A 144,179-nucleotide genomic window follows, 5' to 3' on the forward strand; every position below is an offset into this window, starting at 1 on the left:
AGAGGTTTGCCACTTCTGTTTTGCTCTTGCCTTTCTAGAGTTTATCAACACTTTAAATTCTGCCTGAAGTTTGATTTTTGGGTCCTATTGCATTATAAACAAGAGTGGTGAGTCCAGTGAGGAGCTTGCAGCAGCGCTGGACTGCTTCCCTTGTGTTGTGCACACCACTTGCAGGCTCTCCAAGCCTCTCTGGAATGACACTGCTTGAACACTACTCTTTTCACTTCTGAACCATAAACAACTCTTTGAAATTAACTGAAAATCTGTCTTTTCCTCTTTTTATAGACTGGTTTAGCCATGCTGTTTCCTTCCATTTTTTTTTTCTTTATTTTAGTCACCTTTTATTTGAAGAAACAACTCCTGAATGTAACCATGTTTTACTACCCAGTCTCTCCTGTTCAGAAGTGTTTTCCATGTATTTTCTGCAAAAGTAAAAGATTGCAGGATCCTAGGAGGATCCATAGCAGCCATAAAACCCAAGGGGTAATTTTTTCCACAAAGCCACACTGATGTTAAGAAAATGTAAGGTCACAAGAGAGATTTCTGATATGACAGACTAAGATGTGATGTGTCCAAAGCCTAAAAAGTGCTTTTTGGACACAGTGATTTCTTGCTAGGGATATCCATGCCTGTCTCCCCTCCATGTACACATGATTGTATTGGCATATCCAGCATTCTGCAGAGTCTGAACCTGCAGTTCAGGGATTTATTCCAGGCTGGCAGAGAACAACAAAGCTTCCAAGGATACAGCCTACCTGCGGACCTTCTGAGTCTGTTGATACCGAGTGATATATCCAGCATTGCCATTGGGCTTGGAATTTCTGTGAACAGGTAAAAGATCCCCAATGCATGGGGGTAACACCATCTGAATGTGTCTCAGAAAGGTGGAATACAGTGGGAAACTCTAAAATGTTTGATTATCAGAATGTCAGAGTTCAGTAATATACAGAGTACCATTTCTGCATCTGAAAGAAATAGAAATGAGTTACTACTATTGCTGAGCTGTCACTGCTCTTCCTTCTCAGGCTGTAGAGAAATGGTAGTTTTACTAAAAACAAAGGAAAAATTTGGGAACTGGGAAAAAAGACTGATATGGCATGACAAGAAAAAAAATTAAGCAAAATGTAGCAACTGTAGCAAAATCATTACAGTACCTTAGCAGCTAAGCATGGGAGAATAAGATGAACCACAATGGACTGAGAGGGTTTTTTATTTCCTTACACCTACATATGTATTTATGAGTGTATAATCTGAGTACAAAAGAAGCAGAAAAAAAATCCCCTTCTGAGCTGGTACCATTTTATATCCATTTTACCAGGGTCTGGATGACTCCACAGTTTTAGGAGCAAAAATTAGCTGGAGCAGAGTCTGAATGCAATGCAGGGATAGGTAGGATGTATAAAGGTAGTCAGTGACACATACAGATCATGTGTGGTAAGAGTCCAGAGAGCAAAAGACAAAAGAAAAATAGGATACAAAAAAAGGTAGAAACTGGTAAAAAGGGGAAATAAATGAGGCCCAAGGAGTAATTTCCAGAAAAAATTCAAGAAAACTGTGATCTTGTTGTTGACAACTTACAAACAAAGGAGGTGAAGACCTTAAATAAATTATTCATTATCCACCAAGCTTTAATTAGAATACACCCACATATGTGTGCAAGGGTTGAGAGAAGCTTTTTTAGCTAATATAAGCAGTTTTGATCTGCATCCTAAAATCCTGCAGTGGATTGCCTCAAGACTTGTCTCAAACTGGAACCTTCTTAGGATGTTTATCTCAACAAACAGTTTGAGGGTATCCTCATGTGTCAAAAAATGTGCAAGTGAGAAGTGTTTCCCTAACAAAGAAATATGGCATCTCATAGATTGGATTGCTAATTGCAGCTGTGTATTTCTTGATGATTGATTAGGACATCAAAATAATTTTCTAGATGCACACCTCAAAAAAAGAAAAATAGTTTAAAATCACACTTAAAGACTGCAATTCTTCAGAGCCTGACAGAAGAAATGGATGCTTTAGGATGCATTCAGCACTGATTCAGTATCAGTGCATAAAATCCATCTGTCCATAGACTCTATAAGACAGGTTTATCATTCAAGTCCAGCAATTTGAAGATCGTATTCAAAAAAAACACTGCTAGATTAATTGATAGTCCTATCTGGCAACAGAGTTATAACAGAGTTAAAACAGACATTGAGTCAAAAAATTACCATGAAATTTGGTCCTCTATTGTGTGTTGATGCTTGCCCTTCTTTTTTTTTTTTTTTTTTTTGCACAGAGTGAGGACATCTTTTCTGAGACCAGGAATGTGATATTTCTCAGTATTATACCTGCATATGGACAACCAAATGCACAAATATTCCAAAAAGATGTATTAAGCAGTTGTATTTACTTGATTAGTATGGGCAAGCAGAGCAGTTGCTGTGGTATTTTCGGGATCCCCTGTCATTAGAAGGAATGAATGAATCTGACTCCATGTTCTTAGAAGGCTAATTCATTACTTTATGATATTATATTAAATAATACTGTACTAAAATGATACTAAATATATATATATATATATATCATAAATAAATATATATATATAAAGTATATATTTATTTATTTATATATATATAAAGTATATATCATAAATATACTTTATGATATTATATTAAAGAATAATATACTAAAATACTATACTAAAACTCTACTAAGTTACAGAGAAAGGATACTTAAAGAAGGGTAAAAGATAATAATAAAAAACTCATGACTGCTTCCAGAATCCCAACACAGCTAGAGGGTGATTGGTCATTAAGTCAAAACAATTCACATGTTGGATAAACAATCTCCAACCCCATTCCAAAGCAGCAAAACAGGGAGAAGCAAATGAGATAATATTGTTTTCCTTTTTCTCTGAGGATTCTCAGCTTCCCAGGAGATAAATCCTGGTGAAGGGATTTTTCAGAAAATATGGTAGTGACAAGTCGCAATCAGATTCTTATTTGCCCTCAAAAACATGGCTGAAATTCTTGTAGGAAAAACCACCAACAAAAAATTGATTCTAGACAAAAAATGGTATTATGAGACTTAAATATCTGCCATGATTGCATAATGATCAGGAGTATGGATATGGTGGACAGTCATGAATAATCCTGGTTTAACCAAAGCAGAGTGTGTGTCACAGCCTGATTCCTGTCAGGTGGGAGGTGCAGTGGCTCTGACCCAGGGTGGAACAGGCCAGAGAAGTGCTTGCTCGAGAGCCAGGCTTCAACCTCACCCATTCACAAGGAGGTTTTTGGTGGTGGAGCACACAGCCAAAGGTGGCTGGGCCTGCTTGTGGCAATGTTCTTCTTGTGCTTTCTTGTTCTTCTTCTATCAATGTCTTAGGTTTTTCTTCTTAAGAGGTTTCTGTGTTTTCACTGTCTTTCTTGTGCTTTAACTGTCTTGGTAAGCTCAAAACGCCATTTGAGTTTGGCCAGTTTCATACTCAGGTCAAGCCATAAGGCTGCAGGTGAAAAGAAAGGATTTATGGCATTAGTAAAGGAAATATCAATGAAAAGCCTCCTGCAGGAGGGACATGACACTTTGAGGAACTTTGGAAAGGGACTTTGAGCCTGTGACTTGTGTTTTCAGGATTTAGATAATTTTAAAATAAAATTAAACTGGTTTCACCAAAGATTACCGAGAACAAAGTTTTCAGGCATGAGAATCTCTGCATCTCCAGAGCTGAATCTGGTCAGAGCAGGCTGTGCCATGGTAGGAGGAGAGTTAAAGAAATAGACATTCTCCATGAAAGCAGGGGAGAGCAGCTCCACAGCTCCATTTTCCCTCAGATCCAATTGTGTGCATTCAGACCTTGCATTAAGAATAATCTATATACTTGCTTTTCCTGGAGAATGAGAATGATCCTCAAAATCTGTAGCCTAAGGCTCTGCTGCCTTTGTTATGCAAGTGAGCTACCCCCGCCTTTTACTGTATAAGCCACAAAAAGATGAAGATATATACATTTTTTCCTTTCATTGCATACCCATATGTTTGTATAGTGATTACCTTTGCAGCTAACAGATGCTCTTATTTTAGGGTTCTTAAACAGAAACCCAAAATCATCTTGTATCTGCGTTTTTCTGATACAGACAGATGTGAAAGGTTTTTTTTTTTAAGTTACTGTTGGAGAAAGTTATTCTCTGCTTGCCTTCTACATTAACATTTTTTGAATAATTTATTCCCTTCTGGGTAACAGAAGCAGAGCATTTTCCTCTACCTGCTGATCACTTCTGAAGCAAGATGGAAGATCTGATGGACCAAAACTCCTTTTAGGATGGTATGACAAGGCATGATCCCTTAAAGTATTTAATTCCTAGTAACAAATAACAGCCCTTCACGCACAACGTTTATTGAAATAAAAAAATAAACCATTGTTTCATTTTGCCTTGTGGAGGAAGTACAGAAACCTCCTAAGAAGAAAAACCTAAGACATTGATAGAAGAAGATTTTGAAAGATATGCATAATTTAAGGATTACAGTAATTGACATGCCTCCTATTCTTAGATTTCTTTCAAGTCAGGGGTGTGTTCAGTAGATTTGGCTCTTAAATGATAATATGTGTGAATTAGCTATTCATTGCAGTATCTAGATCTTTGCAAATCATAACATATCTATGGAAAGCAATCTTCTTTCATTTTCTAATTGCTGAGCTCCAGGGGCTGGGTTTTTTTGCTTCTGGAGATTACACTGGCAGATTTTAAATGGTGGTTTCAGTCTGCCTACCCAATAGCAAAATTACAGTAGAAATTTCAAAATAGAATTTGAAAGTATTTTCTTCTTGGCTTGTATCTCCTAGTTCTGCATTCCTGGACATGAAAATATCCCTTCATTAGAGCATGGAAAGCAAGGTCTCCACCCCAAGAAGAAGACAATTTAATACAAATATAGATGATAAGAACAAAAAGATCAAGTGAAGAGATGGTGGCAGATAGTGCTGGGGGGCACACTGTGTGGAGTCTAAATGGAAGGAAGACATCTGAAGTGAGTTTTGAAAGCAAAGAAGGAATTATCTTAATGAAGGAGGGGCTGATCCAAGTGCAAAATGTTGTTTTGAGCATGTAGGACTCAAGGAGAGGAGGAAAGACTGAGAGAGCAGTAGGCAAGCATCAGGTAAAGGCTGTGCCTCGTGCCTGTTCAAAGAGGTTTGCTTGTGTAATTTACACCAATAAAAAGCATGTGATGGAAAAAGGAATTTTTTCTTTGTGAATACATCGATTCATCAAGTGATGAACAAGGAGTTTTATACACATGTACATCTACACACTCATCTCTACAGAACCTTTCTGCCAAAGAAAGAAGATGACAAAGACAGCACGCAAACCCACTGCAGAGCCAAAGATGCTTCCTGCACAGACCTGGCCAAAATGATGCCAGAGGGCAGCAGAGAGGAGCAGAGACAGCGAGCAGACAGTCAGACCTCCCACAACCTGAAAGGCCTTTCCTTCCATGCAGAAATGCAGGCAAAGAACAAGGCTGCCCTGAAAAGACAGAGAATTTATTTGAATCCAACACATTAAAAAAGAGAATCACGGATGTGGTGAAGTACATGGTCCTCAGAGGGGCAAGAGAGGACCGGAAGTAAGGTATGAAGCCTGTGATCCAAACCCTCATATATATCAAGTTCAAACGGTCATGAGATGAATATGGGTTCTGATTATTTAATTTATGCTGAAAAAATATTCTGATTCACTACAGTACACAGTTCCAGGCAAAAAAAAAAAAAAGAAAAAAGAAAAAAAAAAAGAAAAGAAAAGAAAAGAAAAGAAAAGAAAAGAAAAGAAAAGAAAAGAAAAGAAAAGAAAAGAAAAGAAAAGGAGAGATGTAGACCTTGAAAGAAGGCCATCAGTTCTTCCATTTGAAGAATGTTTGATGGCTTCAGCCCACGGTGTTTACAAGACAAGTGTGCTAACTTTCATACCGAGTCTGGTGCTTTGCTTAATTTTTTTGTTATGCCCTAATTACTCATACTTTTCCCTGTCCTTACAAAATTAATGTTTTTCAGATCCCCTCCTCCACCACCTTCTTTACAGTAAAAATAATGTAAATTACTTCACTTACCTTCTGCTGATAATTAGAATAGTGTTGTTTATTTGAACCAAAAACCTCACTAGTTACTAACTAATAATCCTGGCTAATATTGCAGCCAATGATTTTGTTGGCCAATGGGTAGCATAGATTTGTATTGCATTTTATCTACCAGTACTGACCAAGAACTGCAGCAGTGAGAGCAGCTCAGGAATTAAGAGTACAGCAGAATTAGACAGCAGACCTAATGTTTTGGACTAGACACTGTAGTGACCTAAATTCAAGAGCTAATCCCTGTCTCAAGTAGTTTGTACTATAGACTATACCATGACAGAGATTGTGCAATGGGAGATTATGACTCACCTTCATGAAGCCACTTCTCTTCACAAATTACTCATTTTTGGAACACTGTCATAAAATAAGAGCTTTATTTATTTATACAGCTCCCAAAAGTATGTTAAACATTTGAGGGCAGAAACAGGCAGGATGCAGAAGAGAGACATTTTTCAGTCTGACAGAATCAAGACTTTGCACATGAACTGTTAATTTTTCTTTTTGTGTGTGTGTCTCTTATGGGGTTTTTTGTGCCTTTCTTACAGCACAGAACACTGTGTCTTATCTCTTTGTGATGAAGATTGGCAGGTAGTGCTTGGTACTGTTTTAAAGGCACAGAGCATGATACATCATGTCTATTCAAACCTATTAACAACTTCTTCCAGAGTGTTTTATTTGAGAGACATTCAACTCCACAGCATTCTCTTAAATGCAAGAAAAAAGCTAAGAATTTACATTCCTAGATCTTGCCCTGTAAACCTGTCCTCCAAAGCCTTTTTTTTTTTTACTGGCAGATCATTGAGGCATTGCCTTGACATGAATTTATTTACCTATTTGTAAATAAAAACAGAGAAATAGATATATTTAATTTTGAAATTGTATCACATGGTTCTACAATTAATTTCGTTCAACTGCTCTATGATTCCATTTGCTCCTATTAATGTAGAAGCATGCCAGAGCTTAAAGAAAGTGAATCACTGACACTAAGACATAGATGTTACACAGCGCAGTGCATCATTTCCCTGTTTATGCTGAATGTGAATTTTTGTGCTAGGAGGAACTTGAATAATGCCCCAGATCCCTCATACCTTCAAGCACAGGTGTATGTCAGTTTGAGTAGAACTATAATGTATGAAATCATTTGTATGCGTTACCATTTGTATGAATTTGACCCATTCACCCTTTACAGAGACAGAAAAGCCAGATGGGCAGGGATGCTGGATGGGGCATGCCAGAGTGAGGAGGCAAGCGTGGATTTTTCCTCAAGACCCTGAGCCCCCTCCTGGTAGTCCCTGTAGAAGTGCCCATACTCATGGCACAGTCTTAGCAGGGATGAGATTTCCAGCTCCCTTCCAACATCACATGTCTTCACCTTGGTGTCTTTATTTAGGCAGATTCTAGAGATGGCTAAGGAGAACTGTGGACAGCAGAGGCTAAACTCTGTTCCAAAAAGCCAGGCAGCTGCTGCTGAGCTGTGGGGATGCCTGACCTGCCTACATCCACCCCTGGCAGTGCCTGTGGTCCTGCTTCCAGAGGTGCCCAGGCAGCGCAGGCTGGAGCTCCAGCATCAGCTGGCAGGCTCACAGGCAGCCAAAATCTCCCAAGCCTAACCTACCTTTTCCACATACACAGACACATAACAACAAGGCTGAGCTAGAGCTGTAGCTCTCATCCCTCTTTTGCAGGCAGCCTAAATAACCTGGAGATTTCCCTTCTTGGCCCATAGGGGTTCAAATTCCCATCTTTTATGGTATCCGGCTTCTGGCTGGGCTGAGGGGTTTGTTCAGCCTTTCTTTGAGTGAAGCTGTGCCAGAGGCAGCACAGCAGAGACAGCTCCCACAGTGGCCATGGATTTTCCATTGAATCAAAGTATGAACATGACTTACATCCCAAAGACAAAAATCCTCCCTTCCTGTTGAGCACCCTCCCAACAGCTGGCAGCACCTGGGTTCTCCATGTCCTTGTAGTTTCTCTCTGCTCTTGTGGATGTCGTGAAGTTGCTCTCTGAGAGAAAGGAGGTGAAACCTCTTTCTTATGTGGAAAAAGGCCCAGAATTGTTCAGAGGCCCAAAGGCTGTTCAGAGGGAATGTTTTAACCAAGCAGACTCTTAAACAAAAGATAAACACCTTCACTGTGCTTTTAGTAAAAGACAAGGGGGGAAGGGGGGGGAAAGTGGAAAACACAATCCTTACAGTTTCCCTAAAAATCATTCATTATGAGGATAGACTCTATGGAGAAGGTCTCAGGCTCAGAGTGCTGAGTGGGTGGCACTCAGTGCATGACACAGCTCTGACATAGGCACTTAGGAAGTGACATCCCCGGGTTCAGCAGCATTCCTTGGAGGAGGGGAGAACAGGCAACACCCCTAACCTGGAGCAGACCTTACTCTGAAAATTCTGGTTTAAGTGAGCAAGAAAGGAAAGAAAAAAGAGGGTTTCATCCCTGGGGCATGGGGACAACAGCAGCTGTGGGGTTTAGAGCCTGCTTGAGGAGAGGAGGCTCCTCAGCATTTTGGGACAGGGGTTTGCATTTTGGATTTCCTCCTATGTGCAGAGAAGGTTCTGTATAAACACTGTGCTGTTTCCAGCAGGGACTTTTGCCAGATTCCTGTGCTAAAGGTTGGCAGAATCTAGGACTGCAATTCCCAGCAGTCTCTGAGTTACTTTTTCCCCTCTGGCAGCTGGAGGAAAAGGAGAGGTTAAAGCACTCTGCTCGAGGAGCTGCACCACCGATCCTTACCAGCATATCTGGATGCAAAACAGGAATTTCCTCCCCCTGCTGAAACTTCCCCTATGCCTGCCCCACAAAACCACCGTTTTTATTCTGACTCCATCATTAAAAAGAAGTTATTACTGAAATTAAGAACATTTGCCCACAAAAGTTCCCTCCATTCTGTCATGGTTTAACCCCAGCCCATACTAGGTACTATGGAGAAAATTAACTCCATCCCAGCCAAACCCAGCACATTTCCTTACAGGGAAAGACCAGCTCAGAACAGGGGCAGTGTGATGGGGTTTTTCTTAAAATCTTGTCTGCAGAGAGAAACAAGATCTGACATCCCCAGAGTAGCATCTTTCAATGTGTAAGTATTGAATGTACTGAAACAATATGCAGGTGACATGAGGGAATTACAAAGACTTTTGTTAGTTAATCACTTGGAGACCTCTGGCAGTGAAAAACAGCAAGTCAAAGATGCCCTATTTATTCTTGACAGCTGTTAGCGGTTGCAAAGTCACAGAAAATGTTAAAGTCACAGAAGAGGTAATGAAGGCACAAAGACCTCATGTGATTTCCTTCCAGGTTGCTGATGAAGCCAGCACCGTCCCATTAGATTGAGAGTAGCAGATGTTCAGTGTATCTTGTTGGTACACACAGATGTGGTTCTGTTTATCAGGTACACTTAAAATCTGCAAGGACCTGGCACTCTCCACAGGGACTTAGTATGGAAAGTTTGCAAGTCCTTCATTGCTAATTTGAAGACACGTATTGAAAATGTATGAGAATATAGTTACAATGATGTGGCTAAAAAGAACAAGTCACTATTTAAAGCTGAATTAAAGTAGAGGCTTAGCAAATATCTTTATTTACCTAACAGAAAAGTTGCTCTTTTCCTCCTACTGGAAGGTGTCATCCTTTACTAAATACCAGATCTCACCAATCTCTTCTCCAATAATCATAACTTCAATCATTGTCACTAAAACATGAGGGGTGACTTGTCTCCCAGTAAAAATATTACATTGGTTAATAGTGTAAGAGCCCATATTGCTAAAAATTAATTCTTTTACAAAATACATTACAAGGTATCACAACCCACAGTGGTCAGCACAGAAGTGTCCTCATGGTTTGAATGTGGTTTGAGTTCTGCCACATTTCAGGATTCCCCACATTGCTGTGCCACTGATGAACTCTGCCATGGCCCTGGGGTCCCCCAGCTGTCCCCAGGGGGGTGCCCATGACAAGAGCTGGGGCTGCCCAGGGCTTTCCTGCTCCCAAGCCAGGGTGGTGACACAGCTCCCACCTGTGAGATCCTGGTTTGCTGCCCCTGGGATGCTCCCATGCTGCTGGACCCCAGGGAGCACCCAGCCCCCATAATGCCATGGCAATTACTGCATGTCACCTATGAAATTTTATTGTGCTACTTGGTTTTATAAACAAGAAATAATTATAGCTAGCAAAAAAAATAAGCTTGGAGTGTTTTCCAATGCATTATCCTGACCTTTCTTGTGCGTGCCTGGGTTTGGGTCTGTGTCTGTGTGTTTGCTTGCTGAATTTTCTGAATTAGAGCGATTAAAATTTTTTTTTGCAGTAATTTTTGGCTACTTGTGCCAATTAGTCTGTTTCTAGAAAATCCATTATAATAAAAAAAGGATTCATAAAGGCAATCTGGATTTATCCTAACAAAGTGCACAGAATTGAAGGAATCGAAGCAATGGTTGCCTCAGGATGCTCAGGCTCAGCAGTGCTGATGTGGGTGGTGCAAGAGAGGCTGGGCAGCTGGGGATTTGTTTCTCTCTTTGTCCCAGAACCTGCTAATCCCAGGGATCTCCCAACCACTGCATTAGTACATGAAATCTTCTGCTGCCTTGGAAATCAAATGGGAAACAGAGCATCTTTACAATGCATGAAGCACCAATAAAAGTGTGGAAACAGGCAAGAGGATGGATCAGAAGTATGGACTAGCTCAGCAGAAGGTTTTGGCTGAGAAAGGTCTGTGACGTTCCTACAACACAGAATGTTTGCTGTGCTTTGTTATGATATAATGCACACTTCATAAAATGCATATGATATAATGCACACTTAATAAGATGACCAGATAACAGGTTACCCCAAGCAGCATGTGAGGATATTGTGGAGACCTCCATGTGAAGATACTGTGGAAACCTAAAGTGCAAATGATTTCAAAAGGTGATTGGATGAACTGAAACAGGGCCAGGGACAGCTGAGAAATATCATGTTCCAAAGGCAACCTCTGGCTAGAGAAGATCCTGCCCTGTGCATTACCAGAAGCTGGAAGAGCTCAGCATAGGAATGATTCTACCCTGATCCTCACACTCTTTCCATCAGTGCTGGGAGCAAGTACATGCAATGAATGATCTTTATAGGCTGCAACAATCCAAACACTAAATATCAATTCCACACAAATAACAAGTCCACTTACTATTAAAAATAGCAGTGAAAATGTGAACATTTCTTTCTTCTCTCCAGGCTCTGGAGTGAAACTCCCTTGCAGAAGCTGCTGCAGGAAGCTTCATGTAAAGGCAAGCACTGTGCCACCCTGGTGACAGCTACAAGCAAAGCCTCTGACATCCCTCGACCTTGGGAGTAATGCCGGAGATTTTCCGACCCTCCTCTGAGACATATGTTTCCTTCACCGCCAAAGAACTCCTCCTTTTCCTTTTGTGTGTGAATTTTCACAGGAATTGTAAGTTGTTTCTTAGCCAGATGGGATGCTTGAGTCAGTCCTTCCATTTTCTTTGACAGGAAAATGGGATTTGTTGGGTTTTTCAGGAAGCAGGAGGAAGAATTTTGATAGTTCCTCCAGAAGATCTTCTGTGTTGCTGATTTAAAGGTTCAGAATCACATAATAAAAGACCAGCAAACCTACCCATTCTAAGCCAAGAAGTGCATTTCTGGCTCTAGTTGTGAGGACAGTAGTTTAGAATTTTTTTATTGCATTACAGAAATCTGCATAATACCATATACAAGTGCAGTTTATAAATAGACATGTTTGGGTGAGTGTCTTTACTCCTCATTTGTCCAAGGCATATGGACTAGTGTGATGATAAACGCAGTACATGCACATTCAGGATCTCTGGTTAGGCTAAATGTTTTCCTGATTCAGCATAGCATGCTTTAATAATATAATTCAATTTTTCCTTATTTTTAATGTTATTTCAGCCCGTTAACATAATTTGGTAAGCTATTACAGTTGTTACAGCTGCTAGTTTTGCCCTTAATACTGATTTCACTTATGACCTCAGTCAGAACTAGATTTAAAGTTTGAGATGATGTAAGTGAATAAGGATTATTAGATTTATTCATATGGCAATTTAAATAAGAAACTGCCTGGCTTAGAATAAACGGTAAATGAAAAATGCATGTGATTTATAGACCTGTCCACTTTAAAGATTTATACACAGAGTGGGATGATTAAGTAAGAGACAGACCTGATTACATGAAATATGTAATTTTTGTAATGCAATATTGGAAGCAAGCTGCTAAACAGCAGCAGCATAACAATGATTGCCCCAACAGCTTTTATTACAATATTACTGTACAGCTGGTATGCAGTCATGTAAACACAAGCAGCAGGCTTATGACCATTTCTTTTCCTTGACAACTGGTAGATGTCATTATGTTCCCATGAAAAGCATCTTCCCCTCTCAGGGACTGCAGTACCATCTCCTGGAAGCAGGACTGGAGCGGGACTGGAGTTGCCTCCAGGCTTTCTCTGTCCCTCCCATCTAAGAGCACCATTTTCCTGTGAGTCTCTGCTTCCCTACAAATGTGTGTGCAAGCATTCCCGAGGCTGCCTGCCAAGATCACAATTAAACTCTTGATTGAACTCCTCTGTATCTGAAATAGGTAGAGATGTCTGAGGCTTGGCAGAAGCAGTTGTGCCTCTCCGTCAGAACCTGAGAAGGTTCAGATGCATCATCACAGGAACAGGATTGGAAAAAATCCTATAATTTTTCTACTACTTAACAGAAAGAAAAAGCTCTTCGTTTGCTCTCCATCAAGCTTGAAAGGCAAAAAACTAAATGCATTTCCTTTAATGGGTTTTAAGGGTGAAAGAAGGTGTTGTGATTATTTAGCCTTTGTACCACAATATAACGCAAGCTCTGGACCTCCATTCAGCAATTCCAGCTGTCTTCCCCTTTAGCTGAGAACTTGGAGAAGCCCTCAGTCTCATCACTGATGCAGTAAAAGGCCTCAATAAATAACACTAGCGAGATCTAAGCATTGCAACAACCTGTTGCGCCTCCTAAGGCACTATCTTTGCACACAAGAATAAAAGAACTGTACAATCTGGGGTTATTGTGGCATTTTTGAGTGTTTGCATATTTTCTACATGTGGAGAATTGAAGACTACATGGGAAAAATGGATACATTGTGTACAGAGATATTAGGCTATGCTATTCTACATGAATTAAGACACTTTATAGGAGAAAGCTTAATAAGTGTGTTTCAAACCAGGGGGTCTTCCATAACATAATTTGCAGAGAGCAAATTGATCCAGAAAATTTTAATCTAAATCCCAATCTGATTTGTATAAAGTAATTTAATTTCCTCTCTAGTAGTTATATGGATTTTATCAATTACACCAATTAAATTGTCAAGCAGATTTATTGACCAGTCATCTACAAGACACATTCTTTGATATACTATTCTGGTGTCACCAACTGGTCATGAAAGTCTAGCCTCAGTATTTTGTTGTCATTATGTGCAGCTCAAAAGAGAAGGTTCTACTAAATAAGTGTTGTGAACCAAATATTGAAATGAGGATGGAAAGCTCCTAGTTTTGAATTGCAGACACAAAATTACAGGTGCAATCTGTTTAGATGCTTAGCCATCCTACATGGATGCCACACATTTGATTTCTGACCTCTGAGCTGCACCTCGGTAAGAGATCTCATTGCTAATAGCTATTATCTACATGTAATAATTCTTGCTAAAAATGCATACCCAGTAAATTTCAAATATAAAAATGGAGGCATAAAATTAATTATTTGGTTTGAACTTGACAACTCATGCTTTTCAGTATGTTGCATTTTCTCTATTGCCCGAGTTCTACACAAAGGGCAAAACTTTGTTCCCATCCATCCTGAAAAATTTGTTATTAAAATAAATTTTACTTTGTCAGAAGAGGTTACTAGAATCAGACATCTTGTTTCCATTGAGTGAGTCACAGTGCAACTTCTTTGTGACCTTTTCCTAACTTTCTTCTACAAGTTTGCCAAATGAGAATACTACTAGAAAAAGAATCAAGAATTTACAGATCTTTGGTGTCAAGGCAAAAACCAGAATTTGTAGCTGATAATCAAGGGAGGATGCTGTGGAGCATATTCAAAAATCTAAAGACAGAAGTAAATGCAAGTAATGAACCTGACACCCTCGAGTGCTTTGCCGTCTAATTGATCACATGACTTGGCACATAGACTTCCCTCCAATTAGGGGTTAAGAGAATATACACCATAATCTGCAGCATGTTTGGTCTCCTACAATATTCTTCTAGAACTGAGGGGTTTTTTTAGAAACTAGACACCCAGCATGAGTAAGAGGAGGCAGACTTGCCCTCCATCAAAGAAACTAAGTCCTATGGTATCAGATGTAGGGAACCACAAATCTGGTGGTTGGTATTATGTCCTATTATAACTAAACTTAAGCTTTCAATATTCACTGTTGGCATAGAAGTCCAAATTTTGGATTCTAGTCTTAAAATATTTGGAGAAGTTTGCAAAAACCAATAGAGAGTGTGAGATAGCAAACACAGCTAATATGTGAAAGACACATATTTTTCAGAAAGAAAATAATAACTTGTTGAAGCATTGAAGAGCAACCATGACTATTCCAGAAACACTTGGCTGCATGCCTAATCTCAGGGGTTTTTTTTTTGTTAAGCCTGACTATTAATGCATACTTTAGCCAACAGCTCTGAGTGATACAACAGCTCTGTATCACTCTAGTGAATGATGTCATGAAAGAGATTTCATTATGAACGTAAAAAAGAAAAATGACAGCTTTGTCAGTGCCTAGCTCAGCCTTGAGGAGTAACCTTCGGGGAAGGTTCTTCACACACCTCCAGGGAGGTATGCTAGATGTCCTCGCCATGAAAATGTGGGGCTGGCCTCTAACAGAATAAAGTGTTTGACTGTCAGTCACATGCATTATTAGATTATGTGCTGTCAGGTTTACTCAGCAAAATATGCTTTGTTGCTGGAAAGGTGTTACGAGCTCTTTGGTTTCTTCTGCTTGACACTTCTGGCTCTCACTTCTGTATCAGTGCCTGCACAGCCCTGCTGATCCCAGCCTCAGTCAGGAAGCACCTGGCCTTCATATCCTCTAAAAACAGCAGACCCTTTGCTCAGCCTTATCAGTGATCAGCAGACCCTCCTTGCTCAATCCATCACTGATTTGTTGTAAATGTGACAAAGTTCAAGCTGCTGTATCCCTGCTTAGGCAGAGCACCTTGCTACAGAGCCTTAGGGAACTATTTTCTGCTACACCAATTTAATAGTTTGGGTTTGATTTCTGGTGTCCCGTGCTTATCCTAGCTGTAATTACCCAGGAGTGTGATTTAAGGGGACAGTATCTCATCCCTTGTTATTATTTAAATAATACATAAAAATGTTTAATTTAAAATGTGCATACTGGTGTCATCTGAGTGACTCCAGGAGCAGATATGGCACAGAAGAAAGAATCATTATTAAATGAGCTCATTCATCAGGCAGGTCAGCATCTGACACCACAGTGGGAGGAAAACAAGTCCTTGTAAGACCCTTCTCCAGAAAAAGATTGATGGATCTCATTTGGTCCTGAACAAAGTGATGGGAAGGATATGAGTTGGCAGCAATTCCCATCTCCTTCTCTGCCATCTCCTTTTGGGCACTAACACTGGTGATGCTGCTTTGTGAGCTGTGCAGCCAGCAGCACCTCGGTGGGTTACCCAGCAGGTGGCTGCACTCCCTGCACCAACTCACAAATCCATAAGGGATGGCTTCTTTTTCCTTTGCCTCCTCTGTGAAGAGTTGTGCCATTAGTGAATTTAAAAACATGCCCTACCAGGTGACCAAATAAAAGCTCTGTGTTTGAAATGATGTGAAATTTTCACTAACATTTCTTTATTTAGAGATGGCAAAGGATTTTTAGAGTGCTTGAGAAAGTGGTGGTTCTAATTTGATTGTGGGATTTAAAGTCAATTTTATACTTAGGGTAAGTATTAATTCTATTTATTCTATTAATTCAATTTATCCTATTCTATTAATTCTGTGCACTCCATACACACCAAGACAGAAGAGAGTGGTTCACCCAACACAGAATTTGCACATACAGGCAGCAGTTTCCACACTAGCAGGACTCATCACTAACAGAACATTTGTTCCTTGTTAGCTCTTCAAATATTATTTTTATTGCCATTGTTATCACCTCTTTTGGCATTTTTAGTAACAGCAACCATATTAAAGAACTTAAAATAAATATAAGCTGCAGGACCCCAGCAGATAAAAGAGATTTCAGCTTTTTATTTAGGCATGCATAACTGGTGCCTTCCAACATGCTCCTCACCTGGAGAACTGCTGCAGAAGATGTTTTGCAAAAGATTTTCAATCTGACAAACAAACCACTTTGTATACCTCATCCCTACTGTAATGGATGCCATGGGAGAACAAAAGCAGGTGCCTGAAAGAGACCTATACTGATGCTGAAAATGTAAATAAAAAAAAACCAAACCAAACAAAACAACAAAAGAAAAAAATACACAGGGCTGAGGAAAAAAAACCAACAGAGAAAAAAAGGGATGCTACTCAAAAGGTAACCACAGTGTTAGCAATGCCTCTGTTTGCAAGCAGCTTCTAAGAGAAAACAGATTATGAGACACATCTAGCTTCAACATATATTTGGTCTCACCAAGGTGAAGATGCAGCCTTTACAAAGGTGGAAGCTGCTGTAGAAACATAAATAATATGACAATTTCTACCTTCTTCACCCTTTCTCTGAAAGCATCTCCAAGCCAAACCAGCTATATACAGTGCATTGTTGACACAAAGCAATCCAATAGGAGAGAATCACAGAATCATACATATTTAAGATATCTAAAAGGAAAAGACAGCAGAAAGAGATTAAGGAATATTTAAATGCTTTGAAGACAGAGTAAGAGCTGAAATATTTTCTTCCAGGCATAACAAAATATTTTCTGACAGGTGTGGATCCCTAAATCTTCCTAAATCCTAAGAATAAACCTTTTGGCCTGCTGTAGGCCTCAGCAAAAGAGAAAATCCCATGTTCTTGTTGAAATCTCCAGTCTAACAAATGCCTAAAATTGCTAAGTCTTTTAAGACTGAGGTAAGCTGCAGAGCTACTTCTCTGAACTCTTTCTATTCCAGCAAATCTTCATGAGTTAAAACATGTTTGGCATTTAGCCATGAACTCCATTCCTGGCTGGATGCTATCTTTCCAAATGCTGTGGCTGCAAAATTCAATGCAATCTCCCCTTTCACCTTGCACTATCTTTCCTTTCTACCCCAAGTTACCACAGTCTCAGTGACAAATTGTTCCTGGCATACAACTGCATCAATTAGGAAAAAAGAAATCAAATATAAAAACATCTTGAAAGCACCAAGTGTTCTGTCTCTACTGGTTTTCTCTACTTTCGTAGTTAGTGGCCAAAAGTAGAACAGTGCTTCAGGCTCTCAACAGTTAAGGCATTGACTGCCTCCAAAAATCAGGACCTCTTATCATACCCTATATCCTTGGGTTCCACAGATGCCACTACTATGGAAGTGATAGCTTCAGCTGAAAATGAAATGGAAATGTAGTTCTTTCTACTGACAAATGCTAACCAAGTTTAGTGCATGATGACTTCTGTCCTCTTCCCAAACAAAGTCAACACATTCCTGCCATATACATAAAATTATTTTATTTTCTCTATTTCAGTCTATTTTGTTCTGTTTGAGAGTGTTTAAAGGATTTCCTTCTTGGATTTTTTTTATTCCATCTTCTTTTCCTTAGCTTTCAGCTAGTGTCCCTACTGCTTTTTGTTGCTGTCTTTTGGCTTTTGGTGTTTGGTTCTTTTTTGAATATGGATCAATCACTTCTTACTTATCACTCTCTCCAGGAAGAAGCCAAGTGTTCCTCAGGTTACAACTGTTATTTTCACTAGCCTTGTACTCCAAATGTGTTTCTGTACACGAGTGCTGTCTTCTCCTCTGGCACATGCCATTGTGGCTGTGTTGGTAGGAGGAATTCCTGCTGAGCTACGGCCTCAGCTGCTCCCCAACTACTGCCTGAAGAAGGAATAAAGCATCAAGGCACAGATGCACAAAAAGCCCATCTATCCAGGGCTGCCACCAACTCTTCGGGCATTGAGATCAACTGATGTAACAAAAAGATGCCACAGAGGACCAGAGAGCGAATTTCCCAGAGTTAAGGCTACTGGGACAGGACAAATGGGCTCCCTTAGGGAGGATTGAGAGGGAACTGGATCATACCCAGGCACACCTTAAAAAAGGCAGTGTTGAAGGTTGGATGTCTGCTGTGTTTTGAACTGTATGTCAACGAGGAAAAATGATACCTCCTATGGTTTTGAAAGGAATTGACATTCATTTTATGTTCTCCAGATGGTACAGAGATAAAACACTAAGTAGGTGGATGGTATGGGTCAAAAGAGAAAACCAGGACCCATCCCTTCCTGTGGGAAACTGCTGTGCATAGGCAGAGTGCCAGCATGGGGGGCAGCTTGGGTTAGCATTTGGAGAAGGAGACTTGGCAGCTCGAATCTAGGGGATGGGCTGTGAAAAGAAAGTGATTTTCAGTTTCATACTTAACTAGCTAAATCTGTGAATGAGTGGCTCAATGTCCAGGGGACAAAGCTTTTTACTTTTTATTCTTTCAATATCTAGAACTTAAGGTCTTTCTGTGTTGAGGCATAACTGATGTCCCACCCCTGAGAATGGATGGATGGATGGATGGATGGATAGATAGATAGATAGATAGATAGATAGATAGATAGATAGATAGATAGACAGATAGATAGATAGATAGACAGACAGATACATACATACACAGACAGACAGATTTAGATCTGTATCTGCTTATATCCCTTGCAAGGAGGTGTAACAGAGACAAGACATGAAAGCATGTGTGCGTTACAGACCAGCTTAGGAGGACTTCATAAGCCACTCGCCCATGATCTGTGTCCAGCTCTGTAAGCCATGGCCTCAGCAGCACTAATGCAGCTATTTCAGAGCCCTTCCAAAGGATTTGTGTAAGAGTATAGCAAGATACATGATCCAGCCAGGTATTTGTACACTGATTTCACTGGCATTGTATCTGTGCATCTGACATAAAGGAGAGCTGGTTTGAGTGTGTGAAAGCAATAAAATGTGATGTATAGAAAATGGGTTCCAGGTCCATGCTCAGCTTGTGCCTTTTGACTCAGAAAAAGCCAGACCTGGCCACTGAAGATTCGTTTGCTATTTTTTCTTACTACCCATACAAACATCTGTAATGAATTAATTTTTTGCAAAGCACAGAGCAAAACTTTGACCAAAATTAACAAAGGGTTGGGTTTTTTTTCTACTTGTTTTATAGCTAACACTGTTAGGTAATAACAAAAAACTGATAACTTAAAACATTTATGCACAGATTGTGAGAGAATTGTTAAACCCAGTACCAGTTGTAGAATCTCCTGTGACACAAAAAGTATGAAAGTGGAACTAGAACAGGGGCATCTGTTAGGGAAGTAATAAAACTGCTGTTACTTGGTCACACTCAGGGTGACAAACAATGTTATGGTAAGAAATTAGTCAGAAAATAAAGTAGGAAAACTATTACAGTCTAAAGCCAGACAACAAATTCTTGACATTTGTATGTTTGTGATTGACAGTACCTGCCTGCTCTAGGGGTCCAAACTTAACACTTGCATTAGCTGCCACAAGGTTTTCTACTCCATCACTTGCCTTCTGCTGCAAATGCTCTGATGGTGAAGAGCCTGTCCCTCCTTTTCAACACTGACATGAAGCACAAATGCACAATGGGGACCAGTCTAGCATGGCAGAATCAACACCAAGCAGTTGAGCAACATACTTTTAAAGCTGATGTTAATGCTTCCCTGAGAGAAGATTATCTAAATAGGCTACCTTGATTAAAAGCATGTTTCACAAGAAGTAGGTTTATAAATTGAAAGAGTCCAGAATTATGTATGAAATGTCATATGCGAGCAACTTTGCTGATGTGTTATTGAACTAAATAAATTGTTATCAGAGTTTAGCATAAGGAAAAAAAACCCCAGTTATTTACTAGATTCACTGAATGTTAGCCTGAGTACTTGAAACTACTGAAAAGATTTCTCTTTTAATTAATGACCATAGATGAGGCTGTAACAACAAGATGAGGAGGCTGTAAACAGCTGGGATGTAATCACCTGCAGCTCCATACATGAACATAGATACACTCTTTGCTCTCTAGGAATTCATACCAGGAGTCTTGAAAACCATTGTGGCACTTACCTGGGCTGTGTGTCCAGCCTTCCTGTATGCAGAGACAAGTGTAGGAGACCACATGCCGTGGGGATCAACTTCCATTTCCATTTGAGTCACTCATGAGAAACACTGAGAAGTTACTACATTGCAAACTGAGGCAAAGAAGGAGAAGGCAGCTTTCATTTTTATGTACCCTGCAGCCAGGAGGGCCAGCCATGTCCTGGCTGGTACATCAGGCACAGCATCCCCAGCTGGACAAGGGAGGGAGTTGTCCCACTCTGCTCTGCTCCAGGATGACCTCACTTTGAGTTCTGGGGCCAGTTTTCAGCACAACAACATAAAAACCCCATTATGCTATCAGAGAGTGTCCAAAGGAGGGCCAGGAGGATGGTGAAGGGTCTGGAGGGGGAGCCTTATGAGGAGGTACTCTAGCACATATAGAATTTATTTTTCCCACAGCAAAATCAATGTTACTTCCACTTAAAAAGTCAGAGATCTCACTCAGGCATCAAAAACAAAACAAAACAAACAACAACAAAAGAAAATAAAAAACCAAAAACAAAACAAAAACCCAAACGAACCAAACAAAAACAAACACAAATGCCAAAAAAAACCCCAAAAAAAAAAACAACAAAAAAAAAACCACACCAAAAAAAAACCAATAAAAAAGCCCCCCCAAAAAATGGCAATGGAAGACTGTATCCTATTTCAGTTCTCTAGATTTTTTAAAAGGAAACTGTTACTTCGTTAGAATTCAAGAAACAAGTTGTGCAATAAAACGTTAGGGACACTGTAATACACTCATTGCGTGGTATCACACTGGACCCCGCAGAAAAAGGGAAATGTCGTCTGTGATAACAGCGGAATTGAGCAACTGCACCCGTTACACACAGAGTTATCACTGGAGAAGCGACACTTTCAGGGTCTGCCCGAGCAGCCCAACGCTTTGCTAATGCCAAAACAAGTCTGAAACACTCAGATAAGTAGAACTGATGACGAGCGATAAGAGACCTTTTCAGAGGACAGAGAGAACACAACTGAAAATGTATCTCTAGCATGTGTGAAAGTTCCTGTAGTGCTGAGTAGATGTGCCGAGGAAAATGCAGTTCAATAGGTGGGGAAGAAAAGGCACTGAAGAGATGCTTCAGCAGCAGGTTCACTGTAGCTAAAACCTGTATCTGCATCCTGTAACTTTACTTGGAGATTCTATTGAGGGGGCTGTGGAGAATCCCTCAGCTTTTAATTATTTTTTTTTAATTTCCTTCCGGCTACTGCCCCTTGTAACTCATCTCCCTTATTTCCAGCTCGCTTCAGCAACCGCACGCTGTTGCTGCCGCGGCACGCAGGAACCTCCAGCACACAGGTGCGATCCCGTGCCCGCGGTGTCCCCGCTCCCGCTCCCGTCCCCGTTCCCGTCCCGCCCCGGCGCCGCCTCCCGTCCGCGGCAGGGCCGGTGAGGCGGCGGCGAGGGGAGCGGGGGGCGGGATTGCGCTGCGCTCCGCGTCCCGCCGAGCCCACGCGGCCCCCGCGGGCCTGCGCCGGGCAGCCACGGGCCAAGGATGGAGCAGCCATGGGGCAACCACAGAGCACCGAGCCCCGGAGCCCACACGGCCCGCTGCCGGCCCCGCCCGCCCCGCCCGGGTGGAGCCGCGCCCCGCCCCGCCGCGGGAGCGGGATGAGGCGGCGGCGGCGGCCCCGGCCGAGGCGGCTGCCCCATGGCGGAGGTAAGTGAGGCGCGGGCGGTCCCGCCGCCGCCTCGGCCGAGCGGGGCGGTCTGGGGTGTCCGTGGGGGGAGCGGTGGGGACGCGAAGGAGAACGCTTTTGTGAGCCAGGCACCGTCCCACGAAGAGAAAAAAAACCGGGCAGGAGGGATGCACACCTCCGGTGGTGTGCGGGGCTGCCCGTGTCCCGGGCGGCGGGAGGCACAGCACCCAGCGGCGGGGCCGGGCTGCCGCGCTGCCTCTGCTGGCGGAGCCTCCCGCACCGAGCGGGGCCAGCCCCGCAGAGCTGCCCTGCCCCGGGCACAGCCCGGCCCCAGCGCCGCTGGCACCTGCCGGCAGGGTGGTAAGGCCAGGACGGACAGTTCTGCCTGGCGTTTCCTCCGGCATCGCCTCTGCTTTCTTCATGTGGGCAGCACACAGGCTTCTCAGGAATAGCACGCATCTGCAGAAACGCAGCTTCTCCAGATGTTTCACATGGCGCGCCCCTCACCTGGGCGCAGGGCACCTGTGCGTGGTAATGCGGTAACTACATTTGTCAGGAGCATTTTTTACATGCAGAGGGTCTCACTGTGCCAAGGACAAACCTCCGGGCTCCCTTTATCTGCCCTCCGTTATCAGCGCGGCAGTTTCAAACCCGCCGTGAAGCAGTAAGCAGCCGGCAGCGCTGAGCAGTGTCCCTGTTTGTTCACGCTTCGGGCAGTCCCTGCCGCGCTTGTGTCGCCTTGTGCCCGCTGAGGCCCCGTCCTGCACCGAGCTGAGGAGCTGTGCACAGCTGCAGCTCCAAGATTAGCCAAGCCACTCGGCTGCGGGGCTGGCTTTTCCCAGTTAAACCGCTGTTGGGAACAGTTTCATTGTTTCCTGCGTAGTTTATGGTCTGGGACTTTTGTGGTGCACTTCGTGGATACAAAAGGTACAGGAATGCCAAGACGGTGGGCTTGTGACTCTGATGTTCAGTACATTTTGAAATACCAAGGTGACTACCAACATTTTTCAAGTTGGTTTTGAACAACTGTGAATAGCTGGTTCTTATTGTGAATTAATGGACCAGCATCAGCTGGTAATTGTTTAATTTGTCATACATGATATATTTTATTTTTCTTTTTAAATTTTTTTTCTTTTTCCCTATTTCCCCATGTGTTAACTTGGTTATTTTTGTAAAGTAGTTGCAAAACTAGTTTCAACACCCTGACTGTAAGAGATGACTCTTTTTATGTCAAGAGAAGATGATTCATTTCTTTGCTGAGTGTAGCTCTGGGCTCTCTCTTTACCACAATGCATTTGAGTGAAATAATGATTGGAGCAAGATAACCAGTTCTTGAAATAAAGCATAAAGGGACATCTGTCTAGAAACCCCCATGTCACTTCCACTGGATGTCTTTTGAAGCACACGGCAGGTCCAAAACATGAAACACAGTTCAAAAAGTAGGTCTTTGTTTTTAAGGTGACATTTGCTAGCTTTGTCTGACTCTACTTATGTTGTCAAAACGTTATTGTAATAGTATAATGGATTCCACAGTGGTTCAGCTGATTTGTAACTTTCAATTTGACTTTTGTAAACATAGATTTGAGCTATTTTTGGCATTTCTCTTATCCACAGTAGATCAGGATGAGAAGTCTGTGTAAACAGATGGAAGTATTGGTTTTTTTCTGCTTGGTATTGTGTGGCATCATGAAAAGTTTACAGCCATCCCTGGACTGATTTTATTAGCCATTCTTGGATTGATTTTAGTCATTGGACTCCAGTCCCTGGTGAGAACATTCCTGGCAACACAATGCAAGCTATTGGTCCTTGTCTTTCGAGATCTGGTGCTTAAAACTACTCTTGAGGACAACTGCAGATTAAAATTAATTCAGTGGCCAAAGCATGCTGTGGAAGCATACTAAACTGCAGGGGTTTAAACTGTCCCGTGCTAAGATGAGTTGCAGTGTTAGAACAGCCTGAGCACTTTGGTTTTGACAAGGAGTAAAGTGAGTAGTACACTCAGCTTGCTGCCCAGCAGTCTGGGATCAGCCCTAACCTTTGTATTCCCAGCAAACTATTTCATTCTGTTTGTTTCTGTAATCAAACATAGGCTTGCTGATGAAATGTAAACCCCACAATATTTTATTGCTTTAGTAATAAAAATAGCAAAATATGCTTCCTCTGAAATACACCCTTTAATAGGCAAAATAATCATACTAAGTCACTGTCTTGCTACTCATTTTCTTAGATGGATGTGTGTAACAGAGCCAGGGATAGAAGTGTTTGTACCACTGCAGAGACTACATTAAAAAAAGGTTTTTTGTGCCAAGTTCTGCGCTGTGCGTACTGCCCTGTCCTGCATCCCCTACAGCAGGTCAGAGCAGGGTTGGTAGATGTGCCCATGGCTTAGGGTATTAGTTTAGTGCCTCTGCACTGTTCTGATCTGGGTCAGCTACAGAATCACAGCTTGTTGGTTTCATTCTCAGGGTTGTTTAAGATTGAGACTAAGCTCCCTGAGAACCATGAGTTTAGAGGAAAAGAAATAAAAAAACAATAAACATTTGCTTTGGGTGACTGGAAATACATTCATCAGCTCATGCAAGGAAATGGATTCATTTCTGTAGTAATGAAAGGTGGTGATTCTGGCCCTACCTCTTTGCAGAACACCTGAGTCCGAGAGTTTGTGCTCCAGTGGGCATGTTTGCTAAGGAAACAGATAAAAAGCCTAAGAGTGAGCCAGGTCTTTTCTTTGGGGTGATTATTTTTCATGCTACTTTTATTTTCCCAGTTCCAACAGTGTTTGTGCTGCATCTAGTCTTTCTCTTCACAGTTTGCTGGTAAAAGAGATTGCAGTCCTGGTTGATTTTGTTTGTGTTCTTTTTAAGAACACAAACAAAATCAACCAGGTTTATAACGGGAGCACCGCTTGCTCCTTAATATTCAGCACTACTTGCTCCTTAATATTCAGCACCTGTTTGCATACTAACATCTCCTATTGAAAACAGGATGCCTGACTTTTTTTGTTTCTACTCAAACCTACTCATACAAGTAAGTCACATTGAGTAGGCCACATTGAATTAGTCACACAGGTAAAGTTGGGCATATCTGCTTATTTTTCCCCAATGTGCTTGTAAAGTATTGTTGGATTGCTCAAGGACATGGTTTATTTTAAGGAAAACTAAAACTGAAATTTAGAGGCACTGTGTGGCTGTGTACATTTTGAAGTTTTAAGCTCAGAAAGAGCCTATAAAAAGGGGAGGTGGGGGAAAGGCATGTAGCTGGCACAGGGTATGGGTCTTATATTGGTGGGGAAAAGAGGAGCCCCTTCTACAGGCACATAACTTGGGTTACATTCCATGCCCCACTCTGCCAACTGCATTTTCCTTGGGCTTCTCAATGTAACACTGCCTCAACAACACTTCTGAAAGCTCTTACACTAAGCCCTAAGTCCATGTGAAAAATGAATGAGGCACATTTTTCAAAGCACCTTGAAAACTGTACGTGGGGAAATGGGAGGCCTCAGTGCTGCAAGAGGTGACATCAGTCCTCTGTGTAGGTAGTAGTATTCCCTCCCAAACAAAGTCCCAAGAAGCTTGTCACACTGCAGTGTCTTAGCTGAAGGTCTTGCAAGGGTTCAGACTTGCTCTACTTGATTCAGTGATTTTTTTTTTCCCTTTCTTTTTTGTATATCAGTATTTCTGTGTGTGCAAGAGTGTTTATGTACGTATGTAGACATTTGAAGAAAGGGAGTTTAAAAACTCAGTGGTTTTTTTATCTTTTACAGAATATACATGAGAGAATATTTAGGTTAGCAGGAATGGACTGTGTAGCTCTTCAGCTTTTTCTCTGTGTTAGTCTTACAGTAAAAATGTTCGTTTCAAATCACATGAACCCCAGGCAGTGATGCTGCCCATGCCAGCAGAAGAGGCAGTACCTGAATGAGAGCAGGAGTTGCTGTGCTAGGTCATTGCACTCCATGTGAAACGAGCTCCAGCTCAGGGTGGGACAGAGAAGGAAAGTTCTGCTCCCACACAAGTCAAGTAGGTTTGTTATATCTGAATGTATTGCATTCTTTCAACAGATCTTTGAGGCCCTTCCCAAGAGCTGAATTCCTGCACTTGAATAAACAACACCCTCTCTAATTAATAATTAACAGCATAACATTGCTGTTGTTTATGAATTCCAAAATTTAAGGCAGAAGATGCACAGTGGATAATTTGTATTGTTTGTACTGTTATCTCTATGTTACTTTTTAGAGAGGGCAGTGTGAGTCAAAGTGAGTGTGAGGTTATGTAAAACCTCATACAAGCACAGTTCTTTGAACACATCAGAGGCAGAGTTTTATGAAAGGGGGGAATGTATCCCAGACTTTGAACACCATTTGAAGTATTTATATTAAGTGAGAATGATTTGGGTTATGGATTTTTTTTTCTTGGTGAGTGTCAAATTTTGGTAAAGTGAAAGTTAAGTAGGAACCAGGAAGGCTTTTCTCTGAAGGTTTGTCTCCAAAGGCTGTTTCTGTAATCCATTTGAGAGCTGCCCACTGAAGCTGTGTGCTTAATTTACAGAACATATTTCAAATTATTATTTTCTTTTTTTCTTTTGGATTCATTGCGCAGTAGGACATGGCAATATTGCTGTGGAGAGACATCTGGAAGTAGATAAATGGGATGGGTCCCTGCTTGTGGATGGCCCTTACCTGATAGCCAGAACTCACCTTAAGGACTTCATGGTGTCTTAGAAAGAGGTGGCATAAGAGAAGAGCCTTAAATTTAGTCTTGCAAGGGTTTGAAAAAGCCTGGTCAAAGGAGTGAGTGTTCAGGGAGGGTGTTGGAGGAAGTTGGAGTTGTGGTGTAGGGCTGACTTACAACAGCATTTTCCTGGTCTCTGGAGAGTGGCCAAGGTATTGCCAGTGCAGGGATGGATGAAAAGTGCCTGAGGGAGTAGATGAGGGGAATATGAGGCATAAAGAAGGAAGAATTAGAGTGTGGTAAATGTGGAAAGTAGAAGAGGAATTACAAGTGAGGGTCAGAGGGAAGGTGGAGATACTCAAATCCTAGAGGAGCTGAGGTGTCAGACTGTGACTTTTAGCAGTGCTCCCTATTCAGAACTGTGAGTTGGCAGGCGTTTGGTGTTGTAGAGAGGCTGGGAGCTTGGAAAAGCTGGGAGTTGGATAAGCTGGATACCTGATAAAGTATGTTTGCCTGGAAGACTCAAAAGGAAGATATCTGGAACTGTGTTGCAGACAAAGTTTTATCTGAAAGGGTAATTTTATCTAAAAGGGTCACTGGGTAGTTTGTCTTTATTCAGTACTGACTACTGCCAATAAGGATGTACAACCACACTATGGTAAAGGTAGAGCAGGAAGGGAGGGAGGTATCTTACAGAGCCCTGATGTCAGGTAGTTCACTGACCACAAAAGAAAGCATCTTGGGGCACCAGAGGCATAGAAAGAGATTTTGGGTTTGTTTTTGAGTGGTTTGTTTTTGGGTGGTTTCTTTTTCAGGAGGAAGGAGGGAGAGGGTGCACATGGGGTTGGGTTTGGTTTTTAGGTGGGTTTTTTTTGGTTTTGTTGTTTGGTTTGGTTTTTTGGTTTTGGTTTTTTTTTTTTTTTGGTTTTTTTTTTGGGGGGGGGGGGGTTTGGTTTTTTTGGGGGGGGGGGTTTCTGTGCTCTGTCAGAAAGAGTGACTGAATAAGTTTAATTACCCTCATCACATTTCCTCTCAGGGATGTTGCATGCTTTAGTGATACTGAAATTGGACAGAAAACAAACTTTCAAACACAATTGCAAGTATTAGAAAGCAGGCATTCTTTATTCTCGGTGTGCTGAACACACCCAGAGAATATCTCCTCTGATCGAATGTATTGTGAAACTTCACCAGAAGGTATTTATTCCACCAGGACCATACATATTCACTACAGTGTACGAGCTAATACATAAACATCACTTCTCTGAGAACTAATTTGCATGCATGTGCCTCTTGCTGGAAGCCCTTTTATGGTCCTGGAGGGTTGTCTGGAGGAGTCCCTGGTCTCACTGAGTGCCCCCAGTGTGACAGATGAACTGGCCCTAGGGCATGCGCTATTCTTACTGCGTGGCTTTGCCACAAAAACCAATATATTCCTCATTATCTCTTTATCCACTGGTTCCAGCTGTATTTAGCATCCTGTGTGTCTACTTTTGCGTTTTTTTATCTATTTTGCTATTTAGTCTTTAAGCTCTATTTAGCAACTTGGAGGGAAGCTGAAAATTTCTATTCTTTATGTTGTCTGTCATTACAATGAAATCGGTTTCTGGTGAAAAACATCTGCACAGGACCAAATGGCTGGAGTGTGCACCTGTTTGGTGTATTTGTTAAAAGCTCATTTTGAGGAGGTTATTGAGCTACTTTCAGCATGAAAACTGATGTTTGAATTGAAGCCAATGACAACACTGTCAGTCTCTGTGTCTTCAGCGTGTACCTGTCTCTGCCTCCATCTGGGGAGTAGGTTGGTGTTAATTTTGTGTTGGAACAGAGTGCACCCAGAATGTGTGTTTTGTACTAGCTGACACAGCTGGCCCATGCTATCTAAAGCCCTGAAATGCATGTGGTTGCAGAGGTGCTATCATCTCCCTGCAGCACACAGGAGGGCTCTCCCAGGGAGTGTTGGGTTGCAGCCCAGATGGCACTACTGGGATTTAGAGTAGATAGGTCATAAATGTTTGACACGTGCCACATTTGGAGTCACATCTATGAACCATTTGATTAACTCAATTACATTGCCTACCTAGCATGGTTTATTGTCATTTTTAAGCCTAGCCACAACATGGAAGATACTTTGATATTTGGTGTATCCATCCACCATTCCACCCTCCACACATCCTAAACCCCACCTGCATTTAAAAAAATAAAGTACTCTTCTCTTCTGGTGTTTTCAGGATATTTTAGGGCTTATTATGAATATAGAGAAACAACAAGAAATATTTTTCTTTCTATTTTTCTTATCTATTAAGTAGATATCAGTTTGTAAGATTATTATCACATATTTAAAGTACACAGGCAAAGAGCAAGATCACTAAAATAAGAACTGAATTATATCAGATACACCTCATTAACTTTAAGTGTTAATTGTATTTAATCCTACCAAGCAGTAAAGTGAAACTACTGGTTATGTTGCTAGGAGCTGTTTTGCTTAACTTCTGCTGGTATTGTGCAAGCTTAAAGGATTGTTGCAACACAAACCATTCTAATGATTCTTTTCTGGAAATGCTACTTAATTATTCAAAACGTGGCAAAGAATGCCATGCCTGTGCCACATCTTTTCAGCTAATAATGAGGAGAGGGCTGCTTCCACAGAGAAGTGCAGAAGGGACAAAAGTTTGTAGAAAACCATCTCGAAAATTAATGAGCAGTTAAAAACTTAACAACAAAAATAAAGAGAGCATAATGTAGAGTAATTAGAAGATAGCATATGAACAGGATACATAAGTTAACAGCACCAAAATAAAAATGTTCTTTTGCAGGTAATTATGGTTGTGTACCTTTGCTCCAGCCGTGGGGTATTTGTAGTGGTAACTCTGAGTGTGACTGCAGTGAAACAGCTTTGCAGGGGCAGGTACCCGCTGCCTCTCAGCCCTGTCTGTGCACCCAGGCAAGCCACTCTGCTCTGCTCTCTTCCAGCAAGCCCTTTCTGTTACTCCAGAGCTAGTTGAGGAATTTCTGTGCACTTGTAGCCCTGGGTTGTGTAGTTCTAGTCCTGTGTGCCACCTGCACACAGATCAATAGCTGAAAAGAGATTTATTATGCTTTCTGCTGCTCCTTCAGAGGGATCTTCTTCACCCATCCAATACACCACAGTAGACCTTTTTATATTTTGGTGTCATTACAGGTTCTGCTGCCTGTACATTCTTTTAAGGACAGCAGATAAGGCATGGGTGTAGGAAGCAAGGGGAGGAGATATGTGGAGGAAAGTTTGATGTACAGTACACCCAGTTCATGCTGAGATCAATACTGTGATTTACTTAATTGGAATCTGAAGGCTCTATTTTTAACACAGAGTAAGAAACTCGGGAAACCTGCCAGAGCAGGCACCATGCTTCCAATTAAGTGTAGGCCAGGCCACCCACAAAACCATACTTTGTCTCCCTTCCACATTGATTCTTGGCCCTCCTTAAGTAGCAGATTTGACATAAACTACTATTTTTCATATTCCAAAGACTGACAGACTGAAGCCTGTAGCTGAGCTGTGCTGAGCTGTACCTTAGGGAAATGGCAGGTACATGGTTAAAGCCCAGCCTCCCACATACAAGGCTGGTGGATAATTTGGTATGTCATATTCAGTCTCAGACTGTGTTCTTTAATTTAAGTGGCAGGAGCAAGATGAAAATTTCAGATACTTGGGATTTTATTTTTTTTTAATTATTTTATGGTGAGAATTTTAGTGTAGCGCTCTGGCTTTGTGCTTGCACAGAATCCTTCCAAATGCAAATCAAAGGTTGCCCTCAGGTAGGGTTGCAATTTGCCATTTGGAAGCAGCCCACTGATGGAGGCAGGAACTTCCACACCCTCCAGTGGTAGAAAGGGAAAGGCTCCTGCACTCGATGAGTTTGGTGGTATTATTAAGCCTTCTACAATCAGCAAAAATTAAGTCTTTTTCTCTATACAGAGACAACCATGTGCTTTCCCATTTTCTTGGGTTCAGTGGTACTGCTGTAGCTCTATTACTGTTTATTCTTTCTCCCTTGTTGCAAAACAAGGATGGGAAGGACAGAAACACTGAATGTGGCAGCACAGTGCTGAATAAATAGTATCTATGCGTAATCGTCATTCTTCATCACTGAGGAAGACTAACAAGCTGGTGCAAAGTGCAATAAAAAGCAAAAACCAGGGCATACCTGGTTTATGCAAAAAACAGCATAATCCAGGGGATTTTTGTGAAAAGCCAAAACAGAGAAATGAAGGCAAAAAGGTTCTGGTTGATTGCTGTATAAAGGGTTTTGCTGAAATAATGCCCTAGGTGAAAATTTGTGATGTGAAATACCTTACGTGTGCTGTATCTATGCCACCACTGTTGTGAAAACCTGGCTGCAGGGCCAGGATCCTTCAGCAAGTGCTCTGGTAGTGCTGAAAACAGGTTTTTTCAAAGGATGGAAAATCTATTGTAGTAATAATCACTGTGAACTGCCATGATATCTATTTTAATATCATCTGCTGGAGGAATAAATGGTGTTAGTAAGACTGATCTTCAGAGCCACACAGTGCAGCACTGTGAGGCTCACTCAGAAGAGATGACACGTTGCCTTTGGCAAGCCACAGGGAATGGGCATGACTGCAAGTGTGAGACCCTGCTCCCTCCCTTCCCCACTGGCACCTCTGCTCCATTCACATCAGCAGGATCTCTGTGCAGAGATCAGAGGGGCATTCTGACCTCCGTTTGTGCTTAAGGCCAAGAGTCCTTTAGGCAAAATGGTTTGTGGTCCTGTAGTGCAGTTGGTGGCTCTCAGCCTGGAAACTGTGGGTGCTATGACACCATCTGTGGCTGAGTAGAGAAAAGAAATATATTTTTTTTCCTAAAAGACAACATAAAAATTAATGTAGACTCCAGATAAATTCCAAAATTCATAGTTGGAAATATTCTCCATTTCCTTAGCAGCCAGGAGTTTTATATACTGATAAGAAAAGACCTGAAGATTCAGTTGTCTTTGAAATCTTGGGGAAATTAATACAAGACAGTTGTCACAAATTTCTGTGAGCTTCAGGAGCATCTGGTTTCCCTTCAGAAAGGAGATGTCCCATCAGGTACATTAGAAATTTAATTGTCCTCACAGTGGTTTGGGGAAGGACCATCTCCATTTTAGACTGTGACAGTGTTCACAGGGGTCGTAGGATGAGGGAAGAGACGAGGATCTGACTCCATGTTTCAGAAGGCTTGATTTATTATTTTATGATGTATATTATATTAAAACTATACTAAAAGAATAAAGAAGAAAGGATTTCATCAGAAGGCTAGCTAAGAACAGAACAAGAAAGAATGATAACAAAGGCTTGTGTCTCAGACAGAGAGTCTGAGCCAGCTGGCTGTGATTGGCCATTAATTAGAAACATCCAAGATGGGCCAATCACAGATCCACCTGTTGCATTCCACAGCAGCAGATAATCAATGTTTACATTCCTTAGGCCTCTCAGCTTCTCAGGAGGAAAAATCCTAAGGAAAGGGTTTTTCATAAAAGATGTCTGTGACAGTAGACTTCAGCAGACCAGCATCATCTGCAGTCAGATTTCCACTGCAAGAAAGTTGGACTGTGAGGATATTTTATGATCTGTAGGACACACCATGGGCTCTTCCCAAGGTTTCCCCAAGCTTTTCTTTGCCCTGGCAGAGGAATAGGTTTATACCCCTGGAAATTTTAAAAGGAGTGACAAATTTTAAAGTTTTGTGACTCATATACCTTCTGTATACAAACCTAGTGCTTGCAGTTGGTTTTTAGAGGCATCACATTATAGATACCACATTTCTAACTATTTCCTGCATTTGCCTCTTCTGCAGCCAGTAGAGTGTGAATTTGCTGTGTTATCCAGGAGCTGAATGCTCCTGCACAGCAGCAGCTTTCCAGGCCACTTGGCTCCAGAGGAGCTGCTTAAGGTCTTTATTGGAATTGTCTTTGACTTCTTACTCACTTTTGATGATCCTGCATTTTATTTATTAGAATATTAACAGGTCACATGAATTTGGCAAGTGTTAGGTTGGTTCTCTGTAAAATTAAAGCCTAGCCCTGATCTTGCAGGCACATAGGTATGGGACCAATTTCATGCCTGTGATCTGCTCCATTGGACTCATTTAAGTGTTTGCAAGTAACTGCTTGCCATGTTCTCAGTGTCTTGTGCAGTAAATGCCCTCTCCTGTTCAACTACATAGAAAAAACTGTTGGTTAGGAGGTTTGTTTTCTTGTTACTGTTTTTTTGTATGTGTGTATGTCTGGTTTTAGGCAAGCAAATTTGTTTTCTCATATTTGGCAATAAAAAAAATCATCTGGTCGTTTCCAGATGCAGCTGACAAAGACATAATGTATTGGAATATAATTTCTAATGAGTAGAAACTGTGTTAGGCATCACTGAAGGAAGCTCTTCACTCCTACATCAGAATGATAGATGATTGCCCTGTAGATCTATTTATTTTTACAAATGGCTGTTTATAATGCTAAAGTTCTCTTCCAGTCTTGAAAAGAAAGCACAGAAAAATTGAAAGCAAACAAAATTTGTTTAAAATGAAATTAGTTTTTATATTTTAAAATATTTAAATAGAATGTACAAAACTGAAAATAATGTTAATTTGTTGTAAAGTTATATTTAATTTTTCTCCAGAGTCCTCTTTTTGAACTTTTTATATTTACTTTTTAATTTGTTTTGTATGAAGGAACAATTTAAAAACTTTTCTATGTTTTGATGACTATTACAACTGCAGGTTTTATGTAGTTTATGCTTTCCTAACAAACCTGTAAAGTAAATTGTTTGCTGAGATTTTTAGAACTGAACTCTATCTCATTATCTTTGCTGCTGTTGAAAACTTGTCTTTACTGCTCCTGCCACAGCATTTTTCTGGGAATACCTGGAACTAATACAGTGTGGCCACTTGGTGTCCTGGCTGCCACTCCTCTCAGTTTCACATTTTAATAATACAGCCTTGTCCTGCAAAAGCTGAAATGTAAAAATATTTAAAAATATAAATACACACTTTTAAAAAATAGGAATTAGCGCTGATTCCTTCTTACTACAGCAATACTCCAGCCCTATATAATAAACAATGAAGAAGTCTGATGATACAAATATAAATAAAATAAAACTTTTTTTTTTATATTTGAAAGTTGCTACTGAGGCCCCTAAATTTGAACAGTCTCATCACTAGAGATTAAAAAACTCCATCACTTGGATAAATGAAAATGGGTACACTTGGATAAATGAAAATGGGTAATGTCTACATGGAAGTGATGGGAAACAGAGTTGCTCTTACTATGCAGGTAAGCAAGGGATTTTGCCAACTGGTTATGTATAATTGCTGCTTTATGATTCTATCAATGAGTATCTATCTGGTTTGGATATGTTGTTGTAAAATGACCTCCAAAAGACACTGATAATCCAAATTTTTCATGAAATGACATCATGGTTCTTTGTCTGGTTTAGAGGAATTTGTTTCCAGTGTCCATTTCTACTGCAGATGGGTTCAGTGCCCGGGCATCAAACCGAGAGGTGGTGGCTGCCCCCCTGAACTGACACTGGTCTTACTCTGCCCCCAAAGTCTACACACTCAGTTCATCCACATCACCTGTTCAGTGCATATTTTATTTGGAATGCTATCACTGGAAGAGTAAAAAGTGCCTTTTAAAGATGAATTTTGAGAGCATGCTGTGTAATAGAACTGTTTTATTTGTGTCTTCAGGATGTTGACCTGAAAGCATGTCAGGGAGCTTTGGATGACTGCTGTCTACCTCCAGGAGAGGATCAGCTGGAACTGCAAGAACAAGAGGAGAAAGACAAAAATCAAGTAAGTGATTAAAAAAAGGGAAGAAGAGAAAACTGAAGAAGAGAGGGAGGATACAGAACTTATCACTAAGATAAATAGTAGTGAAAAGTTTTGAAAGGAATAATTTATTTCCTCTTTTTATTTGAAATGTTCCTTGCCAGGGCAGAAAAGAAATGTTCACTTCAGACACCTTTTTGAAAATTGCCTCCTTCCCTCAATCCCCCACTATTTTTTGAGTAGTTGAAATATTCAGAGGTTTACAGAAAACACTTGCAACTAATTATTTTTTAATTTGGGTTTATTTTCTCTGTTATGAAGGTGTTGTGTTTGTGGGTGAGGATGTTTTTGCCTACAAACACTAGAGACATGGATGCTAAATTATACTGCTCTCACAATTTATATAAAGCTTGATGCTCAGATGTAGAATTACATTTGGGGCACTGAACTCTTCAGTTCTGCTCTCTCTAAGAGCTGCAATGAAAAGAGCACTCAGTTTTCCTGAGACCTTGTGAGAGCTGAGAACGTCTGATCCAGGTGCCTTGCCAGCCTCTCTGTTTGCCACTCCCCTGAGGGCTTGGCTTTGAAAAAATACCTGATTTTTCCATGCTGGTGGGGAGGTACAGCTTCAGAGGAGAGCCCAGTTCTGCTGTTGTGGGCAGAGTAGAGGTGCTCAGACCATGGAGCTGATCTGCTCGTTCTAGCAACATCTCATCTCCCGTCAGGATGAAGACTTGATGGTCGGGTCAGCAGCAGTGTTGCACTGTGCTCTGTTTCCTCTCAGACTTTGATTTGTACCTCCTTTTAGGTGAAATAACTGTGCCTTACACCATGTTTCTCTTTTGTCACAGAGCAACAGCAACTATGTAGATTCCGTTCTCTCCTTAGAGGGCTATTTACAGCTTCTGTCATCGCAGGTGGAAAACATGCTAGAGGTAAATGAGAAAATACAGATATTTCCAATAGATTTGAATGCAGTCAGCAATTACTCTGTTTTATCAAATGAAACCACCACAGCCTACCCTACCCACTCTGGGAATTTATTGGCAAATCAATGTAGTAAAACTTACCTGAAACTGCTAAAGATGCTACTGTCCACCTTTTACGGCAGCTCTCATTGGCTTTACTTGAAAAAATTTCCCCAGCAACTTGTCTGGTGTAAGAGCTGTGTCTTTAGTGTGATCTGGTGCTCAAAGTTGGATGGAGCCACTGGACAACTCAATTAGTTCAACTAATAGTTGCCTTTCTAAAGCCTAATACCAGTTTGTATTTATGCAGCAGCTCTTGTTGTGTTTCTCTAGAGCAACACTGATTTATTAGATTTATTACACATTTATTTATTGTATTTGTGGTGAAGGATTACATTTGTCATAAATATTGGGTCAAGTGCTTACAGGGTTGCTAGTCTCAAGAACAACAGATCATCTTCACTGCAAATCAGGTCTGTCAGCATTAGCAGTAAACCCATTTAGTGTTTCGGGGTTTTTTGTATTTTTAAATCTTGTGGCCTTCTAATACTATATTTTACTTTCTGCGTGCCCATCTTCATAAAAACCAGTTGTTATCTTACTTGAAGTCTCCCCCTCCTCCCACAGCTCATAGCTGCAACTATTGACCATAAAGCTACTCCCTACATTCCTCTTTTGTAATACTTTAAGGGCATCTTATATACACTTCCCATCATAGGATCTTCTTCCAGGGTCATTAGTGTTTTTCATATAACTCCATGCTTATCTGGTTTTGGGAATCTCTAGCTTGGATAGTACCTTCTAGCCCATAAATTACCCTCCTCTCCTGTTCAGCTCTGGAAATGGATTGCACCCTAACGAGATGTAGAAGTTCATCAGTTTAGTTTTCCCTGTTCTCACAATCTGAAAGGAATTTGGCTGTAGCCTTTATACAGCTATTACAATACACAGTAACACATTGCATATTTTATTTAACATCATTAATGCACTGCCATCTTGTGACAGTCTATCTGTTGAATTTGGATTGATTGCTTCTGCTAAGTATCAAGTCTTTACAGTGAGTGGAATTTTTTGATAGCTGACTTTCTAAGAATCATTCTTTTCAAAGGATTAGTTGAAAATAGCATCTCTATCCCACAGACTGCAGGCAGTCTGGTACAAGGTAACTCCCTAGGAGAAATAAGGCAAGACCAGCTTCTTGTTACCTGAGCTCATATTATGCATATGAGTATGCATAATAGGGAACCTAAGATGTTCTGGTCCTTGTGGTACATCATTCCTTCCCTGTGGAAAGTGCTTTTTACATGTTCACTGAATGGCAATCAGAAAGTTCTTTCCTGAAACACAGTAAGGACACTCAACTATGGAGGAATCCTATACACTTCCTACTTGATGTATTTACATTCTCAAGTACTTTGTATTGATCTAGTTCATGACTCCTCTGCCTTTGTGCTTCTGAGACCCAGCAACTCTAACTCAGGTCCTCAAAAGGTGGGCCTTAGTGCTACTACAGCATTACCAGTCCACTTTATTGTTTGAATATCAGGGCTGAGGCATCACATATCAGCTTTGGCTTTGTAAAAAAACCCTGAGTAGTAATTTAAAGTCAAGACATCCACAGAAGGTTTGACTTGCTGGGGGGGATGTTACCGCCAAACTGATCAGTAAAACAGTTCAGCTGAATTTTGGATGCAATAGACTTCAGTTAAATGGAACTAAACCAAATGTTGCACGTCACAGGCCTGAGGTGAAATAAGTAGTGAGACTGCAAAAGCACAGACTTAATATTCCTGTTTCCACTCTTTTCTCCACTGTTGTCCTCACTGGTTAACTTCTGCAGATGAGCTATTTATCTTCTTTAAAAAGTTTGGTTTTTAACAGTGTAGCACCTTGAACCAGCTCACCCTTGAATCATCAACACCACTGCCAGGGAAAAGGGTCATGACCACTCCTCCCAGCAGGACATTTTCTTAGATCAGATCAGAGAGAACACATAGGCCACAGTTTGTACACTTGGCAATAGTCCCGTTTTTCCCTCTCAACCCTAATCGGTCCCACACTGTCCTTTGCAAGTCCTTCTCCCATTCCTTCAGTCACTTCTGCACTCACTCTTCCTTCCTCCTTTTGCCATATCCCAATACAGATTATGCTTTATACAGATGGGAAACAGCATTCCAAATAGCTAGAAGAAGAGTTTAACATACAAAAATTTGGCTTTAATAGAATAAAGTAGTGGAATGTTAAAAAATGTTCATGACTGTTTAGGCAGGGGATGTAGAAGCATTAGTTTTATGAAAGATCTCATTTTTTCCCCCTTCATCTTTTAGGTGAACTTACTGGAAGATACACAAGTTGCTACTTCTAGTAGATGCCAAGACCCATCATCCTCACACCACAATATAAACTTGACCCAGACGCTTCACAACAGTTTCAGTCCTCCTGATGCCATACTACTAAGAACAGACTACCCCACTCAATTAAATTCAAAACCAAGACACTTACAAAGGCAAGAGTTTTTCCCTCAATCAAGCACTGATATCACAAATCCAGAATCACAATTTCATGGGTCAAATTTGACAGGGCTGTTTTCGGCTGCTGATCTTAGAAATCTAACAGCCCATGATGATAATTTTGATGAAATTAGGCTCATGTCTTTGGCTTTGGAGGAAGGCTTTAGTCCTATAGAAGTTTCTCAGATCTTTGAAGAGCCTGGCTCAGATTCAGGACTACCTTTGAATTCAAATCACAGCACCACCTCTTATTCAGTCTGCTGTGAAGGTTCTGTTGGGTACAGCAGCGGTGTTAAATCTGCTCCTTCGCACGGCTTAGGAGCTGTTGGTGGCCTCTGCCAAGAAAACATTAAGCACAGCCATGTGGAATATCCAGGTGTTGCAGAGTGTTCTACAGAAGCCATGCTTCAGCAGTTTCTTCATAATCACACTTACAATCAGCTGCCAAGTCAAGCAGCATCCACTCCAGAGTATTATCAACAGATGTGGATGAAGAAATCAAACGAAGTGAAGGAGGGGTGCCATAATTCTGCTGCTGCAAACCGGAGCAGAGATGAGTGGCGTGCAAAAGCTCTGAGAATACCATTTTCAGTGGAGGAAATTGTGAGCATGTCTGTTGACTCTTTCAACACCATGCTAGCAAAGAACCAGCTGACAGAAACTCAGGTATCACTTCTCCGTGACATCAGGCGAAGAGGAAAAAACAAGGTAGCTGCGCAAAAATGCCGTAAACGCAAACTGAACGCAATTCTTAACTTGGAAGAAGATGTGTGTAATCTCCAAACACAAAAGGAGAGCCTTAAAAAGGAGCACTCCCAGTGTAGCAAATTAATCAACCAGATAAAGCAAAAATTAAACAACTTGTACCATGACATTTTCAGTAGACTGAGGGATGACCAGGGTAGACCTGTTAACCCACGCCAGTATGTCATTCACTGCAGTAGCAATGGTAGTGTTTTCATAATACCCAAGCACTTGGCCAAATCTGAACAGAAACAAGATAACAGAAAAGAGCAGAAACAAAAGTAAGATGACTGGAGATCACCTAAATCACCTTTGTTTTGCCTGAAAGGATGATAAGAGTACTTGTGTAACAACTAAAAGTCAGTGATTACAGCAGTTCAAACAGAACCTCTACTTGAGGAGAAACACTATGTTGAAGAGTCTGGCAAACCCAACCAGCTGTGATTGTTAGAAGGTCTGTGAGCTGAGGCTTCTGGATGAGGAAATCTGTTTAGTTTTAGTTAGAATTAAAGGAGCTAGACCATCAGTGTAGTGTAGTTTTATAGACCTATGTTAAAACTAGGAATTTAGTTACTGGTAATGGGGGGCAAAGGGGAGAACATCTGTGAGAGATAAAGTCAACTTTGGATCAATGTTACACATGCAGGAAAATGTTTTAGTCTTGAATACTTGACTCTTATACAGAAAATGATCTTATTTTATTCTCTAGCACTGAAAGAAAAATTATAGTTCTAGTGCATCTTCAACTTAAACTCACTGTGGATTTACATAGGCTCAAGAGATAACTGCCTGCTTTGCATTTATTCAGAACAGTTCTGCTTTTCCTGGTTTTCCTTTGAGGAGAGCAGCCCAGGAGGCTACTGCATTTTTCCTTACTACTTTCAGCATCGTAACTCCAAGCAAAGATAGCCTGCCACTTAATTTTACAACTCATACACTCAACCTGCAAACATGCTGAAAAATAGTGTCTGATTCAATATTTTCTTACCTTCATCCTCTGCAACTAAATCATTCTCAACTTTCTTCCACAAAAATGACCAATGGTGAAGAAGTTTGTGTTCCATTTCCTAGTGACTGTGATATTTATTTGTGTCCCTTCTGTTTTCCTCCCATTTTGGCACCTTCTTCAAGAAATACTTGAGTTTTTCTCTGTGGCTTTTTAAACTGGTATTTTAAAGTGTTTTTAATGTTTCAGATTTAATTTTTTAAAATATACATTTTACTTAGTCTTTAAATTAAGTTGAACCAAATGACTGTTTATCTATACTTGTAATTTTGAGGTTACACTCTGATAGTGCTCCAAATGGAGTTTGACATTTATTTGTGCTATTAGAAAGGAGAAGTTTTATTCACTTACATACTTACAACATCTTATCCTTTAGTGTTTTATAGCCTGAAAAAGGTCTGCAAGAGCAATGGCCTAAAAGGCCTGTAATGAATAAGGAAAGAATGTTGAGGTATATTGTTATGAAAGTAACTACTAATATTGATTTCTAGATAACAACAAATACTTCTTGTTAATTTTATAACTAAAACACATAAAAATGGTATTTAAAAAGTTCTCATTGGTCATGGCACGATGACAATGGAACAAACTTACATTCAGGTACAATAAAAAAATCACTTGTACCAATGATGTAAGAACTCCACATACCAGCCTAAATGCCAAATTATACCTGCTGAAGAAACAAACTGCCACTACCATGGAAGTCATGTTGGCTACTTGCACTTACCTGTAACAAAACTGATACTATCAAGTGATATTTTCTAAAAAGGGAGCCCTAAGATAGTGACAAGTGCACTGAATTATCAATAATGAAATCAGACTGTTTGAACAATTTTATCAGCATTTTCTCAGCATTTTCTATTAAAATATTTCTTTAGATAAATGTGTGCATGTGCTCTTTATTGATTCCACCACAGTCTCAAATTGCTAAGTGTAAATTCATAGCAGAAAGTCTCATTACTGAGGGTATGCTATTTTTTGGTATTGGTTAAGCATCAGTGTGAGACATATCTATCCTAATCAGACATGGGATTTGTCTACTGCCTAGATCACAAACTCCACCCAAAACATGCATATATATTTTATATATATATATATATATATATGTATGATGAATTGTTAACTTTATTTCTAGTTGTAGGGGAAAAAAGAAGTGCATATTCAAGTCAGCATGATCGTAATCAATTAAATGACATAAACATTTTAAAATCCACACACTTAGTCATTGCAGGACAAGGTCTTTAAACCTACTTCACTGCCCATGTGCCTAAATTCTCATAGCTACTGCATTAGGCTCACAACTGAGAAATCCAGAAAGCCAAGTATTTCTGCTTTGGGGCCTCACACAGGGAAGAAAAAAAAAAAAAAGCAGTGGCAGGTGAGCTCTGTGGATTTTTGTAAGGCCAGCTGCTAATGGAGTATTGCATATACCCAATTGGGAAACAGCTACAGTTACATTTTGGTACATGGCAAAAAGAAAGCATGCTGTAACCCTTTCAGAACACAATACTAATGGAAAGCAACTTCAACTGATCAATTTAAGACATCAGCCCAAATACCATTCCTTTCCTTGTAAATTTGCAGATTGTGAAGGATTATGAACTGCCCTCAGCTAATTCAACTGTCATTATTGCCCAGTAACTGTATTTCTTTAATGTTGATGTAAGACCCTCAGTTCCTCAGAACCCAGCAAGCAACTCTACTATAAAAAACTGAGCTGAAATACTGATTTTGGGCAGACTGCAACAGTACTGATGATGCAATGAACTTTATGTCTGGATGTGTATTTTTTTTAACCATCAGCTACCTGCCCACAGGACAAAACAAGAGGTGGAATTCAGAGTGATGTCCTGTTTTTAATTGGAGTAGACACTCATTTCAGTGTCTACTAGTCCCTTTCTGCAACTAGCCTGTGTTTAAAGTAAAATTCAAACACACACACACACACACACACACACACACAAAATCCACATTAAATGAAAATTCCCAAACATGCCCTGGTCTTGGCTATGCTTATAGTTCCATGTCCTTAAATGATTTGTGGTTAGGCTAGCCAGCTGAAGCTTTTAATGCACTTTATGTACTGGCCTTTGACCATATTTGCAACCTCTATACCAAAATAGAGACACTGCAGAATTTAACTTTTCAGGTAAACAGGACAAATCAAAGTTGTTACTGAAGGGGTTGTAAAATGTGGTAACACCTGACTGAAGTCTGTCTTGTCTTTATTATTGACAGATCAAGATTTTCACAAAATCAAGATCCCAAGTGTACAAAGTACAAACCAGGAGCTTTATTGCATGGAAAGATACAATATGGTATCAAACCTACTCTGGAGCCAGATGGCACAAAGACATTAGAGCTGCATCCTGCCTTTCTACTACTCTGTTGAAACACAAGTCTCTGAGGTTAAACTGAAAAGACTTATTAAATATAACTAGGAAACCACGAAGCTGATGATTGTAAACATAGCTGTTGACAGCAACAAAACTCAGAAATACCCAAGTGGGAGTGATCATTAAAATACTGGTCCCATGACAAAAGCTTTGAAGTAGTCTGTAACACTTCAGTGCTAAACTGCATTTTTGTTATGTTAGTAAGAGCTTATCTGCAAGAAGTTAGGAAAGGTCAGATTAAGTAAAACACTGTGTGGACTGTATACCCATTATTGATGGCAGCAATGCATACTATGAAATTACCTGCTGGCTGCTCCAAGATTCACTCCTGTTCTGGACAAACATCCACCAGCAGCCAAGGCAAGCTGAGTACTCCATCCAACTCCAATCCCACTGGTTGCTTTTTGAGCTGTAAGGCTGGACACTCCCGTAGGCATCCTGCAAACAAGCGCTCCCAGAACACACAGCATTCTGCTGAAACACTGCACACACTTTAAATGACCACTGCTGTACTGCACTGAAGTGCAGCTTTGAATTAATGTTTTAGGTTTTATTCAACAGATTTGGCGTTTTACAGTGCCAAATTTTACAAGCTTAAGGTGTTCCTGCTCAAGAGCTTACAATCTAGTTTTTAGATGAGGGAACCAGAACAAACTTCAATGAGGAAAAGAACGACAGAGTACTTAGTGAGTATCAACTTGTCAATCTTTGTCTCAAAACACACACACACATTAATTCATCTCTGGGAGTCATCTAACAAGAATCTTGAGGACAGAGGTGGCAGAGACCTATAAATAAGGCAACAGGACACTCAACAGAAGGGTGTAGTGAGAAACTGTTTATTAAGTAAACCAAAGAGAGGTGGCAGATGTAACCACGTGAAGTCGTAGTACTGTAGTGTATATCTCTCATGAAGTACTGCAACTTGACACCTGCTGCACAGCTACTAGAACTCCAAGAAGTCTACCAGCCACCCATTTTCATACAATATCCCCAAATGAACATAACAAGGGGGGAGGGAAGAGTGCTGCTAACAGCGATTTTCTGGGACTTTCCCCCAGTCACCCTTTTTTGTACACTGAAGCAGCATGGGAGGTCTCACAAGGTGCCTGAACACTGCTGACCTAATGTTCATAGCACTCTGTCAGGTAAGTCACAGAGGTATTATTTATACAATTTTACTGCTGCTGAACAAACCAGTTCTTGCTCCATTAACTGGAGTAACTCCTGACAAAATTTCTGTGCAACACAAACCAACAGTAGCTGCAAAGCAAAAACATGGCTGTTATAAGGGACAGTACTTTTGCCAAAATGGATTATTACCCAGGCAAACCCTTCCATGTAACACTCCTATGCTAGACACACTGAATGGTATGGCTAAATAAATGTGAAGAGAAACAGCCATATCCCTTAGATGGAAAAGCAACAGCACTGCTATGGTAGCGCTCACTTGCATCACACACTATTTCAAAAACCAAAAGAACACTAAACCTACAGGGAATGCACAGCCCCAGTATGTTCCCAGCAAATTATTCTCTACCAATGCTGCCAAAACAAACTCAGCTGACAACTCTTTGAAAATTCAAATCCATTTCTGGGGCTTGAGTTTTCCTCCCCAGAAGTGATACAATTTATCACAAAGAGATCATGTACATTCATCATTAAACTAAAGGAACGCAGTCTTTCCTACACATAAAAGTTCATGCCCTGTTCATTTTACAGCATTAACAGCAACTGTTTGCATTTTCTAGAATGCTTTTTAGGATCTGCAGCACAACAGAAATGAAAAAAATTCAACTTTCATTGTACATAACACAAAGTCTGAGTGGCCAGAACCCTACTACTGACCTCTTTTCACCATCACTTTATAAATACAAGTCATATTCGACTTTTGGGTGTTCTTTGGCTCATGTACCAGTTAGCAACAAGTTACGCTGTTTTTCTTTCTTCCCTCAGTTTGCTGCATGAAGTGTTTGCTGGGGGAAAGCTGGACCTAGTACTGACCACCTGATCCTCAGCTGTTAGTACCTGGAAACACTGCAATGTTACACTTACTTGGAAGACTAAGTTTGATGAAATCCCACTTGACTGAAAGTAAGAATCCATTGTCTATAAATTGATGACCAGTAATTGAGCACACAATACTGCTTTTATTTGAAGTTGCTAACCTCCAGTATGAGGTTGACTCAAAACCGAGACTTGTCTCAGCACATTTGCCGGTGACCATTGTTGACTGTCACATTCCTAAACTTTTAAGGCCATACCAAGAGAAAAGTCATGAAAGTTCAAAAGCAGGAGATCAGGAAAGTCAAAGACACCAGGTTTTCAAGACTTGAAATATCCAGTAATTTCATTCTTGCACAGTGCTGTCTCCCCTATACGCTCCCTTTCCCCACTGCCATCAGATAAAAATGAGAACATCCTCCTTATGGAAAACATACTCAAAGCAAGTAAATTTTAAACCTTGTTGCTACACTACTGAAATAGTATTTTGAAAAGAAAAATTACTGCCCTTTGGTTTGGTTAGTTTTTAAAATGGTGTATGAATGTGGACTTGGCAACTGTAAAGAGAAAACTTCCATCAACTACATCTGAGTTATAGGAAAGAAGGCAAATTCCTTATGATCTGGTCATTCTGTTGGAAAGAAGAAAGTAAAGCAGATTTGTGTGTCTTCATTTTCTGCTTCCGTTGCAGCCCACCGGTTACCTATTCAAGTATTTCAAAGTTCAACTTAAGAAACAGAAGAAAATTGTATGTGAATCCTTAAACAGTATAATTAAAGGTTAAAGACATGATTCTGCCAAAGCATATAAATTTCAAGTTTTGAATAAACCATGCATGAAGATAAGTGGTTAAAACAGTATAACCTCAAGATATCTTCCCTTAAATACATTCCCAACTGAGCTTTCCCAAGTTCACACTTGGTGTTTGTTTTATTGGTTTTGTTTGATTTGGCATTTTTTGTTTTGGTATTTTCCTTCTGCCCCCAGATGCATCTATGGGTAATAAGCTTTGTACAGCAGGAACTCTACATTCCAGTCAGTCTGTCTGTCTTGATGCTAAAAGCACTTTAAAAGTGAAAAGGATAAAGCTCTTGTCCTATTGAAATCTGACAACCTGGCTTTGGTGGTAGTTTCATTAACAGTAAAGTATGAGGTAATATAAAACACAGCCAAATAAAGCTACTTTTAAGCACTTGTGTCCAACAGCAAAGACATCAGCACTTTTAAATTTGCAGCCCTGTTTCTCCCAAAAGAGAACAGATGCCCATGGTCAGAGAAACAAGTTCCATGAACACACTTGTCAAACTGATTCTGTTTTAAATTCACCTCGAAGTGGAATGTTTCAAATCATGGAAGGGTCTAAACATAAACATTATTTAATGCTGGATACACACTAAGTTTTTATTAAGCATTACACTAGAACTACTTTGGTATAAAAATACTTTATTTTAAAGCTATGAAAGTTATAAATATATGTAGTTAAACTTTCTACTCACAGAATGTTTGCTATTTTAACATTAGTGATTTGTTTCTCCTAACGAATCTGAATTTTATTCGAAAGGTTTACAAGACATTATTACTATAATTTAAAAAACCCATCATTACAGGGATCTGTACTAATTGTGATGTTTTATCAGTATTCATTTAACCTCTAGATTTTTAATGAAGGCAGCAAAAACAACTATTTTCTGATGATACAGAATTTCTTATTTCTTGAAGCGTTTCTGTGGTTGACCACTTCTTCATTAGTTACCTGCAGCATGGCACCTTCCTGCCAAAGAAAAAAAAAGTGTATCTGAAGATGTTTATCACATATGTCTAAACCAAATTACCAATAGGGGAACTTCAGCCATTTTTAAAAAAAAAGTATAAGCAGTTCACTGGTGTGTCTAACACAAAAGGAACAGGACTTTTGTTAGCTGAGTCCACGTTCTTCAATGGGTAGCCTTTTAGAGGCAATGAACTTTGAAATTAAGGCATTTTTGGTTGCCTTTTTTTTTGACAGGTTTTGTTGATTTTTATTTAAAACCAAATCTAGTAGAGTATGCCACCCTTACTCTGAGTAACTCATTCAATACTTGATAAATTTCCATCAATTTGAGGTGCACACATTCAATGCAGTGAGAGTAAGGCTGACTAAATTTGGCACTAAGGTTTGTTAGCTGCAAGAACTATAAAAAATGGTGGAAACCTCAACATTCTAGCCAAATTCCAATTTACACAAATACACTGTACACTTATGAAATACCACCTGCAGTTTCATTTGAAGGTTTCACTTGCCCTCCTAAAGAACTGCTTATGCAGTTGTTAAAAGAATGGACGACACATTCCTTCACAGAGGCGGATGTATTCTGTGGTGAAATTTTTCCTTACACGTAAACACTCTACAGTTACTTGGGAACCTTCAGGATGAAATGTGTTATATAGAATAGATTACAGCAGACAAGACACGGAACAACATAGTTCATTTTCAACAGCACAGAACTACCTTCATTGCATTACCTTGCAACCACCATAATGCATAGACTCCCAAGAAAAAAGAAAATGTTGCAGGATGCAAAAATAAAGTTGTATGATTTAATTAACTTGTGACCTACCATTTTAACTACCAACACCAGGGATGGAACCCTTGCAAAGCTTTACTAATGGACACTTGCAGGTCTCATTTGTTCAACTGTAGCAGTGTACAGTGGCAGCAGTCTATGCTTGTCCAGGGTTCATATCATAGCTAGATTCCAGTAGGAAAAAAATATGTTAAGTAGCTGAAATTAACAATTATTTTTGTAAAAAAATTTAATAATACAAGAAAACAGGATTCACAAATTTCTTTTCAATTTGTAATAGTTAACTCAATTCATTGCTATATGTTAAACTACATAATGATAATCACTATACTGAAAGAATACTGTCATACATTATTAATTTCTTGGGTTTGAAACATTAAGAAAGGAAAAGTAAACAAGATCTTACCTAAAGAAGTTTAACTGAAGCTTAGAACTATTTTGCTCTACACCCTCAGCCTTCGTTGCCATCCTTATAAACAATCTACCGTAGTTAAAGCTTTGCAGAGATACAGCACAGCTTTTTAAGACTGGCTGAACTTTTAGTGACGTTTTCAAGAGTTCTCTTGTACTAGACCTGCGTCCCTGGAAGAGTACCTTGCTGGGGTTTTTTCCTTTCCTTGCCATTGAAGAAGCAGCATCTAAAAAATCTAAAAAGGTGTTTCTCCTTGCAGAGATACCCCTTAAGTTACCTAGATAGTTTAAACCTGGTAATTTACAGACAACATACTTTTTCTCACCAGCATTAAATTTTACACGTACAACAATAGCTTTGTATTATTTGTGGGACCTTATACTACCCACTCCTTGCCTTATTTTACAGTATTAAAAAAAAAATCTAAAATTACACAATATTTCCTTTAGAATTATTTTATTAAAATCATAAATGTACAACAGCTTCTTAACTCTACACACGCACTTAAATTTTTAAAAGGAAAACGTTATGTCTTATTACACCATGATCCTGGCTAAAAGCTTTTCAAAACTTTGAGAAAAATCTTAAAAAAGGTTTCACATGTCACCTGAAACTTACAAATTTAACATTATCAAAGGAATGCTTCTACACTTACAAAGACCACTAGAAAGAAACAACAATTAAAAAGCTAAGAAACTGTCTCAAAGGCATTTTTACAATCCTTCCTCCACAGTAAGGTAATGTTATTAAATAATCCAAATCCATTCACAAAATGGCTCTCTGCATCTGCTCTGGTGTCTTCTGCCATATCACTGCATATTTATGCATGACTGAGATAAGTGTTTCCTTAACATTGTTATTTCGATAACCTGAAGCTGTTCTGTTACCTCTGGGCTCTCATCCTCTCCTATTTATACAGTGAAGCCTGTTTCAACAGAAGTAAAGAGTAAAAAAATAGGTTATGAAATTATTCATCTAACCATTTTTTAAAGGAAAGATAATATCCTAAAAAGCTTTTAACTCCTGCAGCTACTCTCAAGAATCACTGCAATATTAACACTTAAAAACATACTTACCCATGGCATGCTTGAAGAAACTCAGTAACGGCTCCTCCCTCCATATCCACCACTGCCTCCACTGCCCCCGGGACCATAGTTTCCTGCAGATGCAGAACAACAAACAGAATGGTCCCATCAGTACATTTTTAAATCTAGGAAAGTTTTTCACGGAAGCAATCAATCAAAGCTTGACTAAATGAAGAGTAACATCTGCTTTAATTCCAGTGACAGCATTTGCAACACAGGCTTTTAACAGTTCACTGTTTTCCTCTAAGGAACCTCCAAAGACTGCCACAGGAAGCAACTACATGCTGAAATCTTACAAGATTCAACAGTGCCACATGTAATCTGATGCACTGTGCTGTCTTAAGACTGTGAGGGCTGAATTTGCTTGTAGGCTAAACCTTATAAGAAAGGGCTTTATGTTTCAGTTTCCATTTCACAAGTCTGATACTCCATATTAAGTAACTTATAGACAACAAAAAGTAGGATGCCTCAGAAAAAAAAGACACAAGAGGAGGATAAAATGAAATCACAGCAGATGTGCTGGAAATTAACTAGACTCTCCACAAATAGTGTGAGCTGACAGCAAAGAACATGAAATAGAATCTTTAAAATCGAAATTGCACAACACTGTGGAAAAAGTTAGTATGTTTTATCTGTTTCAAAATAAATTTCCCTGAGACAAGCTTTACAATCTCAAGACACTGAAGCAAACTTGCAGAAAGAACACAGGCACTGCAATACATCTAACTGCACAAGTTATCCAATTCCTACACACCCACCTTGGAATCATAGAATAACCTGGGCTGGATGGGACCTTTTAAGGTCATCTTGTTCCAAACCCTCTGCCATAGGCAGGGTTATCTGTCACTAGACCAGGATGCTCAAAACCCCATCTAACCCTGCCTTGAACACTGCCAGCAATGGGGCACTCACACCACCTCTCAGCAACCTGTTCCAGCACCTCATCACCCTCACAGTAAGTTTTTTCCTAATACCTAATCTCAGTCTACCATTTTTTAGTTCAAAACAGTTACCCCATGTCTTCTATCTCCCCCAAAGTCCTAGAAGTCCACCCACTCCAAGTACAAGGAACTATACAGGACATATACCTCCACCATATGGTCCCCCCATGTTCCTGCTGCCACCAAAATTTCCACTCTTCATCGGACCGTAATTTGAAGGTTGTTGGTTGTAGTTGCCAAAATCATTATAGTTTCCACTTCCATAATTGCCTGTATTATCAAAACAAAAGTGGAGAAATACCTACATGAGCTAAAATGGATGCAACACTTTAAGACACCCCATTATAAAAATTCTAAACAAAGTACAAAATCACACACGTATTCCAGCAGTGCATGCACCAAACAATGTTTTTGTTCTATTTCATACTACTTGAAAAACAACAACTTCCTTACACAACAGTTCCAAACAACCATTCCCCCCAACCTCAAATGACTTGCAGTAATTTGTAACTGAAATGCTTGAACAATTTAAGCTTAAATGTTACCTCCTCCATAGTTGTCATAACCACCTCCATAGCCCCCACCCTGGTTGCCATAACCAGGTCCTCCTCCACCATAGCCTCCTCTTCCTCCTCCATAACCAGGACTGCCACCAAAGTTGCCACCTGTGTGAACATAATCCTTTTAAATTAGCTTTTCAATATAAAATGCACTCAAATTATACACAAAAAATATTTTTCTGTTTAGAAGAACAGAGAGAATAAAAAAGGTAGTTTTGTAAAGAAATTTCTATGGACAGTACTTTTTAAAACACATACTAACACCCACCCTAACTGAACTATGACCAAACCCCAACAGTCAGACTGCCTGAAGACCTCAACTGAAAGGTTTAATTAATCTTCATTTTCCAGGAAATTTAAGACCCACTCTTATCCTAAAGATAATAATGCTTGTCCAAAAAATAACCATACAATCTGCCATATGGAAATCTGACGTAAGCCAACAACCATGTACATTTCTTAAAGCCAACAAAATGGCTCAGGTAATTCAGATAAATTTTATACATATGAACATAAATATGGAAGTGTTTCTTAATGAGAGAAAAACAAATCACCACCACAACAGCAAACTAACCTCCAGGTCCTCCGCCATATCCGTTATATCCATCACCAAATCCACGGCCACTTCCATATCCATCTATTGGGAGAAAAAACCCCAAAGGATTTCAATTTAGCTGCAGCAAACTAGTAAAATTCTCAAACTCTTATGAACTAAATCTCAGAAATTATCAATTAAGAACATGTACAATTAACTTCAGAAAAATAAAGCTAAACATCCAATCATTGCTCTACATTTTTTCTTTTCTTGGGTTTATATGGTACCCAGTTTTAAAATGTCAGGCAAGCGCTGCATAGAACCAGAGAAATCTTTTTTTAGCAAATAATTACGTTTAGATTACTTCTGGCTTTCAATAAAAGCTAAAAAATAAAAACCAAACCCAACCAAAAAACCACAGCCAAAGCAAAACAGAAAAACCGAAACGCAAGTTACTTTTCCCAAAAATTGTTTCCACTGCTACAGGTGCATGTAAGTCAAACGGTACCACAGCACACAAAGTTCTCCAGAACCAGAAAAAAAAGCACTAATAAGGTAAAAAATGTAAATGCTACAAACATGCCTGTCTTACCGGCTCCCCCTCTGAAATTGCTCCCAGGTCCTGGACCAAAGTTGCCACCACCTCCACGAGCATCACCAAAACCGAAGTTTCCTGTATCAGTTTAACATTTATAAGTAGTGAGATTGTGGAAAGTGAACACAAAAATCAACCACAAACTACTAACCATTACTTGTACATACCTCCTCTCCCACTCCTAGAATTTTGAACTTCCTGCATTTCCTGTCTAGAGAGAGCTTTCCTTACTTCTGCATTATGTCCGTTGATGGTGTGGTACTTCTGCACTGTAACCATATCAAATAACAGGCTATCAGCATTCAACTGGCAACAAGTCAGAGTATCAGACTTCTAACACAAACACATTCTGAATCATATAAGAGAACACAAAATACCATACGATTTTGTAACAAACATGACAACACTTATTTGAAATACATGTTCCCACACAATCCAGCAACCTATGATGGAGCAAATAATACAGGCACATAACTAAATCCCATTATCTGTAAGCTCAGCTTTATGCTGAGGCTGTAAGAATTAATACTATCCAAAGAAGGAGTGAAATTACTTACATACAATTTTATCCACAGGATCATGGTCATCAAATGTAACAAATCCAAACCCTCTCTTTTTACCAGACTGTCTGTCAGTAATGATTTCAATAGTGTCGATTTTCCCATACTCCTCAAAGTAGTCACGAAGGTGGTGCTCTTCAGTGTCCTCTTTAATACCACCAACAAATAATTTTTTCACAGTAACATGAGCACCAGGTTTTCCAGATTCCTGTTAAAAGAATTTTCTAAATTAGCACAAAAAAAACAATTTCACAAAGCACTATTTTAGCTGGATTTCAGGAACAGAATTCAGATAAACTACAATTTTTAAGGTACAGCCCTTTTGTGAGGCATGACCTTGCAGGCTCATTTAGGGGGCCTTCTAAGAGGAAAGTAACACAGCATTACTTGGAGGTTTTTCCTCCCTCTTTTATGTCAAAGCTTTAAAAGCACTGAAAAATGACACAGATTATCTGTCTGAAAGAACTGCAAGTATTTAATAACTTAAGTTAGAGCAGACTTCTGTAATTGTTAAAACAAAGATGCATCAGTTTGTTCTGCCCAATACCCTGACAGCAATGAACCCACACTGCACTTGTATCAAGGCCCTTCAACCTCAGCAAATTCACAACTATGCATTTTAATCCCATTAAACTGCATACACACATGCTGTTGTAATTACCTTTTTCCAAATGCTAACCAACCCTGCATTCTGCAGGGAATGGAAAGAAAATCGGGATAGCTAACAGGGGTACCAGTGATTACAATTTCCATTTCCCCATACCTTTGGGACAGCTCATTCAAATCCAGTTCATCAGTCCAACCTTAATCTGGTAAGCCCTCCCAGAGCTTCCATGTGGTGAACAGAACTTGCATTATAATCCACCCTTGCTCCTCAAGCACCTCTGTGCCACAGTAACCTGGCTCTGGTTTTATGTACCTTTTAGAAATACCCCAGAAAGATCTTGGAATAATCAGAAAGACTGACAGGAGTTTATTAATTTGAGGCTTGTAACAGGAACTATTCCAGAAAAGTTGCTTTGGAATTTGCATAATTACAAATATTCAACAGAACATGTTTGCTACAACATGTTTCAGACCCCAGACCTGTCCCTTGCAGACATGATTCCATAACCAGAGTAACATAATTCACTGTAATAGTAGACATAGATATAAGAGACTAAAAGTGTGGGAAATAATGCCCCAACTATCGGCTTTGAACCAGGTAATTTAAACCCAGACAACTTCAAACAAAAACAAAGCCCAACTGTCTGACCAAAACAGGCATTTTTCAAAGCATGAGAAGCACCTGCTTTCAAAGCCATACTTACCTCTCTAGCCACAGCTCTCTTAGGCTCAACCACCCTTCCATCAATCGTGTGAGGTCTTGCAGCCATAGCTGCATCAACTTCAGCCATGGAAGAGAATGTTACAAAGCCAAACCCCCTTGATCTCTTGCTTGCAGGATCCCTCATTACCTAGAATCAATAAACACATTTAAACTATTTCTATCTGTCTCATGTTAAGCTTTTTGGTAACAGTATTAAGAGTGTGTAAGCTTAATTTACTTTTTCCTTGGTTTGATTTCAAAACACAAAGCAGCACACTCTGTTGATTTAGTATGAGTGACACTGCTTGGGATCAAAGAAATTCAAACCACTGCTGTCCTCCAAGACTCAGTTAACTCAGAAATGCAGCTAGATCAGTGAGGTGCATTTATACTTGTGTTTATTTTTGGAAAAAAAAACAAAAACAAAACCATTCACATAGTTTCTTTTAAGCTTCATGAAGACCACCGACTTTAAACCTGTGTTATTACTTACTACTCCCACGACACTTCAGCAGAGAACTTCTACCAGAGTCACCATCCCTGTCAGTATTTAGAAGACACACAAATGCAGGTGCTTACAGACATGGTTTAGGGATGAACTTGTCAGTGCATGGTTAAATAGTAAGTGGTTTCTTCCAACCTTAACAACTCTATGAAAACATCACAGAGAAAGACATCCTTTTCCAGCTTTACTGAGGCTGCTTACCAAGACACCATTTTTTGCCAAATGTTACCAACCACACAGATGTAATAGTGCTCCCTGGAAGCACTTCCTAATGCACTTCAGACAACTTTCAGATACCAAAGCTGAACTGTTGCAATCAGTAGTTAGATAATCTGTTTACAGAAAACAGATTGTGAATGTTCCCTAACTTAATCAAGCTTGCAAGAGTAAAATTTACACGTTGCTACAATGGACTGAACTGTGTGTAAAGCAACCAACTGTACCATTAAAAGCTAATATTCCATCTTCTCTAAGCAACCCAGAAAACACACATTTAAAATTCCTACACATTCCATGCCACTGCTATGTACTGGTATGCTGAACTTACCACACAGTCTGTAAGCTTTCCCCATTGCTCATAGTAACTCCTCAAGCTTTCTTCTGTGGTTTCAAAGCTTAAGCCGCCAATAAACAGTTTGCGGAACTGCTCCTTTTCCCTCTGCCACGAGAAAAAAAGATTACATTCATATAATTTGAAACACCTCTTCTGCATTAGCAAATCAAACACTAACCAAGATTTTCATAGGTGTCAAATACTTTCAGTAAGACTTATTTTCAAAATGAGACCTGGCTCTTCTAAAGGTTCTACCCCTATTAAAGGATTTAAGTAATTTATGCAATTCTACAGGTCTGCTTTTACAATACAAATTTCTTTAGTCCTTATTCCTGCATCTCCCTCTAAATATCAAGAGCAAGGAACCACACTTGAAGACTTTCAGAATATTCCTCTGTAAGACCCATATGAGATGCTTTTTAAAGAAAATGAGAACTTTGGGATTTGTTTTTATTACAGAAAATAGGAATTAATTTATACTGTCTGATTCCATCCTGGGTAACATTCAATTATAAAAACCATTCTGGTTAAAGTTGTTCTACATTAATACTACCGTACTATTTATCCAAGGCATTGTGAGTGAAAATCAATTAAATACATCTAAATATGTTATGTAACAGGGTAACAATTCCTGTTTTCTCCATAATCACTAAAACAAATGAAACTCAAGCAATCTGTAAAATTTACCTGGAATCCCACACCACTGGAATTACCAATAAACCTATACACCCTCAACAGGAGCACCATTAAAATAATTCATTTCCAAGTAGAAATGTGAATAATACAATAGTGGATATATTCATATCCACTAATGCTTTCAGTAAGACTTTATTTTCTTGCAGAGAAACTATCACTGCACTTGTTAAGCAGAGATCTTTTATGTAATGAGAAGAGCATCATTAAAAAAACCCAACAAAAATCAGGACCAGTAATAAGCTATTGAATTCACTTTTCTTGTATATACTGGTAAACTACAGCAGAAAGGAGAACCTTCCAACTTCTACCAGTTCAAAGCACTTTTACAGTAACTTTTTATACAAATCAGGCCTTTTAATTGCCGGGTTTTACATACAAAAGTATCACTAGCTCATAAGTGCGAAAATTTCATGCCAAACTTAAAAAATGCACTAAGAAGTAGTTCCCTTCCACAAATTCATTATTTTAGAATGTTGTTTTGAAGAGAACTTTTCTTCTAGGGACAAGAGAACTCAAACCAAATCACTTCAGCTTTTTACTGTTAACTAACTTTAAAAATCAAGAAAATCTGCTTGGGTGTTTGGTTGGGTGTTTTCTTTAGTGTGGTGGTTATTTTTTACACAACTCAAATATCGCAGAGGAAAGTGCAATTGACAAACACGACTAACTGTGCAATGGGGACTAAGTTAAATTGAAATAGGAAACTAGAAAAACAGAGACTATGAAAACAAGGAAAATACTGCAGTGCACATATGCTTTTAGAAGTATTAAGCCAAGCTGCATGCAGACCAACATATTTTCTGAAGTTGTCCAAGGCAGGCCTGGATCAAGATGCATAACAGAACACAATTAGTGTAGGCAGTGACAACCTAGGGTTTTTTCTTCAAAATACACCTCTGTATTACCAGCCTCATGTACTGCAGTCTGACAAGGAAGTCGACTTTCTCCCCTCCTTCTTCCAAATACATCCTCTATTTAAGACTGATGAGTTCAAATTTCTCTTGAAAAATATTTGGAATCTGCTCTTGGATCTAATTTTTTTTTTTCTTCTAGGAATAAAATGAAAGCTAGTACTGTCTCCTCCTTACACAAAGGACAGGCAAAATAAGACACGTGTTCAGAAGCAGCAGAGACGTGTTTTAACTAGTTTATTTTCACCTCTTCGCATAAAAGGAACAAACAAAAGAACACTGCACACCAGACCACTATAAAAAAAATCATATTCATCGATATGTCATTTATTAATTCTGAGTAGGAGGTAGAAAAAAAATTTAAGCAACAATACTACAAAAACAAAATCCTCCCTTCAGTTTTGCTGCTTGAGAATTAGGGACCACTTGCTTACAGTTTCATAGATCTACAAGAAAACTTTTTCCTGTATAATCAATAACCATACATTTAATAAAGGATATTATTATAAAAATATGATAATTAAGAAAGTGTAGTAGGCAGATAGGATATTTTCAGTGTTATGTTTACTCCTGAAAACAGCAATAAACCTGTAAATGGAACTCAATGAAAGAATGGAACGATTATAAAAATATACTACATATAACTACCAGACACTGAACAGAATAGTTAATGCATTTCACAGATGTATTTAGGGTCATGATCTACCTAGAAAATCTACCACCACACGTCAGAAAACAGCAATAACGAAATTCATCACCAGTTCTTAATGAAAACCATTGAGCCAAAACAGCACACACAGGCGGCTCCACTAACATGCAGACAATCTCTACATGCAGAGAAACTATTTGTCTTAAAATGAGCCAGTTTGGAGAAGCTCTGGATGGCAATAACACTAACCTCCTACCAAAGTCCAGAGAGTTCTGCCCATCAAAAGTTTGTGCAGAAAGTATAAAATAACAACAATAACTATCATCATACCAGTACCTCTTGAAATCCTGAGGAAAATACTCTTTTGGTAAAGACACAGACACCTCATACTTAGGAAAGGCCACAATATAAAAGCTGGAGGTAACACCTCTCTCGAGATTTCCACAGTACATCCCGTAGCAGGAATCAAACGCCAGAGCAAATTTTTACCTCTGTAGGATCTTCATCCGTGTGTATTTTAAACTTTCCTTCACAGGCTTAAAGCAACTTGAAAGCATAAAAAATGCATAACCTTTACTGAAATCTTAATCACCAGAGCAAGGAAAGGTGTTTCATATAGCGGTAACGTGCGCACACACAATCCACGCTGACTGCGGAATTAAGAATTCGGGTAACAAAAACGTTTAAGGGAAACAAGCGAAGGGGATCCCTGAACTCCAGGGCTCGGCAATCCCTCAGCGCTGCTCGCCCGCCGCCTGTGGCAGCCGGGACGCAGCGGCCGCGCCGGCTCCGCCATGTGGCGGCAGCGGGAACACCGCGGCCCCGAGCCGGGCGGGGAAAATGGCGCCCGGGAGCAGCCGCCGCCTCCAGGGAAAGCGCTGCAAATTGCTTCTAGCGTGCACCTACACACGCGGTACTAAGACCTCTCCGGCGCTCATTCTCGTCCCCGTGAACACCTGACGACTACAGCTGGCCCCCGCCTTGCCCACTCTGCCGGAGGGATCCCCACAGCCCCTCGCACCACGAGTCTCGGCCAGGCCGCCATTTTACCCCTCCCCCTCGCCACCGCCATTACCCGCAGCGCCACCTCGGCCGCTCCGCGCCTTGCGAGGCCAAGACGGCCCCCAACACGCGGAGCTCCAACTCCCCCTCCTCCTGCGACACTTCAGCAGCAGCGCAGCTAATAGCCAAGGCCACGGGCTCAAGAACGTGCTGTCCGCCATGCGCGGTTACCGCAGCTTCTGCCGCCTCGCCAGGCTGCGCGCCAGCCCCAGTCGCCGCTTCCAGAACCTTCCTCTGCGCAAAGACATCCAGCATCCACCCCGCGCTGCGACCCGACAGCAGCGCCCGGACTTGAGCGGACCACTCAAGCTTGCCTGTAATGCTCAGCCCCGAAAAAATTCACTGTCTGCACAAGCAAACGCGTCTCCCTCCTTAAAAGCAAGCTCTAAATCCTCCCATTCCACGTACCATATTCTTCATGGTTTATGAATTCCTGCTCGAGAGTACCGTACAACCGGTCGGTAATGGCTGCCCGAGCTGTTACGTAATTTGAAATTCAGCTCCGCGTAGTGTTAGCGCCCTCCTACTCCAGCTCGGGCTCTCTTCCGAGGTTTAATTTATTAAAAAAAAAAGAAAAAAAAAAAGAAAAAAAAAGGCAGGCTCTGGAGCTTAAATATCTCCAAAGGGGCTGCAGTTCTGAATAACGCCCCTACGTGTTTTTATCGTGTAATGGAAAGTCATGGACTCCGTTAGTAATGGCCGCCTCCGAAATGAGCCGAAGGAGCTGTCGTCGTCGAGCTTATCCGCTTCGACAGCCGCCGGAAAAACCCGAACCAGGAATGGAAGCTCATTCGACTCGCTTCGGTAATTTCCGGAATCTGCCGCAGCAGGCGAAAATGGCGCTCGGCGCCAGCTCGGCAATTTCCGGACAGAAAGACGCAGCAAGTCATCGACTACTTCAGCCAGCTCGGCAGTTTCCGACCACCGACAGGCTCGCGAGACGTGCCCGAGCGCAGCCGAAGCGGCCTCGAACGCTGCTGGCACCGTGTCACTTGTTTTTGTTTGGTTTTTTTTCCCGGAAATTGAGAAAAGGCCCCGAAGGCTCAAACCTGGGCGTTAATATTAGTCGGGGGCGGCCGCACATCGCCCCTCGAAACCTCTCTCTGGCCCCCTTCCCCCTCCGCCCAGGCAGGAGGAAGTGAGAGCTACACAGATTTTGGCACAAGTGCGACACATCGCGGGGCCCCGGCGGAGGGAGGGAGGCGGACTTCACCGCAGCCCGCTCCGCTCTTTCCCCCGCACCGTCGGCATCGGGCGTGCCGCCCGCTCCGCCGCTCTGTTCTCCTCCCCTCCTTCATCCCCTCCCTTCTTCCCTCTCCGGCGGCCCTACACGCACCGCGACAAAGGGTGAGTGCTGCCGCCCCGCGCGCCAAAGAAATGGCGCTGGAGCAGCTCCTTTCTTCCCGCCCCCTCTGCTCCCCCTCCCTTTCAGCTTCACCGCGGATCCACCCGCGGATCTCCCGCCCGCAGCGAAGCCTCTCCAGCCGACTCCTCGAACCTCTTTTCTCACTTATGAATGAGTTCTCGGGCCTCAGAGGCCCGCTGCTTTCCGAGCCCGCTTCCCTCCCCCCTCCCCTTGCTCACGCCCAGGCCTCCCCGCCGCAACGCGGGAAATGGCCGCGCTCCAAGGGGGACCCCTCCAAATGAGCTTCAAACCCACCCCAGCGCTCCTCGCCCGCCCTCCGCAGGCCCGAGGCCCGCCCGGCCGCACCGATCGAGGGCCTCGCTCCACGGCGGCGGGCAGCATCGGGCCGGCGCGCATTCGCAGCGGCGGCCATGATGGCGGCCGTAGCTCCCGGGGTCCGCCAACCCCGTCCGCTCCCCCAGGCTTACCCAGTCGCTTTCCCGGTCGCCGCGAGGCATCTTCCTTCTTTTGGACGCCTGGCGCGGTCCTGCGCTCGCCCCGCGTTGGAGAGACGTCTTGGCCCCCCTCCTGTGCCGGCGGCGACGACGGTCGGAGGTTGTAGCGGCTCGCGCGTAGGCGGTGGCGGCGTCGTGCGCTCTGCCCCGTCACAGCCGCCGGCGCGCAGTGCTCGCCCAGCCCAGCCCAGCCCAGCCCCGCCAGCCACCGCCGCGCCGCTCCCCGCCCTCCGCCTCCCGCCCTCCCTCTCTCTCCCTCCCTGCCCCCACCCCCCGCCTCAGCCCCCCGCGGATGTCGCTGTTGCTGCTGCCGCCGCCGCTCAGTGCGCGCAGGGCGGGAGCCAGGAGGAGACAGGAGACCCAAGCGGCTGGGCACCATTGAAGTCTGTATCCTTCTCTCTCTCTCTCTCTCCCTCTTTTCTCTCGCTGCAGCCGCCTCCTTTCACCCCACTCACCCTCGAGTCCCTTTCCCTGACTCCCCTTTCCTCTGCGGCTCGCTGCGGGCCGCCGCGGGGAGATGCGGAGCGCAACCCGCCCGCCTCCCCCCACCGCCGCTTCTTCCCCACCCCCGCTTCCTTGGCGGTGGGGGGTGGCGGGCGGAGCGGAGCAGTCGGGGAATCGGGGCTTCGGCACCCGCTCGGGGAGGGAGGGAGGGAGGCCAGCTCCCGGACCCGCGGACGCTGTCGCCCCGGGGAAGGAGAGCAGCGCCGGGGGCGGGGGCAGCGGCACCCGCGCGGCAGACAAAGCCGGCCCGCCGGCCGTCCCTGCGTGTGCCCGGCCCGGGGGAAACGTGAAGGGGCGGGGGGAAGACGGCGTGGAAGGGGCCCTGTCAGCGGCGGCGGAAGCGGCCCGGGGCCTGCGTCCCCGTTACCTCGCCCGGGGCGGCCCCGCCGGCCTCATGTGCGCCCGCCGCAGGCCCGAGGCGCAGCCGCCCCCAGCAGGCCTCCGCAGGGCTGCCTCTGTTCCGTGGTGGGGGGCCTGTTGTTGGGTTTTGAGGATTTTTTTTTTTTTTGCCCCTTTCTGCTACCTCTCCGGGAGACACAAGGCAAGACCTTCGGCACTGGCGCCCTGGCCCCGGCCCTTCTCCCACTTCGCCTACCCCGCCGCCCATGGGACTGCCAAAATCCACCTCCCGTATCAGGGGAGGATTGGGCGGGATCGCTGAGTCCGGGAGGCTTTCTGGCCTTAAAGGACTTCTCTGCTTTACCCAGGCATATGGGGAATTCTAGCATTTCTATAGCTCGCTGCGGGGCGGTGACAATACATGCCTATGGAGCTGGTCGGTATGAGAAATGACATGGAAAAGGGGATGGATTGTGTTCAACGTAATTTGCATAGGTTAAATATGTAATATGTGCATCTTAGCTGAGTTAATACTGTTCTAGGACCTTAACTCTTGCCAACTTGAGAATCAGAAGGCAACGTTATAGTTGCATTAAGATAAATATTTGCTGTTTATAAGAATTTGCTACCATGTAAGAATAATGGGTGATTCATTGCACCACAAATATATATCTGTTCCCCATCAGATATTTGCATTTAATATAACTTAGGTGTATCTTCAATTGCTAGAATCTGAACTCTTGTTCTATTTGGTTTAAGGAAATAAGCATCCCTGATGGTCCTCCCCCTTTTCCCTAGAAACATGTCTATGCTTTTGAAGGCCTTGGGAAAAATCTTTTTTCAACCCTATATACCACCTTGTCTGTATAATTTACCCTGGCTAGCCTAATGGTGCATTCTGGGTTATGCCGGACAAAGTAGTAACCTACTTTTTGTTCTGGATTTAATCCGTGTAAGAAATGTTGTATGCATTCAATACATGGGGGTTGGAACAAGGACCATGCTTGTCTTGGGATGCCTTTCTTTGAGTAATGCAAACTTCCTTTTAATTGTCATGCATTTTTCTAGTAAAAGCTCTGCAAGTCTGCAATAAAAATGGCCTCCAATAAAACTACATTGGTAAGTTCATGCACACCTAAAGTATATAAGGATTTAATCAACATATTTTTCTTCAAACTTATAACTTGGCATCTCCATTTAAAAGATACATCCACATCTCCCCTCCCCAGCATTATTCTGACCAAAATTTCAGATCCAGAAAGTAAGGCTACTAGAAAGGACATTGTCTTTGGTTTTAATAAATCTGCCATTTCTAAAGAGAAACTAGTTGGGAAAGAAGTGTGAAAGGACTCTGCACTATTTCATCTTTTCTACAATAGAAAATACTGAGGATTTTTTTAGCCTCCTTTCAGCATACCATGTAATTCATCATACATGTAAAAAATAAAGTCCAAATCATGTACTCATTTAATTTCTCCCAGTGTATTTGGAGAAAACTATTTGCCTGACAAAAGGCAGTCTTTACAGATGAAAAGTAACATTATTGAGAAATGATGTGGCATAATTAAGATGCCTTTTGAAATGCTTTTTAACAAATAACAGTTTCTTTGAATTTCATAGGAGCAGAGATTATCAGATGTCAACCCCTCCTGGACCATTTTAATGATGCATTCATGGATCTCAAGTCCTCTAAAGCTTTGCTTGACATTAAAATATGGACTCCTAAGGGCAGTTGGTTGCTGGCTACAGTTCTACTAATAATGATACATAGTTTCACAAAAGGCAGACCTGTAGAATTATAATGTGAGATGTATCTGAGGTTGAGATGGGGAAGTAAGCAAAAAATATATGTGCACAATTCAGAACTTCAATAGCAGAACAGCTGGTTTATAATGCACTCAAAAGGCCTGTTCTTAAATTTACAGAAATTATTACTCAGCTCAAAATATATCCAAAACTTGTATTAACTCCTGGCTTAGAAGTGCAATGGAGTGCTTCCTCTGTGTTGTACTAGTTTAAAATATTTCACCAAGGTGAATGTCTAAACTTTCAGTTAGTAATTGATTGTCCACTTATCCCGAATTTGAAGAAGAGGTTAGCCAGCCTGGGGAGGGGCGCTTTGGGGAGAGGAAAAAAATCTTACAAATGCAGTATTTTTAATCTTTTCATGTCGAGAATTTTGCTGCACAGGTCAGGAAAATCAGTTATGGTTCCCATGGGAACCATAACTAATTCTGCTTCGTTGTATATTTGCATGCAAAACCTAAATGTGTTAAGGGATAGGGTAGCTCTAGAGCTGTAATTCCGATTTTCTTATATCTTGTATGTTAAAATTCTACACCACAGTGTCACATCAGTGTTTTAAGTTTGCCCCTCCAAGAAAATGATTATCCATAGCTCTGCATTTGTCATATGTAGTGTCATATGACTTCTGTATGCAGAAAGAGAAACAGCCATACATTAGCCTTCAATGGTCAGATGTCCAATTTACAGCTTACAACACGCAACCCTAGAGAAGAGAACTTCAGGGGTCAAGTGGGCATTTAGTGTGTTTTCAGTTCAGTCAGGTGTCACAATTCACTTGTGGGCTGAGATTTGCATGGGCTTGTATAATCCCAGAATGTACAGGTTTTTAACATGTTCAGTATTTCTGCAGGCTCTGCAATCAAGTGTTATTTTAATAGGCTCAAGAGTTTGAAGAGCAGTGCTGATGCACAAGACCTAATAAATCTCTAATATTTAAAACAGAAGCAGCATACTCTTTATTTTGATATTTCTTACTGCACTTCAAGAAAAAAATACAGACCCCCATGACATTCATTTTCCTCTGTGGAAGATACTTGAGATACTTAAGTTTTAGAAAGTAAAAAACCAAATTGTTGCTTTGATACAGAAATCCAAAACATTGATCTTTAAGTGACAAGAATTAGTGAAGCCGAAAAGAGTACCAGAAAACAGTCTTCCATTGAATCAAAGAATTTTAGTCCAACGGAGAATACAGATGGAGATGTTCCCCACTTGTAGCCTGCTTGCCTCATCACCAGTAATTATAATGTTATTACTATGGTATAGTGAGTCTGTCTTTTTCTGTGTTGTCGTTTTCCCTTCTGCTACTTCTATTATTTGTTAATTTCCCTCATATCTACCCCTTTCTATTTCACACTTCCATTTTTTGAAAGAAGCTGCCCTCATAGAAGCCTTGGACATCTTCATGTTGTATTTCCCTTCAATATCAGTCTTGCATTCTTTTTCCTGTGGAGGCAAAAAAAGCCAATATGCTTAAGTTAACACTTTTCAGACATGAATGCTGTGGTCAAAATACACCTGGGATATGCAGGCACCTAAAATCTAATTGGAAATACATGCTCTGTTCTCTCTTCTATGCTCTCAAATCAAAATGATGGCCATGTGAGATATATACAGAAACTTGCTGTTTAAATGAGAAACTAGAAACTTTTTCTCCTCTTTGTTGTTTGAACCTTCAGTTTATGGGTTACTAACCATAAAGAGTGAAGTATTTTGGGGAGGGAGAGAAAAATTAATTATTAAAAATAAGGGGTACAAAGACAGGGCTTTGGCAAGAGAATCATCTTCCAGTCTTCACTAAAAGAATACAGTTTTTGTTCTAACATACATTTTTTTTTTACCTTTCACCACATCAAGACAAAATTCTACTAAGTCTAAAAGTTGAAAATTTCAAAATTGCAGTGTTGTCAAACTAACCCACGTTAGAGAGGACTAGAGAATGGCTATCAAGCAAATAGAGGTGCTTTGTGGTATTTGCTTGGCTGTATTTTGTTGTAGAGGAAGTGCTTTAGTGAGGAATTAGTTCTGTCCACTTTGATTTAGGGTGCTGCATAACTCTTAGAAGCTTAATACTTAGTTTATGGCTGCCACTTGACAATTTCTTTATGGGATGCAGTCCAAAATGGCAAGCAAACTGCTTTTGGTCTGCTAGTCCTCCAGAACTGTGATACAGCATGATAGGCTTGTTCCAACTTTTTTAAGATTACAAACAAGGAAATTCTGAAATGTGTCCTTCTACTGCTATTTAATTGTGCCTTATTAAACTGGGAATGCCTTGAGGATGATGTGGATGTAATAGTTGTTTTAAGAACTTAAAGAATATTACCTGAACTATCAAATGTAAACTTTAAAACACTTAAAAAAGTTTTCTAAGTTAGCAAAATTCCATTTATGTGTTAAGTGCTGTACTTAAGTGTAGCAGTCTTAAATTTATGCACCTTTGTGACATCTCTTTGTAAGTTACATGGGTGCATGGCTAAGAATGAGAAGAGACTGCAGTAATGGAATGCTCCTAGCATGTGTCCTCTTCAATAGTTGCGGGTTATTATTGAGTATTTTGCTTATTGTAGCAATACATCATAAACTTTGCTGCCATCAGTTCCTCCTTGGTTTTTTTTTTTGAAAAGGTAGAAGCCACCTTTTTTCAGTACCATCCCTTTTTTATGCATTTTCAGTTTCCTTATTACTTCTCTTTACTTCTGCCTTGCCCTCTGCCTTTTCACAGGCATAGAGTTAACTTTTAGAAGCTTCCTGATGTTTAGAGCATGTAGCACTGAGAATTAAATTTTTAAGGGGAGTATAGTCACTGAGTATGTGAACAAAAAAAATTCACCTTTTTAAAAACTGGTGTTGGGTATCTCATTAAGCAACTGATAAAAACCCAAAAGATTACCATGTCTTGCTCAGGTTACCTGACCACATGCACTAACATGAAAGGAGTCTGAGCTTCTGGCTTTAATGTTAATAAGCCAGTGAAGTAACTGTGTAAAGCAAAAGGAAAGAAAAGAATAACGTTATTCTGAATTTCTTTTGTAGCACAAAATGGGAAAGAAACAGAATGGCAAAGGTAAAAAAGTTGAAGAGGCAGAGCCTGAAGAATTTGTTGTGGAGAAAGTCCTGGACAGACGTGTTGTAAATGGAAAGGTGGAATACTACTTGAAGTGGAAAGGATTTACAGAGTAAGGCATTCCTTTTTTTTTTTTTTTTTTTTTTTTCTGATAGAATGATAAACACCATTGATTTGAAACTGTGCCAAGAGATTGGACAATGAGCATCCACTTTAAAGAAGCTTGAGGGAAGGACATCCTTAAATGCATAGTCAAGTGGGACAGTGGAGTATGAAGATAAAATAGAAGATAATGTAGTTCATTGTTCACGCTATATAAAATATTTGAGGACTTTTATGAAGTTCTTAGTGATTGTTCTTTTACCACTCTGATAGAGCTTGTGTCCATACCTGTCAAGGTAAGATAGACTGACAGCTATCATATATGTAGCCGAATGAATGGTGCTTCTGAGTAACAAATCATGCAGGAACACAAACTGCAGGCAGCTTTGAAACAGATAGTTTGCTTATTATTAATTTTCCTGAACTGTTCTCAAATTAACTGAATATGCCTGTGGAATGGTTGCCTTCATTAGGCATACATCAAAGGAATTTTTGAGTGTCTTTCCCAGGACTTACATATGTATGTTAAAACTTTGCAGTAGACTTAAGAAGCTGATTGTTTAAGAAGGAATGTAGTTGTGCCTCCTTCCAGTGACACTCTGTGGCAGCCTGCTTTACCAGCTGAAAGAAGAATTTGTGCATAAATGGTTATGTATGCTATGATTATTGTTGCATACCTCCCAAAGTGAGTGTATTGCAACATTGTGCAGTCTGGCAACCTGGAATGTGTGCAGTGATGTGTGTGCCTAAATGTGAAGCACAATGTGTTTAGTATTTGAGGGTCTGATTTGAACTTGTAATAATATGTTATTGTAATAGAAGATAATTTGTAGGTATCCTGCTGGCACAGTAGTGCTGTGCTAGTATTTGCATGTGAGATACAGAGTGGTTGTGAGGAATGTTCTTAAAATTTTAGTTAGCAAAATGCATACTCACTGAAACATAGGCAGTGCCCAGCTCTGCCCACCTTTGTTCCCTCCTGCACTCAGTCAACTGAAGGAAGCAGATAGTTCTAGGTACAGTTGTATTCAGTGCTCAGGGACAACTTTAGTGTGTTCCTCATGTCTGAAAGCTTATATGTATGGATTTATACTTAGGCTGTTTGTAATGACTGCTGTGTACACTCTGTAAGTCTTAGTACTCGTATCGTACTGTTAGTTTTCATGGACAGTCTTTAGAGGAACCAGGGAAGTGAGTCAGTTTCAATGGACAGTTCAGTTTTGGTAGGGTGTGCATTGCTTGTTTCAGCTCTCATACCCCACTGAGAACACAGGTGTTAATAGAGCTGCTTTTTGTGTTACCTTCAGATTAAGAATGTTGTTTTTCAATACTAATGAAGCATCCTTTCAGTCATCAAATGCAGTACATGAAGGCTACTAAAGGTGGCAAGATAAACATCCGTAGGGTTTAACAGACCTTCCTTATGTAGTGAGACAAAAATTAAGTTGCTTATTTTAAGGGGAGCCATGGGGCTAGTTTTACATTTTTACTTAGTTCTACATAAATGTGTGTATGTTTCAGTGCTGACAACACATGGGAACCTGAAGAGAACTTAGATTGTCCAGAGCTAATTGAAGCTTTTCTGAACTCTCAGAAAGCTGGTAAAGAAAAAACAGATGGTGCCAAAAGAAAATCTTTGTCAGATAGCGAATCTGATGATAGTAAATCAAAGAAAAAGCGTGATTCTGTAAGTATATGTTCATGTGTTAAGTTTTGGTTTCCTCTGTCTCTCTCCTACCTCTCCATCCCCCAGAAATCATATTGTGACTTTGAGAATGAAACTGAACACTGATTTAAAACTGTAAAAATTTCATAGCATCTGGGTCTGTGGTTTGAAAAGGATATACATTTATTGTGGGTGATGAGACTGTCCAAATGGTTAGTGAAGGATGATTGACTGACATGATGATTAAAAGTTCTTACATTGTCCAATTGTGCCACTTACTGAATAATTGAAAGTAACATTGGTTAAGAGTTATTAATTAATGGTATTAAGCAATAGGTTTCTATTAGAACAAAAGATCCATGAATGGAACAAAGATGAAGTTCTGGATTGCTACCATATTTAGTATATGATTTTGAATGGGTGAGTGGCAAGATGGCAAAATGTGAAAACCAATCAGTTACTTAGACTAGGAGCAGACACAATGGTGGAGAAGGAGTAGAAGGGGTGATTGAAAAAAGCCTACCTTTCCTGAGAGGTCTGGATTTATCCTTCAGTTTAAATGAGTAGGCAAACTGACACATTTAATGCTGATAAGTACAGAATAATGCACACGTTGTAATGTGCTCAACAGTTCACATTTTCTTTTGTAAACTTTTGGACTAGTGGTTTGCAACCTGACACTGCCAATCATTTTCATGTACTGGAGACAGCAGGCAGTTGGACATGTGGTTACTGTCAAAAAGGTTGGAAGGCATCAGGAAGAATAGTTCATGAATTATACAAAGAATATTTTGCTTTCTGTATAAAGTCAGTTGTTCAGCTTCATCTAGTACAATAGTGGCCACTGTCTCTAAAAGGATACGGTGAACCTATAAAGGAGCTAATACAGGAAATAGTTGTGATATTTTTTGTCACCAGTGTGGTGTCAGTGAGCCAAGAAGAGTTGAGGTGTTCCCCAAGGGTGCAGTTTCATTGTTGGTTTAGGCAACCCATGCCTGTTGTTTTGCTGAAAAGGATATGTTTTTTCCACTTCCAGGCATGCATTTTTACTTTGCTGTTTTTGTTATTTTTACTGACCATGCTTGTTTGTTTATCTGCTGAAATTATTTTAGACCATTTGTTTCATCTATTATATTTTCAGAAATAAATGCTGGAAACATGGATATAAAATCCTTTATTATTATCCTACCTCTAAATTGCTTGGCCTGAAGATTGGTCATGAAAAAATACTATGTAATTATAGATTTGATGGGGTTTAAAGGCTGTATTTTTTTGTTCTGATACACAAACACACACATGCATGTATGTACAAAAATTCCTGTATCTAGTACCAAAATAGAATTTTGTCTTAAACTAGATAACCATCTTCTAACTTACTAGGTTGATAAACCAAGAGGGTTTGCAAGGGGTCTTGATCCTGAGCGGATAATTGGGGCTACGGATAGCAGTGGAGAGCTTATGTTCCTCATGAAATGGTAAGTCTTACATCCACAGTTCTTGTCCATAAAGGGAGGGCAGGCAGCTGCACTTAGCCTAAAGAAACAACTTCCTCTCAGGGGTAAGACACAGAAGCTGGTGGTCTCCTTATTAACCTTGTATTCTTAGAAAAACAGGCTTTCTATATTCAGTTAGGACTTAATCCCTCTTTCTTCAAAACCCAAAATATGTTTCATTTCTGTTGGTTCAGTTTTACTTTAAAAGGTAATTTCTGATAAAATAGGAAGAAATTGGCATTTGTATGGAAAAAAATAGATCTTGATAATGCTCTTGCAGAGGGAATGGCAGGCAGAAATCCAGCTTTACATGTTCCAATAAGCAGAAGCCAGTTGCTGGATAGCCAGCTGTTTAACCAAGCATAGTGCCAGCTGTTCTGCATGCATCAAAGTGGAATTGGAAGCAACTAGGGGAGAAAGCAGAGGTGGAGATGAGGAAGAAACAATATGTAGAGGCTTGACATTATGGGCTAGTAAGAGGCAAGAGTGCTGTGGGGAGTTTGTGTTCTTGGGAGGGTAGGTGGGGACCAGCTTCATTTGCAACAGTGTTGGGAGAAGGATTTCTTGCTTTGTGAATAAATGGAGTAAAATTAATGCTTCTTCACAGTCTGGAGAAATCAAGAGATTTAATTCACATTTGCTGAGAGTCAGATTTCTTAAGGTGATGGAATAAGAAGGATGACTTTCCATAGCCTTTGAGAAGGGCAGGTTTTCTGAATGAATCAAACTGAGTGATCTCCTGAGACGTGATTTGTCTTGGGATTTACCTAGACTGCTGAAAATTAGTGCTGTGGGAGATTGTCTCCCTTCTGCATTCTCAAATTTTCTATAAATTTTATGTGAAACTTAGAAAATTTGAAAAACAAAGATCACAAGTGTTTGAATTTCTGTAGTGATAATTGACTATCAAACACAGAGGACTTTTTTTTTGTTTAGTTCAGTTGCTGTTGTTTAGTTTTTCATAATTGGTCATAGGTAACAAACATAGATATGAGTTTGTATGCACGAAGCTTTGACTTTTAAAGGCAGCATACACTTCAAAATGAAGTGAAGTCATGTCAGACTGGCAAGCTTGGTTTGTTAGCCCAAGACAGCATCAAGAATAGCAGTATGAAATACAGGAAGTTATTTGCATAAACAGCAAATTTAATATGCATGTAAGTACCAACTCTTAAGCTTGGTTGGTTCTATTGATTTTGAAATCTTACTTTGAAGCTTTGATTAACCTTTAAAAGACAAAAGTAACTGAGTTTTATTTCTTTCATTATATACTCCAATATGTAACCTTATGACTGATTCCCTTTGAATAGCATTTTCCTTTCAAACAGAAAACATGTGGGAAGGGAAGAACAATGGAGCTATGAAACCTCATCATCACCATTAGCATGGAAAGTCTTGGTAGCTTTAGTGAAAGGTGTACTGGAAACTGGTTTCTAGCTGCCATTGTTTTCAGAACTTAGAACTTATGAAGAACTGCTAAATGTTTTGAAATACTGATTATTAATTTTCTCAAATCCTGCTCTCTTCTACATCAGGAAAGACTCTGATGAGGCAGATCTGGTGCTGGCCAAAGAAGCTAATGTGAAGTGTCCTCAGATCGTAATCGCTTTTTATGAAGAACGGCTAACTTGGCATTCATGCCCAGAAGATGAAGCACAATAATTGTTTGCATTGCTTTTTTTATATATAAGAATATTAAAACCTGAAATTTGATTTATTAGCAATGTGAGAAGCATACATTCTAACAAGTTTCAAATTTGATATTTTTTTGAAGTAGTATGTTTTGCATCAACAGCAAGTAAATAAAAGCTTTCTGCAACTTGTTTCATTTACCACAAGAGAGCATTTGATACTACTACTTCCTCCATATTAGGTAAAAGTTTTATAAAACATTGATGAACTTCCTTAGTTATTACAGAATCATAATGAATGTCTAAACAAACTCACAGATGTTTTGTAGTCTTCTATACTATTGATGTGCATGTATCTTCTTTACCCAAACCTAGCCCTTTAAACCTGTAAGGTCATTCTTTCTAGTATTTGGGATCACTTGGTCTTAAGAAGACCAGGTGAAAACTAACTTTGTAGTAATTTGAATGTTATCAGACTGTATATTGTTTACTTTATTGTAAATACTGGTGAGCAGTGGTCAATAAAATAGTTTTATATTCTTCCTTTATACTGATAGGCTGTGACTCTTTTGAAGCGGGGTATTTCTCAACTTTTGATATGTTAAACTCAGTTTGTAATATATTTAACTGTAAGTTGTTCTCTCGGGGGGTAGGTTGATTATTAATATTACCCCACTGCTACTCTGATCAGAATACTGGACAAGTACCAGGCTTTGATTATTAGTTGGAGATTTTCATGAATACTGCCTGAGACATGGGTTTTTCTGAGTCGGGAAGAGCCTGTAACATTAATGTGCATTGAGTACTCCTGTAAGTCACAGATTGCAACCACACAGCTTAGCTACAGCAGTTGGTCACAAGGCCGAGTAGCCTCTGCAGGCACACTAGGAAATATTTGACATGTACTGACAGTATTAGCCCTTGTTTTAATTTCAGTTCTTAATAGGAGGCTATAATGTACTCTAGGGCTGGTTCAGATGGAATTACTCTACAGGCCATCACCTCAATAATGCTTACATAGCTCAGCTTTTAAAGTGGAATATTTAAATGAAGATACTTAAGTCATGTACTTGGAGCAAAAAACTTTCTTTCTATTTCAGATTGAATTTTGAAATTAGTCCTATAATGAGCTGCTTGGATAATACCTTTAGAAGGGCAGAAGGTGGGGAGCTCAGGAAGAGTAAAGTTGCCATGCATCTTGTCACTTGCTTTTTTCTAAACACCATCTTTGTGTTTTGACTACCATAGTATAGTTTGCCTTAAGCTGTGCTTATATGTCAATGGCCAAGATTATTTCAGAATTATCCTTAATTTAGAGTTTTGACTAAAAAATATAATCCTGTAGTACACTGTCAGTGTCCATAGACTCATAGAATGGTTTTGGGTTGAAAGGGACTGTGAAGATCATCTAGTTCCAACCTGCCTGCCTCAGGGAGGGACACTTCACTAGACCAGGTTGCTCAGAGCCCCATCCAACCTGGCCTTGAACACTTCCTTCTAGATTGTCAACAACTTCTCTGGGCAACCTGTTCCAGTGCCTCACCACCCTCAGAGTAAACAATTTCTTCCCATAATATCTAACCTAACCCTACTCTGGTTGGGAGCCATTTCCCCTTGTGCTGTCACTACATGCCTTTGTAATTCCTCTCCGGCCTTGTTGTAAGCCCCCTTTAGGTCCTGGAAGGCTCTAGTAAGTCTCACTGGAGCCTTCTCCAGGCTTCACAATCCCAACTTTCTCAGCCTGTCTTCACAGGAGAGGTGCTAGAGGTGCTGCAGCCCTCTGATCATCTTTGTGGCCCTTCTCAAAGGTGAGACAGCTGGGATTGCCTGGCTATGTTTTTTCAGAAGATTTTTAAAAAGTGGATATTCCTGGAAACCCTCCTATAGTGTGCATAGCCTGATGAGTGAAGGAAGGAATCCAGTCCGTGCTTGATGTTCTTTTGATACTGTTTCACAAATCATTGCTATAATTATTTGTCCTTTCAATACTTTCAAAAGCCATTTATATTGCAAAACAAAGCCTGCCACCATAGAACACCTACTTATAGTTAAACAGCAATGACTAAACTTGCTATACGAACTTTTTCCTAAAGATTTTTTATTACTGGTTTTGGGCAGAATTCAGTCTGTTTGTGGCTCTAGGAAAAATCTGATATCCCTATTAGCATGGAGCTTCCTTGCACCAGATAATGATAATTTGAGCATTTAACTAACCTCTCTTGCCTATTCCTTAGACAAATCACTCTGATTTTATCACTTTTAAGACTCCTACAGAGTTCATGGCTTAATTTTTGAGAGGCCCATAATAGGAATATTTATACACCTAGTATATAGAATTCTGAAATCCTTGCTTTTTTATCCAGTAGCTTGATAAACACATGGGCTAAAGAGGAATTTCAAAGCAGCTTGTATTCTCCTGCCAGTTTCTTCAGTATGGAGTACTTTGTAAAGAGTCTTAAAACTGTTTCTGTACAAGTTGCATTGTTTTTTTACTGCCTGAAACTTTGCAGTTTCTGTAACACATTTCAAGTGTGGATATCAAGTCTGTGTGAAGTTGCTGATTTGAAGCAATACAGGTTAAACGGTTGTTTTTAATTATTGGTTATTGTTAGTGGTAGACAAAGATTTTTGTTAAAGGTTGGTTCTCCTCAATTTGTAACCCTTAAAATACAGATTTGTAACTACATACAGCTTTTTACCTTATATTTGGTTCTTCCTTCTGACTTAATAAAAATACACTGAATTCACTTTTAAACAACTTTGCAGCTTGTTAGACAGTTCTTTAGAGTGCTGATTTTTTTATGTTATGATGGTAAATATGCTGACTGGTATTTGTTTCCTTTTTTTTCTCCTCACTTTGTGTCAAACTGAGTTTTGCTAGTGATGAAATGCAACACTTTAAAGTTACAAGTTATGTAAAGTTATGCTGAATGTGCTGCATACATAGGCAAAAAGTTAACAAATGTTATTAATTTAAAATTTACCGATGAAATAAATGAGATATCTTCTGTAGTTAGTTGAGTTGTGCAGAGGTTTCTCATCATTGTCTCCTTTCTTATACCAAACCAAATGGGTTTCAGGCTGTCATTTTGTGATTACTCTATGTTAATGGTGCTGTCCTGAAAAAAAAAAACACAAACCACAAAATTCACAGTTGTGCTTGCTCCAATGCTTCTCACTCTGGCTGAAGAAAATACTCAGGTTAAACATAACCAGGTAGTGCTAGATTATGTAAAATTGAGATCATGATCAGTTATGATATCATCCTCTTATAGCCTTGTTTCTACTTCTTCGCTAGGAAAGAATAAAACTCATACTTTGTTAATTAGTATTGTATTACTTGCAAATTAATCAGAGTAATTGCTATTAAATTGAATAAAACAAGTATGGTACCTGCAAAAAATCTATTAGCGTTGCAAGTGATTTTTATCAGTTCAGCACAAATGGATTCTGCATTTGTGGTAATTCTTCTAGATTTATGGTGCAGTTCTCCTTAAAACTGTGTGACAGTTTCTTAGCAATAGATTATAGTACATTTAGGACTCAGCATATGTTGTCGTAATGAAATGTAACTATAACTACATTTTTCCTTTAACTGCAAATTATCTTACGTGCTTACTTGAATTGGGCTCTTGCAGCATAAAAGATTGTACTCTTTTCCTATTCTAAGACCTTTCTCCAATATTCTCAGTATTATTCTTGCCATTGGTGTCCCTCTCTGTTTAATATGTCTTCTCAAAATGCCACCTTTTATTCAACTCCTGAATTTAGCTGCTTATGTTAAGACATGTCTACTCTGCTGACAGAGGTTTCTAAACTTGGGCTAGTAGCCAAGCCAGATGCCCCCAGATTTGTTTCTGAAGTGAAAAGTTGCTGCACAGACCTACTGCACCTTAGAAGCTGAAGTGCTATATCATGGAAGTAGGGCTGTGAGGTTCCTGGAATAAAATGTCACCGTATCAAACAGAACCATGTTTTTCCCTCTAGGTTTATGATGCTGTGACTCTACCAGCTCAAGGAGTTGTGCTTTGTTTTGCAGAGTGAATATCCAGACTAGCTCTTGCAGGGTTTACCAGACTGATGTATAATTTCACAAGCAGTTTCCACCTGACAGTGTTTTCCTATTCTCCTAACCTTTAGTTGTGACAACACTTGAGGGCATGCAGCAGTGAAGGCAAAAGTGTTTGGTAGTACCTTCATCTCAGCAGGACCAAGAAAGAGTTGCAGAGGCTTTGTACTTCATTTCTACTGCCTCTTGTTGGTGCAATCCCAGCCATCCCAATTTGAGTAATACCACATCCTTTTGAAGTTTAAATAGAAAACATCCATGTCCCAAAATGCCTGTCAGGAACTCCTGACATTCTGGACTCTGATTTCAAATAAATGATAGATGGTTTAAGTTAGAAAAACTAATAAGTTATGCCAAGCAAAATTAAAACACTTGTCCCAAAAAAAAAGTCCTGCAATTGTTCCAGTCTGATGCAAGTAGAAATGGTGCTCTTCTTCCTTGTAGAGTGCTGCAGTACTTTTTAACTTGGTGAGAGAATTGGATATGATTCCCAGGGCTCCAGATGGCACCTGCCAGATGGAAGCTCATATTGTCTTAAGATGCTGGCGTTGATGGCATGGTGTTTGAGAATGCAATAACATTTTGTGATGGATTTTCTTACTAGGTAAAGTAAGTGGTCAAGTGCTTGCATGCATTGCAGTATTTGCCAAAATATTTTGATCTGGTGAAAAGGTCACCCATAAGGGGATGGGATGGCAGAGTTTGGTTTCTTTTTTTCCTTGATTGAATGTGTAAATCCCTCAGATTTGCTTAGACCAGAGGAGGCATCATTGGCTTCTATATACAATATCTCCTTCCCAGAAATGTTATCCAGATGCATTGTTCTGCACAGAGTTACAGTTTGAAATGTGTACATAGTTTTGCTCCAGAATCTTTGTTGAAAAGCACAGGGCCTTGTTACCTGAGTTTCTAGAAGCAGGATCAACAATCAGGAAGTTTTGTCTTTATAAAGAAAATGGATGTTAAAGAAACTTAGAATCCAAGAATCATTTAGGTTGGAAAAGACCTTTAAGGTAATTGAGTCCAAACATTAACCCAGCACTGCCAAGTCCATTGCTAAATTATGTCCCTAAGTGTCAAAAATACACATCTTTTAAATACCTCTAGGGATGGTGAATCTACTACTTCCCATGGGCAGCCTGTTCCAATGACTGACAAGCCTTTCAGCAAAAAAAATTTCCTAATAATCAATCTAAACCTCCTCTGGTGCAACTTGAGGCTATTTCCTCTCATCATTTAGCTTGTTTGGGAAGAGACTGACCTCAATCTAGCTACAGCCTTCTTTCAAGCAGCTGTAGAGAGTGACAAGACCCCTCTGAACCTCCTCTTCTCCAGGTGAGCAACCCCAGCTCCCTCAGACACTCCACATAGGACTCACTCTCCAGAGCCTTCCCCAGCTCCGTTGTCCTGCTCCCGACTCACTCCAGTACTTCAATGTCTTTCTTGTCATGAGGGGCCCAAAACTGGACACAAGATTTGAGGTGCTGCCTCACCAGTGCCCAGTACAGAGTGACAAATCACTGCCCTGGTCCTGCTGGCCACACTGTCCTTGATTCAAGCCAAGCTGCCATTGGCCTTCTTGACCACCTGGGCACATGCTGGGCCCACGTTCACCTGCTATCCCGTGGTCCTTTTCTGCTGGGCCACTTTTCAGCCACTCTGCCCCAGCCTGTAGCACTGGATGGGATTGTTGTGACCCAAATGCAGGACCCAACATTTTGCCATGTTGAACCTCAGACTGTGGGCCTTGGCCCATCAATCCAGCTTGTTCAGATAACCCTGCAGAGCCTTCCTACCCTCCTGCAGTTCAACACTCCTGCTTGCCTCAGTGTTGTCCATGAACAGACTGAAGAGGTGCCCAATCCCTTCATCTGCATCATCAATAAAGATCTAGAACAGGACTGGTCCCAGTGCTGAGCCCTTTGGAACCCCTTGTGACTTACCAACAACTGGACATAGCACCATTCATCACCACTCTCTGGGATTAGCCCTCCAACCAGTTTTTTACCCAGAGAACAGTGCACCTGTCCAAGCCAAGAGCAGGTGGTTTCTCCAGAAGAATGCTGCGAGAAGAGTGTCAAAGACTTTCTGAAGCGCAGATGACACAAACCAAAGCCTTTCCTTCTTCACTAAGTGGGTCACAAGGTCACAAGAGTTCAGGTTGGTCAACCCATGTTGGCTGGGCCCAATCCCCTGGCTATCCTGCACCTGCTGGCACTCAAGATGAGCTGCTCACTAACCTTCCCCAGCACCAAGGTTACACTGATAATCCTGTAGTTCCCCAAATCCTTCCAGCCCCTCATACAGATGCATGTCACATTTGCTGACTCCAGTCAACTCAAACATCCCTGGTTAGCAGGGGCTGCTGTTGTAGTGTGTTCATTAAGTTCATTTAATTCCTCCCCCATTCTATGTATCTGCTCCCCCCCATTTTGTGTAAAATGGTTCTGCCCTCCTCAGTTTTCCCGCCACAGCCCTGCCAGTTATATTGTCAATCTTCTAGGTTATATAATTCCTCTTCCCCTTTTTCCCTTATATGTATGCTTTTTCTCCTCCCTGGGCCAGTCAATCACCCCCCCACTCCACCTAGTATTCCAGAAGCTTCTCCTCTTTGGGGGTTGTGGTTGGCTGTGGTCCCGGGACCCCTCCCATACCTGGTACCTATTGGGCTCTCCACTATGTCATTTGTGTTAAGCTCATCCCCTCTTCTCCCCTTATTGGTCTTCTGTAAACCCCTCCCGGGTCCACTCCTTCCCTTTATAACCCCTAAGCACCCTTTGTTCTGGGTCATTCGCTGGGACATCGTGGGCTTCTCAATAAACCAAGTTTAGCCCCCCCAGCGAGTGTCCAGCTCCTTCCTTCTCGTTGTTTAGCAGCGATCCAGTCCGCAACCAGCACAGCCCGAGGCCTTACGACGCCGAGGGGTGCTGGCAGACCATGCAGCGAGGTGTTGGCCTTAACCTCAGCTAGCCGGACTCTGACCTTCTCTGCTCTAGAAGGCTAAATACACGTCGCTGCAGGCTGCTGCTAAATGAGGGATAGTGGCTTCTGAGCATTTTCATCAGCTCCCTCTGTACCCTTGGATGGATCTCATCTGGCCCCGCAGACTTGTGTTTGTCTAAGTGGTGTAGCAGGTTGATGACCATCTCCCCTTGGATTATGGGAGCTTCATTCTGCCACCTGTCCCTGTCTGCCAGCTCAAGGTGCCAGATTCTCCAAGAAATCCAGACTTCAGCAAAGAAGGCATTAAGCCTGTCAGACTGAGTTCTAGCCAAAGCTATCAGGTTTTCCCCACTGGTTCATGTTTTGCATATGGGGACAGCCTGCTCCTCTGCCTTTAACATTTCCCTGTTGAAGAATGATCGGTCTTCCTGGACCCCTCTGCCCCTCAGGACTGCCTTCCAAGGGACAATGTTAGTCAGTCTCCTAAACAGACCAAAGCCTGCCCTCCAGAAGTCCAAGGAGCAGTTCTGCTGACCCTCTTCCTTACTTGTCTGGGAATTAAAAACTCTATCAGTGATCACTGTATCACAAGATAGGATTTGGGGACTGAATGCAATGTAATATCACACAACTGTAAGTGAAGCACCATCACCCATCCAGAGCAAAGATGAATTAGGTCGCTTTGGATGAAAGATGGGCAAATTACCTTATTCTCAGCTTGAAGGTATTTTAAATTCTAGATCTGAGAATATTTCTTCACACATTGAAAGGCACACATCTGCTCTGGGAAATCATAATGATAAGAAGATGGTGGCAGGGTTTTTTTTTTTCCTTCTCAATAATTTCTAGATTAAATTATTCAATCAAGAGTACTCTATATTTTTAAGAAAGTCATTATTTATGACCATATTCTTCTAGAGCCCACCTTTCCCTTTCTGTGTCCATCTCTGCCCCTGTGTGCTGGATGGGCCTGGGATGTGCAAAGCAGAGATGCTGTCCTGAATGGACCCCTCACTTCTACATCAGAGTTTGTCATGCATAATGTTGGTCTTAACACTGCATTTATTCTATTTTATTAATAGAATCATAGAATGGCCTGGGTTGGAAACTTTAAACATCACCTAGTTTCAATTCTCCCACTGTAGACAGGGGAATTTGTCTTCCTTTCACTAGACCACGTTGCTCAGAGCTCCATCCAACCTGGCCTTAAATGCTTCCAGGGCTGGAGCATCCACAACTTTTGGGAGTTCTATTCCAGTGCCTCACCACCCTCACAGTAAAGATTTTCTTCTGTTCTATTCTCTTCCCTGAACTCACCATTAGTTGAATAAAAATTACATCTTTATTTGCATGACATGCCAGGGATTTATCAGCTACAAAAACCACTTTCAAGAAGACAAATCAAAAGGTTGCAAGAGGAAACAGAATTTGATTTTGCTGAAACCACTTCAGAGTTGATGCTCACAAGTATTAAAACAATGTGCATGTGTGGTCAGGCAGGCTTGTAGCATTTCAGAAACCTCTTGCATTTGTTGCAGGGAGTGTTTATATTGCTGGTGTTAATTAACACTAATGTGTCTAGTCTGAGTTTACTTGTTGCATTACTACTCAAATGCAACACTTCACTGATTGCTGCTTAATTCCATATTGTTGACAGATCAACAAAGCATTTTGATCCCAATTTGGTTTACAGCTCTGTGGACTGAGCAGGTTTTCCCGGCAAAATTCAGGAAAAACAAGCGTTTAAAAAAGCTCAGCTAAGGATCACTTAAGGGTACTGTATAGAAGGCAGATATTCAGAGACTGATAAAACATCACTCTGGCAATGTTGTTCATATGCTTGAAATGCAGAATGACTGTTGGTCTCTCCCCTAATAAGGCTTATTTCTTGAGTGGTCTTCAGAGAAAAAGGAAAAGTCACTGTGTTGTTGGAGATGTTGCTATAGGCTGCAGAAGCCCCAGCTGGGCTCCCATCTGAAATTAGAAAATTTTTGTGCTTGTTTGAACAAACTGTTCTTTTAGGCACAACACTGTTATTCACATTCAAAACAACAGTTGAAAATGCTCCTGTCTCTGCCCACTCCTGGAACAAAATGAGCAAAATCACCTCTCAGAAATCACTAGGGGAAAAGTATCTACACACAACTACCCACATCTATATCTATCTATATATCTGTATCTATATTTATATATCTCTATCTACCTACGTGTCTATATCTGTTTATATAGATATATGTATATATAGATATATGTAAATATAGATATATCTATATATATATACCCATCTGCAAAGAAGCCCTGACATTACAGCAGTACTGGTCAGTCCAGTTGAAGGTGTGTGCTGAGGACACCAGTTCAACACACCAGCACTGCAGCCAAAGCAGAGGAAAACAAGCTGGATGGAACTGCAGCAGCAATGCTATTGCAGGAGAGGAACAAAATTAAAATCAGGAAACAGGAGATGCCATGAAAGGACACTTTGCTGATTCATGCTATATCCTGAACTGGTTCTCAGGGAAAAGGCATTGACCATGACCTTCTCCATCATTTTTGCAGGTACTGAATCAGTTTTGCACATAGAGTTGCACACCAGTTCTACACCACCACAGGAAAGGAGCTGTTACAGAAAATTGGGTAGGGTCTAATGATTCTACCAGACCATACTGTAATGCAAGACCTTGTGTTCAGTGGATTGTTTACCATCATTTGAAATTATTGACCTGAAACCAAAAAACCCTGCAAAAAAGCATGACTTAATGTTTCAGAAAAGCTGAAATCACAGATAGATAAAGGAATCTTTTTTGCGTAACAAAGAAATGATAGTTTTATTAATTAATTTTTAGTCATATGAACAGAGCTGCAGTTTGTTTTTTCAGTTAATTTTCATTAATTTGATTAATTGAAAAAAAAGAAAACCAGACACAGACATACACCTGTAAAACTAGAAAGGAGAAATTTTTCACCAGGGCAAGGAAGGCAATCACCCTATATGCTGAATCTTTAAAATGATACTCCAACAGTTGTACTAAACCACATATCCTGTGCAGGTAGTAAAATCAGAGATTCAAGGGAGAAACAGCATCTCACATGGTTGTCACAGACATTCTGCAGTTGTTGCAGGAACATCACTGTCTGTTACTGGGCAGCATTTCTGATTATTCTCTATGATTCCACCTACTGCAGCTGATTAATCTGCAGGTTTGGATGTTGTTGCTAAATATTTCTTGATTTTGACAAGTCACAGCACGGTTGATTTTCTAGTAAACGCATTTCTCTGAATTCAGGATTTTATATTTGGCAACTCCCCCATTTCTCTCACTGCAGTGTAAAATCCAGCAAAAAATAGGTCAGTGCAACTCTCTGGATGAGAAAATTTAAGGCAAGAGATACTACAAAGATACATCTGAGATGGATGTAAAGGTGGACAAACAGTACTTGCTTCCTAAAGAAATTAGGAATTACAAATTTTGATTTTCACTATAATTTTCAGTGATGTCAGCGCTAATAGACTAAGTTGCAAATTTTCAAGTATTCTATAAATGATGGTAGAAAGTCAGATCTTCTTTTCCTTTAATGACAACAAAAAGCTATTTTAAACTAGGTAACTACAGTTAAACACAAATGAAACAGGAAAATACTGAGAAATACATAAAAGCAGTTCTCAGCTACAGAGAACAGTAACACTTACTACTACAATACTGATTTGTATTGTCTTCTGCTGTCCCATAGGCAATAACAATTTCTCTTCAGCGTGCACATGCTATGGTCAGCAAGCTAAAAATATCTTTCCTTTTTGTGGACAATCTGTTTCAAAAGAAGCCAAGAGAATATCACCAATCAAGACAAATACAGTTATGGAGGCTACTGTACAGGAGCCAATATGTTCCCGCAAGTTGGACAACAGAAGGCTGCTAAATGCATTTTATTCCTCCACTCTCTGCAATTGAAAGGCTGCTTGAATTTCTTTACCGCACCTTTTAAATTACCAATCAAAAGTCAGGCAATGAATTGTGACTTTGGTTTTCCCAGAACCACCAAATGTTCTTTGTACTAAATGATTTGGGAAGGTGAAGAACTGAAAACCCATGTGCTCCTTCAATCACCAAGCACCACAAGAAGCCTGGACAGGACATAGCGTTTCTGCTGGACAAAAGCCAGGTGAAGCAGCGTGCAGGCAGCACGCTTCCAGCCACCTGGAAATGCTTGTGTCCTGACAGTGTCAATAACCACTGTATTAATGACCCAGGTGGAGGTGCTTAGAACTTCTGCTTTTATGGAATAATACCTGGCAGTTCTTAGATAAATAGCAGAATTCATGTGCTTCCCATTGAAATTCTGCTGTTTCTCTAAACTGTCACAGATGTACAGGTGGCGTGTCTCAGAATTCTGCATGTCGCTGCTTAGAAAATGTATGCTCTATCTTTTCTTAAATGGGTTGTTGACTTACAGCTGATTTTACCCTCTCAGGGGCAATGGAGAACACAATTTATAGGTTTAAACATTTGGTTATATAACCAAATTCATTTAAACATGTGGTTATATATAAAACATAATTTGAATATCTCGAGTGTTGCTGCTTTTATTTGGACTCCCGTGGCTGAACCACCCAAGTGCCAAGGGTGGCAGTGGTGGGGACTCAGCAGATGGCACTCCAGCCTGGCAGTCACGTTGCTGGCGGCGCCCAGCGCCGTCGGTGCCCAGCAGGTGGAGCGGCCGTGGCGTGGGGAGATGATGGGGAGCCACAGGGCACCTCCGGGAACACCCGGCTGGCACGGTGTGAACGGCGATGTGGTGTTCCAGGGAGTCAGCCATCCTTGTGCCACCCTGCTGTAGACTCTTGCACGAGTTTCATGGCTAAAGGGACCCTAAGCTGCTGTGTTTTAACAGCAGATTGCTGCTGAGCGTTCCTCCCCTTTCAAAAAGGTGCTGCTGGAGGGTGATGTTTGGGTTTCCCCACATAACTGCAAAGAATTCATAGCCTGTGTGCTATTCTGCAGTGAAATACCTTCTCTCTGCTCTATGTATTTTACAGCTCTATGTATTTTACAGCCTATCAGAATAGTAAGGATTGGGGTCAAACTAACAATGTACCCCTTTTTCCATGTGCAGTGCTCCAGACTAAATTTGCTGCTAACGTTCTGGGTGCTATATTCAAAATACGTGCACCATCTCTCTGACAGATACTAACACTGAACTGTTCTTCACCATATTGGCCCTTTTCTTGGTGCATGACTTCAAAGAGCTGGAAGATGGGGTTTTGAACAACGTGGTCTAATAGAAAGTGTCCCTGCCCATGGCAGGGGGGGTGAATTAGGTGCTCCTTAAGGTCCCTTAAGGTCCCAGCCCAACCATTTTGTGATTATATGCCACTGTGACATGACATATGGAGAAGGGGGACCATGAAAGCAGCTGTTTCTGTGCGGCCATCTCCTTGTGAAGATCCACTAGGATGTGCTAGTCCCAAGAATGGAATGGCAAGCAGTGGCCAAAGAATTTCAGAGATGAATGGTGACTTCCCTCAAGATGGTTCCATATATTGACATCTCGTCCAGGAATCTAATTATGCTCATTGCTTTCCAGTGACTGATCTATTTGCTGCCAGTAGATCAGCAGCCAGAGCTCCTGTCATGAAGATTAGTGCCTCCATTAAGAGGATGTTGTGATCATTTAGAGGGAAGTAAGTGAACCAGGGGAATAAAGATAGTAACATAAGTCTTCGATATTAACTGCTTAAGTATGGGTCAAGGATTGAATAATGAGATTTTGGTTTTCTTTATCTCATGGCAGATATGCAAGACCCATGCTGAAGTTTGTAAATGCATTTTTAGGATGAATGACAAATCTTAAACTTGAATTCAATTGATATGTAAAATGACATGGATTAGAATTTCAAATCCCTTTATCAAAGACATTGTAAAGGACTATTTTAAACTACCAACAATTCTGCTGAAAAATAACAACTTCTCAAGCTGATTTCGGGGGAGTCATGATCGCCCTCCTGCTTGTGATTTCATGGCTGCGTGTCACAGTGGTGATGGTGTGATGTCCTAAATATATGACTTACTATTGGCTTCATTGGCTTACAAATGGCCTCATTGAACATTTGGGCAGCAGGCAGGAGTTGTTTAACTTCATGCAGGACAGGTGTGGAGTGGCAGATATGGAGGAATGCAGACCAGCTGTACACAGTGATGTGCAGTTTGCCTGCTGTGCATATGTGCGAGAGCAACAGAAGAATCAGAACAAATGGTGATAAACAGACATTTGGGACATGTCTCAACAGCTGGAAGTGCAAAATGTGAATATCTCAAATTGGTAAAAAGACTATGCATTGATAAATCACTATGTTTCCAAGAAAGCTGTAGTACTAAAGCAGCCCTTGAAGCAGCACAGCACTTACAGAAACATTCCTGTTCCTTTGCAGTAACACCACTCACACCTACAACATGTAAGCGCTGGACTAGACTCAGAGCTGACCTGCCAATGCAAGGCTGAGGATGCAGCAAAGCACCCGAAGAGGAATAGTGAAAATAAATGAGAGCACTTTACCCATACAGATAGAATGACTGTGTATACACTGGGGGTGTTATGTGAAAAAAAAAAGACACAGAGCATTTTTTTTTCCACGGTTGCAAGAAACCTACAACACCAATGACATCACAGGCCTGATTCCTAATCCTTCACTCTTTCCCATGATGAATATAAACTTCTCTCAAAATAAGCAATGCTGTATTTTTAAGAAAGACATAAATCTATTTGACAGTGCTTTGAGAAAGCAAAATTAAAGTTTAAGGCAATACTAAAGCTTGAATTAGCAGAGGATGATGTATGTACCTAAAGATATCAGCACTGAAGTAGTAGTATTTCAAAGACAGTTACAATCTTAAGAGATACTCTAAGTGAAGAAATGAGGTTCAAAAACATTTGAACCAAAACTGAGGTTCAAACCTCCTTCTCTTGTTTATCACCCTTCATATTCCTTGCCACCTGAAGCTGCTCATTTAGAACAGCTACAGACAGCCCACTGCTTGTGTCTGTTTTGAATAAGCACAAAACCAGGTCCAACTTCATCTTTTTGTGTCTGACCCAGCCACATGTCATTTTTAAGACAATTTGGCAGGGTCTCACTTGAAATTTGCAAAAGTCTTTCCTGTACTTAGTGAGAAATTAATTCTGTAGTTGCCAAGGCTGGTTTGAGTGGAGGTCAGTATATCAAGGCCCGGACATTGCAGATGTGAATGAAAACATGCTCTACAAAGGCACAGGTAAAGAAGAGTTGATTATGTAGCCCCTTCAAATCTCAGTTCTCCCTCTTCCCCAGATATTACTCAATGTTTCTGTAATCAGATTATAATGGCTGTAACAGCAACAGCAAGCCAAACTACCAGGCTCTCCATTCACACAGGCAAAATGCTTCTTTATTATTTCCTTTTGGTTTGGCTTAGTAATACAAAAACTTTGAAAAGTTTTCTTTGTCTTTTTTTCTTTTAAAAGAAATAAATAATTGCAAAATTGCTTCTGTTTTCTTGCTTAACTGTGCTAATGAAGTGAGAACACAGCACAGTAGAGTATGGAAATAATTACATGAAATCACAGCAAGTGCATAGTAGAGTCCCACATCCCAAACTGAGATGAGAGAGGAGGCATTATAAATCTCCCTAGGAGTATTGCAATGTCAACAAATCTGAAGGTCAGACCAACCAGTTTTGTAAAAATTTAAATAAGGAATTCTTACCACTCTTCCCACACTGTTATTATCCAACATTGGTAATTTACAAGGTAATTAAAAAACAAACCCAAATGTTTTAAAATTTGGAGTCGGAAAGAGGAAATCACGACACAGGTGGAAACTAGAGACAATCAAATTCCTAAAGCCATGTCTAATTAAATAACACATTTCAGACAGATCTTGGCATTAGCTCTTTTTGGCCATGTAATATAATTTAAAAACCTCACACGAGGACATTAAGGGCAGACAAAGCAATGATCTATATCACAGGACTTGTCTACACAGGAAAGAGCTAAGAATAATCACTGCAGAGTATCTGTTCTGCAACAGCTTTCCATGGGGACAATTTATTTTTTTTTGCATTAAGTATGCATTTAGCTGACCATGAGAAGTGAGCTGTGTTAAAAGCAAACAGAAGCATCCATCATGGAAAATAAGAGCATCTTCTTTAGGAACTGGTACACCACAGCTGCTGGGCTCTCAGTTCTGCACTTCAGATTGTTTCCCAGTAACCACCTTACACAGATCAAGCCAAAGTGCATTAGTCCTTCACTGTAAATGTACAAAATGAAGGAACTGGAACAACAGACGACATGGATTCATGATGAGGCAATAGTCAGAGGTTTCTTGTGGTGCTGAGCTACTGCTGCAACTCACACATGTAGTCTCACAAAGCCCAGGCTGCCAACTGCAAAGAAGCAACAACAGTCCAGCACCACTCACACCCTACAACACGCTTCTTTGGCTGTAAATGACATTGCAGGTGTTTCTCAGACAATCAAGATGCTGTTGCAAATATACTAGTGCATACAGTGCCATTCATATTGTAAGTTTAAATATTACACAGATGTGGCTGCTTATTCCATGTACATTTTAGACTGAGTCTGAAAAAAGTAGTAGCTTTTCTTCACTGTAATAACTTTAAGACAATGGATACACTCTTCTGAAAGGAACAGAATATGTGGGAAACAGGGAGGGCAAAACCAGTCTGATGTGGCTGTGCCAGGCAGCAGGAGGCATCTGATGCATCTGACTTCCTATTAAAAGAACTAAGCAAAACGTCCTAAAATACAAGAGGTGATTCTGAACAACTGATAGTTATGTTTGCCAATCTCCTTTGCTGAACAAAAGAGTTGGTTCAGTAGATTTCAACCACACGTACTTGTAAAATTTATTCGCAACAATGAGGTTTTGATACAACTGAAAGTGACAGCCTCAGCCATTGACATGTTAAATGCTGGAGGTACAGGTTGCCTATGGGAATCTTATCACCACATGAGAGGAGTCTCAGTCTAACTATGCAGGTTTGCCTAAAATAATAAAGCCTTGTTGAAGAGTTCACTAAATTAGCATTTGGAGGTCATATGCTTATGCCTGGGCTGAAGAGACTAAGTTACACTGAGGTAACGTAGCTTTAAATCAACTTAATATGTTAATGCTAGGAATTGTACCAGTATATTTGTTCTGGAAAACAAATTCCACTCTTAATGGCTCCTACACCAGCACAAACCCTGCATGTAACCAGGCTATGCAGGCAAGGCAGGGGCAATGGCAGGAGGAGTCAGCCACGGGAGCAAGCTCCCATTGCTCCTCAGCCTGGTGAGATCCATCCACAGGCAGCACCTCAGAGCACTGGGAAAGCAAGGTGACAGCCTTTAGCTTCAGCCTCTCTTGTTTCCTGCTAAATGAGATTGTATGATGTGGCATTTACATGAACCAACAGCAGAGTCACCAAAACTCAGCAGGCGCACAGCAAATTGTTCACCTGCCACATCTTCAGCAGAGGTGTAAAGAAGTGTAAGCCCTGAGACTTTGCTGTCAATGTACCAATGGGAGAGGCTGTTCTGGGTGTGACCAGGATGTTAGGATGTCTTTGGATGTTAGGAAAAGGAGTCCATTCCCCAGTACCCACCCTAACCACTGTCAGTAATGCCAGATCCTGCAAACCTTCTTGTTTCCAAGCCTGCTTCTCCTAACTGCATCTCTGCTGTTCTGGATCTTCTAACTCCATTGGTAGCCACGTGGCTGCAGCTTGTCTTAAAACATTCACAATTAACTTGACCCCTCCCATCCATGCTCATCTCAGACAAAAACCATCAATCCAAACACCTTCCAGAATTACTAATTCCCCCCAGCCTCTTTATTGCCACACCTGCTTCCCACTGCTGGTACTCCAACTTCCTTCTGCTTAAAGGGAAGAAAAAGTTACCTTATCAAGCCATTGCACAGACACTGTCTAGAAGTCAACTGCAGCAGTCTCGCTCACCTCACCAGGTGAGACCCACCTGCCCCTCAGGTTTGGGGTCCCATCAGCAGAAGAAGCAAGTTTCCAAGCATTCAGAAGTGTGTGAGAACTGTGGGGTAATTTACCAAAGAAAAGATATGCTCATTTGGAAATATATGTGTGCAACCTGCTTAAAGCAGGGCGCCATCTAAAGTTTATGAAGAATGGCTAATTTTTAAAGTTTTATTTTTTCCAGATGTGGGATAAATGACACATGACAGTTCATTACTGATTTCTTATTGTCAAAAGAAAAACCAGAAGGGTTTGTACCAACTGAGAGTATTTGGACTGAAAATATCACAAGCCTCTCCTTATTCTTTTTATGAATGTATCAGGACAACAGTGGGCAGTACGCAGTAATCCACTGCCTTTCATATGACATGCACGTTTTCTGTGCTAACCAAATGGCAGCTCACAGCCAACCTCTGGAAACTTAAGGAAAAAGCTACCATTTTATAGCCAGTCTGACCCAGACATCTCCCACTGGAGGTACAGAATTGCCATTGGCTGCTGCTCAGGACCCTGGAGGCACAGGTGTTTTCAGAGGACAAATTAAATCCTGGGCAACTGAGCTGTCTGAAGGAGATGTTTGAATCTGCCTTGACTACAAACATCTCAGTATGCTGTATAAGCAGGGAAAATAGGGCAGCCAGCTGCTTGGCTTTTGTGCCTTGCATCCCATTAGAAAGATACAAATAGAAAGGGAAGATGGAAAAGATGGGGAAAACCCACTTATCTGGAGCCCCCTTCAAGAACAAGATTGTTCTGGTCTCACATTCTGCAAGAAACCAGCACAGACTAAATAAACTGCAGATTGAAAACCAATATATAAGGCTCTTCCAGTCAACCACTGCTTTACACTATTATAGCCTTCTCTGAAATAGTCATAAATATCAATGCAAATTTTAGGGCTGTATCTTTTGTTACTTTAGAATTTGCCCTGGATGTTGATTTTAGTTGGTCAGTCTGGTGTATTCATGCAAAATAAACAGCGTCTCTATGCAATTTTATTTAACCTGACTTTGAGAAACAAAACCAAGCAGAATAAAAATTGCCTAGAAAGAAAGGGAGGATAAAATAACAACCTTGTAAGAAGAAAATTTAGGGGAGAAAAAGGAAAAAAAAAGTATTACTTTGCTTCTATCTATGTAAAGGAGGAGTCCCTTCAAAAATATTCATCTTTCTTTCCTCCTTGTTTATTTTTTTCCTGCAGAGTATCATGCAAGTCCAGCAGGCTGACTAGACAGTGTTATGCAAAAACAAGTGTGTGGCAACGAACCACAGCTCTTTTCTGATGGTTTTCAGTTTTTAATAAGGCTCTTGGCTGCAGCTCAAGTTGAAAAGATGGCAAAGGAATTTCATTAATAATCCTTTTCTTGTCACTTGATAATTTTCTTCTTCTTCACACTAAAACCATCAAGGCCTTCCATTTGACCTTGTCTGCAGATCAGATATAGTATGGAAAACTGGAATTATTGGGAAAAAAAGAAAAAAAAATCCCCAAAACAAAATAAGCAGTCCTTTTTCATATTACATGCAAATCCAAATAATCCTCTCCCTCCCACACTCTGACCCAATTTTGCCTGGGCAGACTTTGTGCTTGTAAGCTGGGCACTTTTGAGACAGCAATTTAGCAGATACCACTGAATGTGAGAGCACAGCACCTGCAAAACCAAGTCTAAAGCTACTGCACTCATTGCATGAAAATGTCCAGGGTCCTGGCAACTTGCCTGTTCTAACCAAAAGTCCTCCCTTAGCCATGGTCACCTAAATGGACAAGCTAAAGCCAAGAGTTTCATTCCTTCAGCAGTTTTAGATAGAACATTTGCCCAAGCCACATGAGGGGAACATCCTATTTGCAGGTGGGAGTATTTAAATATGTTCATCTGCTTATTGCCCTACATACTTGGAAATGGACATAAATCAGTAGCAAGACATTGGAAAATGTGTTGATTTCATGCTTTTTTTGCAAATAAGCTACAAAGAAATCCCTCCTTCCCAAACACAACACTACAGTTGAGGGACAATTGTTGTTTTCCACCTCAGAACACAAACCAGTAAGGGGAAACATTCACAGAGCTCCTTCTTTTGTCCATCTCACTCTTTTTTCAATCCTTACACATTCCACAAGATGAAAACACTGAGCATCTTTATCAAGCATTTTTCAGAACTGCAATCATTGACACCACTGTTCTCATTTTTATTTATGCTTTCTAAGAGTAATGCCTAAGAATCCCTCTGCAGCCTACAGCTGCATGATTTCTTCCTCTTCAGCCATGACAAGGAAAATATGGGAAAGTCTTAGAAATAATGTTTTAATTTGTCTTCATAATATCCCACATTTCCTTCTTCTTTAACTCAAATTATTTAGTTTGAAGCAGTGTATTTTGCAAATTTAAGAATCTTTCTTTTTACCTGGAATTTTTTCATTACGTGATCAAGCAGTCAGGATCCAACATTCTCTGAATGCAGAAATGTATTCAACTTGAATGAAATAATTGAGGGATTATACACATGGGGTAACAAAACCAGCATTGTAATCACTCTGTGACTTAGGCTAGGTCTATGTTAGCAAGCAGCAGGATTCCAACAGGAAAAGCTCTGCAGTGCAAACCAGCTTATGTGAAGGATGTAACCTTCTCCCTCTGTGTCCTCTGGAAGATTTGTTTCAGGCTTGCTCCATCAGGGGTTGGAATGCAGCTTTTTTTAATGTTTCAGGTGGAACATTTCTTACTGTGTATTTTGGGGCTGTTCTACAAAATGAACCAAAGAGCAGGAAGGGAGGGCAACCAGAGATTAGCTTCAAAAAATACATACTTCACCTAAAACAAAATATCAGTGTAGATGAATGCACACTTAAGTTTACCCTTATGAATAAATGGATGGTCATATCTGTGGCAGATTTAATCTGAAATAAATCAAACTGATGGAAAGATAGTGGAATAAAATCTTTTTTCTGTAGAAATTTTAAGAAAGAGCAGTTGTGGAATAAAGTTCCCTTGTCTATTTGTTGTTGAAACAAGGAAAAAATACTTTACATAGATTGAAGAACAATTAGTTTATCAAAGCATTGAGAGTCAAGTTCTTGGTATAGGGGAGGAAGTCCCCTGAGACCAGCAGGTCAGCAATGCCAGCAGCAGGCCCCAGCACCCATTCCAGCACTACAGCTGCACCCTGAGAAACACCTGGGCATCATGTCGGGGCACAATGCCACTGGCAGAAGAAAACTGGACCAAAATACCATGAGGACTTCACAGAAAATGCACAGGAATTTCTTTGATGGAAATTTTCATCCGTCAACAGAACTAAATTGGCAACACCAGTTTTCTAAAACTCCCCCTTGCCCTGATTTCTATCCCTTTCCTCAGGAAATCAATCTCCTTTTTCCAGTCCTTTAATCTTTTTCTCCTTCCTATTTCCTGTTTGTTTTTTTTCCCTAGGATGTTATACTTCTTATTTATTTATTTATAATCTTGAAGTTTGGTCCTTCTGAATCTTTCACCAGACAGTTTTATATAGATCAAAGCTGAGAGCCTGTTTTGCTGGCAAAAGCAAGGAGGAAGAGCAGTTGCAGTAGGCAGCCCTCATAATCCATAAATAAATGGAGAGAAAAACGTAAAATAAGAAACATCATGAAGGTGACTTAGAGTAGGAAAATGTTGTCCATGCTAACAAAAACTGGGTACATTGACCAAACTAGGTTATGGAAAGAGAAGCCCTTCCCGTGAGGAAATCCATCAAGAAGGGCTTGAATAGACCTTCCACTACAGAACCAGAAAATGTGAATATTATGATGATTGGCATCTGGTCCTAGTGATGTAAGCTTTCCCATAAAAATGGGAAGGAAGAAAAATTTTGTAGGGGCATCATTCACATCTTCATTCTACTGCATCATTCACATCTTCATTCACAGTCATCTGAGTAAGGTCTTTCATTTTCCATTCTTTCCTGGGATATATCTGCACATCATAGCCTTATGAAAGGTGATTATTCAGTACAGCACTGAAGTGGGGCAGAACAAAAAAAAGTCTGGAAAATGAATGAAGAATTGAAATCCTACAAATAAACAGTTTGGAAGTTTGAACAGGCCTTCTCCAAAACAAAAAACTGTTCCCTGTCATAATTGTTCTTTATTCCATTAAGAAACTTGCCTGTATAGTCCCTTTTTGCTAAATTTAACTATAGCTAATTATGACTTTTTTTTGGTGGCAAAATTGTGTGGCTGACAGGTAGCACTATTTCACATTTATGCACAGATAACCAAGGTTTATAAATCTCACTGATATTAGTTTTTGAATGCTGGAATATAAGAAAAAAAATTGATTTCTGAAAATGAGTTTATACTGGCAATTGCAGAGAGAGAGCTATTTAATTGTGCTAGTCTCATTCTTTCATTTCAGCCTTTTCCCATTCTGGCCATCCTTTGTGACTCCCTTCTTGGACGGGGTGGTTGCTCAGAGCAACATCTGACAGCAATGGCAAAAAAGGTGATGTTCAGCCTTTAGGTGTTTTCACCATCCTACTACAAAATTTGCCACTACAGGACAAGTGACAATTGGAGCCCGGTGTACACCCACATGGGGTGGAAAAGAGTGATGCAGACACTTCATGCAACATCCCTGCAATTCTCTGTTCCAGTAGTCGATCATCTTGATCTCTACCTGTCTCTGCAGTGTTTTGTTTAAGAACACTTTTTGGATAAAAGTTCTGGAGTACTCAGGACAAGTTGGGCAACTGCAACCTTCTCTGCTTTTATCACACAATAATTATTTTCTTTGAGAATTTTTATCCCAGAACTTGCTTCATATTTTGATGTATTATGGGAAAAATTTGTCCACACTTTACAGAAAAAAAAAAAAAAGCTAAGAAAAGAAAAGAAAATATTATAGCCTTTTCAGTATTTAGAAATTACTGAATTTCTAAATAAATTCTTCTAAATAAATTTCTAAGTAAATACGTATAATGGTATTAAAACTAGTTCTCTTTTTCAAAATAGAAGTTGCTCAGATCCTATGAGGATTCTTATCAGCACTGAGATAAGTAATCATTCCAGCTCTTCAGAAGTAGAAACCCTTACCCCTTCTTATTGCAACAGAAACTTAACTCTTTTCCTTCCACTCTCATCAGTGGGTATTTTGCAAGGTGCTTTCATTTATTACTCTTAAACAAATTTCAGCACAAAATAAAAGCTGCAACAGCAAGAGGCAAGCACTGTCACAGATAAATTATTTCCCCCCAGCTTGCCAAGCTGTTTTTCAGAAGACAGATTCCAAAACCCAGGAATCCGAGGTTTCGGAGTTGTGGCATAAATGCTATTACGACGAAAATCTCCAAGTGATGGCACACAACATTAATCACGTATTTAAAATTCCTCTTGGAATTTTAACACCTAGCCATTGAGGAAATAAATTTACTAGAACATTGATTTCCTGAGCAACCAAGTAAAGCCAAAAATAAACCTTGAGGTGATATTTTATTCAGGTTTTAAAAACTAGGCAATTTGATTTGCCAGTCACAGAGCAACAGAATCACTTAAGTTGGAAAATACCACCAAGATAATTCAATTCAACCTTTGAGCTATCACTACCTTGTCAACTAAACCATAGCATTAACCCCTGTGTCCAGCCATTTCTTGTAAAACTCCAGGGATAATTTTAATTTCTTTGGGTTTTTTTCCCTTAACTAAACTTTGTTTTTTAGCCTTAACGAAAAGGCTTCTAAAAACCTCCCGGTAAACCTACACTTTTTCAGTCGGAGCAAGATGCGTACTTAGGACGCAATCTCATGCAGCACATGGGGTAGGGACAACTGAGGTGTTACAAGCCGTAAACACCAAGGGGCCCAACTCAATCAAGGTGACTCAATCATGGGACGCAGATCCCATCAGGACGCAGATCCCATCAGGATGCAGGTCACAGGACACCTCCATGCCCGCTCCGCTCCACAGGCGCGCCCCAGGGCTCAGCCTCCTCCCCTCCCCGCTGCCTGGGACTGTCAGAGCCTCTGTTCGAGGAAAGCCTCTCTGCCCCTCTGGGTCTCCGGGCCCGGGCTGTCAGAGCCTCTGTTCGAGGAAAGCCTCTCTGCCCCTCTGGGTCCCCGGGCCCGGGCTGTCAGAGCCTCTGTTCGAGGAAAGCCTCTCTGCCCCTCTGGGTCTCCGGGCCCGGGCTGTCAGAGCCTCTGTTCGAGGAAAGCCTCTCTGCCCCTCTGGGTCTCCTGGCCCGGGCGGGGCGGGCAGCGCGGCCCCGCCTGCTGTCGGTGACGCGCCGGCTTCTCCCGGCTCTGGGCGGCGGCAGGAGCGGCGGCGGCGGGTGAGCCGTGCGGGGTCGGTACTGGGATCGGTACTGGGATCGGGAGCGGGATCGGGGGGTGTCAGACCTCCGCACAGCTGGGGGCCACCGGAGCGGCCGCGGCGGGGCTGGCCGGGTTGGTGGTGCGGGGCTCGGGGTGCGGCCGTGCCCCGGGCTGCGGTGCCGGAGGGCGCTGCCGGGCTCGGTGGCACCGAGCGGTTTCAGGGGCGGCTCGGCAAGCCCTGGCCCAGCGGGCAGCCCTGCGGCCCCGGCGGCGGCGCTCGGCTGCTCCCGGCCCTTGGAGTGTGTTTCCCTCCATGGTCTCTGGCAGAGGGCTCCGCCGCGGTTTACGGCGAGGTAAATGACTGCCCTTGGCAATGATTAACGCCGGGCAGCGGGAGATTTGGTTTAAGCAAATACTAATCTTGTTTTGGTCCGCTCCTCTTTGTTTTGCTGTAGCAAATCCATCGCCCTTGGCAACTGCGATCTAAAGATCACAGGGATGTGCAAAAGCTCTGTGTGTATATATATACGTATTGTTATTGTTGTGTATATACATTATATAACATGCAGTATACATATACAAATATATAATATATATCATAGCGTGCTTTTGTATGAAATGCAGTACATTCGATGTACTGTTCTGTTAGTCAGGAGACTGCCTTATGTTATTTTTAAATTTCTGTATTATCCAAGTTAAGCAGCACGAGAAATTTTTAGGTCCAAATGAAGTCAGCCTATGAAAACTCAGTATGCAATTAAAACTAACAGATTTTATAAAGCAGAGCAAGTTCCAGTGGCTGAGGGTTGCTGGGTTTGCCTTGGGTCCTGTTCTGGAGCCGGGCACAAATGCACGGGGGCAGCTGCCGGTGCTTTTCCTTGAGGCGCTGTGTTTGCTGCTCATCTCGCACTTGCTGGGGTCACACCCCGAGACACAGTCGCCATCAGATCAGGACAACTGGCTGGGTGTTCTCACAGCCCTTCAAGGATTTTAGGGAAATACTGCCTCATTCTGCTAGCAGCCTCCAGGGAGGAAAGGCAGGAGGAAATGTGGAGCCAAGCTCTTGAGGATCAGGGTCTGGCCCACGCGTTTGTGTTTGAGGCACCCACCTGGCATGTGCCCACATCACCCATAATCCAAGGGAAAATGAAGCTGGAGTTTTCATTGCCTCACATTGACAGAAATAGCTCAAGTGAAGGGAGATGTTTTTCTATTTGTGCTAGGGACAACTGAAACTGAAAGTAATGCAAGGCAGGGCCTTTCCTGAATGACACAATACTGGACTTTCTTGAGAAAAGTGGAAATACTAATGTTTCTTTGTGTAGAAGATGCAAGTAATAATTAGGCCTGACTCAGCCTAGGGTGTTATTTATGATGCTTGACTGGAAATCCGGAAACCTCTTGTTTATGATGTATATTTTGCATTGAGTCTAAGGAGTATTTGCCTTTTAATGAATTTAAAGATCTTGCATTGGTACACCATGGTTGTGTTCATAGAAATACTTCTACCTTTATTATAGATGATGATTATTATTTTAAATTTTATTAGGAAAATAATTATACTTGATTTTTTTTTTAAAGGAGGGAAATATTTTGAAAATATTACTTCTAAGGATTTGTGCTCTTCTACTGTTGGAAAACGGCTGTGATTTTCCATGTTAACTCCTGTTTGGAGGTTAGGCAGCCCTGGTGTAGCTGCTTGAGCTAATTCTGTGATCTCTGCATGCCCACAGTGATGAGGTGCTTTTAGCAGAGGTGCAGTGTAGAGGTTGCACATGAGTAATGTTTTGCTGTGCTGAGGCTCCGAGTGTCCTCAGATTTCCCTTCCAAAGCACTAATCCATACTGAGCAAAAACTACTGAGCATTTGGGTGAAACTGAGCAATTCTCAGGCGTAAGAACTAGTGGAGCATTGAATCAAGCCATCAGTTGGCAAACATGGGGTGACCTTTTGGTGGACTGTCATCCTTGAGCCAGGACTGGTGACGTGACTGATGCAAGGCAGTTCAGTGCTACCACTGAGCAGATGGGGAACATCATAATGGGGATGAAGGCTCTGTTCACAGAAATTTTAGATCCATTGTGCTGCTGCTAAGAAACCCTAGAGCAGGCTTCCTTGATGCTTCCCTCCTTCCTTCCCCTGGCAGCTTATTTCCCCTGCTGCAGAGCAGCATTGCCTTTGGCCTGCTGGGCCAAGCCTGCAGATCAGGCACTTGCTTCAGTGTGGTGTTCCCCTCCACCCACCCTCCTCCTGGGGAATGAGAGATACTCTCAAGGGTACCAATGCAGAAGTTGGGGCCTTTCTGACCATAAAGGGCTGAATCAGTCTTGTGGTCTCATTTCAGTCAATTTTTGCCCAGTGTGTTTCCTAATTGCCATCGTTTTGGGCAACTGCAACCTTCTCTGCTTTTATCACGCAATTTTCTAACTTCTGCGTGTGAAAGAAGGCAGCACTCCTCTGGCAGGTTGATTTTAAAAGAAAATGAAAACAAAACAAAAAAAACTAAACCCGAAAGAAAAAAACCCACGCTGTGATAAATCACAAAACAAAAAAGTTGTGAACATTTACTCAGGACTGCTGGGGCTGTTTCTTGCTTCCTGGAAGTAGGTAGGTAGTATGAGACAGGTGACAACTTTGGTGTGTCATATCTGCAGTGTGTCACATGGATCTTATTTCCATGTGTGTGATGTGTAGTATGCATAAGGTTTTGGCTTTTGTAAACAGAGGAGCAAAAGAGATCTCTATAATTTAGGGTATTGTGGTTTTTATTTCTTCTCATTAAATATTTTGCATATTTTTATTATCTAAAAAAGAAACCCTCAGCAACTTTTTTGTTCTTCCAATAAAAATACAAAGAGAAAATGTGTCTTATAGGAATTTCCCAACTTGTTGGCAAGATAAGTCTTGGAAAAGAGAAGCAAATCATGCTTCATGTCTACAGGGAGTTACATGCACGAGTTTGCTGCGTAGTGTTTGGCTCTAGGTCTTCGTATCATAGCTTGCTAAATCTCTACACAGAAATTAAGAATAGAAACATCTTTCGTAAGCATTCTTCTTCCCAGCTTGGAGGCGGAAAAAAAAGAAAAGAAATCCAGAAGAATCCTTGATTAGTATGTTTACAAAACATTCATATTTTGTATATAGAGACATTGAAAGACAGGAAGGCAAAAATAAAAATTTTGTCATGCCACTTCATTGGTGGCTGCAGGTGTGACCTCTCCACCCACAGAAGGCGGACTGCCATCACAATTTCCTTGTTGGCAGAAGCTCCAACTGAATTGCTGAGAGCTTGGTCAACAGCTCTCTGTGCTGTTAAAATCAAGCATCTGTGGGAGGGAAGGAAGAAGCAGAGAGACTGCAAAGGCAGCTTGGAGCTGAAAACACTTGCAGCAGCCCTGGCACAGACAAGCCCTCATGGTGGGAGATGTTGCAGAAGGAGCAGGATCTCCTGAGGGATCCATCTACACTGCACATAGCACCAAAGTGCTGCCTGTGCAGCATCCAGAGGTTTGGGCACGGGTCAGTGGCCTGATGTGTGTGGCTGGTGCATTTCCAGGTGACTGTCCTGAGGGATCCAAAACACTTGTGTGAGGCTGGCACATGACCTACAGTTGATCCACCCTCTTCTTGAGCAGCAGCTGAAGAGTAAGTAGGACACCTTGTGAGCATTCACAAAGACACGAACATCTAAGTTTAGCTGTCTGAATCCTGCTTGTCCAGATTTCTGTAGAAAAGGCAGAACAGTGGGAGTTCTGATGGAACATAATCCGATGATGAAATCACAAATGGTTCTGCAATTCCCACAGTGTTCCTCCAGGGATCGTCTTTCAACTTGGAGAAATTCAAACCAGTATTTGTCTTCTCAAGGCCTAATTAGTGAAATGTCTTCACAGAATCCTTAAATATCCTCAGGGCTCCTGGTTTCAGTTTCCTTTCTGCTTTTGTTGGACCTGTTCTCCACAGAGAAAGGAGCCCACGTGGTCTGCCAGCCCTTGTGCTGGCCCTTGACTTGCTCCCTGGTGTGCTTACTTCTTTAGGACTTAGGGGATAGACATAACTAACATACATACTGTGTTCTTGCTTGTTTCCTGCTGCTTTGCTGAAAGTCTGCAGTTAAACAGGGCATGTCTCTGGGTTGATGCTGTGCAGGTGTTGATCAAGGTGTCTGCAGTACCCCGGCACTGCACGTTGTCCCACTGGCACCTCAGCCTGACTTATGTCAAACTGTCTCCCAGTATGGCAGGTGAATTCATCAACAGATATGAACCTTGAAAAAATTATTACAAAAAGCACCACTCTGTGGGCCTGGCCTGAAAGGAAGTACTTGAAGGACTGAAGGGAGTTTTTCTTTGCTCCAGCATCTTCGTATGCCTGGTGTTACAGACTGTCACAGAGCTGAGGGGCAGGATGCACACCATCAAGTTCCATTTGTTTGAGAATGGGTAAACAAGGAATGATTTCATTATGGATCTTCCCTCTTGTGCATAAAAAGAGGAAGCCAATTGCCCTCCATGCCTACATTTTGAGGTGTGGAGGAATTTGTTTTCTGAGATTGAAAGAATTTGAGGCTTAAGAAAATGACTTCTTCCTTTCCCTTTCTTCTCTACCAGAGATGTCTAGGAAGATGCACTCACTTATAGCTAAAGCCATGTTTCAAAGCCGAATGTTCTACTCCTGTAATAAAGCATCTATTTTTACTGTAGAATTGACAGTGAGTAATTTACTCTGACCTCTGTTTGCGTGCTGCCCACGCATCCTTCCAGTTCCTGCTCCTCCTTTCCCTCAGGGAGGCCCTAGCTGCTCACCTACCTTGCTTCTTGTGTAGCAGAAGCAGTCACCAGGTTGTAAGTTCTGCCTTCTATTAGTCTCATTGTTTTAATTGTGTAATGGTGATGTGTGGTTTTAAATTAGTCATAACTTTAGCTTCTGTTTTAATGAGATCTTCAGTTGTCTTCCCAGAGGGGAAGGCTTTGTTTTCCCAAGAGCAGTGTGTCTTTTCCCAGAAGAAATGAATTTCTACTAATGACATATGAAAAGGTGAGGTGGCAGTGGAGGTGTTGGGGAGTGATTATGGGGAGAAGGGACATATCTGCAAGTGTCAGGCACTGAAGAACATCTTGATAATGCCAGAGCCTATGACGTGCCAGGCGCTCGTGTATAAATAGTCACGTTGGCATGCAGTGTCATTGCAATCGTGCTTTGGGAACAGCTGAGTCTAACAGCCTTGTCTCATGCACAGCCCAAAGACACCCTCACGTGTCTTCAGGCATGTGAAATAATAAGAGTGATGTTTAATGGCTGGGACACGAGTTGTTGTGCTCCCCAAGGATTCAGGACTATGTGGCATTTGTTAGGTCTGTCTGGCCACTGGTTGCAGGTGTGACTGTTTGGAGTTGGGGAGGCAGGAAGGCAAATGGCTCATCCCAGATGAGAGAAAGCCCCTTGTCTCCCCCTCTCTGGGTGGATGAAGAGGAATCACGGAATGTGCTGAGCTGGAAGATCTGTTTGATGTGCTGGCTGGGAAAAAGATGTCAACAGTAGGATGTAATCCAGTGCTAAACCTTAGAGTAGAAATGCAAGATCCTCTCCCAGCTGAGGTCTTTTTTTGTGAGCTATCCACAGGGGTTTAATGCAAACCTTGGTAGGTTGGTGTTAATAGTGTTGGTCAACTTGCAAAGAAAATATCTTGATTTTCTCAGGAAAACATCAATATTTGCACCAAACCTTGTAACTAATGCAAGATAACCATAAAGATAATTTGAAGTCCTGTGGACTATCTTTAAGAAAACATAAGGCAATCTTTAGGCTTCAGTCAAACTGGGAAAATAATATCCTATGCTATAGCATATGTGCATAAGCAATCATTTTCTTTCAGAAAAGGATTCTTTCTTTTTCTCCAGGATTTCCAGAGTCACAGATCCTTTGCACCAAGGTGGCTTGTACACATTAAATATCTTCTCTTTGAGCAAACCTATTGGTTTGCTTGAAAAAGAAGGCTTTGGGACTTACAGCATCTGAACAACACTGTGTAAACACTAGTTGACAGTCCAGAATTATGTTGACCACCTGAGGATCACTAGAGCTTCTGTCATTCCAACCTTGGGTGGTAAACTGACTTGTCCTAGACCATCTGAAATATAAGTTTGTTATGGAAAAATCATGTAGGTTCATGTATATGATTGCCCTTTCACTGGGTTTCTGGCAAAGTTAAATTCTAAGGAGTGCTGCATTTTCTCCATAGGCTTGGCTAAGCTAGATAACTTTCCAACCTTGAATAGCTTATTCTCTCTTTAATGTAGATAAAATTTTAGATTTCAGTTGGTCAGTTAATAACTAGCTTTTATAATTACAAAAGTTGTATTGTTTTTAGTCTAGATGACTAAAACATCTAACCATTTTCCTTCCTGTTCTGCTAGAACAATAATACAGACCCTGTCAAGGACAGTGCTATCTTTACAGAATGCTTTCTGAGCATGTAAAACACTTGCTGTGCATAATGTGGTGCTATCTTTACAGAATGCTTTCTGAGCATGTAAAACACTTGCTGTGCATAATGTGGTGCAGGATTTGAAACTCACCTATAAAGGGGAAATGCATCCTCAGTAGTGGTTGTTTACATCTTCAGTGACACCGAGTGACCTACTTGTGTCAGTTCTGCAGAAAAATTACTGGCAGTGAGGTCTAGGCTGGGTACCTGCAGTGGGGCTTCCCTCTGTGGGCTTCCAGCTGCAGGGGGTGTGTGGTAGCTGGTACCTTCTGCTCCTGCTTGGTCTGAGCCCTTGGTTTCATTGGGGTGCTGTGGTTGGGGTTTTGTTCTGAGAGCTGGGCTGAAAAGCAACATCACTGCAACATCACTATGTTTCTACAAACCAGTAGGGCTGGAGAGGATCTCTTGATGGTTGTCAGATCCTTCCAGCCATGTGAGGGACATTTGGTATGGGTTTAACTGTAGGACCACAAACTAGGACTTCTAATTCATCCATTCCTAATGTGTAGGTTTCAGTTGGTTTAGTTAAAGGCGTGGTTGTATGAATTGATACTTGTTTTAAGACTGGATTGTGCTTTTTTTGGCCTGAAGTAAATTAAACCTAACAGGTTACAAAAAGAATGGGACTGGGCCTGTTGCAAGTGTTGCGAAAGAAAAGGACTTCTGGGACATTGTTTATGACTATAAATTATTTCAACTGGTGACTTCGTATGCATTTTCTCATAGTATTTGCCTCTGAAGCACTTACAAGCAGAAAACAGTCTGGGACTTCCAAAAGTTTAGTGTTTATCTTCTGTGTTTAAAGACAGTGACTAATAAATTAACTTGGAATAAGTGTTATTTAACACAAACCAGTTTCCTCTTGGTCCACTGTTTTCCCATAGACTTGCTATACAGATCTGTGCATTCTGCTCATTTCCGCAGCACCTGCTCTGTGAGCGTGAAATCTTTCTACTACTGAAGGCAGAATTTATTGTTCAGACTACTTAGTGGTCTACTTGAATTCATTGTTGGAAAAACATCACATGGGTTTGGGCACTGTGAAAACAAGCTGTGAGCTTTACTTGTCCTGCAAATACTGTTTTCTACGTTTGCTTCTCTTACCACTTTATCTTAAGCAGTGTTTGTTCCAGGCTGACCAGCAACAACTTTGACTTGGCTGTGATGGCAGAGCAGCCAAGTGCTGCTTTTCTTCTCTCCCTCCCATTTTTGTGTATTTGCTATGCCTCCTGCTGTTCTCTCACAACTTCTTAAAGAAATTTGCCACATCACAGGTGAGCCTCTTATGCCAGGAACTGGCCAAAAGCTGACATCAGTCTTACAAAGTCAGGGTGCAGCAGTGGAGTGAAAACAATAAAAATCACATCTTAAAACAATAAAACATTTTATTGTTTTATTGAAAACAATAAAAATCACATCTCTCAAATAAATGAGAGGTAGAAAATCTAGGTAAATGGATGAATCACTGATCTTCAGCTTGTTTTTCTTACTGGTCAGTCTCATGAAAAGTTTGTCCTGCCAAACACTGTTTGTTTTTTAGAATTGCCTGCTTTAGTAATAAGTAACACTATTCAGAAGCCCTTTGCTTCCAAAATACTGTTCTCATGCCACTGGCACAGTGTAGCTTCTAGAAAGGTAACAGAGCCCATTGAACAAGTGAACTCACTGTTAATGCATTCTTTATTGGTTAATTTGATGGTTGATAGACCCAGGCCACAAAGTAATGCAATATGCGTCTGCAGCTACACAAATGTGACAGCAGTAAGATTTTGCATCAGTGATGGGCCATCTGATGCATTTTTCAGGGGAAGAGAGCCCAAAGAGTGAATTGCCATAGTGTGAAGGACTGGATATCTGATCATGCTGCGCTGTTGTAGTGATCTGCCATGGGCTTGGTCAACTTAAAAGACACAAGAAACACATGAGTTTGAAGAGAGTTGATCAAAATGCTTTGTGGGCACACTATATTGACTGCGGTATCTCCTGTCTTACCCACTGTCTTAAGCTGCAGTTACACGGACTTACAGACTTAGGATCAGTCTGTCTCAGGATGTTACTGCTTAGCTGTTCATTTCATTTTTTACTATATCTGTGCTGGGTCTTTCCCAGCCATCTCCCCAGACCCATGTCATGAGACTGGGACTTCTAATTCTGTGGTTGCAGCCAAAACTATAACTTTTGCTTTACTTTCCTCTCTGGGCACAAGACCAAACACTAACACTTCCTGGATTGGAGCAGGTAACACATTCCAAAAATATATGCTTTGATAGCATAAGGAAATCTGCAGCAGGAAAAAGGCTAAGCTGGAACCTGTAGTGCTAAGTAACAGCAATTCAAGCAGCAGACAAAAATTGTATCATAAATTAAAATATTTTGAATAAGCAAAAAATGAGAAATTTCTGGTACATGAGATTCAAAGTGTCCCAGCGGGTAAGTCAGGAAGGAAGGGGTCAGGTGATGGCAGCCTCTGCGTCTGAGAGACTGAGAAGGAAATGTAGTGATAAGACTGCATAGTATTTGCTGACTTTTGCTCTGCTTACTCAGCAGCAAAGATACAGCTTCCATCAGCCCTTCTTTTCCTGTGATAAATAAAAATTAATTATTACAGAGATACCTTGTGAAGGATACTCTTTTTAAGGCAACATAATTTTATTTTATGCAATGAAATACTTAAGTCCTGAGAAAAACATGATTTTTGAAAGAAAGACATATACATTCTCTGAACCTTCCTTCAGAAGCATTTAATATTTTTCTTAGGAATTTAATCTATGTTCTGAAATGCTGAGACTAGTCTCTTTACAACTCCCACCTTGTTGGTTTCTAAAAGTAACAGCTCTCTGATGTGTTGTTTGTAACTTGCATCATGTAATAAATACCTAGGGGTGGTTTATCTGTCTGTGTTGGTGTACCTTGTAAGATCTGTGTGTGGTTTATGCACAGTGTGTACATCCTCACTCATCACTTCTGCAACTGAACGGAACTGTCACTTGCAAAGTACACAGTGCTGCTCAGCAAGTGGCTTAGCCTGGAAATTACTTGCTTCTTTCCCTTCTCAGAGGTAGTTTCAGTGCCAGTGGTGTGCCTATTTTGTGTAAGTTATCAGTAAGAAGCCTAGTGCCTGTCCAGTGTGTTTTCCATGTTGAGTACAGCTGAAAAGATGGTTGATTTGCCAGCTTGCCAAGGTTGCTGTTTCTTCTGAAATTGATTTTTTCCTAGCTCAAGGAATCTCAAAAGCTCCCTGGAGCAAGCTTACTTCCTGAAACTTTACCTTGAAGGTCACCAATGCTTCCTTCAAAGACTGCCTTATCTCTTTGTCAACCTTCTGAAAGTGTCCTAGCAACAAAACCTGTGATTATGTATGGCACAAAAATAATTTTGCATAGTTTAATCTACTTCTTATGCGCCATAAAAATTTGGAAGAGTAGCAAAGGCAGGCTCCCATGGCAGACCAGCTTGACAGGCTGCCTGGAAGACAGGAGCTGGAGCTGCAGGAAAGTTCTGAGTGGCCCCCTGGTTGTCTGCAGAAGCAGTGGCAAGCATTAGCCCTGAGGAATTAATAATTACTGTGACCAGCTCTGGCATGTACTGTTTTTTCAGTGATTTGACCCACAATTACTGTTCTGTAGTGGAATCCCTGAAATCCCAAGATGCCTGTGTTAGCCTTACCAGTAGCTTCTAAAAAACCATAGCAATCCTCTGAGATCAGCAACCCACTGAAGCTGCAGAATATCCATGAAGTCCTTTGGTTGTGGGTATATCTGCAATTTGAGCCTGAATAAGAAAAAAACAAACAAAACGCTCTTCCCCCCCAGAAACCAAACCAACCCATCAGCAACAACAAAAAGAGAATGGGGAAACATCTGAATAGCTCTCTCCTACTCTGAACAGATTTCTTAGTACTTCTTCCTTGTTTGTCTTTAGGCTTTTAGAGGTTTCAAAAGGGCTTGGCACGTAACTTGTGCTGCTGTCCAGCAACGTTGTATTAACTTGAAGCAATTGAAAGTGTGGTATAATACCACTGTTAATTGGAAATCTGTGACCCACACCTGACACTGTAATCCTTGTGATGTATTTATTTTGGAGGGCAGAGGGAAATTAGTATTTTTCATTAACTCTTTGATTGTCAAGTTCCTCTGAAACAAACGAAAATTTCTTATCTATTGTCTTTTTTTTTCCCCCTTTTTTAATGATCCAGATTCATAATTCTGGTAAAACATGTCTTACTAGCCAGCAAGATTGGAGGACAGGGGAATGGCTGACTGGGGAGAAATGCTAATGTAATGGTTAAGGAGAAACTGTCTTATACCTCATGGCCATAAAAAAGTGTTTAAAAACTAAATGAGGTGAAATTCCATAGGAAGGAGTAGTTAATTAAGCATCTTGGCAACAGTGCCTGGGAATTTCAAGTGCAGCCACAAAGGGATGATGTTTGGCAGTGCCTTTCTACATTGTATTATGGTGGAAAGGAAGGTGTGTGAATTCTGTCGGTGGTTTGGAAAACTCCTATTCTTTTAAAAGCAGTTTAGACAGTGTGCTTATTTTTTTCTCAGCAGTGAAGTGATTGTGCTCCTACTGTGATACAACACTGATGAAACTGGTACTTTGATCCTGGGAAGTGAGAAGGATTTGCTCAAGGGGTACTTCATTTTGTGGACTTCACTAAGCAGGCTGCACACCCCTGACTTGTGTACAGATGAAAATGCTCATGACTTTCATACTCCTTTCACTTTTGACCAGCAGATCCTTACAGTAATTTGCTGAGGGCGAGGCAAATAACCATCAGGATAGATGAAAAGAGGAAATGTGCTCTGTGACCTGCACAGTGTGGAGTTTCAGTGCTCACCATCTGGTTCATGGACAGTGAGGAACAGAAGTGAACTCATGGGTCTGATCAGTACAGTTGGGTTGGCCCCAGGTGTTAAATGGAGCAGGTGAAGTAGAAGGCATTAGCTTATGCTGAGTTTGAGTTATTGTGGATCGACCGAAAGTCCCTGCTTGAGGAGCAGCATCTGAATAAGATTTTTCCCATCAACAAGAGCAGTAGTTCTGTGACAGCCATGTATCCAGTTGCTGTAAATGCCAAGCTGTGTTAGGATGTGGTCAATTTGGCAACACAAAATGCTGTGTTTTTATAGGTTTAGGGGTTTTTTGAGCTTTCCAGAGCGTCTCTTTATTATTCTTCCTGTTCCTCCCAGTTCCGCCATCACCCCTGCCTGTGTATTTTCCTTACAAATCCACACAGATTGCTTGCCTTTCAGGAACATATTGTGGCCAGGTGCACATGGGCATGTTCTTTGACAGTGAGCTCCATGTATGGATGCAGCTGAACTTTCTACAGGCTCTAAATGAAAATTTTTATGACTTTGTTTGAGTCTTAAGGTGAGCAAACCACAAAATGCAGGAAAGACTTGTGAGCAGTTAGAGATTCAATTTTTCTCTCTTTCTTGGTCATATTGAAGCCTTGAATTAAAGTTTCATTTGATACTGATAGTGGGAACAACCCCGAAAGCACAGCTGAGGACTTTGCTTATGACTGGATAGTACTTTGAATCATCACCAAGGTCTAAAACTAAATCACACTTCCCGTTTAAAGCCTGAAGGTGGTCATTTAGTTATATGATTAAAAATAACCAAAGATGGATGGATGGATGGATGGATGGATGGATGGATGGATGGATGGGTGGATGGATGGATGAGCTGACTAGCAGCATTTATCCTTGAGAGGAAACACTGACCACATGGAATGCATGAGCACTCCCAGGGCAGATAAGGATATTGCGTAGGTCACTGCCCAGTAATGAGTGAAATTGTACAATTTCAGTGCAGCTAAATACAGCTATTGGTGAGGCAGCCAGGAGGGCCGGCATTTGTTCATGCTGTTCTTAGAGCAAGCTGATGTGGTTTTTGTCTGCACTGCTGCTTGAGTTTTCATCTTTCAGTATGAGAATGCTGGGGAGAAATCACTTCCTCCTTCAGGAGCAGTCCATCTACATGATAAAAGGGTATATCCCTAGTAATGTTAGATTATCTGTTTTAATTTAGATTTTAAAACAGAAACTAATCTCTAAAATATGAAATAAAATATAATACTTGATATTATTTATCTCTTACCCTTAAGAAGAGCACTGCAGTTTATCTGTTCTCCCTAAGAAAAGTACTGCAGTACTTGTGTTTTTTCCTCCCTCTTCTTCCTGGTTCTTTTTCAGGCACAGGAAGTATGGCAATTCATCCTACGTAATCTTTTTGCTTTTGAGGGGTTGCTGTTAGCAGCTGTGGAGCTGTTCCCTGGCAGTTTTGTTGGTTATGCAATTGAGAACCAAAAAAATATGTACTGCAAGAAGCGGTTGATATAGCATATGAAACTAATAAAAAAAAAAAAAAGAGAAGTTTTCAGACTGATAATGGATCAGAAGCAGAACAAAAACTTACTCAAAGCAATGTGGGGGAGGTTTCCCACCCTCAGCAGAAAGTGTTTTATCAAAACTACAGACCGACCACTGGCTTTTTTTGATTCTGTTTCCCAGCACTTGTTCATTTCCCTGTCAGAGGAAATTTTGCTTAGAGTAAAAAGACCAAAAGCCTTCTGTTTGTCTTCTGATGGCTGTTTTTCTCCATCACTGGTATTTTGAGTAGTTTTTTCTCAAGATACAAAGATAACTTCTTAAGCAGAAGTTTCACTAGCTTTGCTGTGTGTTCTGCTTCACTGGCTTCTCTAAGTGTTACAGAGGTTCCCAAATATATGTCTTGCTACCAGACAGAATATTGCATTCAGTATATTTGCAAGTGGCTGCAGCATGACTGGGCAATCTCACTGAAATCAGTGAAAAAAGGCAGCCTTGGGGGCTTGCATTTCCATTATTGATTTTTTTTTCCCAATTACTTGATGAAAAACTGATGTATTTTAAATATTTTAGGAAGCTTTTTGGTGTTGAAATATTAAATTTTTGCCATTAAATATTTAAAATTGTGGTGGCTGTTTGGAGTTTAAGCTGTTCTTGCTAACCTGCACTAACACATAACTTGGTCATTAGAAAAACAGATGACAGAATGAAACCTGCTATTTCAGCCTTGTCATTTGCTAACAGTGTTAGGAATGAGATATTTTGGGCTTGCATAATTTCTCACTTAAATCAGCTTAGAGGCCGGAGAGAAACACTCTGCAGAATTTGATGGAATAAAGATACATAACTGGAAAAAAATTTTGCATTGCCATTTTGAAAAAAAACCTCAGCGCATTCAAACGAGAAAGGGGGGAAAATTACATCAAACTATATAGGTTTACAGCTGTACTCAGTGGGGAGAGATAGCAGAAAGAATCTTCTTCAAACAGCCTGAGCCCAACACAGTTGGTTTTTTTGTCTGTACTCAGCACTTGTGAGGCTGCACCTCGAGTCCTGTGTCCAGTTCTGTGTCCCCCACTTGTGAAGGACATTGAGGTGCTGGAGCCAGTCCAGAGAAGGGCAAGGAGCTGGGGAAGGGTCTGGAGACTGAGTTCTACAAGGAGCAGCCGCGGGAGCTGTGGGTGTTCAGCCTGGAGAAAAGGAGGCTCAGGCCAGGCCTTACTGCTCCCTACGGCTGCCTGAAAGGAGGCTGGGGCTGCCTGGGGATCAGCCAGTGACAGGGGAAGAGCACATGGTGGTGACAAGGGGAAGTCAGTGACAGGGGAAGCTGCACCAAGGAAGGTTCAGGTTGGACCTCAGGAAGAATTTCTTCACAGAAAGGGTTGTTAAGCATTGGAATGGGCTGCCCAGGGTGGTGGTGGAGTCACCATGCATGGAGGTGTTCAGGAAACAGCTTCACATGGGCTTTAGTGCCATCGTATAGTGGACAAGGTACTGGTCAGTCAAAGGTTGGACTTGATGATCTTGGAGACAGCTTAAATGATTATGCAATTCCATGAAAGGCCTGTGATGTGTGCTGGTGCCCTCCTGTGAGGTAAAAAGCCAATTATCTCCCTAAAAGGAAAGTTTATAATATACTTTTGCATTAACAGCAGTTCGCCCCAGTGAGCCCCAGTGAGCCGAATTTTTACCCTCACCTTGCAGAGAGCCTTGACACTGCTGAGCCTGTGCAGCAAGAAGTGTTTGAGTGCTCTTCTATAACTTGGAACATACATGCTAGTTAAGCATATACAAATGGAGTTTTAAAAAAAATAATATTTAAATATGTTTTTGTTATTCCTACTTTATCACTACCATTCTAGCTATAGAAGTGAAATGATGACCTTATCTTTATGGAAATGGGAATTGTACAATGGCACCCTTTAGGATGAAGTCTTATGTACGGTCATTTTTATTTGGAAACAGAGTATCCTATTTTGATATGACTGACCCTATAGAAATTTGACAACAAAGTGGTTGGCTGTTCCAGAGTAACTTCCTGGTCCAAGAAATGTATATGTGCTTATCTTTGTGCTCTGTTTTATTAAAATGGGTGGGGTTTGTTATTTGAAAGTGTTTGTGAGAGGCATTGGGCAGGGGTGGGGTGTTCAGCACTCCTTGGCTGGTCTTGACATAAATATGTAGTTGTATAATAACAAGAGCAGCTTCAAGCTCCATATCACTAAACAGGAGATGGTGTGTATATAACCTGGCAAGTAAATAAAGCTGTCCTGCTCTTCCCATGTGGGCACCTGTCCTGAGCAAACTGTCCAGTTTATTGGACTGCTGACACAGTTAAAAATTTATTGGGATTTTCAGCAGAAGAGGAGATTTAAAATATAAGTTAATGACAAGATGTTTCGTTTTGGTCTAATTATCCCCTCCCTACATGGAGGTTTGAAAACACAGATGCTGTGAAATTTAGCCTGAGTTTTAGCTCTCCTGAGGGATCCAAGCAGTTGCATCTCCATTTCTCTAAGTTTGAGGAAGATAGTTGAGATGAGCATTTGATTCTTTTGACTCAGATGTTTTTGGGTCTCTGGACCTCAGCTGCAGTCCCACAGACTTGTTTCTGGTTCCCTGGGAGTGAGGCCCAGGCAGCACTGCCTCTGCTGTGTTTGAGCACTGGGAATGCTGGCTCGGCGGAGCTCTTGGAGGTGGGTGTGAGGATGAGCCCTGAGATGGCTCTTGGAGCAGAGAAGGAAAGCACTGACTTCCAGAGATGAACTGGACTGTCAAGTATGACAAATGTATAGAGAAGGGGACTAGCCCAGTGCTTCTGAAAAGGGATTATTTTAAAAATGAATAAATTATGAGATACACAGGTAATGCAATGTGTTTCCTGCCATATATGGCACTAAGCCTGGCTTTTTCCACTGTCTACTAATAAAGGGCAAAAGTGATAATGACCTTTAAATAACTACTAAATACCAATCTGATGTCTATTCTATTTTTGTTTTTTCCAGGTTGATTTTTTTTTTACTACAAACCAGTGAAGATGACGCCAAAACATGAAAAACAGGTAAGTGGTATCTAAGCTTTAATAAAAAAGGATTCAAGTTGTGGATTTAATTTCATTACAATTCGCATGGATTAGAGAAGACTGGTTGTATTCTTCATACTTTTAGTTGCCAGGATACAGAATATTCTGGAATGATGCAGTGCCAGTTCCTTCTGTTAAAATCTGATAGAAGAATCAGATATTCATTCAGAGTAAGTGACTGTGCATAAAGGGCTCAGACACTGAGACAGGGGAGAAGGATTTGGATGGAGTCTTCTTTTTATCAGTTTTAGATATTTTATAGGGACAATGGTTGGATCTGGGTCTGAGCTCTGACTATCAGCTGCATGGACCACAAGAATCCTGTTTGCATGTTCTCTTCTGCTCAGTCCAATGAACATTAAAAGTTTCAACAAATTATTTTGTCTCAGCTCTTAGTCTCTTATCAGCCTTACTACACAGCATGCATGGAGTGAAGATGCCAACAGCCACAGCATGAAAAGTCCCATGTCCTTTGTGGCTGATCCTTTTACTAACAGGCAACCTGATGGGATATGCTATTTTTCTTGGAAGCTTTGTGGAAAATTACTCTTCAGGGGTTATTGACTAATCACATGTGTAATAGGAGCACAAGCTCATCACCTGATACAGTCTTGAGCATAGACGTTTGAATTAAAATGCAGCTGAAATGATTAAATACAAGTAGTCAACCAATGTGAGATTGTTTTTATTCCTCCTTCTTGTGGCAGATTTTCCCCTCATATTAAAAATAGATATTTCCGTGTCAGATTTCCTGTTTTCCTAGTAGGAAAATGTTAAGAGATTTCTGAGAAAGGCACATTTTTTGTGGTCAAATTCTGTATAAGAAGGCTTCTGCCTTATCCTTTTCTCTGAGGAATCCATTGCATTATGCAGAAATATATCCAAGAAAAGGAAAGAGAGAGGGGGAAGAAAAAAAGAAACAGAAAAATTAAAAGAGAAAGATTTATTGTATTTGCTTCAGCTGCCTTTATGGGTTGTTTTTCCTTTTGAGGCAGATTCAAAATGGAACATTTTTTTTTTTCCCATGCTTGTGTCTGTGTGACCTCAGTGCTGTCCTTATAGTCTCCTGTCAACACTCATGTTCTTTGCATGGATCTGTAACCATGAGGGAGTAGGTGTAATCCAAGTTTGGGTGTCACTTTGGCTGTTTTGTCATTTATGTGTGACCCTATGTGCTTGGACTGCTCCTGGCCTTGAGGGCAGGGTAGCAAAATACCACCAGTGCCATGCTTAAACTGGCTGGTTTAGCCAGGAATTAAAAGGCACATGCAGCCAGAGAAACTGCTCTGCAATTCCTGCTTGTTAAGTAGTTCTGACTGCTTTTGGGGCAGATTTGAAGATTCTGAATATTCATGAGGATGTTTAGGTCAGCATGGCTGCTGGGCTCCATATCAAAGCTATAGCTTTAGCAGTTTGGACAGAAAATTGTTTGCCTCTAAATTTAGTAGTTTTCAGAGAGAAGTAATAAATGGAGATGCCACATCTTCCAGTACCTTTCTTTTGAGTATATACTGTTTCCAGTGCAAGAGGCCTCCTTGCCCAAGCCTGGACACTTTTAACAGGAAATTTTGGTTTTGAGAGAATTGTTGCTCTGAAGCGTTAGAGGACACATATTCTTGAATGCATTGATATATATATTGTGCCACTCAAATAAACCCCAACAATACAACCAAGAAAAAAAACCAACAAAAAACCAAAACTGAAAATACGAGTAATGTGACATAATAGCTAGATAGATCTGCAGTTCTGGAAAAACAAAGCAGCACTGGGTAGGAGGGGGGGCACACCTTGTACAGGATTGCAGCTGGCGAAAGTAAAAAGTCCCTGAAACCTTGGCTGTCTTTGTACTGAGTCTCCCATGTTGTACAGCTGGACTGCAGTGCAGTTTTGTGACAGGTGATTAAGTTAGCCTTTAAGTGGTCTATGGGAGGGAGAGGTCAGCATCACCTCCCCCAGGTGGACAGTGCCTTACTTGAGAAAAGACTTATCTATTGAGAGTGTCCTCAGTTTTATAGCAAAATGGGGAGGGAGTGGAATACATAGAGAGGAGAAAGGCAGTTATTACCCAGTATTGCTGTAATCTCCTGGTTGTTTGTGACCAGTGAATGCAGGATGCACTGAGCATATAAACAGCATTCTCGCAGAAGAGTGAGTGTTCTGCCACCCAACTCTGCTTGGACCATAACTTAGCCTGTATGTGAATACTGACCTTTACTCTAGGGATACAAAAACATAGGCACCTTTTCTGGCAGTGGATCATCACTTACACTGGGTGGTTAGTCTGCTTTGATTAGAGCAATGCTGTTTTCCCAGTGGGATCTTGTATTCTGGAGAAGACTTAAAGGTCAAGAGAAGGAACAGTCTATATGTGCAATGCCACTGTTTCAGAGCAGCAAAATCTGTAATGGGAATAACACTTCCTGGATTCAAGAGATAAATAGGGGAAGTAACCCTAAATCTTGAGAAAGGCTGTACATTTTTATTTTTCATTTCTAGTTGCTTACTGTTTATCTTGCTTCATTCTAAACTCAGTATTGTCATTTTTTCGGTAAGTAACGGGGGGAAAAAAGGAAGACCCAGTCTTCTGTTGAAATCCTAGTGTTTCAAATCAAAGCTGACAGTGACTGTGTCTGAGGGCTGCAATTTGCTGAGGTGCTCTGCTGTTCTGCACATAATTTTTCATCTTGGCTCAGTTCTTTACTGCTTAGACACTTTCTGCCACTGCATATACAGCCGGTCACATTTCTTTTGTAGGTAGAGTCTGAAGGGTTTTAACTTCCTCCTTGTTGAAACTCAGTGACTAGTTAATTGCAAGTTAAAAGTGTACAGAAGTTTTCCAGTGCAAATCTTGTGGTCTGGAATGATTTGCAAAGTAAACCATAGCTAACCAGCAGCATATCCAATAGCAACTTTTAATCACAATACTTTGGTACTGTAAAGGTTTGAAAGAAGTATTTTACTTCAAAGACTGTTTTGATTCTGTACAAAGGAGAAGGTTATGGAAGGTTATTTGGAAATGGGGTAATTTGGGGAACCTGGACAAAAGGAAAGTCAATAAGAGGCTGATACAGCAGTAAATGAGAGGAAGGAGTCTGAGGTCAGGTTATAGGCAGGCTGCCTGAGGTTGTGACTCCTGTGCTGCAGCAGTTGAAGGGAAAATGAGTGCAGTGTCCTGTTCGAAGCTTCTTGGCATAATTTCTCTTCTTCCACTTGCAGGACTGATGCATTCAGTGCTCAGCACAGGAAAGAAAGTATGTTGAGAAGTGGTTGCAGCTTTGGAGAAGATTGGGACACAGGGAAATAGGAATTTGGGGAAGACAAAACCTTGTGGCATAAAAAGATGGTACAGTGGGTCTGAAAGTCTACCTACCTACCTGCCTACCTACCTACCTGTGTATGGTAAATACTACAGGCAGTGAGGCAAGTGGAGAAAAACAACCCAAAAATGGTGTCCTCTCCGGTGTTCAGCACATTGCTGAATATCTTCTCTGGAGCTGAAATAAGTTCCTCATAAGGCCCTACTAGTGTTTTTGTAAAAGTAAAGGCATGACCCTCAGCTGGTAGAAATGATTAAAGCTCTGATCATTTGTTCCTCTTGTGTCATGCTGGCATGAGGTTAAAAAGCTGCAGGGGAGAATTGGCCCTCTGGTGCTCTTCAGCGATGAAAGAAGCAGCAGAGGTGGCAGGAGGAGCCTTTCAAATGTGCTTTATTTGGCAAGGTGTTCATGATACTCACCAGAAAAGTAACCACCAATTATACAGAAAACACCCCTGGGACCAGGAGCTGGGCTAAGTAACATGAAAACAAAAGCTGTGTCCAGCCATCAGGCCACAGGCTCCCCATCTCAGTGACACCTGGAAATCAGGGAGGGAAAATATTTCATCCAGACCTTGAATGTCTCTCTGCTACCTACAGAGCACAATGGCTGTCCAGGAAAAAGTGTATCTTCATCTTTCAAGGTTGCTATTGTTCTCCTGTCAGTCCACTGAAGGTTTGCAATGGTGGTACATGCAGATGTGTTTTAGGGGAGAATACTTGGCTGAGGAATAAAGCTTTTATTTCTGATGCCTTTGGTTTGGACATAGGAAGACATGCTTGGAGAGCTTTCTAGTTCAAGATTTCTTGTTTTATGCAAGTATGCACTAAAAAAAGCATGGTTTTTTTACCAGAGATACTGTCATTCCTCCCCCAGTTGATTCCTGTACCTGGAGATCCTGCGCAGTGCCTTCCTCTCAGGGGGAATACATCTACAGCTTAAAGTGATACACTTTTCTTTAAGTCTTTGCTAAGTGATTGGCTTAGCTTTTGGGGTGAATAGCTTATTTATGCAATTGGAGTAGGGCAGACTTTACATGTACTCCTGAAGTAGCTGGTATTTAAGCACACTTTTGACCTTTGTATTTTAAAGGAATATTTTCCACCCTAGCATGAATATACAGATTTATGAGGATTTGGGGGTTTGGATTGGTTTTGTTTTTTCTACAACAAAATTTTGATCATTAGCTGAAAGTATTGAGAAACATCTAATTCTTCAGTATCTTCCAATTCCCATTAGTGTTACATTACAGTAACATCCACAGGCCTTCTCTTTCTCTCTTGAAACCCCTCTATATTATTACATAAATGTAGAAATCATGAGTAAGTAAGCTAGATATGACAACTTCTACAGCAAATACTCTATATGATTGTCCCTTCGAAATGGGGAATTTTGCCCTGCAGTGTAGCTGTGTTGCTTCCCTGGGCAGGTTGATGGAACAGAAATGCCCCCAGTGCCACATCTGCAGCTGTGCTCTTTGTCAGTGTTGATTACAAATGTGGGAAGAGCCTGAAATACCTGCCGCCTCCTCCTTTACATGGGTGACTTTGAATGTTAGACTTTCAGTTTGTCCCTGCCAAGATCTCATCTGCCATGCATGAAACATGTATGACTTTGCACAGTGTTACTTAATCTGAAATATTCCTTTTCAGCTAGCAATTTGGCAGGGACTTTCCCAGGCATGTGGTGTAGCTCAGATGATTCATTGCTTTATGCTTCTCCATTTATAGGGTTGCAAAATTCAATAAAACAGCAGTTCAGCTTTTAATCTGACTCAGTAGTTTGTGGAACAGCAGAACAATCAAGAGAGTCTTTAAGGCTGCCTTTGTCTTCTGAAATTAATTGCTTGATTTTTATTATGCACTTACAGGAATTTGTAACTGTCTTGGTGCGAGACCCCAGGATACAGAAAGAAGACTCATGGCATTCTTACATAGACTATGAGATATTTATTCACGTAAGTATAAAAATATGAGAACAGATTCTTTTTGCTGTTTCTCTCCAAGCCAGGGTTGTCTTTGGGGTATTAATGGAATTTCTGCTTCTGGGATGCTGGAGGCTATTATTCTCCTTTTAACAACTGGGATGCAGTGGAACAGGTAAAGTGTGTTTGCCAATGGCCGCTTCGTAGGTTTAGTAGAGCTGGGGTGGAACCTAATGTGCTCACATGTGCATTCCACAGTGTCTTGCAACAGCCAATCCTTAGCTCTACTTATCAACTAGAAGACTGTTACAGACAGTGATATCTTACTGTCGTAGAAGAATGTTGATGTTCAGGTATTCATGGGAAAACAACTTTCTTTTCAAGTAATTATCTGGTTATTTGTATTTTAAATTCTCCTCAGTTCTTTTTGCCAAGTTATTGGTTGCTGCAATGTGGTTGTTTTCAGTGTACCTTCACATTCATATTATGCTAATTTAGTGGTGCTTGGATGTGTGAAGTGGTTGCGTTTGGGTTTGTGATTGTAGTCCACCATATGTTAATGGGAGACCACTTGGCATTATAGTGCTTTTGTGCCATAAATCTGTCCTATACATAATTTTGTTTTCTTGATTGTTCTTTGGTGGATGACATGTGGGAGATGTTATCCTAATTTGCCAAATCTAGATCCAAGCATTTTAATTGCAGTGTAAAATGAAGGTATTTGAGAGCACCAAGTTACATGATTAATGCTTGGCACAAGATCGAAAGCATTCCCTTATTGTGTGGAGAGTTAAGCAGTTAGTGTATGAGAGCAAGCAGTCAAATGATGACTTATTAAATGCCTGTGTGATAAGTACTTCTCTCCTGTGTGGCAATCAGAGTTGTGAAACTTTTAAATTTGTAATGTGCTTCAAGTACTGCTTCGAAAGCAATTACATTTTTCATTTTTGGTAAATAGAAATTCTGTAGATTTGGCAGGATGAGTGCTGTATTACTGTTTCACAGACATCAGTGCCTCCGAATTAAAGTGTATTAAGGCTTTCTCAGTGACTGCTGAGATGGGGAGATGTTATTTAGATGCAATGTGTCTTCATTCAACTCCAGCCAGCAGCTAAGCACCACACAGCTGCTTGCTCACATCCCCCCTGCCCGACCAGCAGGTTGGAGGGAGCAGATTTGGGGATGAAAGAGAGAAAACCTATGAGTGGAGATAAGAACAGTTTAATAATCAAGACGTAGTAATAACATTAATAATAATAATATTAAATAGTAATAATAACAATACTAATAAATTTTAAAAGAAAGATAGATAAAACTGTAGAAAGACAAGTGATGCAAATGGAAACATATGCTCAGCACCAAGTAACCAATGCCCAGCCAGTCCCTCAGTGGCAGTCCCCAGCCAGCCTCCACCCTAGTTTGTTGTTGAGCATGATGCCATATGGTATGGATATCCCTTTGGTCAGTTGGGATCAGCTGGGACAGTGTCCCCTCCCAGCTGTTTTGTGCACCCCCAGCCTGCTCGCTGGTGGGCTGGGGTGAGGAGCAGAAAGGCCTGGCTCTGTGCAAGCAGTGCTCAGCAGTAACTAAAGCATCCCTGTGTTACCAGCCCTGTTTTCAGCACAGATCCAAAACACAGCCCCAGCTACCATGAAGGAAATTAACTCTCCCCCAGCCAAAGCCAGCACACAGTGATATATGATCCATTCCTCAGCATCTCTGAAGCTCTTAAGCATCAGTTCAGCTTCCTGCCACCACAGTGCCAGGGCTTTTGGACACCAAGTCCCTGGGTCAGTCCTACCATCCAGACTTCTCAATGGACTCCAAGTATTGTGTCTGCCCGGCTTTTAGGCCAGCTGAGTTCCCCTTCTACCCCGCTCTTAGAGCATTTATCTTCTCAAACTGTGTGGTGTCCTGGGTGCACTCCTCTGTTCCAGGAGGCTGACATCTTTGTGCTCTCTGCAGACTGCACCTTGCAGCTGGCTGTAGTTATGGCTCCTGGCAGGCAGGGAGGCTGGGCTGGACTGCAGGCATTTTACTAATGGAGTCCTGTCTGGTGTATGGGATTTCATCTAAATGTATGCTCCGTGGGAAAATTTGGCAGAAGCTTTTAATTTCCACAAATTGTTTCTCTTTTGATGAGTTGGCATTTTCGTAGTGAACTAATAGTGTTCTTTGGGAAAATCTCCAAATGATGCTACTTGCAGAGAGCAGTCACTTTGGTTTCTTTGGTTTGATTTAAGTTGGAACTGCACACTGCAAAAACTCTGTGTACCTGTTTGCAGGATTGTAACTAGAATAGCTAGAATCTTTTTCCCCTGCAAAGATTGGCATTATCTACGGAAACTTTTTTCTGAGGTCTGTTTTTCCTGTTACTGTGGATTGTACTGTAATCTAAATCTCTTCCTTTTAAAAAGAAAGCAATGAAAAATATTTCCCTGAGAAGCAGTAGAAACTGTCAGCAGTCCTGCCTGAGGTAAAGCACAGCCCTTAACATAAACTGAATTAATGTCAAGCTTTCCATTGGTGTCTCGGGCATTAGTATAACATTTTGGATGTGTTGTTAATACCATGCCTGCACTTTAGCTTAAGCTGATTTGCAAAGTAAATGTTTTTTATTTCCCAACAGACAAACAGTATATGCTTTACAAGGAAAACATCCTGTGTTAGACGACGCTATCGAGAATTTGTTTGGCTCCGGCAGAGGCTTCAGAGCAATGCAGTGCTTATGTGAGCAACTTTATATATTTAATAATCTGTCAGTCATGGAGGGAAGGATTGTTTCATCCTAGTTCAGAGAACTACAGAAATCAGATCTGGAAAGTATCCTGTGTTTCTTTCTAGCACAAGTTTATTCTGTAGAATGCATTTTATCTATCTAAATGTATGGTCCGTGGGAAAATTTGGCAAAAGTTTTTAATTTCCATTTAAACCCATAAAATGCAGCCAGACATGGATGTAGGCTTAGTAACTGGACCAGAATTAATTATTTTTAATAAGATTAATTTATTTTTCCCCTTTGAGGAGTGTGAGGCCCTTCAGTTTCCCAACCTTGTGTTCCCAAATTGATTTCAAGAGCTTCTGGAACATAACCCATGATTTTCACATGCTTGGGGTCGGCATTTGCTTTCTGCATTTTTCTCTGCTGTTTTACATTTGGTTTAACTGTGTATTTTTTTCCTGTTTATAAAGACAGCTACCTGAACTGCCATCCAGAACTCCGTTTTTCAACATGAACAATCCTAATCACGTAGACCATCGCCGTCAGGGTCTACAAGAATTCCTGGAAAAGTGAGTACAGCCTATCCAGAGGTGTTGGAATTTTTATGAGGTCATCAATTTCTGGTTTAAAATAGCTCATCTCTGGTACTTGAGAGCCACCATGTGGTCATCTGTACATGCTGCATATTTAGTTATATTTTTTTACTTGCACTGTCATAATTCATACACGTGACTTCAGCTCTATTGGTTGGTTATAAGGAGACTTCAGCTGGTGCTTTTCCATTGTGTTTCATTGCACTGATTATAGATAATAGGCTTAAATTTAAATCACTCTGTAATTGCATACTAAGTTTGGGAGATCTTTCACTGTGATGTCTATTTCTAGCTTTCAATAAGGAGCTGGATATTCTTGTACAAAGAAAGCTCCCCCCTTTATGTTCATGGAAAATCAGTGTCTTTTTGGGCTAAACCCCTGTGAGCCTGGGAGAATTCTCTAGTGAGATCTCCTAACACAGAGCTTTCCTAAAATGCAAATTGCTTTGTTTACCAGTCCCACTAGCATAAGCAAGCTCTAGCAGCTGTGACCATTTTCAGTGCAGCTGCAATCTGTATAAAATCATCCATCAGGTTTAGCTAGACCCTGACCTGCATTACAAGGGAGCAGTGTATGAGTTTCAGTACTGCACCCCTTGTTCCCACTGCTATGACCACTTCACCTTCTGCAGTGGCTGAGCCCTGTTGGTATAATTTTCTGCCTTTTCTCTGCCATTCTTGTCGTGCCCTGGCACTGCTGGTGTGAGAGCAGGCTGCTCACAGCTGCTGGAGCAGGAGCTGTGTGTGCCTCTGCTGACTGCCTTTAGCTGCTGCTCGGGGTAAGGGCATGGTGAAACACTGCAACTAGAGACTATTCATCTTCTTTCCAGTCAGTGCATTATAAGCCTCCCTAACAGACAACAAATCATTGGTCCCGAGGTATATTTGTTAGGCTTAGCAGCTGAAGGCAGGGACAGCTAACTGCTGCAGGAATAATATTCTACGTGCAGTTATATAGGATCTGTGGCCAAAAGGTCAGCCAATAAATACTGGCGGAAGGCATGTGAGACAGGGAAGAGAAAGCAGAAAAGGATTAGAAAATATTTTTACACATCAGGAAAGAAAAGCAGTGAAATGGAAGGGCTGTGCTCCTAGAAGCATATCAGTGATAATATGGAGTGTGGTAGCTCAGGTTCCAGTGTCTGAGCAGTTCTTTCTTAGCTGTGCTGCCCCTTGGAGTAGCGCATTTCAAAAAACACTCTCATTTTGAAAGAGGCCTATCTGGTAATAAGGCATATCAGCATCAGAAATGTTTACAACTGCTGTCTGCACTTCAAAAGGCAGAACAGAAAAGTAGATTATCTTAAAAGGCATCCTCATGCTTCAATTTTGTGCATGACTGTAGCTTAAATGAGTACAGCAGAAAATGACAGCATGTGGAACGTTTCACCATGCTGCTGTTAGTCCAGGAGTGGGAAAAGAAGCAACTCAATTGTAAGGGAATGATTTAAATGTTTGAACTTGAGTGCAAGAAAAGTGCCAGCTTTCTCTCAGCCCTGGGGAGCATTTGGAAGGAATTTTTGGAGGTTGTGTTGAGATGCACCGGCCTGGCACCGTATGTGCTGTACCATTGCCCTCTGCTGGCTGGCTCCGCTGTGCTGCTGCTCACAGAAGGATCTTCCTATTGGCTCAGCTGCTGTGATGCTTTCCCCCACCCCCATCTATGACGCTGAACCAAAGGTTACGATTCTTTTTGTGAAATTGAATTTTGTGGGACTCCCTAACGAGAGTTAGTATAAAATATTTATATACCTATGTATAATATATACCTGTGTATAATATATCGGTATAATATATGTGTGTATGTAAAATATACACATATATTCTGTATAGATGTATGTTCTATGTGTATTGTATGCATATATGAACAATATACATATGTTACATAGGTATTACATGTAATAAACATATAATACAAATGTTTATTAACATACACACTGGAATTTACCGAAGCTCTGGGTCTGGATGCTGCACGTTCTGATACATTAGAAAGGGGAGACCCTAACCCAAAACTGCTAAGCTGAGAGCTCCATTCACCCCAGCAATGACAAGCTCACAATCCTACTGGCGTTTCTTTGTGGCAGTGGGAAGAAATTAGATTTGAGCCTATGTGGACCTGTCTGGGGAGGGGTTTGCAGGTAACATTTTTAAATGCCCCCTTGTGATGTAAGACTCCCAGGTGTTACCAGGATCCAAGACATCTCTGAAGAGGGGGTTTAGATCTTTCAAAGTCTTGGTTTGTGCCCTGTGCCTGTATGACCGGGTTTGTGCATGTGCTGTCTGACCAGATTGCTGTAGTGCCTGCCTGTGCAGGAGCCAGGATTGAGCAGCTGGAGGCTCTCTAGTGCTCAGCTTCTGGCCCTGGGAACACTTCCATATTGCCTATATGTGGATGGCTACAGAGCTCTGTTATCTTTCCTCACTTCCCACTCCTGGGTGAGTTAGCACAGGGCACAGTGTGTACTTAGAGCTTTTGTGAAGCCCCTCCGTGCTGAGCACAGTAGCTCAAGAATTAGGCCAACAGCTGGGAAGTTAAGCACTAGACTTTGGTGAAATCTGGGAACAGGTGTCCCATTTTGATTTGGTTTTACTGCACAAATGCAGGGTAAGATCTACTTGTCTTACAGGTTATTATCTCTGAGTGATGAAGAGCTGTAAAGCTCACTTCTTGTCTGGGCATAATTTAATATTTCAAGAGGCCATTTGCATTAACGGAAGTCAGCTAGCCCCTTTTCAATTATGAATTACTTTGTAAGAATAAGGAAAATTATGTGTTTTTCCTGCTAAGTATCCTTGTCCTTTGAGGATGCCTGTGAATTCACAGAAAAGTTTATTCTTAAACTAGAGGTCAAAATTAAAACACTATCTTATAATTTTAGCTTCTGCAAGATCCTCTTTGCTTTCATTCATTTGTAGCTGTGCAGATCTAACTCTGGGATTTAGATTACCCTCAGAGAAGATCAAGTGGGTTTGCTCATGAGAAAAATAATTAACAAAAGCCATTTTGAATGAAGTTGAATTCATTTGATGACTTTTTAAAAACTGAATATAGTCGGATCCCAAAAACTTAGTGATTTAGGGAGAATGATTACTCTTCAATTACTTGTCAGACATGCAGTTTATGATGGGGTGGAAGACACTGAGAGTTTTGAGAAACAAAATGCATGGATCCACAGGGAACAGAGGGCATCCACAAGTGTTGCTGCTGCAGAGGGCCATGCACTGGCCTTGCTGGGTGCCAGAGTGAGGAAGCCACCCAAAATTCATCTGCCTAAGGCAGAGTCATTTTCTGAAGGTGCCTGGTGTCAGGCACCTCCTTGCCTTTTCCACTGCAGTCCCACGAGCTGCAGCTGGTGCAGGGTCAGAGGTCTCTTCTGGAGGTGTCTCCACTGGGTGCTGTCTCAGGGATGTGGAAAGCAGGAGACTGGCTCCTAAAGGGACAGATGCCAGCTTGCCCCTGCCAGGGGCTCAGGCAGGAGCATTGGCAGTTGTGGGGCAGGTGGAACCACCTTGGGCAAGGTGTCTGTCTCCAGCGGAACCTTGCTGTTGTTTCCTATCTGGTGAGGGAATAATGTGTAGCAGGCACATGTGGCTTAATCTTCTCCTAACCGCACACATTATCACATACCCAGCAGTTGCCTCACAGTTGCTTGATATCAGTAACATTTCCTCTCTTATAAAATGTGAAGGAGGAAATACAGTCAGCTTTTTCACAGAAGAAACTGGGGCTTTGTTTGGTGTGGGCTGGGGCTGAGGGGCTGGATGCTCAATAGAGGGCACCACAGCACAGGCTGTCATCCGTCTCTCAGCTCCTCGGGTTTTTCCCTTGCTCTCGTGAGCTGTTGCAAATGGGCAGAGTAAATTTGTTGAAAACAAAATCGGAGTGTTAACCTTCCACACACATTCAAGTATGCATCTGTCATTGTATTAGGTTACAGTAGATACAGGAAATCTTTAGTTAGGATTAAGTTGTACTGTTCAGCCATATGTTGTTTTTCTCCAGCAGAACAGTGTATAATATACATAATAAAATCATGGTGAAGAAAACCAGATTTTGGACCTTGTCCAAATAACAAAAAGCACATGCTTTTTTCTTTTGTAAATATTTTTGCCATAACACAGGAAAAGAGAAATATTCCTCATATAGTATCCAGCATTTCCTCAAAAATGACATTATTTCTTCTGCTTGTGATGTTTTTCAGTCTTGCTTCTCTAAAGGTCTAGAGATCATGAGCATGTACTGAAAGCTTACAAACAAAGATTCCCATGGCTGTGAATAAAAAATTATTTTATTATCTGATTCTAATGTAGAGCCTTATCTTGCAGCCCCCTTAATCACATAAGTAGTCATTATGTATGTGAGCAATCTGGCCAAGAGGAGTGAAATCTCTGACAAGTAATGACTGCTGATGGGATCAAGACTTGCAGGGTTTAGCCTTCCGTTCTTGCAGGCGTGCATGGAAGGTCTGTTGTTCCCGTCAGCGTGCTCAGCCAGTTCACAGCAATGATTACCGTGAGCCGTGACTCTCCAGGAGCGCTGATTTCCATCACTGTGAGCACAGCCCTGCCTGCTCTGGCTGCAGTGGAAGTGCAGGAGCAGCGCTGGGAGCTCTCCCTGCTGTGTCGAGACTGCGCACGCGTCCGGCCTCCGTGAACACATCCGAGTGTTAATGTTGTGATGCTCCTCCCTTCCTCCTGCCTTTTTAATTTGTTAGGTGGTGGTTTGTAATTTTCATTTTTTAAGTCCTCAAAGCCAAGTCTAGTTTTTAAATGTCAAGCCCTTCACACAGTGAGCCCCCAGGACAGCAAAAGCCCCCAGAGATGAACTGCTATACCAGCACTAAATACTACTAGTACCATCTGGTGACACATGTGTGGGTATTCCCTTGAAGAAAGAGTATTTTGAACAGGAAAGCATAACACTCCTGGGGTAGTGGAGAATTTATTTTACAGTTTGGTTGCTTGAAGCTTGCAATTAAAAAGCAGTCTAACCTGTTGGTTCAGAGGGGGGTGGGAAAAGCAGCAGTTATTTTTTAATTAAGAGAAAACAGAAATTCTTCAAGGGTACAACGAGGTAAAAGGTATTTGTATATCTGCTTTCAGGATGGTTTTAAATGACTTGCACAATGCATTGAGTATTTGGTCTCAATGTGAACACATAGTGAACACACATATATACATATATGAGTGTGGGTGTGATTAGCTTTATGAACATCTTTCCATTTCTGCACCTTGGTTTCTCTTCACTCCCTTCACCTCCAGATGGCACTATGAAGCAGAAAAGAAAATTACTGTGAAATAATGAGTCCAGTGTAAAGTAAAATTGGAAATTGAATTATAGCTGCAGAAAAAGGACAGTAGCCTTGAGGTCCTGATCAGTCTGTACTCTTATCACTTTTGTTTGCTGTTCCATGTGTTAGGTTACTGCCGAGTTAATAACAGTGCTTTAGCAGTTCAAGGCTTAGCAGAATTGTACTGGACATGAAATAAAGCTAAAATGAATTTGTGTCCAATATCATTGACATTAGTGCTCATTACTTCTCTGGTGTAATGCCTCAAACCATCTAAAATCAATTTTAAAGATTACCCGTTATTTTATAAAGAAAATAAAATACATTTCAAACAGCAACAGAGCTGTAAGTGTAGTGTAATCTCATGAACAGTTAGTTACTTGTGTTTTCACTGGTTGGCAGGAAACTTTTGAAGGTAGAGCAAGAGAAAAATCTGTGAAACTAAATGCCATTCACAGAATTTAATGACTTGGCTTTTTGCTGTGTTACTTGGCATTAGACACGCAAATGTTAGAATTGCAGAAATGTGCATCTCCTCACTGTGCCTGGGAAAAACAGTAACTGTAGTTACTCTACAGGAGACTCCGGCACATTATTTTTCTTTTGTTTTTCTTCTTTTAGTTGTTTGTTTGGTTTTTTTAAAAAGAAGTAGAATATTTACTCTCCTGATTGCATAAACTATAAAAGTGGATTTATTGTTTGGAATGATACCTCTTCTTTTTGTTGCAATGTTTTTCTTTGTTTGGAATGTGCGTTTATCAAGAGTCAAGGCTGAAATCCTCTTTTAGTGGCTGCTAAATTATGGCTTTTCAAACTGTAATCATGAAGCTGTTGCTGTCAAGGTGTGTGGACCTGTAAATTCTGTTTTGAATCACTTTTACACAGCCTTTGCTGGATTTTAGACTACAAAGAAGTTTTTCTGTCTATTAATACATTACCCACATTGATTTTACAGACATATATTTGCTATTAAAATTGTGAGAACTCAGATTGGATTAAAAAGGCTTTCTCTGTGTGTGAAAAGTGTGCTTATTTTGAACTTCAGCAAAATGTGGTCGTTCTGAGGCTCAATTTCACGCACACCTGGTAGATCATTAGGGCTGTTGGAGACATTTCCACATTGGAAGGTGTCAGAGCTGGAGGTGTTTGGTTGAGAATGCGTGTTCACCTAGGCAAGTGAAATGTGCATGCACACAAGTCTCTCGTGGTTTCATGTAGATATCTCTTACTACTTACTTTAATTTGACAGTTTTTTATGGGCTTGAATGAAGCCAGAAATCCTTTTGTGTGTTTATTAAATGTTATTGTAATCTTGGCCGCTTTAGAGAACAGTTTTCAGAACGTATTTGTGTTTAAAACGTTACAGTCCAAACACACCATTAATCTTATTCAAGAGAAGGAACTAATCAGTTACACTTTTCATTTTAGTCAGAGTACCTTTAAAATGCAATATTTCTTTCTGCTCTTACTAGTTCTTACATTAATGTCATCTCTTGTTTCCTGTTGCACAGCAATGACTTTTTTTGGTAAAAACTGTAGCCTAAACGGGTATAAATAAGTAAATATTGAGTCTGAGTAGCTTTGAGATGTTTGAAGACATTTTAATAATATTCTGTGGAGCATTCTTTGGCGTGGTCATAGCCTTTGATGTCTTTATTACATGAGTAAAACGATACACACAAATTGAAGAAGTTTGTTGTTAATCATTCTAGGATTTGTATAGTAAAGAATTCCTTCTTTAAAGAAATGTTGAAGAAAAGTTGCGTATATTTTATTTAAAAATAGAAACGATGATCCTCAATTCTCAGGCCTTGGAAAAGTCTCTCTACAACTTTCTGTGTTACTGGAATGTATTGTATTTTGTTTACTTTCCTGTGTTTTAAGTAAATACTCTGTGCTAAATTTATTTGGAAGTTTAATTTAAAATATATATGAACCAAATTTTAAAACCTATTTTTGAAAATAATAGCTGGAATTAAATAAAATTTAAGAGGCCCTGAAAACTATCTGCAAGTAAATGAAAACCAGCATAACAGTGTAAATCATTTTGGCTAGTGTTGGCTCAGATGTTGACAGGTATTCCAAAGTCCTGATGTTGCACATGTATGAAGTCTGTTCTTCCTACACACTGTCTCTTACACACTTCTTTACTCCACCAAACAAATTGGTGACTTGTAATTTTTATAAAAGATTGGCTATTAAAAAAAAAAGAGAGACCAAATTTTTGAAAGAGTATATGCCTCCAACTGCCTAAAAATCATTAATTGATCCATGTGGTAATAGCAGATGGTTAAATGGAAGAAATGTCCTTGAAGTTATTCTAATAGCAGATGTGCCTAACTATTAACTTCATGTTTTTACTCACCTAAAATTCCAAATAATGTAATAAGAAGGTAACACGCACCTAATCATTTTAATATGTTCATTGCCTTCTGTTACTGATTTAGGATTCATCTGAAAACTTTAAAAGCAGGACATCATTTAGAATTTGTTCTGGGAAAACACTTTGGAATATATATATGTGTGTGTGTGCAGGTCATATATAAACATTTGCCTTTATTTTCTTTTCCAGGATCCTACAAGATGCATTATTGCTCTCAGATAGTAGGCTGCACCTCTTCCTACAGACTCAGCTAAGCCCAGAGGACATGGAGGCCTGTGTGTCTGGGCAGACCAAATTCTCTGTTGCTGATGCCATTCTCAGTTTCGCCTCTCTGAACAGACGTTTTCCTATAGAAGATGAAGAAGAAAAAAAAGGAAAAAACGATGCAGACTCTGATTCAGAGAGGTGATTTCTGTATATCCTTACTTTCTGAGATTATATATCCATACATACACACGCACATGCTTCACTTTTTTGTTGATGTAATACTAAGATAATGAAAAAATTAATTGACTGAGATTTTATTGAGCTGTGACAGCTCATCATAGAAGTCTTCACACACACCTCCACACTGAATTAATGAATGCAGTAGAAATTCAATTATCTGCATTCTGATTATGTGAATTTCATTTAGTCAGACTTGAATTATTCGCGTTTAAATTATCTTGCTAAAAAAATATCCAACTGCACTCCAAATGGCTAATTAAAAGTCCAAATTTCCTGTCTCTCTTTGTGACTGGAGATAATTAAAGTTCTCCTCTGTTACTCAGGCTTTGAGTGTGTTGTGAAAACCAATTTCCTCCTTTTATTTTTTTTTTCCTCCCCCCCTCTCCCCTTTTCTGCAGTTCATCCTCCGGGCTCGGACCTAGTGATGACAGCATTTCATGTGGATGTAAAGCAAGCCCAGCTTCTGAAGAATCATGAAGAATCATTCCTGTATTGCTACCTTAAGGACAGCACAGAGCAGTTTCTGCTTTGTTTACTGGTCATGTGTATACCACACAAGCAGGGCTGTCTGGTAACATGAATCTAAAAGACCCGTTGTTAATGCAACCATATGTCCTTACAAAATACTCAAAACAGACCTATCTTTTTGGTGATTTTTTTTTAATGTATCTTGGTGAAGGTCTACATGCTACCTATTTATGTTTTTGTGACTATTAAAATCTCACTATTGGGTAAGTCATGCTCTTTTGACATATGTGGCAGTTAAAATAATTTCTTCAGTGAGTGCATGTCTCAGATTTAAAAAATAAAGATAACTTAATTCCTCATCTTAAAAGTTGGTATATCATATCAAACATATTCAAAGCATCTTTTAGACATTTGCATCAGAGAAGTTTCATCTTTAGAAGTCATTTGACATTGGTGATGAAATTACACACCCCACCAAGGTACTCACTTTTTAAAGTAGCTCAGCAACATCAGCAAAACAACATTGGTACAAACTATATGCTGCTGACAATTTGAGATATAAATACATCTTCCTCTGGTCCTTCTGTAATGTTTATGGAAAGACTGGTTTTATCATGCGTAAGTACTGAAGGCAAAAATTCTTGAGCATGGTTGCTTAGAAGTTTAAAAATATAAATAAAAATTACATCATTTCTAGGCTTGCTGGAGATTCTCAGCTCCCAGGGAATTATGGATACTCATTCCCAGTGAAAATCCTGGATGAGGTCCATTGAAACCAATGGCTGAATTTTGCACTGACCTCGCTAGGGCCAGGATTTCACCCAACATGTTTAGCTTTAGGCATCATATTTGAAGGTGCTGGTAGAGGTGTTTTGGTTGAGCAGCTGAAGTGGGGAGTATCTCCCTCTATGAGATGATGATAATCACATAGCTGTAACACCCTGCATGGATGTGGCCCTCCCCACTCCCCATGAGTTACAGGAGCTGCTGATTCCATTGTGGCTGTAGTTACCACGTTGGAGTATTGACTTTATTCACAAACAAAAGGCAGGCTTCAACACAACTTCTTAACCACCAACACTTATTTTGATTAAACGTCAGTTTTGCTCTTTATTGTTCACAGCAGCTGCGTAGTGTCTTGTCCCAGATCCTGTCAAAGAAGTATGTTTCACTGTGGTGCTGTATTTATATCTGACATTTAACTGCTATTAAAAAGAGCTAGGGGGTCTGATCACCCTAGCAAAGCTCCCATTAACTTCAGTGCGGTAGTTACCGGCCTAGAAATGGATGTAAATACATGCCCCCTTTTTTTTTCCTTTGCCTTTTCTTTTTAAAGAAAACTGTGGTTACTTTCAAAGAAGGAGCATTTTAAACCTGTGAATTACAGAAACAACAGATTATTAATTAAACAGACAGCTACTAAGGGGTAGCATAAACATGTGTGGGCATGTTTTTTTTTCTTTTAAAGCATCCAGCTGGGAATCTGTGTAATTTTAGAAACAGGTTCTAGTAGCCTGGGAACATCTCTTAGGTAACTACTTTAAGCCGCTGTATTTTGTTGATGGTAGCACTTTGTAAGATAAATATCTGTGTATCTTTTTGCTCGGTCTTACTGAATTGCACAAATGTATCTATTCACCGTCTCAGCTTCTATGTGAGTTAGCAGCAACGCTATTTTTAATGTGAGCGTGATAATGTTTAACTAAAGCAACAAGTTATCATTAAAAGCAGCTTAAAAATAGCTGTTACTGCCAGTCAGAGATTTTCATTACTTGATTTCTTTTTCCATATTATTTTTAAGATAGCACATTACAAAGAAATTGTTTAGCAAATTTATTTAAAAGGTGTGAAGGATTTAAAAAGGAAAACTGGAATAATGTTGAGAAGAATATTACCATTTTTATTTAAGACAATGTAGGTTTTTCTTTTGTTTTAAAAGATTGAGCTAAACTCTTGAAGCACTTTACAGTTCTGGCTTACTAACACATCCTCAGTACCTGACCAAAATTACAGAAACACAAGGTTTGGAGAGCCTTTGTGGCTAATTGTATTTTTAATTCTAGGAGCTTATCAGTACTCCAGCAAGTGTTTTCCAAATGAAGATGTTTATGAAATAAATGTTTTTTTCTAATAGCTCTATTGTTATTCTCTTATTTTCTTTGTCATTCTGTTAAAAAAATCTAAGATACTATAACTTTCTTCTCAACTTTTAGAGAAATTTGTTCAAATATTTATCTTCTGAATGTTGTTTGTGTAGCTAGTGTTACTAGAATTTTTTTTTGTAATGGGGGAGGGAAAGTACTCCATGCTCTCTATTATGTCTCCTTCATGTACCAGCTGTATATAATCACATATAAAGGCCTTAAGTATTTTGTTTCATTGAAACATTAAATGTAGCTTTTACAAATGTAAATGTTAAACAAAAAATAATTTTAATGTCTTTTTTAATGATTTGGTAATTTTTCAGTACTATGACACACAGTTTGATCAGTTGTCACTGGTGCTTTGATTCTCATTTTTTAGTTTTGAACAACGCTGACATTTCCTGCTAGCTTTTTTTAAAAAACAGGACAATACCTAATTTATAAATTAGAAGTAGTAATCAGATTACATTATATCTAATTGCAATAATTCTGCATTCAAAAGCTTTTTTTCCTCTTTTGCTTATAGCTTTACGTCCTCATTTTTATGATGATTTCTTAAAAGCTTTTAAGTAATGAAATAAAACAAGTTACTACTTTCTAGCTCATGTTTAAACCTGACAGTGAGGTTTCCTTTATTTCAATATCAATATCCTAATCACTTTATGACTTACCACATGTAATTTATTCTTCAGTTATTTTTGTAATATGTGTATATATACATATATATATGTATACATATATATAGTATATATATGTGTAGATATATATACACACTGTGTATACATATACACACTCTGCTGTGTTTGGGTTTCCACTTTACATTTGCTACAAAAAGAATAGCAAAGAAACTCCACAAAGATGGTGTATTGGAGTGAAAATTGTTATTTACATTGCAATGTATTTCTGTAAGCACGGAGGGAAATTTACACTCTAAATCGCACACTGTAGAACAGTGCAAACTTTGGTTTCCATGTATTTTTTTCATAGGTGACATACTGAATTTGTTTTCCAGATTAACATTTAAATTTTACATAATTACTATGAATTATTAAACAAAAAAATGTTTGTGGCTTGCTCTGTTATACACGGTATGGATAAGAAGAATAAACCTTGTATGGTCCTGTGTCGTTTCCCTATAATTGCAGGGCTAGGCTCAGGGCTAAGGATCGGGGGCTTTACTTTTCTTCCCCAGCTTTTACGAGGGGGCCAAAATGTAAGGAATAATTTCCAGTCTCAGGCTGAATCTTTTCACGAAAGGCCTAAACGCTTTAGGAAATTATTACACAATTATTCTCTGCTTCGGTGTTAAAAACGCACCATAACGCGTCAAGCCGCTTCTTTGCCTTCTGGAACAAAACCTCCTTATAAATTAAGTCAAGTGGCCTTGTAAAACAGAAATCGAACTGCGGCCTTCGGGCTCGCTTTTTGCTAGCGGGGCGCCCGCGGATGCTCGGCGGCCGCGGCCGTGCGTGCGTGTGCTCCCTACGAGCGGCGAGCGGCCGGGAGCACTCGAAAAAGGGGGAGAGGGGAAAAAAGAACAAAACAACCAACGAGGGGAAAAAGGGAAAGGACGGCAGCATCCCGGATCGCGCTCCCCGCTGCGCCCCGGCCCGGCCCTTCCTCGCACCCTGCCCTGCCCCGGGGCCGCGGAGCGGAGCGCGGCCAGAGCCTTACCTGGCGCCGCCGCGCTCTCCGCCCCGCTCCGCCCCGCGCCCGCTGCTCAGGGAGCGGGGCCGCCCAGCCTTCATCCGGTAACTCGTGGCAACCGCAGCCCATGGCAACGGCGGAGGGGGAGCCGGGGCGGGGGCGGCCACAGCGCTGCCGCAGCGCTCCCGGCCTCCCTCCCGCCTTCCCTCCCTCCTTTCTTGCCTCCCTCCCTCCTTTCCTCCCTCCCTGCCGCCCCCGCGGAAGGAGGGGCCGCGCCCGCTCCGCGCCGGCCGCCAGGGGGCGCTGTGCGCCAGCGGGAGGCGCCGCCGGGCGGGGCCGTGGCGGAGCGGGCGCGGCCCCGCGCCGGGAGCGCGCTGGCGTGCGCGGCTCTCCGCGGGGGCGGCCGGGCGTTTTTGGGTCATTTCTGGGTTTTCGTGCTCCCCACCGGCTCCCCCCGTCCCTGAGCTCCCCCCGCAGCCGAGCGAAACAGGGAGACGCCCACCGCGCTGGGGAGGGGAGCAGCCGGCGTAGCGGGGGCATCACCTGCCGCCCCACGGGAAAGCCCCTCCGCCCCTTACGCACCGACCCCCACAGCTCCGCCCTATTTTGAAAGCACATGTTACTATTTATTAATTAATGTATTTATATTTTTATACAAAGGCAATTAGGGCCCCGCGCAGAGCCCAGGTGTGACGTTTGCCGGCCTCGGTGGCAGGCAGGCTGCTTTAAATGGAGGCCTTTCTGCCGAACAGCGAGAGCCAAAAGGCCTTGTGTCACCCGGTTATGTAAGACACAATCGCGCCTCAAAATGCACAATGAATCGGGAAGGATTTATGTAATTAATTGACCAGTCTTAACCTGTTATCGTGATGTAAGGAATTTGGAACTCATTAATTTGGGCCCTGACAGATTTCATATTAGAGCTGGCAAATATGGATTGAGCCTCTTATTCTTGTAGCAGCTGGAATTTCCATGACAGTGAGGATTAGTGAAGAAGACCTATTGCTCAAGTCAAACTGCCTCTTTTGTAATCAGCAGCCCTGCTCTGCATTAAAGGGGTAATGGGAAAGAAAAAAAAAAAATACAGAGAGGAAAAAAAAGGAGAAATGTATTCATGGATGGAGCAGAGCAAGGGAGGGGGAAGAGGGATTTATCCTGGACAGCACAGGCACCAGAGTAGGGTTTTCCCAGCTCCGCGACAATGAAAATGCCACAAAGGCAGCCCTGGGATGGTGGCAAGGCAAAGTGCCTGGAGGACAGGTCTGTGCTGTCACCATGAGCCTTGCTGCCTCTTGGGCTGACCTGCAGATGGACCCTCCCAGGAGCCACTGAGCACTTGGGGCTGCAGTGTCAGAGGTTCTGGGAACATGAACCTGCCAAGAGCTGCAGGGATTTAGGAAAATAAAGGTTTGGTTCATGATCCTAGAGAAGGCAGGACTGGGAGGTTCCTGTAAAGACAGGTACTGTGACACTCCCACAGCCTAGACTGTGACACCCTCCCTCATGGGGAAAACAATGCTTAGGGTGGGTAAGAGATCCAAGGCAAGGGTGACTGCATGTTATATGCCTCAAGTTCCCCAGTACAAAGACAAGAAAAAGAAAAGTCCCTTTGTCTGCTGCTTTGTGACAACCTCTCAGTTCGGTTTTTTGTGTTGCCTGGCTGGGGAGTGCCCTTATCCCATTATTATTTCTTGGCATTGATGTGGTGGTAGTAATAACCTTGAGTGCAGTCTGTATGGAAACAGTCTAGGAGCTTATATTTTCTCTCCTGGCAACCTGTTAATGACTGCCCTGGAAGTGAATACAGTTGTTAGCAATGACATTATAAGGTTTTCATGAGGCCTCATCATATTTCTACATGCTAAGTGTTTACCTACTCTTGTGATAAATGCCATGCAGAAATGGAGGAGTGTTTTTCCTTTTCTCATTTTTTCCTTGCTTTATGCCATTTGGCACTTGAACATTTCCTCTTCACTATTGCTTAGATTCACCATTTGCTGCTGTGAGGAGAAAAGTCATAAAACGTGTATGGACAGTAAAACCACAATTGTTTGCAAAGACTGTAAAGTCAAATGTAGATTTAAAAAACCCCACAGCTAATAAGGCATATGTGTCTCTTATCCTCTGGACATCTTTGACCATATACATGTTGGCCTTGATGTGTAGGGATAATTTATGAAACCTGACATTAAAATGTATTCAGTCCTAAATTTGGGCCAATAATCTGGATCATAGCTTTGATTTTCTTGCTGTAAAAACAAACCAAACCAAAACAAAAAAATCAGACCAAGAGATTGCAATTGGATTGTTCTCCTTCAAAGAATGTATTTTGTCTTACTGGCTCCTGATACATTAAAAAATCTTGACACATGTCAACTATCTCATATTTTCCAAAAGGTAGGGAATGATTTATTGTTTATGACAGTCTACCCAACTCAACCATTGTCTCACTCAGTTTATCTTTGCTTTTCTGATGATTGGGAGCAGCCAACCACCCAGGTACTGCTGCAGTTATAGGTTTTGTCCAAATGTTCCTCTTGTTAAAATGTTGATCAGGCACATCTAATTTCCATGCTAAATGTGGCAGCATATGTCTGAGTTTAGAATTATTTCAAACAGCAATAAAAAACATTTTAAAGTTTAAATGGATACTGTAATTACAAGTATTTGCACATTCTCTGATTTCTTCCCATAGTTATATTTAAAATATGTGTTAGTGGTAGAACTTTCCTGTGATACCCATGATTTTGAGTGCTTGCAAAATTACATGTAGTATCTGCTCCTTTTTTTTTTTTTTTTGGCTTGGAAATAAGAAAACAGTCATCAGATGAGATGAATATTTTGTCAGATTCTTACACTATTTTTATTCTTTGTTAGTTATTCAGAAAGCAAGGAAAAATTATAGAGAAAAAACACCCCCAGTTAGGCCTTCTGAGCAAAAATGTATTTGCTTCAGATATTTTGGTACTTAGAACAATACCAGAGGACTGATTTAGTGTTTGTGCAAATACTAAATGCAAATTTCACAGTAAAAGTGGTTAAGACATATCAAGCACTGATTCAGTTGAAGTCCAAAACTTTTTGTTGCTTGTGTGGAGGTTAAAAAATTCTGGTTTCTGAATGACACTGAGATTAAAAATTACATTCTTGTTGGAACCAATAGGTGGCCTTTTTGAATGTGCTGTAGTAAATTTTTTCCTGAAAACAGAAAAATGTTTGTTTTGACATGGAGAACATCTTAAAACAGTCATTTTCAAATACAGTGATTTTTTTGTTTCTGAAAGACAATATATAGGTGAACTTCTGGGTTTATTTCCTATTTTTGGTGTAGTTATATTAAGTCATGGGTCTTCATAGGCTCATAGAATGGGTTGGGCTGGAAGGGACATTAAAGTTCCAAACCCCCTGCCATGGGTAGGGACACCTCCCACTAGCCCAGCTTGCTCAAAGCCCCATCCAACCTGGCCTTGAAAACTCCCACAGATGGGTTGTCAGCAACTTTTCTGAGCAACCTGTTCCAGTGTTTCATCAGCCTCACAGTAAAGAATATCTTCCTGATATCTAAACCTAACCCACCTTCTTTCAGTTTAAAGCTATTTCCTTTGTCCTACGGGATCAATAATAGTGATGATAAAGTGGACTACAAAGTCTATTCTTTCCTTTTTCATGTTCATGCTTTCAAAATGCCATATATTTCCAGTTTCTAAGACCCCTCATAAGTTCTTATTTCCTGTTGTTTCACAGTAATGAAAATGGTTTCAAAAGAACAGTGTCTCCTTGTGCTTCAGAAAGAGAGTACTTGTGATTTTTCTGAAGTCAATCCTCTGAGCCAAGTGTCAGAAATCCTGATTCTGTTTTGTTTCCTGTATAAGCAATACATTCTTAAAAGGTTTCTGCAAGCAAAAGGCAGTCAGCAGCCATAGGTGGCCAAACTTCTTAAAAGCCTGGGTCATACCAGGGTGTTAAAAACTTGAAAATGCAGCCCTGAGTTATTCATAACACTCCTCACTTATGCCTGGATGAGGTATTTTAGCAGCTTATTCTTTGACCTATGCATTTCTGGACATATGATTATTTTTTGGAGTTGGTTGGTTTTTGATAAATTTTGGGCTTGTATTTTTATCCCTGTGTGTGGGTAAGGACACCCAGTGTAGGGCTGGGAGCTGGGCAGGTCTCCCAGGAGAGAGGCACCACCCTGTTTCTGTCCTGCCCCACAGTCTGCTTTCACCATGTGCTGGCAGCCCCCATCCAAGAGCAGATTCAGAGTCTCAGGACCTGCTGGTTTGACCCAGTTCTTACTTTTCTTGAAGGCAATGGCTGTAACCATTACTGTAAACCAAGTAACACACAACTTGGTGTCAACCAGCACTCATGCCATGAAATTGGGCTTTAATTAGAATCCCCAGTGTGGGACAGGAGTTCACCCACAACGTTCAGCATTCCTGTGTTCCCATTTGCATCTGCACAACACTTCTTACTTTCAGTGGTCATTTGAGAGCTTTGTGTGTTTAACTGTGAGACTGAGGCACTAAAAGTGCAGGGATGGCTTTTCTTGGAAGCTAATACTGACCTAGGGAGTTTGGCTCCTAAATAACTTCAGGGAGTGAGCCAGAGTTAGTTACTCTGGCTCACTTCCTGAAGAAGCCCGTCACTCTCCTGATGTGCGAGAGCCTTGGGAGACCTGGTCCTAGGACAGAAAAGAAACCATATGAATGTCCACCTTGGGACATTCATGTAACCCCAAGAAGTAACTTTGTTGGAAGAGGGACCTCTTTGTATAAGATAGCTTCTTGATTTTTGGCAAGAAATGCCCTCTAAGTGCTGTTTATATGAATCTTTTTTATTACCATTTCCTGTTCTCTAAAAGACTCAAGACTGTTGCTGCTTTTAATGATCTGAGTTATTGGGAGAGGAGGTGGGATATGAGTGTCTGTCCATAAAAATGCTGCCAATTTGGTCACACACAAAAAGAAATCTGAAAGCAAGTTTGGCCCCTAGATGGTTTGAGTTTTGCTGGGAAATCAACATCGACCTTGGCACCAGAGTCCACACATCATGGGCTGGATATAGGAAGTTAATAATTTGTCTGTGTTTATGATAAAGCTTTCCTGTCCAGAGTCTCAAAGTCTTTTGCAATGAGGAATTAATTCAGCCTTACAATAAACAGGATCTACTATTTTGCAGCTGAGGAAACTGAGGAACAGTAAGGTGACCACAATGATGTACAGGACATCTCTCTCAGATGAGGGAGGAACAGTTTTCCTCCTGCTGCTGGGCTCCACTGCATTACTTGCTGGCAGGGATGAAGTGCCACGCTCCTTCTGAAAATCTCACCCCCAGCTGCCAGCACAAAGCACTCCAGAGAGGTAGCAGGGGGGTCCCAGTTTTTGATGTTTGACTTGAAACACCTGAAAGGGATTGCTTTTTTGCTTCCCACGCCGCGCACTCTGGCACTGGGAAACCAAACTTCCTCTGGCATCTATTGCATTTGTAAATTTTGGGCTAATTATCTTTTGGGCTGCAGCATTCATAACAGAGATTCACGTCAATTTTGGAAAAAGAGAGTTACTCACTCTTCTCACTAATTAAAAAACAGGAAGTGAGAAGAGAGAGGTAATCAGGGTACCTTGTTTAGCTTGGTTAAATAAGCAGGACTGACAGGATTTTCTCTGAGGGACACTTGCAGATGTGCTGTGGTCTTGTTGATATTAGATGGTGTTATCACTGGAACCGGACTGAAGGAAAGAGAGCTGATGTTGACTAAAAAGTATAGGAAAGATTGATTTTGGTCAAATCTTTCAGTCTTTATTCATCCATCCATGACTCTAGTTATGAAAACAATTTACTCATAAAGACCATTTACACCAATGGTCTTTACTCATATTGTTAATACGAGTAAAAACCATTGGTGTAAGTGAGCACTGCAAACTTCCTTTTCTAAAGCTGTGTTGCCTGTAGCTGATTTCAGCAGACCTCCTCTCCATGTGATTTTATTTTGCTGGTGAGATATGTGACCTGACCTTTCATGAGCAAAAGCAATTCTCAAAAATTGACGTGACATGCAAGCACTATAGGTAAATATAATTTTCTAGATTACAATAACCCATTTGATTAAATCCAAGTAGAATCTTTTAAGGTTCATATTTTGCTTTCTGACCAGATTTTTTTCTTGAGGTAGTGATAGAGACTTCACCAGAAGGCTCTTCAAGTTTATCCTTAATTCTGTATTGTTTGTAGAAAGTGACGATGACTTCTGAGCAGGAGATGAAGACTGTGCCAAGGACAGGGCATTGTGCTGTTCCTGGAGCTTGACTGGCTCTTCCCTCCCACTTTGTTCCTTACTAATCACAGTGGCTTCCTACAACACATTTATCAGGGCAGGCCACTGCCTGTAAATAAGAGAGGTTTTTGTCCTTTCCAAAAGCCAGAAGTACAATGTTATCTTTCCTCTTTCCCACAGAGGAGAACCATGAGGAAATTCCTTGGTTTAGTTTGTCCCTCCTTGTTCCTGGATGATGTTGGAGCCATTGTAAAAAGATGAGGCTTATGTTTCCTTCTGAAGATGGCCAACTCATTGATGCTTTGGATTGATGAGCTGAATGTTCCCTGATGCATTGCATCCTGTAAGAAGAATATTCTGGGCTACTCAGGGCTTAGAAGTCCAAAAGGAATTTTGGTGGTCTGAGAACCGAGTACTTGATATTTTTCTGGGTGCAACACAAGAAAGCAGAGATCTGAATGTTAAATGTAGTGAAACATTGGTGAGACAGATCATGGCAGTGGTGGTGATGTGCTTGCACTAATTCATAACCATCAACCTCAGCACCCCCTGAAATTTCTTAGAAGACAGGACCCAAATTCCCCTGTGGGAACAACTCAAGAAAGAGACCTTAAAGATTTGATTTTGTAACAGGAATTGCTGTTCCTACAGAAGGTTCCTCTGGCGCTTCTCAGTTTCTCTGTCGGCCATAGCAGGAAGGACAGTAAGGCGCCCCTGGCTAAAGCTCTCCTGACCCAGCTAGGGCTGTGGATATGTCAGGGATGTCAGCAGCAGGAGAATCACCTCTCTTGCTCATTCTCTGGTTTTTTTTAATGTGGTTTTGTCCTGCCTAAATCACCCCCCAAAAATGGTGCTTTGGAGCCTGCTGAGAAATGTATGCTGAACTCTGCTACTTGAATGCATGATGATTTGCAGCTCCCCTGAGAAGTTCAAGCTTCCCTCTCAGTTATGCAGGTACTAATACTGTGCACATGCAGAAACTCTACAGCCACATAAAAGATTTTACTTCTTGCGAGTCACAGATTAAAAACCAAACCATTCTCGCTTACAGAAGTCATCCCCTGGGGTCAGAAGAACAATTTGTGTTAGCAAGAGAGGTGAGACCTCCCAAGATGTGCCAAAATCATCCTGAGATGAAATTGCCCCGCTCTTCCCGGGAGGGCCCACCGCATCTCACAGGGTCAGCTCCATAAATTGTATGTTCTTCAGGGCAAGGACCTTGCCCTCCGATTTGTCTGGGAAGAGTGTGTTTGGTGTGCCATACCACAAATAATAAATAACTGCTTTGGCCACTGGCTGGGCTTGGGATTATGAGTCAGTTCTCCCTCCTGATTAATTTCTTGTTCTGAGATACCAGCAAGGTAATTTTACTGGAGTAAGTCAGTGCTGGTGTTAGTCCCCTGCTCTTCCCCTGCTCATGGTAAGGCGCCTGTCATCTCCTGTCTGCAGCATACTTCACAGCACTGAGGAAGAATATTAATAAGATTTCCAAAAGGCTTGCTGCCACTTTGGGTGGAAAGGTTCCCTGCAAAGAATGTGCAGCAAAACTCCCAGGAGACAGACAGAGAAAACCCTCCCACCGAGAAGAGCTGGTGTCATCCAATTTCATTGTCTCTGTGTCACTGCAACACCCCTGTGACTCTGACACACTGCTCTGTGCTGCCCTAGCTTGTGCAGTTCAATGTAATTTCCTTGGTTGAACATCTTTATTTTAAAATTGCAACAAGGTATTAACTAGTTTCCCTATGCCTAACTGTTGGCTGTTTGCTGTTTAAATAGATGTCTCTTTCCTGTTCAGGTCAGCTGGATTTTTGCTTTTACCATTTGATTTTGCATCATATTTAAAACAAAAAAAAAAAAAACAAAAAAAACAGAAACAACTTTATATGACATATTTCCATGCAGGTTTAGGGTTCAGGATCTCAAGAGTTCATGTGACAGGGAAACAAGAAATACCCCTCATTAGTGAGCAACAAACACATGTAACCCAGCAGTCAAGAAAAGAAGGACGTAGACACAGAGAGCCAAATATTAGCTGATGAGGCCTGAGGTTTACTAGAAGTCTTTCTTCTGGGGGAGCTGGCAGAAGTCAGTGTTAGGATGAAATGTCTACGAGTGCCCTCTGGAAGGCAGTGGGCAGCCCTGTTGTGGTTTCTTAGCTGTGTCTCACTTGCTGCCATTGCACCTAAGCTGGTGCTGGGAGGCCCTGAGTGTGGCTGCCCCTGCCCTGCTGTGGTGGGACACTCTGTGGCCCCACTGCCCCTTGCCAGCTCCCCTCCCTGAGCAGCTCTGGCAGAGTGCAGCTCTGCCAGAGGCACCTCCTCAGGCTGTGCCTGCTACCGGCAATCAGGGGACAGGCTGCCTTTTCCAGGTCTGCTCCTGAGAACACCCCTTAAATGCAATCTCGGCATCCTCAGTAAGTCTGTGGACATAAGCAGGGCTGCTTTCTAAATTAAGGGATAAAGTGCAAAAAAAGATTGCTTTTAATGTAGGAAACTCCATAATGTTAGCAGTCTTTGAAGAGTTCCCGTTAGATGCTGGCAACCTCAAGCCAATCCAGCAGCTGCACTTGCAGGTCTTGACCTTTGTTATTTTTATCTTCTATGGATTCAGGGAGACGACTCTTAAATGGAATTAGGAGTCTGTGAGCTGGCTCTGTTCATTGGCCTGACCAACAGAGTGCCATACTTTGTATTGCTCATTTATGCACCATGTAGATATATTCATATAGCTGAAAAAGTGTAATACTTTAAACAGTTTGACTAAAGTTTACATCACTCAGACACAGATTCACACAGAGCAGTGATATTGCTTTGTGTATTCAAATAATATATCCCTCACTGCTGTGTAAGGCACAGTGAGGTTTTGTTTCATTTTGTTTTCAGATTGGAACCAGGAAGCTAATGTACATGAGTTGGCCTATTCTGAATCTTTGTCATCTTAGACAGCCCTGCTTATTGCCAGCTCATTTCACAGAGATCTATTTCAAATAAACTCATAAATTATTAATAGTACATGTGTAGGTCAGAGAGACGCTAACCCTGACAATCACACCCTAATATTCTCTCTTTAGCATCAGAAATAAGAAAGGAGATGTGAATAATCAATATTCAACAACCATGGTACATCTCATACAGATATGGTATATGCACTTAGAAAAAAAAAACCCACATCTTTGCAAAACCTGTCAGGCCGGCATTAATCTTGCATGATGAATAATGTGGCAATCTATGAATTTTTAACACCTTTAAAATGATAAAATTGTGGAATGTGATATCCAAAAGTAAATTTGCTCAAATTGGAGAATATTTTTGATCAAATGGAGATATTGAATAATGTGTAGAGAAATATTTAAACATCAATTTAAATTGCACAGCAGGCAAGACAGTTTGTACGGGTTTGTGACTGGGAGCAGCTTTCCGTCACAAATAATTCTCTTGCAGATTTAATTATAACTCACAGCTTAAGCAGTAGCTCTTCTGAGAAGAACCCTAACTCTGGAGGCCCTGAGCAGTTCCTGGGGCTATCTGGCAGTGCAGGAAAGGCCACATAGTTCCTTGCCTTGCCTGGTTCCTGCTGTGCAATGCCCTCTACAGAAAAACCCAACAAACCCTGAGTAGGATGCTTCCAGAGAGAATGTAACACAGCAGCAGAGAGGGGCAGGAACAGAATTTCACCTTTTATTTGTAGCAGGGCTGCTCAGTGAGCAGGATCAGGCCCTTGTTTAGCTAATTGTGCTTGATGGGAGAGGGCAAGCTTGGATTTTTAGTCTGGAAAAAATGAACCACTAATATGTAGGAAATAATGGGATGGATCCTGTCCTGCTTGAAGTTCAGTACAAATTTGCTGTTGACATTCATGGGAACAGGATCAGACTTTACATTTGAAGTCACCTCCCTCTGACAAACTGCCTGACAAACACTAAACCAAAGTGCTTCATTTAGAAACTGTCAAAAGGGAATTACTAACCTTTTATACTTGTTAAAATTGCTGTATGTGTTCCTGTAAAGGGACTAGGGACCAGCTGGACATTTTAATTTTCACTCTATGCAAAAAAAAAATGACACTCAAGAACTTTACCTATTTTTTTAAAATCCTTCTAATGAAAGTATTTTATTTTCTTCCATTTTTTATTGAACAGAAAATAAAATGTGTTTGTTTCCCCAGATTTGAGGAGAATTAACATGTATCTGATTGTTAATATTTGATCCTTCTTTAATTATTTATGGTATCAAGGAATGAATCTGTCAAGTAAATAATGAAATGCGTACATGCAGCATATGTAATTAGGTTAGGTGCATAAATCCAAAGTGTTCACTTTATAGTTGTCAGTGCAAAATTTATTAATAATGAGAAATGCTAAGTGAAGAAAATTCCTAACAGTCTACTCATTAGTGTAGGTTAGAGCAGTTGCTGAAAAGGAAAGTTATCATTCCTCTCCTACTGTATTTCATCATTTTGGAATGTTAGTAAATCATTACATATTTTCCTCATCTCTGTTTTAAATGTGTAAGAAGAGCAGTCTTTAAGTTGTGCTGGGAAGGTGCACTTTGTCATGACTGCAAACAGACAGCTATCAAAGGAGAGAGGTTTTGCAGCTTTGTGTAGTTTAAAGCCAATGTAATACCCCACTCTTGCTTTCCTTAGGACACAGGAGTTCCCAAGTGTTTAAAAGGGATGAACTGCACTGTATTTATCCCCTGGCATTTTAGGACTGAAGGTGATGAATGAATGCTTACACACAAGCACAAATATGACTGAACAATTGTTGGGGGGAGGATACAGGGGCACAAAATGGTGGGTGATGCAGTCTGTGTTTGCTTGAGTCGTGTGTCGTGTTGTGCCTCAGCAGAAGTCACACAGACACCATCTTCACACCATGCATGTCTGCCTGGGGCATACCTGTATTAGAAAGGTCTAAGATTATAGCCAGGTGTAGCAACCATAAGACATCTGTGTTGAGTGGAGCAGTGCATCTGAGTGCTTCTTGGGCCTTGGGTGAGTTGGTCCACATGAACACAAACCTTAATTATTGCCAAGGGTGGTGACCTGAGCGAGGAATTGTGTGGCTGTGCCTGGACCCAGGAGAATATCAGCCAGACTAAAAGTCTTTAAAAGTGGAGCTCTGTCCCATGTCACTCTTACCACTCCCTCACCTTAGCTGGCTATCAAGTTGTTTCTGCTTTTTGCAAATTAAGGGGAAAATGGTTCTAGTTAATAAAAAAACAAAACAAAATTACTCTGTGAGTCTACGCCTTCTGGGGTCTGAGAAGAATGTGTGTGAGAGATGAAACACCTGTTTGAGACAGAGAAGTGTTGCTGTGGGACCACAAAAAATCTTTCTCATTCCCAAAAGGTATTTTTCAAAGCTCCCTCTCTGAAAGATGATTTGATTGCTAAAAGCATATTTAAAACAATATTTCAATATCATTTTGAAGCTTATCATTATCACAAGCACTTCATGGGCTAATTCTCTCTATCCAAGGATAGGCATTCACCCCAGCTCACTTTTGCTGTGGAAAATTAGATATCTAGTCAGAATTAGTCATCTGGGTTCCATTCACAGTCATTGAGATTCATCCCAGCCTGAAACTGGTGCTTGAGGCTAAGCCTAAGTTACAAGAGGTGAATCACTCTCTGGAGATGCTGGCTCTCTTTTTGGGATGCAGGAAGCTGATACTGGAAGCCTAACATTTTAGTCTGCTAAGTGAGATGAGCTGAATCCCACACTATGCCTCTGGATCTGACTTCTGCTGAGGATCTTTAAGGGAAGGTCATCAAATGATTACCCTAAGGTAGCTGAAGCTCTGGGAGACTGAGCACAGAACCCTAGCAAAGTGCTTATGCTGGCTGTGCCTTATTTTCCCAAAATATTAAAATAAAGGGGACTGGATTTGCTGATCAGCAGAGGCTGACCTAAGCCTGGGCTGTCACTGAGAGCCCCCAGCCTGAAGCTGCATTGCTATATCTGTATCCCTCACTTCTGCTGGCCTCAGCATCCACACAGCACAGCAGGCAGCTGCTTTGAGAGCTGATTTGGCTGAGCACAAGTCTTTGGGGGGTGTCACAGTGTAACTTTTCATTTTTAGAGATCTAGCTGACCATGCAGCCCCACAGTCACTAGTGCTGGCACAAGGGAGAAAGATGGGAAGGAAGGCAGTGATTGCCGATGGTGTGAGGTGGCAGGGTTGCTGCTGCTGGTGGTGGTGCAAAATTAAACAGATTGTGAAATTGAACCTAGAGCAAAAGGATGCTGACAGCCATTCATTAAATTTTGTATCCTGCTGTTAGATTTTAATCACAACATTTTGGATCAGAATCACAATCCTCTTATTGCCATAAGAACCTCTTTCAAGCTTAACATTTTTATGCTTCATGTAGGATGCAACAATATTCATCTCTGCTAGCCAAGCTTAGAAATGCATTAAACTGTCCAACCAGAAAATCAGGAACAGGCATTTAGTGATGCAAAATGGTCATTCTGAAACCTAATGCCTAAGGGACAGATCAGTCATCACAGACTCCCACTTCTCCCTGAAAAGACCAATTAGGTGACTCTGTCTATTCAACTATCGATACAGGATTGTTCCCAACAGTATATTCCCCTGTGCTTTACCCACTCTAATTTTAAATTACTCAAGTGCCAAGACTTCTATCACTTCCCTGGGGTGACCATTGCACAATTGAAAGCTTCACTGTGAGGAAATGTTTCCTGATATTCTGCCACAATTTTCCTATGCTTAGACTCATGCCTTTTTACATAGTTACATGTTCTTGAACAGTTCTATCTTCTTTTATAGCAACATCATTGCAAAACATAATGATAGTTACCATCCCTCCCCTTGCTTTTATTTTTTGGTATAATGATTCCTAGGCAGGAAAGAAAAGAAAAAGTCAATTATTTCAGCCGCTATTATCATTATTGGTGGTGTGCCAATGCTGATGTGCCTCGATCATTCTGCATTGAACAAAGTTGTTCCAAGAGGAAAAGTTTTCTGCACACAGCCTTTGAAGAAGGATGCTAAAGGCTGAACAAAAGAATGTCTAGGCAAAAAAAAAAAACCACCAACTTTTCAGGTGTTATGCACTACTGTGGAAAGAGAAGTTTGCTACTCGCACATGAGAGTCTCCTAACAACAAATAATTAGGATAAAGCTCTTTACAAGAAGAGCTCGAGGCTTACTCTGTATTTCCGGTTTTTGCTAGGTAGGTAAATACTAGAGCCCAGTGGGCTGTGACTGGTTCAGGCAAGAGGCAGCAGAACTGTGCCACAACCCAGGGCTCTCAGGCACTCTCAGGTGCCCTTGCTTCAGGAAATAAGGCTTGGATGCATCTTGTACATCAGAAAAAGACTTATCTCCAAATATCTTGGGCAAGTGAATGGCAGAGCTCCTCCAAAATAGTCTCTTCATGATCAATAAGGGGGCAATAATATTTCGTTCCTGCTCCTTTCATCTGGACCAACACCACCCTGAATTTTGGGTCAGGTGCATTCAGAATGAGCTTTCCCAAAGTTATTGCAGGACCTTTCAGCCTGCTTTAGGTGGGATTTCTTTGTGAATTTTTCCCCCACACAGTGAGTGTCGTATAGTCAAACCGTTCATCTGTTTTATCAGACAAGCAGAACTGGGAGTCTGATATCTTTTAAAAAAAGATACAGTTCTCTGATTAACTGAAGAGTAATAGCATGAAATTCTAGTCTCCAATAAGTAACATATTGATGCTTATGTCTAATTTAATCAGCATCGGGGGGACGGGGGTGCCCATTCCTTCACCATCAGTTATACAGCAGTTCAAGGTGATAAATCCTATCTGCAGAATGATATTCCGTCGACATTTCTATAATATTAATTAGATCACCGTGTCAGGCTGTAGGAAATTTGCTTAACATTCATTAGAAATTTCTTATAGATAGATAGGCATCCCTCCCTCCTTCTCCCCTCGCTTTCTTTCTGCTGTGATTGACAGATGAGGTCAAGACGGAGACAGCCCCCCTTCTCTCCCCGTGCCTGAAGAGCCAGGTCACCGGACTCCATAATGCATGGGGAGTGGGAGGGGAGGATTATGCCTTGAAGAGATATCCTATTAAATAGGACAAAAGCTCGTCTGCCTCCAGGCTCCATTGCCAGGTCTTTTCAGCCTGCAGCCGGCACAGAGAACGGAGGCGAGTGTACAACGCAAAAGCCATTTGCATTACCCTGCAGTCATTTTTATATGTGGAGGTAA

The 144,179-nt window shown here is 41.1% G+C and overlaps 4 protein-coding genes across 11 annotated transcripts; 3 read left to right on the forward strand and 1 right to left on the reverse strand.

Moving 5' to 3' along the window:
- The first annotated feature begins 22,538 nt into the window (after positions 1 to 22,538).
- NFE2L3 (NFE2 like bZIP transcription factor 3) lies at positions 22,539 to 40,549 on the forward strand. Its single transcript, XM_054274055.1, has 5 exons — positions 22,539 to 22,543; positions 22,888 to 22,994; positions 34,375 to 34,502; positions 35,330 to 35,413; positions 37,774 to 40,549. The coding sequence occupies exons 1-5, from the start codon at positions 22,539 to 22,541 to the stop codon at positions 38,983 to 38,985; spliced, it is 1,536 nt and encodes a 511-aa protein (XP_054130030.1). The 3' UTR covers positions 38,986 to 40,549.
- Positions 40,550 to 43,738: 3,189 nt separating this feature from the next.
- On the reverse strand, positions 43,739 to 59,082 carry HNRNPA2B1 (heterogeneous nuclear ribonucleoprotein A2/B1). 4 transcript variants are annotated; one of them, XR_008482953.1, is made up of 12 exons: positions 58,877 to 59,082; positions 53,720 to 53,830; positions 52,669 to 52,815; positions 51,356 to 51,566; positions 50,966 to 51,067; positions 50,787 to 50,876; positions 50,243 to 50,305; positions 49,654 to 49,773; positions 49,256 to 49,378; positions 48,159 to 48,241; positions 46,704 to 46,834; positions 43,739 to 45,877 (listed from the first exon to the last, which is right to left on the reverse strand). XR_008482953.1 is itself a non-coding variant. In XM_054274177.1 (11 exons), the coding sequence occupies exons 1-10, from the start codon at positions 58,904 to 58,906 to the stop codon at positions 48,180 to 48,182; spliced, it is 1,059 nt and encodes a 352-aa protein (XP_054130152.1). In that variant the 5' UTR covers positions 58,907 to 59,081; the 3' UTR covers positions 47,522 to 48,007; positions 48,159 to 48,179. The 4 variants fall into 4 exon arrangements, 3 of the variants coding, with proteins under 3 accessions (XP_054130152.1, XP_054130153.1, XP_054130154.1); XM_054274177.1 differs by lacking the exons at positions 43,739 to 45,877; positions 46,704 to 46,834 and adding an exon at positions 47,522 to 48,007 and having other exon boundaries at positions 58,877 to 59,081; XM_054274178.1 differs by lacking the exons at positions 43,739 to 45,877; positions 46,704 to 46,834 and adding an exon at positions 47,522 to 48,007 and having other exon boundaries at positions 50,796 to 50,876; positions 58,877 to 59,079.
- On the forward strand, positions 58,303 to 72,540 carry CBX3 (chromobox 3). Of its 5 annotated transcripts, XM_054274181.1 has the most exons (7): positions 59,168 to 59,286; positions 60,815 to 60,865; positions 62,640 to 62,789; positions 64,589 to 64,731; positions 66,243 to 66,408; positions 67,768 to 67,862; positions 69,416 to 72,540. In XM_054274181.1, the coding sequence occupies exons 3-7, from the start codon at positions 62,748 to 62,750 to the stop codon at positions 69,540 to 69,542; spliced, it is 573 nt and encodes a 190-aa protein (XP_054130156.1). In that variant the 5' UTR covers positions 59,168 to 59,286; positions 60,815 to 60,865; positions 62,640 to 62,747; the 3' UTR covers positions 69,543 to 72,540. The 5 variants fall into 5 exon arrangements, with proteins under 5 accessions (XP_054130160.1, XP_054130156.1, XP_054130157.1 ...); XM_054274182.1 differs by lacking the exon at positions 62,640 to 62,789; XM_054274180.1 differs by lacking the exon at positions 60,815 to 60,865.
- A 36,125-nt stretch (positions 72,541 to 108,665) lies between these two features.
- SNX10 (sorting nexin 10) lies at positions 108,666 to 126,074 on the forward strand. The gene is made up of 6 exons (XM_054273801.1): positions 108,666 to 108,716; positions 113,925 to 114,011; positions 116,608 to 116,708; positions 117,171 to 117,269; positions 125,157 to 125,372; positions 125,813 to 126,074. Exons 1-6 carry the CDS (start codon positions 108,693 to 108,695, stop codon positions 125,889 to 125,891), a joined length of 606 nt encoding a protein of 201 aa, XP_054129776.1. The 5' UTR covers positions 108,666 to 108,692; the 3' UTR covers positions 125,892 to 126,074.
- Positions 126,075 to 144,179: the final 18,105 nt, after the last annotated feature.

The sequence above is a fragment of the Melozone crissalis genome, unplaced genomic scaffold (assembly GCF_028551555.1).
Source record: "Melozone crissalis strain CALT ecotype California unplaced genomic scaffold, PUWL_Pcris_2 ptg000016l_1, whole genome shotgun sequence".
Classification (NCBI taxonomy): domain Eukaryota; kingdom Metazoa; phylum Chordata; class Aves; order Passeriformes; family Passerellidae; genus Melozone; species Melozone crissalis.

Coding starts and splice junctions, on each gene's coding strand:
- HNRNPA2B1 (XM_054274177.1), bottom strand. CDS start 58,906: ATGCCTCGCGGCGACCGGGAAAGCGACTGG. Junction 52,816..53,719: donor GAAAGCTTACAGACTGTGTG/GTAAGTTCAGCA, acceptor TATTGATTCTAG/GTAATGAGGGATCCTGCAAG. Junction 51,068..51,355: donor TCCTGTGGATAAAATTGTAT/GTAAGTAATTTC, acceptor ATATGGTTACAG/TGCAGAAGTACCACACCATC.
- CBX3 (XM_054274181.1), top strand. CDS start 62,748: ATGGAGATGTTCCCCACTTGTAGCCTGCTTGCCTCATCACCA. Junction 66,409..67,767: donor CAAAGAAAAAGCGTGATTCT/GTAAGTATATGT, acceptor CTAACTTACTAG/GTTGATAAACCAAGAGGGTT. Junction 67,863..69,415: donor CTTATGTTCCTCATGAAATG/GTAAGTCTTACA, acceptor CTTCTACATCAG/GAAAGACTCTGATGAGGCAG.
- NFE2L3 (XM_054274055.1), top strand. Junction 22,995..34,374: donor GTACATTTTGAAATACCAAG/GTGACTACCAAC, acceptor GCTGTGTAATAG/AACTGTTTTATTTGTGTCTT. Junction 34,503..35,329: donor AGGAGAAAGACAAAAATCAA/GTAAGTGATTAA, acceptor CTTTTGTCACAG/AGCAACAGCAACTATGTAGA.
- SNX10 (XM_054273801.1), top strand. CDS start 108,693: ATGACGCCAAAACATGAAAAACAG. Junction 114,012..116,607: donor ACTATGAGATATTTATTCAC/GTAAGTATAAAA, acceptor ATTTCCCAACAG/ACAAACAGTATATGCTTTAC. Junction 117,270..125,156: donor CTACAAGAATTCCTGGAAAA/GTGAGTACAGCC, acceptor TTTCTTTTCCAG/GATCCTACAAGATGCATTAT.